The following is a 143,722-nucleotide window of genomic DNA, read 5'->3' as shown; positions in this document are numbered from 1 at the left end:
AGAAAAATGTCTCCCCTTTCCTATTTTCTTATCGCTCTTGTTGTTTTCATGGTCCTTCCAAAATGGCCTCATTGGTCAGATTGCCCAACAACTAAGTATTCCAATGATGAAGAGAAAGAAGAAGAATATGAAGAAGAAGAAGAAAAAAAAATGTAAATAAGAAAAAGAATATGAAGATGAGTGGCTTCGAGACCCATATTGTTATGAAAAAGGCAATGATGGATCCTCCACTGATGGTGATGATGAGCATGAAGATGAAGATGATAACTGACATCTTCTTTTTGTTATTCCTTTTCCAATGTTTTGTTTAACTTTTTGAAGATGAAGATGAAGAATAAACTGTTTCTTACCTTACTATATGTGATTAAAATTTCAAAATTTTCCCAGTGCAATAAGTAACATTTTTGATACCCTCCAACATAAAACAAAACATAATATCAGTGATACTTAGAATATATAACTTTGACAATGAAAAATTTCAGATACCCATAAAAGAAAATTATCACTGATACTTTAAAAAAAAATTGAAACACATACCTTAATCATTTGACAATTTCTGATACCAAAGCCTTTGATGATATATCTAATATCAAAACTTTTTGTGCCCAGGCTCTGTATCGGATTTTGATACCAAGGCTTTTGACGATATGCCTAATATCAACATCTCTGTTGATATCAGAGCTTTATGTGCCTAGTATCTGTCACTGTTTCTGATACCATGACTTTTGACGATATGCTTGATGCCAACATTTCTGTCGGTATCGGGACTTTATATGCTTAATATCAACACGTCTATTGATAACAGGACTTTATGTGCCTGATATCAACACGTCTGTCGATAACATGACTTTATGTGCCTGGTATCTGCCACTGTTTCTGATACTAGGACTTTTGACGATATGCTTGATACCAACATTTCTGTCGACATCATGGCTTTATGTGACTAGTATCTGCCATTGTTTCTGATACTAGGTCTTTTGACGATATGTCTGATACTAACATTTCTATCGATATCAGGGCTTTATGTGCCTAGTATCTGCCACTATTTCTGATACCAGGACTTTTGACGATATGCCTGACATCAACATTTCTGTTGATATTAGGACTTTATATGCCGGGTATTTGCCACTGTTTCTGATACCATAACTTTTGACGGTATGCATGATACCAATATTTTTGTCGATATCAGGGTCTTATGCGCATATTATAACATCATTACTTTATGAATTTGAAACTTTTTATTGAATTGAATATTCTTGCTACATAGCTCATTATATAATAAAATTGAAAAATACATTATTGATAGAATACTTTCAGATTATTTACATTCTAAGGTTTTAGTAGTAACTCTTTATTAGCACTCTTCAAATAATATGTCCCATTTATTCTAACCTTATGGATAATGTAAGGGCCTTCCCAGTTTGCCGATAGCTTTCCAGCTCTCTTTTCTTTTGTCGCTTGAGTTACTTCTTTCAGCACTAGGTCGCCTTCTTGGAAACTTCTTCCTCTGACCTTTTTGTTAAATGCCTTTCGGAGCTGTTTGTGATAAGAATCAAGCTTTATTCTTGCTTGTTCTCTTATTTCTTCCAAGTTTAGGACCTCTGCATGCATCCCTTTGTCATTAAGCCCCTTTTCTACAAGCATTGTTCTGGATGTCAATACCACCATCTTGACTAGAGTGACTGCTTTTATACCATAGGCTAGAGTGAATGGTGACTCCCCAGTAGCTACCCTTGGAGTTGTTCTATATTCCCATAACACACTGTTTAATTCATCGACCCATAAGCTTTTCTTGTCCTCTAGCTTCTTTTTTATATTATCCATAATAGTCTTATTTGTCACCTCAGCTTGCCCATTACCCTGAGCATAATAAGGTGCCGATGTGAAGTATTTAATCTTATATGATTTTATAAAATTTTCCACCTTGCCACCAATGAATTGGGGACCATTATCCGATATAATGACATACGGTAGACCATATCGACAAACCACTATTTCAAATAGAAAACTGATAATATTTTGTTATTTGATATGCTGCAAAGCTATAGCCTCTACCCATTTAGTGAAGTAGTCAGTTACAACAAACATGAATCTTTTCTTACCTCTCCCAGGTATTAGTAGGCCAACAATATCCATCCCCCATAAGGCAAACGACCATGGGTTCGATACACAGTGCAGCTTTTCTACTGGAACATGAATAGTATGTTCATGCTTCCGACACTGGATATACTTCTTTATATATCGAAGACAATCTCTTCACATCTGTGGCTATAAGTATCCTTGCCTTGCTATCTTGTTAGCTAATGATCTCCCAGCCGAATGATTTCCACATTCCCCTTCATGCATCTCCGCAATAATTTGGCTAGCCACAACAGTCAATATACATTTTAAATGTGGTCCACCAAGATTTTTCTTATACAACTCATTATCAATTAGCATATATCTTTCAACTCTTGCTTTTACCCTTCTAGCCTCATTTTTATCTTCTGGTAATTCACCTTTAGACAAAAATGAAACATAGTTGCTTAACCATGACTCCCCCAGTGTATCTCCTTCTATAACCTCTGAATGTTCCGTATCGATACTTGGGTTTTACTGAACACCAATGTGCAACAGACGCCCTTCCGTATTTTCAAGCATAGTAGCAACATATGCCAAAACATCTGCATGCCAATTTTTTCCTCGATTGAGGTGCTGAAATTTAATCTTGCTGAATTTTTTGAGCTTCAATTTAACAAAGTTCAAATAATCGATCATGTTATTGTATTTTGTTGAATATCCTTCATTGATTTGGCTTACCACTAATTGAGAATCCCTGTATACAGATAATTTTTTGACATTTAGCGATTTAGCCTTTTCCAATCTTGTTATCAATGCCTCATATTATGCTTCGTTGTTAGATGCGTGAAAGCCCCAGAATAACTGCTGATTCCAGTCTATGATTTTCTTGAGTTATCAGAACAACCCCGATACCACACCCTCTTTTGTCCTGATTATCGACAAAAAGTATCCACCAATTTGTGACAGCCCATGGATCATCTTCATCCATCACATCATCAGGTTCTTGCAAATTTAAGCAACTATCTTCTTCAATCTTCTAATTTTCATCTTCAGTAGGAAAATCCGCTAAGAAATCTGCCAAGACTTGGTTTTTTTTTTGAAACCCTATTCCTATATTCAATCACAAACTCATCAATAAGTACTGACCACTTCGTCATTCTTCCTGACTTAGCTGTCTTGGCTAAAGTTTGCTTTAGATGAAGATTCGTCATGAACTCATGACAATGACTGAGTGGGATTGGAAATAATGTTTCAACCTTTGAGTAGAATAGAAAAGAGTTAATGCATATTTTTCTAACATCGAATATCGAGTTTCAGCCTCGAGCATGGTCTTAGATTGAAAATAAACATGTCTCTCAACTCCATCTTCTACTTTTATTAGTATCAAACTAATAACAAAGTCAGATACTGCTAGATATAAAAATAAAGTATCACATTCCTCTGGCTTCATCAAAGTTGGCACTTCTTGAAGATACTTTTTTAATTCTGAGAATGCCAATTCACATTCTTCCTTTAATATGAATTTTGTATTCTTTTTCAGCAACTTGAATAAGGGTTTGCATCGGTCATACGTTCTTGATATAAATCTATTCAAAGCTGCAATTCTTCCTGTTAATTTTTGTATATACTTCCTAGTACTCGGAGAAGGCATTTGCTGAAGAGTTCGAATCTGATCTGGATTAACATCGATACCTCTCTTTGTGACTATATCCCCAGGAATTTTCCTGAACTTGCTCCAAAAGTACACTTCTCTGGGTTGAGCTTCATGTTGAATTGTCTGAATATTCGGAACACCGTATCGAGGTCTTTCACATGATCATCTGCCTTCTTAGATTTTATCACCATATCATCGATGTATACTTCCACAATATGCTTAATCAAATTTCTGAACATTTTCTCCACCAACCTCTGATACGTTGCTCATGCATTTTTTAGACTGAATGACATTCTGATGAAACAGTAAAGATCTCCTTCTACAACGAACGATGTTTTCAGTTGATCTAGTATTGCCATTATAACTTGAAAATATTTTGAATGACCATCGCAAAAACTCAACAACTCGAATCCAACTGTTCGATCGACCAATTCATCAATTTTTGGCATCGGATAGTAATCTTTAGGGCATTCCTTATTAACATCGGTGAAATCCACACAGATTCTAACCTTGCCATTCTTCTTTGGTACGACAACAATAATTGATATCCATTCTGAATTATCAATTTCCCTGATGATTCCATAATCCAACACCTTATGAATCTCATCTTGTATCGGACTTTTGTATATAGGCCTGACCCTCATATGTTTAAGAATTATATCAAATCTTGCCTGATTTTTGAAGTCATCTTTGTACTAATAAAAGTAAATCAACTTTCATTATCCTTACCGATATTTACTTCCTGTACTTCTTCCATCGTTTTGCTTGGAACCATTTCCAACTCTGTTTTCATCTCCGAGGTAAATCTAAAATCTTCTTGTTGTTTACTAGTATTGGATTTTAGAGATGAAGATCATGTTAATTGATATTTGGTGCTCTTCGAGATGCCCCTAGTGTCTACTTTTTTGTCTTTCATCATACCCTTGACAGTAACAAAATTACATTTTTCGAATTTTGACTGATCACCTCTTATCTCATGTGGCCCATAAGCAGTCAGAAATCTGATAACCTGGTAGAAAGTACTCGAAATTGCTCTCATAGCATGTATCCACTTTTTTCCCAATATAGCATTATGATTTGAATGATGTTTGATGACTATAAATTTAGTCATAATTGTCTGCGGACCTGCTCTTACTGGTAATTTAATTTCCCCAACTGCCTAGTAGAGCTTCCATTGAAACCAAATAGATTAAACTGTGGTTCGTTCAGATGTGACTCATCAAATCCGATACCCGTATATACTTTCCAAAAAAGAATATTCATTGAACTTCCACAATCAACAAGCACCCTTTGCACATCATATCCTGATATCCTTAATGTAATCAATAAAGCATTATCATGAGGTAACATTACCTTTAATAGATCATCAGATATAAACATAATAGCTCCAGGTATGCTTGCCGATACTAGCTAGTGAAGGGTTCACCGATATCGGCTCCACGTTCACTTATAGTACCTCTTTCACTGTTGATATCTTTCAGATTTTATCCCTTATAATCTTTTTTTGTGGGATAACCCCCTTATATATCATGTTGATTACCCCTAAGGGCTTATCATTTACTATAGATGTCATTTCCGATCTAGCTTCAGCTCTGAACTCCCTAAGCTTTCCATCTCTCATTAATCTGTCCACTTCTCTGGCAGTTGCAGACACTTATTTCTCGTGATTCTTGACCTTATGGAAGTTGCAGAATGGTTTATTTGTTATTTCCTGAAGCTTGTAAGTCGGATGCTGGAAATAAGGTTCTTTCCCCACTCCTTAAAATGTCTTCCACTGTAGTATTAATTGCGATGTAATTACTTGGATCTAATTCCTCTTTCAGTGACCTTTCAAACCTCTTTTTCTGTGAAGGTTGATTTTCTGATTTCGGATAAGATTCAATCGATTTCCTCTTATCGGATTTGCTATAGTTCTCATCCTTGGTAGACTTACTTGATTTCGACACCTGCAACACTGGTTGAACCGATGCTGCTAGAATACCATCTTCAACTTGCACATCTTTTTCAGTTTTATCATACAACTCTCTCGAAGTTTTAATATCCTTATGAAGCATATACTTGTGCATACCATAACCTGGAATAAGCCCTATTTGAAATGTCATCACCGTTGTCATTTCTGATTCATCTAAATGCTCTACGAGCTGCGCCTCTGCCTTGAAACGCGACAAGAAGGTTTTAAGAGATTCCTTCTTTCCTTACTTGAGTTGGAACAAGACCGGCACTTGCTTTGGCTTTACTCCCTGATGACCATAATTGGTCAAAAACTTTTCCTCGATCTCCTTGAAGCATGATATCAATCCCTCTTGCAGAGAGCAGAACCACTTCAAAGACTTCCCTTTCAGACTTAAAGAGAAGGATTTGCATAATAATGAATCTAGATAAGTTGTTCCTTGGTAGATAGAAAATTGGTGTCGATATCCAAATAGATGATCCATAGGATCCGACATCCCATCATATTGAGTATATTTAGGAATCTTGAACTTGGGTGGAATGGGCATCATATCGACACTTTTATGTATCGGGTTCATGCTGATATTATATGTCAATCTTCTTATCGATGCTGAAGTTTTCTCGAGAAGCTAGTTACCCAACTGCTTTTGCATCATCTCTTGTATCATCTCTTTGGTGATTGGCTGTGGTATCGGAATTATAGGTATCGGCGATGCTTATCCAATTATTTCATTTCTTGCCGATGCCTTTTCTGTATAGTGACTAACTGCCTTTGAACTACAAGCCTCCTCCTCTTCCACATGGAGATCTTTTAAAACCTGACTTGGACTTGCATTCTTCATCTCTTGATTCTCTTTAAGTAATATAACATTATGTTTTTCCACTTCCCTCAACTGCTTCAAGACTTCTTGAAGTGAAACTTCTACTTCAATGTTTTCCTCCTTATATTGCTTACTTACTGAAACTTTTGTATTCCTTGTTTGTGATTAATTATCAATATCCACTCGCTTGCTATTTGCTATTTTATTTAGAGCCATTATGATTCAATTCTCAATTCACTACTCACTCTTCTTTCACTCAAACTCAGAAAAACTACGGATTCAAAATCGAAGAAGAATAAAACTTCAAATTTTCTTGTTCTCGATGCACAGACGATGCCAATGTGATGTCTAAGAACAACTTTACTTGATTGTTCTAAGATCACTAAGATTCAGTAATGGTTTGAATGAATGAATTAAATGAACTGAAGTGAAACAAAACTTTTTATTGATCAACAATGGAAGTTTTACTATTGCTCTATTTCTCTATTTCACTCTCCTGTTTCTAATAATTTTTTTGAGAATGATCGAATGAATCTTTTTTTCTACTCCTTCAGTCTTTATATAGTCCTTTCAGTTAGTTTTGACCCAATCAACTTATGACACGTGTCTATTGTCTTTTTTCTTCTTTTACCGCTCAATACCTGTAAATGTTTGAAATAACTACCAAACATATCGAGATATTAATTTTTATGTCAATATCTCGAGTTTTGAAATATCAGATAAAATATCTAAATGTACGCCAACTACACTACCTCACTTTTTTTTTTTTTGCTCAAAGTTTACTACCTTACTTAAAAATGTTTAATTTATGTTCTTTAATTTATCGTGAGTGAATGATCCAAAATGAAGAATAAAGTGGTGCTGGGGTCGAAAAACATCACGATGTGTACGAGTAAAATTGAATTATACCCCGCTATCAAAGAAAGTAAAGAATTGATTCTTTTCATGTGGGAGCAGTTGTCAACAAATTACAAGTCTCCGTGAGTCTACTGAGTTTTCACATGCGCACACTTTTATTAGATCGTTCACATTGCACTCCCAATCTAGACTAGCGTTTCATCTCAATTCTAGGCCGAGTATTACCAACCAAGAAAGATGTTCGAAAAAACAATCAATTTTTTTTCATTTGGTGTAATTGTCATACGCCATTTTAGGTGCAACCGTAAATAAAAGTAGTATTTGGCAGTGAAAAAATAGATCGGATTAGTAATTAGCAGCGAAAAATACACTTACAGTTTCAGTAGCTTATTAGTCTCCAAAAATTTGAGCAATAATATATAATTATATATGTGAGGTTGTCCGATTTGTTGGAATTTCAAAACAAGCGTCTAAAATGTAACTTTTAACCCGGAGTCCATTCAAAGCAGAATGACCCCTACTTTATTTTCTTTGGGGCCTGTGTGTTCCGACTTCCGACACAGATGACCTACTGTAGTGTAAAATGCTGAGCAGAGGGTAATGTGTACCTTAAAAAGTCAAAGAAAACTACAAAATAAGTGCAAGTGTAACATGGCTATGTATAATACCTATCCCCATTAGAGATAGATGCTTCAAACAAAGTAGAAAAAGTGGAGCCTCGAATTATGTATTAGCATATGTGCAAATGCTGGTCAAGTTAAATATTTTGTCTAACGTTTTTGGTTTTTCAGTATCTGATGGATGCATCATAGTCTTGCGTTTCTATTTCGCTATACAGCTTTTGTTTACTTTGTAAAAGATTTTGTATTGGAACATGGTAGCGGTACTAGGTCGAAAAAATTACCGATATTTTTGAATATGTTACTTCTACTATTACAAAATGAATAATTAAGATGTATTTATATTAGCATCCAATGTAAATAGAAGTTCAGTTTTGCAAGAAGAAAACCCATCAAAGAAAACGTTAAGCTATATAGATCATCAATTAATTTTAAATTGATGTTTTTCTATACTGCTAGTATGGACCATTTAGATTTACAAATTATTTGCACCAAACCAGTTGTAACTTGATAAAATAAGTATTCATCAATTAATAGTCATGCCCAGAGAAGTTGAAATCACAACAAACTGGAAACCACTCCCACGAGTTCATGGCCCTTGTCCTTAAATTTCTAGTGCATTGAAGAGTGAATGACGTGAATAGTCGGTTGAGAAGGATAATATGAGGCAGAGAAGACGCTTGGCGTTAGATATGGAATATAATCCTGCATATAATGTATGGTCCCTTGCCATACTATTGGCATGCAAATGTAAATTGCAATGAGAGACTAAATAAGAAATTGGAGTTCAATTTGAGTTTTCTTGAAGTGTTGTTCCCAGAAAGCCAATATTCTGCGGCCAATTGGTGTCATGTCTCTATAGGTCTCTGAAACGCAATAATGCTTTAGATGCTTTTCCTAAGGGACTCACCAAATATTACCACGTGAAACACTCTTGAAGACACAAGTAAGAAATTGGTCTAAGAAGGAGGAGCTGTTGTGTTTCAAATTTTACAATTTCAAAGAGAATGTCAATGTGTAAAGGAAACATGAAGGAAAAAGTGAAAGATACATGTGTAATGGGAGGAAAGAAAAGAAACTTGGTATGAAGTGAACCATTACGCATACAAAGGATGCTAATTGAATGAGAACATGATTCAATTTTTTAATCTTGTTTTTTTTAATCGATAAAATAAAAACCAAAAAATGCAATCTAAATTAGATAATATTTTCAATACATTTTGACACCTTCCCATATCACGGTCATGGAAATCACAAAGTATTAAAGAATAGTAATTTTGTCGAAATTTTTGAAAGATTAGACGAAATTCCCATAGCCCACTAGAATAACCACTAGACTCCTCACCTTCAAATCGGAAGGAAACTAAAATATGTGGGGTAGATGAAAGAAATCCTTGGAAGAATATTTCCCTCTAACACGTAAGACCCTACATCACTTACCAAGATTTAAGCATTGGATGACAGATTAACCTCTTTGACATATAGGGTCATAGCATCTGCTGCCGTGCTGAAAGCAAAGTATGCAGTGTTATTACGGCCCAACTCATGCGCTATCAACACATTTACATAGTTTTGAACGGTCCTCATGATTCAATATATGCTAAACAAAGCCAATGTATCTAGCCATCTGGTACCACATACTGCCAAAATACATAGGAAATCTATATATTACCCTATATCACTGACACGGACAATAATAATAATCAAGACTAAGAGCATCAAGGGGAATTGAGAATTTTCACCTCCAAATGCTAAAAAATCCTTGCCCAATACAAACCCAATACAAGAGTGATTATGGGGGTGATTTATTCACTTAGTCAAAATAAGAGTGAAATTTGCGACCGAGATACTAGTTGAGTTGGAAACTTCGGACAGAATGTTTTATTCTATCTCGTGTGTTTTTTAAAAAAAATCGTCGGTTTTTTTTTCAAACAGTTTTATTCCGTCTCGTGTTTTTTTGACTTTTTTTCGTTTTTTTTTTTTAAATTTCAAACTGGATGTTTCATTCCGCCCGGCGTATTTTTTCAATTTTTAAGACAAAATCAAACATTCCGTCTGAGAATAATAATTACATTTACATTGGAAGATCTTACTTTACTTTTCACCAAAACGGTAGAAAATAAGAGAAATTGAACCTAGATAGAGGTGAATATGAGTGACTTGGATTGGAAATGCTTTAAATAGGAGGCGTAGGTGATATAGAAATCATCAAATCAAGAAAATGTGGTAATAAAAGGTTGGTTATTTACCCATCCAAATTAGAGAGATACCCAACCAGACAAATAAGAAGTTGGGCATACTAATTTGTTTTTTCTAAAATTCTTAAAGAAAGTTACTAATCCCTATCTTAATCACCTTCACCTCTTTCTTTCTCTCTTTCTCTCTCTGTGCATTGTCTGGAGCCACCCCATCTCTCTCTCTCTCTCTCATTCTCTCCCTTTTTTATTTCTCTCTCCAATTTTTTCTCTCCTCTCTAAATCTGCCGTCCTCTCTAGATTCATCGGTTTCCTAAACTATATTATTCATTGAGAATCGATCGGTTTCATCGATCCTTTTTTCCTCTCTGATTTCAAGGTACTTTTTTTTAACGAAATTTCCGTTCTTTTAGATTCTCAACTTTTTTGTTTTTATATTTTTGATTAGATGATTTTGTTTCAGTTACTGATTACATAATTTGTGTTGGATTCAGTTTTTTTTATGATAGATTTTAGAAGATACATATTGGAATAAGGTTGAAAGGATGATCTGATAAACCAAATAAACAAAAAAATTACCTTTTTTTTTTTTTTTTTTTTTTTTTTTTTTCCATATTTGTTGTTTTTCCATATTTGTTGTTGACCTGTTTTCGGAATTGTGTATGTTTATGATTAAGATTTTTGATTTATTAATCTTTACATAGATGTCTTCTTCATCTCTGATTGTTAAATAAAGTTTACATTTTTATTTTTATCATTTAATATTTACTAAGTGGGCTGTAGGTGTGGCATTGCTTTTAAGATGTTCTTCTGATTCATTTGAGTTTTATTTTGTTTTAGGTTGCAGCTCATATTTGTGCCAGTTAATGCGTTTTAACTCATTATCATCGAGGTAAGTCATTGTAGTTAATAACTACTTGTAAATGGCTAATTTGAATGTTGCAATATGAAGTAGGTGCATGACATTGTTTTTGTTTTTGTCTATATGACAAACTCATGTATTACACATTCTTTGGCACAAAGGCTATGTTGAATATTGTTGTGCACATTGTCTTGTAGAATGGCAGAAGTTTTTGTTGGAGTTTCATTTCTTAATTTGCTTTGCAAGTTTATATGTGTATTTTGTGATCCAAGGGAGCTAGGTATGCCCTTTATTAACTTAATAAACTATTACATATCCAGTCACTAGCTCAAAACGTATAAACATAATGACATTGATCAAAGATAAAATGGAATACATACACAGTATTATCAGTGAACTCTAGAACAAGAAACAAAGGGACAAACTGTGAAGAAAAGGTGTGATGTCAACCATTTGTTTATTAGGATTTTCTTTTTTCTCCTGAATTTTTTTGGCTACATGTACTTTTAATTACTCGTGTTGTTCAGCAGATTTTGTTGCAAGTAATAACTTTTTTCATTTCCTATGCAGGTTGTGTTTTTTCAGGTGCACAACCAAGATACTTTACGCTAAGTGATTGCGCTTTTCTCCTGTTACTAACTTATTCTTAAGAAAGAAAGTTGGTCTTAATGCAAGGGCAAAGGAGTACCATTGATTCCTTTCCTGAAACGTTCGAGTTAGAACATGGTTCTAGTTCAGGTGGCACTGTTGTTGATCAACAATTGTCTTGGAACAATATGCTAAATCCAGTAGAAAGCCGATTAACGGATTGTTTATTACCGCCACATGACTCAAATTTTGCATTTTCTAATGCTGTTGGTCATGAGGGGAGGAGCTTGGGGGGGTGGTGTTTAGGTGAAGCTAGCTCCAGTGAGAACGCTGGAAACCACCGTAGTGAAGCCAAAGTTGAGCATCAATGGCCATCCTTGAATACTTGTGCTGGATCTGGTCCCAGGTTGGATGGAAGGCAATATGAACAAACCAATATTTTATCTCTCGAGAGTGTTAATTTAAACCTAAGTAGCAATCAGGTCACAAATGGGCCGTTATTTATGCAGAATTTCAGTTCTCCTGTTCCTCAAAGCTTGAACTTAAATGAAGGATATTCTGGAAACAGTGGTGGCCGGGTTACTGAAGCAGTTGTGTGTCCTCCTCATCTATATAAACCAGGGGGGTCTGGAACTGACCAGATTTTTTATTCTGGTGGCTCCAGTAATCCTGCAAGTGCATCCTCTGGAAGTGTTGGGTATTTGGCAGATGAAAGTGATGGTAGGTCTGGATGTTCATTGGATGGAAGGCGCTTAGCCTGCAAAAGGAAGGCACTTGAAGGAGTTTCTGGACAGTTGTCTTTAGGTGGAAATCCAAGTTGCTTTCAGCAACCTGAAAACAGTGCATTACAAGCTCTGCCCGCATCATATAATGCTGCTACTAGCTCAAGTATAGTTACCACAGCAGATAATCTTCTAGAGCAGCAAAATTCACGACTTGGTGCTGATATAAGTTTAGGGTCTAGTGTCCATCCTTCTCTGAGTATGGCAGGAAGCGTGGAAAGCTCCCAGCGAAACTTTCGTATGAGAATCAATCCCTCCAATCATGATTCTCCTCAATCTAATTTGTTATCCATAGGGAGTGGCAGTCGGCATTCTCATTCATCGTCGCATCAGTCGTCGTCTAGGCTTTTATCATTCAGTCACTCTTTGGAGTCGAGGCCCACAGTAGTCAGTACTGGTACTCCGAATCCTTCCCATGCAATGCATGCTACTACAAGTTTGCAAAGAAATGTGCACCCTGCTCCACGATATGTTGCCTCTGGTGCAAGAGTTGGCAGCTCATCAAATTCTCTTGCGATTCCTGGAGAAAGAAGCACAACACGAGAAGAAGTAAACTCGAGGAGCATCTCAAGGAATATTTCAGAACACCCTTTGTTTGCACCATCTACTGAGACTAGAAATTTGTTACCAGACCCAACCAATTGGAATTTAGTCAATGGACATACAAGAGCTCCTAGGAATGTTGCTTCTACATCTCGAGTTGGCTCAAGTTCAGGGGTCCATCCATCTGCTGCTCCAACTTGGTTGCCTCTTCAAAATCCTCCGCCACAGCACTCGAGAAGATTATCAGAAGCTGTCCGCCGGTCCTTGTTTTCATCCTCTGGACCTGAGGCTGCAGGCCAGGGTCGTAATTTCCATTCACTTCATTCAGGTCTCCCTGCCTCCAGCCAAGAGATTGCTCTTCCATCTGGTCCTGGTCAGCAGGGGCATCATCAGCCGTACCACAGGTCAGCTTTGAGAATGGATAGACAAGGTGATGGAGTTCTTGGGGTTCCTTTGTCTCTCCGTGGTGTGGCTAGGGAAGGGCGAAGCAGGCTAATGTCTGAGGTTTGTTCTTCACACTTTTTTCTAACATTAGACCTCTATGTTTAATTTGTTCCTTGGAGATGTCACTTAAATGTTAATTTTTGAGTGGTGTGTCCCTATGATGAAGTGTATGATAAATTGGTTCTACTTAATCGTGCTTATCTTGATGTTTACTTGGCGTGTCCCCATCCAGAAGTGTCTGATAGTTTACTTCTTGTTTTTAGTTAAAAATTACATTGACATTCTTGTTTTGAATGTACTTTTAACATCAGGGCTGAATTTATACTAGGATACTGATAATTTATTATAGTGTTCTATGCCACTTCTGTTTGGTTGTAGTCTGAATTTCTACAAAATATACTTAGTATTTTAACTTTCTGCCGTCAAGTTTTCTCAGTAAATATACTTACTCGATAATTGATATTTAGTATATCCCCCCAAACCACCAACACACACTCTTCTCGGGGAATCACCAAATGTAAAAGTGTTACTCACAAGGGTAAGTACCATTACCTCTCTTTATTTTTTTCCTTTTTTTTTCTATGCCTTCATAAAAGAGGGATACATATGGAGCATTTCCATCTTAAGATTATTCTAACTCATACTAATCTGGATGATTGGAATTAACATGTCCTTTTATGATTTGTCTAAGAGACTAAGGGGGGAGTTTGCTAACACACTTGTTGGTATTATCTTACATATAGATGTCAAGGGAATAGGTTAAAGCTGGACAAAAGAATTTTGGCCCAGTAATTCCCTTCTTTCCTCTATTCGCCAATCAATGTGTTATGATAAAATTTTGTGGAAGATTTACCAATTAGAAGGGTTTATGGACAGGAGAAGATCGATTTCTAGATGTGAAAGAATGACTGACACTCTTGATAAGATCAAGATTAAAAATCTGAGACAAACTATTTGGTGCGTTGTCTTTGTGCTTATCCACAACACTTCTCAACCGTTCGAGTTTGGTACTTGGTTGCCTTCCACTTCTTTTACAGCATTTTCTCTGGGTTTCTCGGATAGAAGGGAGGAAGAAGATTGGGATTCTTTGGGAGAAATGAGGGAAAGGGCTTCTGATTTTATCTTCTTAGAGTACTGGATTAGTTGGAGATCATGGTTATTCAAGTGCATCGAAGATCAAAGGTGCTTGATGGTGTTCGTCTGCTCATTAGAAGATGAGTACTAGGCCCTTTAAATGATATGGTTATTTTTTTGTTGGAGACTATAATGACTTGTTACACTAGTAAGTTCAGTATTCTTTAGTCTCCCAAGCTTCCCAAAAGATGAATAGCTCACCCAGTTTCCAGTGACTCCAATTCACCCTTTTAAGTCTTATCTGAAAGCCATTGTTGAACAGATCAGACAAAATGTTGGTGCATGAGCATGAGAATTGCTCAACAATATGTTTCAACCAAGTTTATCTTTTTAGTATTTCCTTGCCACTTTTCTTTCTTAAAAAAACTAAATCTAGAATTATAGGTGTCTGAGTGTCTCTTCTATTAGTTAGAGAACGGCATTTTGAAAACATTGGCATACTGACCTTAAACTTTTTGATGAACGTTTTTGTTTCTTTTACCAGCTAGCTTTTGTTTATATACTCGTTACTATTACATAGCGATAAACAGAACATTTAATACAAAGTAATACTCTCTGGGTAAGTTGTTTTTGCTTAGTTCCAATATGCGTCCCAAGATGGTTTGGAAAGGCACTGTTTCTGAGTTTAGTTGTGATTCTTCTTATAATTTTAGTTTTAAATATCGGATCTAGGGCTTATGAAAGATTATTTCTACATGGTTAACAATGATACGGATACGTGTTGTGTTCAACACATTCAGTTGCTTCAGTCTGATAGGGCGAACTTCATTGAAGTGATTCTGCAGGTATAAGAGAGTACAACTTGCACCAATCTAAAAAAAAGAAAAAGAAAAACAGAGGACAACATGCTGTTTGACTCATTAAATTTCAAAAAAATGTAGTATTCTTGTCAGATGTTTTTGCACTAAAAGTTTTGTACTGTAAATTGATCCTGAAGTTGAACACAACTTTTGGCAAGGTTGGACATTCAAATGAGCTTTATTTCTTTTTTTGGAGATGATCTTCATGGTGGGGACCTCATATCCACACAAAATAACAGCCCTTAATTTATTGTGTCAAAATTAGGTGTCAACCTAGCTTACTGCATATTTATATAGGACTCAGGACATACTTGTTGTCTTCAGATACTATTTTTGAACTGGTATTTAATGACTTTCTTTTGGACCTTACATTGTTCTATTTGCTTTCTGTAACAGATTCGTAATGCATTGGATGCCATGCGCAGGGGCGGTGAAGGTGTTAGGTTTGAGGTAAGTTTTCTATACCTATCAAGCGCTAGTGGTGCCTCTCACACAGTATTATCAAGGGAAAGGCCTAACATTTTTTTACGTTTTTTTTGAAGAGTTACTGTTAAATCTTACTATATTAGAAAAATATGGGGTATGATGAATAGTGTTTTGGTGTACGTCCCAGGGTCAGTTTCGTCATTTCACACTTGTATTTGTTTATTATTTTTCGTCTTTTGTAAGGGTAGAATTATACTTTCACTGTTTGTTAAATTATTTTAAAAAATAGTAGGTCCTACATGTTTGGAAAAAGTGGATGGCATAATGGTAATTACACGATTTTTAAAGTCTTAAAAAAACCAAAGCTGATGGCATAACGGTAATTATTTGATTGTTAAAGTCTTAAACAGAAAAATGGTGGGGCCCTGTTGATGTTGACATTTGTAGAACGTGATTTTTGCTAGTAGGAATGAAAAGGTCTTGGGGAATGTTTTCTTGTTAAGTGTTAATTACAAGCTCTTTGAAATCTTCGTTAAACATGGAAACCTAAAATGTACAAGACTCGATTCATACTTTTTTCATCTAAATGCATGGTTTTGTTCCTGATAAATGCCCACTCCTTCTATTCCAAATAGATCAGGCCAGTGTATAATCTTATGGGCCAAATCTGCACCTAATGTGCCCAAGGATTTACATGCCCAACACTAACCCAATTAACCAAGGTTTTCATCTGAGAAGGATTTTCAATTGCAATTCCATTGAGCCTACCTTTCCCCCACCTAGCAGAAATTGGACATCTGAGTACTGATGAAGAAAGTCATCTGGTGGATTGAGATATCCTTTTCCAAATTATTCAGAGGCAGGATTTTTTCAAAAGAGGGACCAGGAGAAGAACTTAATAATCATGGCGAGAATAGGTGGTCTCCGAGGCAGCTTTAGGGGAAACAAGAAACATTTATTGTCCCCAAAAAGCAGCCAGAAGTAGAATTGAACATTGAAGAGAATAGGGGCTGCCAAGCCAGAGAGGGATCCAGGACACACCTGCCTCTTGGAGTTCCAAATAGTTATGAATGGCAGAATTTGTGCTGTTTGTTACCACAATACAAAGAATTTACCAATAGTGAAGAGTCCTCATCACTTTAAAAAAAAATCAGCCAATAGGAATGAGCCTTAATCAATCCCAACCAGTAAGAGAAAATCTTTAACTAAATTAAGATAGAATTACGGGGTTCTATTCCTAAATTAACTTGTTTATGTTATTTATTTGGGTTTGGGTTTTTTGTCCTAAAATAAACATTACCTCTTGTTCTTTTATTTGTTGTTGGTTTTTTGTCCTAACATTTGGGCTTACGACATGTTATTTGATTGGTGTTGGGTTTTTTGTCCAAAATTGAGATTACGCACCTAATATTTGTTGTTTAAGGGTAGGGGCGGCACAATTTCTGTCGATCATGCCTTTACTTGAAGAGTTTAAGTACAGACGACACAAATTGTGTCGGGCGTATAATACTTTTAGGAGCCATACAACTATACGAGACCTCAATTATAGCCGAGTTTTTTACAGATGCCAATTTGAGTCCCCGTATGGGAGCCCCACTGGAAACAACTTTTGGTGTTTTGGGGTGCTATATGGTTAAGAAACTCATTTAAAAAAAATCATGAAATTGCTTTGGGCGTGCAATTTTATTTTCCTGTTGTAGACAAACCGACCCATTAATTGATGAGCTTAGCTAAGAAAAATCATGAAATTGCTATTTTCTTAAATTCCATACTCATCTTCCTATCAGAGGGTGGGAAAGCGTGTTTTTTTTATTTGTTGCAATATATACTAGTAGTAATGTAGCGTGTATCAAACACTGATTTCCTCAGTAATCGTGGTTTACTTCATGTTGAGCTCGAGTAAACAACTCAATAGCTTTAAGAACATAAATGTTCACATCACATTGGATGTTCATGTAGCACCTGAATCTTTTACTTTTTCTATGCATATTCATATCATCTTGAACTGAAATTTCATCTGCACTTTTGTTTTTATGCCAGGATGTTTTCATTCTTGACCAATCAATGTTTTATGGAATGTCCGACTTACATGATAGGCACAGGGATATGCGACTTGACGTTGACAATATGTCTTATGAGGTAAGAACATTAACATACATAGAGAGATCTAATAGTTGCATTTGTTGTATACAATATTAAAAAGAGATTTGGATCCAGGAACTTCTAGCTTTGGAAGACCGCATAGGAAATGTAAGCACTGGGTTGAGTGAGGAAACCATCACGAAGTGCTTAAAGCAGAAGAAATATCTATCCTTCACAATAGGTGTTCCTTCAGAGGTTGAACCATGCTGCGTCTGTCAGGTAAGGATGTGTCATTTTCCAACAGTTTTGTGCAATAATTGCTGTTGAATCTGATTCACCGTTTTTGAATCTTAATTGTATTGCAGGAGGAATATGTTGACGGCGATGATCTTGGAAGGCTGGACTGTGGGCACGATTTTCATTCTGGATGCATAAAAGAATGGTTAACACACAAGAACTTGTGCCCTATTTGTAAAACAACGGCCTTGGTCACATAAAATTATTGATTTCAGGGCTCAATCCTAAAAATTGTATTTAAATTTGCTGACCCTGAATCATAGAATTCTTTTGCATGGTTTATCAATTCAATACCTTCAGAAGTGTCTTTCTTGTTTATTATGCTATTATTTTCATTATGAAGTTAATTCTCATGATAGCAGTTGTTTGGTTTTTTGTCATACAAGCAATGACTCAGTCGAGGTTACGTTAGTCCCGAAACGCACGTCCTTACTGAAATTTACATCTCTGTTTGGATTGCTTAAAAGTTTTGATTACAGTTAACGTTGCTTCTGTGTGCCTTGCTATTCAATTACTATGAAAAGATGATGTCACTAAGAATACTTGAAATACAGTGTCTAAGGGGCGTTAGGGATGTAGGGTTGTCAATCTTACAGCTGTGATTATTTCAAAATATGGACCTAGCATGTGTTGTAAATTGTAATGTCCCCAAGTGCCCCCCAACTCCCTATTGAATATAGTAGTTGTCTCTTTGAAGGATGAGTTCATTACTTCTTCAGAAATCAGTCCAACCTGGACACTTGAACTGGTCTGTGGATGTACTTTCCTACTCCCCAGATCATACTGGCATTTATCTGGCAGGTTTACCTTTGGTACTTTTTATCTAGCTTTGACTTTTACGTAGACTTACCCTGAATGTCTCTAGTACTTCAAGTACCAAAACAATCTACATTTCTAGTTTATGTATGCGTGAAGTTGGAATGCAAGTATGCAACCCAAGTGAGATGGCGAAGTTGGTACGTTTCGTAACTTCCATTGCGGCCTTTGCTATGAAACCGGTTGAGTTGCCATTAAGTTGGTGTTCTGCTATTTGAATTTTGAAGCACGTTCCTTGCTTCCTGCGTTACAAACAAGCTAACGATTGGTAGTCAGATCAGTCATTCATTGTTCTACTTGAAGGTAGTTGAAACGAAATTACCCGCTTAAACTTTGACCAAGTTGTGTGAGCGGTGAGCCTACTGCCTACAATGTCCTGCCATTGTCAAACAATTTTTTTTGTGCTGTGGAACTTCTGAATATATATTGTTACACATTTTTTTTTTTTTTTTTTTTGTTTGGTAAGCCTGTTTTAAATGAGATCAGTAACTCTTTGATGCTGGCGGGATTCGAGCTCCAGACCTCTGGTATCATCACCCAAAGGTTTTACCGACTTTGCTAGTCGGCACCTGCTTATTATTGTTACACATTGATCACCATCTCAGATGTTACCGTAAAATAAATATATTCTAATTTACCTTATTACTTTTATATCATATTATGTCTGTACTTTGCCGAGAAGCAGAAAAAGTTATGCTCACGGAAGTTTGATTCCCATGCCTAAAGTTTTGAAATTATTTTTTGCCGCACAATTTCTGTAGACATTGTAATTTGTAAGGCATGAACTTTACATGCTCCTATAGTCCTATCTATGCTGTGGAATATATATTCTACTTCTTTGATCAATAGTCAGCTACCTAAAATGAGTCATACGATAATTAAAATTCCTTTTTGTAGTCTTTATCAGTAGAATAAATTTTTTTATATATAACTTAATAAATGGTTGAAAATGGTAAGGTAAAGTTGTTCGTGATTGGTGGGCTGTGACAAAGTGGTCGCAGTCACCCAGTGAGCCAGTAGAAGATATTAACAATAGACTAAAACAAGTTTAGTGACATGTGAAGTTGTGGCCACCAATCACTGTCCATGAGAGCATAATTAAATCTCTAACAATGATAAAAGAACAGACGCAAACCATGTGATACTGTGGTTACAAAATTAATGTAATCAGTTTGACAACCAAAACACTAACACCTATCCTTTTCTTTCTTCATATTTCTGACCCTACAAAGTTGGTTAGCATGTTGTTATTCCATGTAGATTGAAGTATTGAACTGCACGCGCGCTCTTATAACTTTTGATATCTAAAGTCATTTGCAAGAAAATACATCCACCCATCCTCACTTGTGGTTCCTCCATTCAACCTCCTCCTATCTTCTTCACCACATCCCATTAGAGTGAAAGCTTGAAAAATCAAACACCATGTCTCCCATCACCAACCCCACATTAGAAATTTTGCCCCTCTTTTCCCTTTCTTTCTCTTTCACCATAATTTCTCCCTTGCACACAGTTTCACCTTATTTTGTTCACCAGTCTATGACCATAAGTAAGTTTTACCTCATGTAGGGCTGGGGCATGACATCTCAAGTTTCCACCACTAGATCACTTTAATGGTTTGTGATCAGCTTTAGGATCTCAGTCAGTATTCCAGGAACTAAATTCTTTGATCCGAAAGCAGCCTAAAGGTGAAAACACCATCGATCCCAAATTAGAAAATATGCCTCTCCCTTTCCTCTTTCCCATTGCACTAAAATTCAAGATCATACCTAATAATTATTCGTTACATATATTCTGATGTAGTCATGTCTCATCCAATGTGTTGCAAAGTGGATCCACTTTCCTCCCTTTATCACTAGTCAAAAAGATTCAAAGCCAACTCTAACAACCCCATGTCATAATAGTGGTAGAGATTCCCGATGAGACTTCTTGATGTTTATAACAGACTTTTACTTCTCTTGTACAAAAGCTTATTTCTTCATAAAATTGAAGCAAACTGTCGACATTGTAATGACATTTCTTTAATTAATTACAGTTTCTCAAAATCTATTTTCTTCGTCGCCATTTCACTTTTCGCAACTAAAAAGGGATCACATCATCATAATCGCTAATTACAACAACAATCCAATCTTATTACGAAACACCAACTAATCATAACCTTCAATCGTCATCCTTACCTCACTTGGTCAAATATAAGTGAATTCAAAAACAATCAAAAGAAAAAGAAACCCGACACTTTCTTCCAAATTTTTTTTTCCTTTTCACCAAACAAAAATTTGTAAATACAAAATTACTTACATACACAAGTTTTATATACGAACAATGCTGCAAATCTTCCATTGCATTAAAAAAAAAAAAAGACCTCAAATTCTTTTCTCCATAATCTTTGTAAATATTCCAACAAAAATTGGAAACTCAAGAATCAAAACGGTACCACATCACTTCCACGAAAATCATCCGAATTCCCAACAGAATCATCCGGCCAAGAATCTCTAAGCAACTTAAGCAACAACTGTGCTTTTCTTTTAGCTCTTTCTGTGCAATCACTTTGTACAAGCAATAACAACTGTGTCACCACCCCAGCTGCAACTGCATCTCTTTGCAACTCCTCCCACCCCGAACATAATGACAACAATGCCCCCGCAGCGTACTCGGTCGCTCTGTCCGAAATCTTCAATATAATCTTAACTAACAAAGGAACTGTCAATGCATGAGCTGCAAATGCAGAACACCCCATAGGCGTTCTACATAGTAATTCAATCGTTGCGAGAGCACGTTCAGCGTCGCATTTCTCAAAATCAGCTAAACGATCAATCAAAGCTCCTGCTGCTCCAGCTGATACTGCTTTGGACCTATTTTGTTTAACTAGACATAAAGCGAACAATGCTTTGATACCAACTTTTAATGCTCTTGGATAAGAGAAGGGGTAGTTTAGTATTTGAGTAATACCCTCAAACAACCCATCTAAGCTACCTATCGCTGCTCTTTCTTCTAATGACCTTGTCCCTGAAACCACCATTTCTATCAAAGAAGCTGAATTCACACGTACCTCGATGTTGGGCTGTGTTAAAAGTGAAGCAAGAAACGATATTCGTTCCGAGGATGAAGAAATAAACTCACAATGATGTTCAGTTAACGAAAACATCACCACTAATGCCAATGACTCGTGAGTCAACTCAGTCAACTCAGTGGTTGAAAATACAATAGGGAGAAGAAAATTGACTGGGTTATTTGAAGAGATAATAGAACGATTTTTCTCCGAGTCACGTGCGAGTGTTCTGAGTCGACGAAGAGCAGACAAACGAGTTTGAAACTGGGTTGACTCGGAAGATGACTGGGTTAATAAAGAACGAACTAAAGTTGGGTCAGCGGGTTGTTTGGGTGTAGGAATACGTTCAACACCGAGAGAACGGTTGTTTACACACCACTCTTGGATTAAACGACGAAGGGTGTGATTAGGAATAAGATTGAAATCGGAAAGTGGTACACGAGTAACTGGACATGTTGAGTTTCCAGTTGCTACCCATGATTCAATACTACATCGATCATATGTTTGGCCCGTGGAAACTGTAACTGGGTCACGCATTAGTTCTAATGAAATTGGACATCTGAAATGGAATGGGATTTGTACTCCTACATCTATTGATTCTAAACACCCTTTCATTTCTTGGCGATGTTTTGTGCTCTGTGTTTTTTTATCTGAGAAACATTCTATGCCTGGACAACTTTGAATAGGCACTGCAAAATACAATCTCTATTTCTCTCTGCTCACACTTTCTCTTATACCCACCAATCTAAAAACTGCTCTTATCTGACTCTACTTCTGTACACGTGTGTTTCTTCTTAGTTGTAATCTTTACCTTACTTTAACTAGAGTTGAAGAAGGGGGTGTGAATGTTCCTTTTGATTTTAGAAAAAGGAAAATTTGGTTTCTTCTTTGGGCCTACCTTGTCTTATAATCAGACTCCCGTTTACATCACCATTTAATGGACAGCTTGTACAGCTTCAGACTATACCAAAATTGGCTGTATTACTCACATTCTTTTCTTCACCCATATGACCTTGTTTCATACGTTATACCCTAGCAACACATTTAAAGAATATCTATACATAAAGAGTGGCACTAGTGATTATCGAAAAAAAAAAAAAGGAGTGCCACTAGTGCAATCTTGAGATAGAAGTTCCAGAAAAGTATGTGTACAATAATTCAAAACCATTAAACAAAACTCACTATGTGCACAATAATTCAAAACCATTAAATCGAAAAAAAAAAAAAAACACTCAAATTTTTCATTCATTTATTAGGTATATTTATTGGGAGAAAAAAATAGAGTGCAACAAAATATAGTACTAATTTCAAAGAAAAGTACTAATCCAAAGACCCATACATCTCGCGTACCATACATCTCACACACTGAAGACATGTTCATATTTATTATGTTTGCATTACACAATTGAACTACATTAACTGGATTGTAAAGGATTTAGTTTCTGACTTTCTGTGGGGTTTGTGACATTCTTTGTCATATACATTCAACGTAGATTAGGCCATTAGGGTGCACAAATGCAAGTTTTGCGATGATATATCCATTGCCACTTTTTTCACTGTATGTGGACATTTTTTAATCTTACGTTTCATTTGGGTGGATAATCTCATAATCCTCAATACCCGTTAGGCAAAAGAGAACCTTTTCTTGATTCAACCAGAATTCATGATCACAATTAAGTTTGGTCAATGGTCAAACCGTCAAATGTGATTAAAATCACACATCTGTGGACCTGATATGTCCAACACACAAACTTGATTATTCGTGCTTTCTTTGTAGTCTTGCACTATTGCGTAGTTCCGTATTACACAATAATAATGACCCAGAAACCCAAAAAAGAGATCAGATCCTCTCCGCCCAGATGTAAAACCCCCCTCGTACACCTGACACAAAATAATTGTAACTCTTTAAAAACAGTGAAAATGACACAAAATAATTGTAACTCTTTAAAAACAGTGAAAATTATAGAGTAACACAAGGTGTTACACTTGCAAAGTAACACAATCTACTAAAAAAAATGCCACCTGTAATTTAACCAATTGAACTTGCGGAATGGTAAATAATTAAAAAATACGCAACTTCTCTCTCCTCAATCACCACCAACGCCACAACAAACTATCAATTCCGACAACTTTCATCCTTTTAGTCTCTATTTTCTTTTTTTAAGAATCTCATCAATAGTAGTAGTAATTAAAAAATGTTAGTTATAACAACTTAACAATGCGTACTCATTAATTTTGTATATTTAACCAAAAATTTGATAGTGGATTTAAAGTTAACAAGTTTTAAAGTAAATAGTGGAGTTGATTTCTCTTGATTTTTGAGAAACTCGGAAGATTCTATTGGGTTTCTGATCAATGAATTGAAGTCATGGTACAAACACAATTACTGTTGGGGTTTCTTTGTTATTTGTTTCATGATAATAAATGTGGGGAGAAAGATAAATGGGAGAAGGAGAGAAAAAAAATTAGAGAAGAGTACGATGATTGCGTCACAGTTAGTAGTGGTTTGAGCTCTTGATGCAAGGTTTTGGAGAGAGAATTCGGATAGAATATAAATTCAAAGTGTTTAGTTTGTTTTTCCTTAAAAAAAAGGTCTTACTAAATCCGTTTCTATTCCCTAATAGTTTGGTGTTATGTGCGTGTGTTAATGTGTCACAATTATTTTGTGAGGTGTGAGAGGGAGGGTTTTACACCCGGGGAGGAGAGGATATGATCTCCCCAAAAATATCTATAAAATTTCTCGTTAAATTTATGGTGACAGCACGGTTGGCATTTTGGTGAGGTAGGACCTGAAAACCAGATCTACACGGCTGTGATGAGAATGTAAAGAATCTGTCTCACACGTGTGAGGAGTAGCAGTAGTGTGTCGTATAGCTGGAGTTACACACGTGTGTAACATGGCGCCCCACGAACCACACCCTTTCGTCCCTTTTGTCCCCGGTCAACCGGGCAGAATTGCCGGGCCAGTTAACTCTTTTGTTTCCTCAATGCACGTGCACAGCTTCATTCGCACGTGTTCAACAGCTAAGCTTCTTTGACCATTTTTTTGCTGAAAGTTGGACCACCTTGTGTTCTGTGTTTTGTGTGTTACTGTTGACCGACCAGTCTGACTCTTTAAAACATTCTTATTATTAGTTCTAAACCGTTGATTTTGTTTGATGATTTGAATTTTTGTGATTTTTTGTATGTACGAATAGTCGTGTTCTCTGAACTAAACAAAGATTACTTATTTTTTCAATTCTACCACATGAGGACATGAGGTAAAGAACAGTTGTGTACGTACTACGTAGCAAACATTCTACTAGAGTACGTAACAAATTCGGATCACATGAAAAAAGAGAATGAGTAGTCATTGTTGCACACATGTTGGCTAAACTGGCAAATAGAATACTACTTTAAATCTTCTAATTATCCAGAATTTCTGATAGAAAACATGTAATTTTCACAAACATTTCGGTATATAAAGTTTTGTACGATTAGAATATAGGAAGTTAACCTACCAAAAAAATATCTATATAATAAAATAATTTGGTTTTTTATGTTAAAGTGGTTTAGGAAAAATAGTTTTGGAATGATCTAACAGTGATTATAAGACTTTTTTATTTAAGAAGAAAAAACCCTTCGAACAAACCAAATCCAACGTCCAACTGAAGAAATAACATAGATAAAAAGCAGAAAAAGATTTTACCAAAATCCACGAAGGGCAACCAAAAAAAACCCCCCCTTCTTTTCAATCACTCATCTACATTCTCCATTGGCTCCAAAAATTTATCCAACTAACCTGCATATTTGGCATCTGTGCAAGTCAATCTTTTTCACTTATGGAGCGATTATGCCGAGTAAAGATGCTGATCATAGTGAAATCATAGAAAAACTGCCCATTTTGACAAAGAAAAATGAATATTACTAAAAATGCCTATTTTGTGGCCGGAGAACGAAAGTACTACTGCTCTATTCGTTTATCTACATTTGTAAATTCTTATTGATTTAAAGCCATTTAATTGTTTTTTATCCGCATGCACGTAGTCGAAATAAAAATATATAAGGGGAAACAAATTTTTTTATAAAAAGTTATGTTGTTGTTAGCTATCTAATCTTGACAAATAATCGTCTCGCATTAGGTGTACTAAAAGTATAGTCATCATAGAATATATTAGTAATACTTTTTTTACAAGCTTATTATTTGATTAGACTGGATCATTTTAGTTTGATTGCTTTTATTGTTAATGATTGAATATTTCATTTTGACTGTTTTTTTGTGGTTATGTATATGAAATAAAAGAATTTCTGTTTGGCTAAACATGAGAAACCTAGAGTTGCGAGTTACTAAGGAAGAAATATTAACCATGTCTTGTAGGCCTGCTATAGAATCTTCGTTATGATTAGAATGCAAGGTGTTTAACATGTTACTAAAGATTATAGTTATGATGCTAGAAGCATGGATTATGTATCTCAATCAGACACTTACCAATTCAATCCACTCAATAGAAATAGTCGATGTGATAATATCTTTAGTTAACACCATCTTTTTTAGGAACTTGAAGTGAATTTATGATCATTGAATTGTTTTATGAACATAAAGCAACCTGATGTTCATAAATGCCATACTTATCTAAACTTCAAGTATCACATTTATTTATGTGTTAAAAAATTATACCTCGGATTACACGAGTTTGTACATCTTGCTCGGAAATGGCTACACTAGACTAATCATCAATTGTCAATACTACAACAGTCTTCCACTCGAATCACTGTCATCCGAATAGAAGCATTTCCTAAACCATTTTATAAGCCACAATAGGACTCCTCACTGTATGCTTAGCTTTATCATCTTCCCAAACCAGAGAACCAAATGAGGTAGTCCCTTTCATATGTTGGTTGTCTATAGATAAACTGAAGATAAGGCTCTCATACTTATCGCTAAAAGTAAGTGTATCCGATGTGGGCAGTTTTTCTATGATTTTCACTGTGATCAGCATCTTTGCTTCTAAAGTTCTGCTTGTATCAAATCAGCTCATAATAGTTATAATAACACATTGCATCTTAGATTTATCCCTTTGCATTCATGCAAATAATTTACATATAACAAATATGTTCTAATGGCAATAGAAGGTGTTTTCATCCAATTTTATGCGAGTCTTTAATTCTTAGTTTGATTGTCACCTTATTGCCTTATTCTTAGCAATTCATTGATGCTACCTCGTCGACTTATAGCGACTAGCGACTACAGTCTACCATATTTCTTGAGAAAGCTAGCTAGAGTATTTTCATTATTTTTTTATTTTTTTTTTTGTATCAATCAACTTTACAATCTAGAATGGAGCCACTTCCAGTTCAGTTTTTCTTCAGTAACAGGTACGTTCCTCTTTCATCTGTTGGCTGGCTATAGATAAACTGTAGCTAAGACTCTCATACTTATTGCTAAAAGTAAGTGTATCCGGTGTGGGCAGTTTTCTATGATTTTCATTGTGATCAACATCTTTGCTTATAAAGTTCTGCATGTACCAAATCTGCTCATAATAGTTATAATAACACATTGCATCTTAGATCATCATCTTAGATCTATCCCAGTCAAAATTTTGTTTTGTATGTCGATATATCCAATATATCAGAAATATCGATCAAATATATAAGAAATATCGTCGATTATATAAGAAATATCACCAATATATCGATCAAAGTCAATAATTTATATTGGATATATAGTATATATCGGTCAATATATATCGTTATATCGGAAATTATGAAATTTATAAGAAAAAAAATATGTTCAATATTCGGTTGAGATATATCAGATATTTCCATCTCGGTATACCTAAAAAACGAGATACATAAGTGATATCTCAGATATCTCGGTGATATTTTGGGCCTTGGTTTTCATCCAATTCTTATGCGAGTCTTTAATTCTTAGTTTGATTATCACCTTATTGCCTTATTCTTAGCAATTCACTGATGCTACACCGTCGACTTATACTGACTGGCGACAGCATCCACCATATTCCTTAAGAAAGCTAGCTAGAGTATTTTTTATTTTTATTTTATTTTATTATTTTATTTTTTTTTTGTATCGATCAACTTTACAATCTAGAATGGAGCCACTTCCAATTCAGTTTTTCTTCAGTAACATGTACGCTCCTCTTTGTCTTTGTTATTGAAAGTTTTTATGGGATTGATATCTTTATTTCTTGGATAATTTGTATCACATGATTGCGCTCTCACTTTGTTATAAGATCGTAACCATATATTAAGTTCACTACTTCATAAAGTCCGTTGGTTTGGAACTTGACTCAAACTTTACTTACCTGCATATTAAAGAGAACCTACGCTTGCACTGTTGCACAAAACAACAACCGCGCATAATTTATAATTAATTGTGATGAGATTAAAATGGGGGATTTCAATTTAGCATTAGTAATAATAACAATAGTAGTATGCATATTAGGATACCTATTCAACATTTACTTATTAGTAAACCAATCTTATTTTCCTAAATTTGTTGTCGTTTTCGGTTTATCAGTTGTTGCAATCTCAATACTCATGTTATGGACTTTTTGCAATTCTCATTACTTTCTCAACTTCTGATTGTAGGATTCAGCAAGTAGATTGTGCAAAAGAGAGACACTCCTCCAAGTCTTCTTAGTAAACTTCTTCAGGTATTATCTATTCTCTAATTATTATAGCGGTTCTTTAATTCAGGATGGGGAAAAGAACTCAGCCACATTGTGATTGAGCAAAGCACGATATTCAAAAGTAATATATGTCGCAAAAATATCAAGTGAGAAGAAAAGAAAAAGATTGATTGGTGTAAAATAGAGTTACATAGAAATTGGATATTGGTAATTGGTTGTTAGAGGAAGTGACCCAACATAAATAAGAGCTTAGTTTTTTGTCGGAAAAAGGAAATAGATGAAGCGGAATATGGTCATTGCAATAACAAATGCTAACTTTCAAATTCGGCAAGTACAATATTGTCTTTTCTCTACTTAATATGCATCATTTACAGAATTTTTTGAGAGAATAATTGTTAGGCACTAATACATTCTTCTTTCTACTTTTTTTGGTACTTCACGTAAATTTTTCTTCTTCGTTCCTACAGAGTTTGGTACTTGTATAAATCGGCCTATTAAAATTTAAGAAATATGAACTATAAAATATGGCTTGAGTGGCATAGCCACGGGCTAAATTCGTGTGTATATATATATATATAGGAGGTTATTGTGACCGTAAAAGTCAATTTATTGATAATTTTAAAACAAATTATGATTTTAAGCTAATCGATGGCTAATTTGAGATTATAAATTGTCTTGATTTATTTTATCACGAGTCCTTTTGAATCAGTCAGGATAAACTCTCTCTGAAAACAATGTGTTCTGAGTTCGGACTATCTGAGCACATTTTGTACCATCGCTGGCCGACCTATTGATAAATGGTACAAAATTACGCATTTGTGCGGTTTTCACCTGAGATGTGTTTTGCATTCAGTCGCATTTGTAGCATTTTTTTTTTTGAGAAATGCTAGCGAGCTATCTTTTTTGGGAATTTGGGGTAACCCCGTATACATATCACTTGTTGACTATACCCAGACTATACCCAGTACAAAAACAAAATATATCACTTGTTGACCATTCCAAGTAGTTTATCTTATCCTATTAGTAAAAAGGCACGCACAAAGTTAAAGAAAAGAGAAAATAGGACAACACCCATAAGGAGGCATTCCTTTTCTTCTCCATTTTGTTATTCCGGCCATGGCCTAAAATTTCGAAGTCCAACAATATTTGGTGTACCCAAAAACCAATATATTTTGAAAATATTAGAAATATATATCTTTTTATTAACTGGTCAAAATTATTTTGTGTATATCGATATATCAAAAAATATTGTATATGTCGTCGATATATCAAAAATATTAATAAAAAGTATGTCAAATACGATCAAAGTCAATGATATATATTGGATATGTCGGTCGATATGTATTGATATCTTGAAAAATCTGATATATATTAGTTCAAAATTATATCAATATGTTCATCCTATATATTAGAATATTTTCATATCGTATACTCCAAATTCTGATATATATCGCCAATATTTATGTTATTTCACTAATATTTTCGAACTTCATTCCAGCAAGTGCAACAACAAGATGCTCACCACCAGCAGATGTTTTCTAATTTTTCTTCTAAATTCTACAATTCTAAATGAAACAAGTTGATTAAGGGTGATCTTGGACACACCCATAAAAACACTCCTGTACTTCAATTTTAAAATAAATAAATAAAATTATTTTAGACACATTTAGATTTATAAATTACTTTTGTTTTTTATTAGATGTACCTAAAACAAAACAAGTCATTTATTTAATATACATCATAAGATTCCATACTAAATCCTATATACTTTATGTTATTTATTTGTAACTGGAAAAAAAAAACGTGTTAATCTTTTTATTATTTTTAAAGAAAAAAATGTTATTAATTTCTTCTTTGAACGAATACCCAAAATACATGTTGTTATTATTATTTTTTTAATTATTTTTTGAGAGATATTATTAGATTGAGGCTGTTATTGGAATATAACAAAAACTTAAGTTAGTTATGGAGAACGAGAGTGTTTTTATAGGTGTGTTGAAGATCATCCTTGATTAAAACAATGTTTATCAATAATCTTTTATGAAGTTGCATTCATTAAGTTTACTCAAAACATAAAAAGTGGAGTTCTACTTTTGCACCTTTTTCAAAACAAAATCCATCTGAAATCTAAACGATTAAGCAAACACCACTGGATCTGGCACAATAAAATCCAGAGAATTGCTCCTCATTCTTCATCATTTTTTGCTTATAAAAACCATCAAGTGATGATGGAAAAGAGTCACTAATGGGATAAATTAAGAGGATAGAGAAAATTAAAAACTAACTTGTCAAACAATCACCAAGTCAAGTTTTTTCGTGTGCTTCATGGGTATCGTGCTAGCATTTCTCCCCCTTTTTTTTTGTCTAATAACAAATATGAAAAGTTGTTTTTGGTCACCAACAAAAGATTCCCCAAATTTACTTGGCCATCACTGTGTAGACTAAATTTACAAGTACATTGTCCTTAATTTTTTCATCATATAAAAATCGAATTCGAAAGTTATATAGGCTTATGAGCAACGGAACCAGTGGCAATGAAATAGGAATCAAGTCTAAAGAAAATTATATTCAGTTTGGAAGTATACATCAAATTAACAAATGATTATCTCTTTATTTAAGGAACTATTATTGGGACCATTTAAAATAGCATATGTTTGAATTGCATACATGCATCTAATGCTAAGAGACTATCTCCGTACATTTTTTGTTTTTCCACCATCAAGTTCTGCAAGTTGAAGTACATTCTGTAAGGGAAAAAAGACCTGTATCAGACGGGCAAAATTGGGTTTCAAAGTGTAGTTAGCATTCATTCCTGCACCAAAAAAACAAGTATATCATATTAGCATTCACAGCTACCATTAAATTATATATATTTATTTTTTTATAAAAAAATATATAATTTGAGTATTATAAAAAATTCATTACTGCAAAAATATCGTGTCTATCCAAGTCCATAAATTATTGAATTTCATGATATTATTTTGTCGAGAATTCCAATGAATTTTGATAAGTGTTTTGAAAGAAGAGGAAGAAGATGAAAACAAATTTGAAAAATATGCATACATTATTAAGAGTCTGGCTATGCAATAGATTGCAATCCCAGTAACCGTTGTACTAAGTTACCCACGTGTCCACCACTTAACTGGCATTAACTTTCCATCTCCAATTTCTATGTTTTTTATTTATTATTTCTTAAAGAAAAATTTAAAACGAGTAAGAAATGGGTCTGCGAGCATTTCCTTACTAGCTTCTGTATTTGGTTGCAGAAAGTGTAAGAATCTATCTCTACGTATAGGAAAGTCCTACTCAAAAAATGAGTAGTAATCACACTGGACTCCAAGAAAAACACCCAATAATATGCTTATAGTCCTCAATTATACAAATCAATGAACATATGGTCAGTGAGGAAAAAAGGGTTTGGGCTGGGAGAGAAGATGGAGAAAGGGGTTTGGGGATTGTAGGTTTTCGTTATGTTCGTCGCTTTGTGGGTTTGGGCTTCAAGTGTTCGCAAGATTTTTATTTTCTTTTTATTTTTGAAAGAAAAAAAGAAAATAAAAGACAAAAATAAAAAAAAATAGAAAAGTTAACGGCAGTTAAGTGGTGGACACGTGGGTTGCTAATTGCATCCGAGTATTACTCGGATTGCAATCCAATAATCCGGTTATTGCATAGCCGGACTCCATTATTAATATAGTATCGAATTTTCAATATGTCTCATACAAACTTGTTATTTTTTCCCCTCCTTTTTCAAAATAGATTTGACACACAATAATATCAGTCTAAATTCGATACCAAAAACTTTTGAGTAGTACCCTACTCTTAATTAACAGATTTGAATCACATTCGAACTTTCACCCATTTGATACAGTTCTTATTAAAGAATACCTATAAAAGTTTGGGTCTCGAGATTGGATTATCCATCCTCTCTGTTATTATAAAATTAGGAGACGATTAAGAATGCTATTAAACTGATGCTTTATGTGCGAAAAGTGGTGTTTTTTTTTGTCAAGAAAAGTACCTTTTCCCCTACTATCTACTGAAAAAAGCATCAAGTTATAATACACTTCTGAGAATCGAGGATACAAGCGGAATCATGTCATGTGTTCTTTCTCAATTTTCCAACCTTTTATTTAAGTGGAATTTGAGGTAAGTTTTGCTGGCTTTGTGATTCAATCTACGATACTGTGTTGTGATCTTATTTAATAGTGAAATTATCTTAGTGCTACGACTATGATCAACATGGCACGATCATGGCATACACGTGTCAATCTAGATTTTTCCTACTTATAGGTAATTCAAATGGTTTGCGTGAGCTAGGTTTTTTTTTTTTTTTTGGCAAGTCTGTTTTAAATAAAATCAGCCACTTGGGCAAAATCAGCCACACAATTAAGCTAAGATGCTGATGGGATTTAAGATTTTACCAACTAAGCTAGGTGACCTTAGTGGGTATAAACATTTTTAAGGACTTAAAGAATAAAAGACAGACAAAGTTTAGGTTACTTTCAATTTTAACTTTGATGCATGGTGTGGTGTTTGTTGGAATATGAATGAGCCAAAGCCTGAGTTGGATTCCACCTATGGTGTTTGTGGTCCATGCGACAAGATACAACTGTATCATCCTATACCTTTGTTTCGATTTTTATGCTTTTTCTTCCTTTTAACCTTTAAATACAAAACAAAACAGGTAAATACAATCATCCGATCCAATTTAACAGGTTTTCGGCAGTATGAATGACCTTAGTAACTTTTGATCCAAACATCCGAAAATAGAGGGCCACCATTTACAGTATTAACAGTTTTTCGGCAGTATGAATGACTGATCTTAGTATCTCTCCCAAATTCGTTTTGATCCTTTTTTTTTTATTTAAAAACTTGTAATACTAAAAAGTTGGTGGCGTGGGGTTTGAACATGGACTGAACAAACAGTAATTTGCGAAACGGACCCCTTTAAAATATAGAAATAAAGATATCTTTTCAGGATGATAACTATAAAGCCTATATAGGGGCTGCATTGGAAGCCCAGTTTGGGGTCCCTCAAATTTAAAGATAGAACTAAGGCCCATAGCCAAGTGGGCTCTGAACTATAGGGTCTCCGGGAAATATTTGGACCTCAGTGTACGTTGGCTTGTATTTCGGTTTTCTATTGTTCTCTGTCTTTTTTTTATTTTGGGCTTGGGTTACGAAGGTTTTGGTTTGGGTTCGTGATTGGGTTTGAGTTGAGAATTTCCAGTCCCAAAGAATTTCCCTTAGGTATTTGATCAGGACCTGAGCTAAATTCGATTTAAGTTGCACATTTGCACCAGGAACATCCATTTTGGAATTTTGGACTAAACCAAATTTTAGGTTGAAGTCTATGGTTTTCTCCTAACACCTAATTTTTACAAAGTTATGTATTTGGTATTCGGTTCTGAATTTAGTCAGAACTTATGTGAGAATTCTAAAAAAGAACTGTTTTGACGAAGCATCATCTAATTATTCACAGTTCCCTCCACATTTTAGATGATTTAGATTTATATACAGCCTGAATCGAGCCTGGGTACAAGTAATTGGTGGGTGCGTTGTCTACTTGTCTCATGCCCACTTAGTTTTAGGAGCGCCGGACTTGATTAGTGATACAGCCATTCTCAGACTATACTAGCATCATGTGTATTTTATTCCAAGATGCCTCCATTCTCCCTAATGTATATTGAGCTGGTCTTATAGAATTGATGGTGAACTGATATGATTAGGATTATCCCATCAAATTTATACATGGAAGGTGTTCCATATTCAATTTTAGGGAAGGATGGCCATAAGTTGGTAAGAAACATTCGAAAATGTGCAAACTTGACATGATTTCAATATAATAGGCCATTGGTTCATGCATTTATTCTTAAATGATCACGCAAATTAAAATTTAGGAGTTTAGATTGTGAAGGTTCTTTACTGAGTTATCTAGAGTGAAAACTCAGAACAAAATTCATATGATGTCAAGCGAACAGTGGCACTTCCTCGTCGGGGTGCGGTGGCTGGAGTAGTGCTGGACTCTGTTGAGTGAAAATTGAATGCTACCACGAGTCTACGAATGTGGAGCTGGGGAGTGGGGACAACAGTAACAAAAACTAATGGGGTCCCTTCTAATTCCATTGGATTGTATACAGTCGATTTGAAGCAAAACTTATGAAGCAGCTGGATGTGGTGTGGTGTCTCTACCTAAAAAAGCTGGATTTGGTGCCAAAATTGATGCTGGATTTGATATGCATGGTTCCAATCCAGATTGATGTAAACAGTAATTTAAGATCCTCAAACTTTTTTGTCTATGCCGATAAGTTGATATGCATGGTTCTACATTATCATAGTATTGCTTCGGTGGAAACAGTAATTTAAGATATCCTGGCATTGAATTTTCCACCTTGAATAAACAAATAAATCCCGTTTATGTGCCTGCTAAGAGCCTTTGATAGAGCAGCAACGAACAAGAGAAAATAAACAAAACGAAACCACAAAATCAAAACATATCACAAACAAAAGCAGAACAAAGCTAAATAGTTAAGACGAAAAACACAAGAGGGAGAAGGAAATAATTGACGATTGAAATTGTCGTTAGTTAGGTCTGCTTGAGCACCAGGGCTTTGCAAATCAGCAAATGAAGCACCTTGAATGAACCCCAGGTGACTCAGGACTATTTAAGTTACATTGTTAAATTTGTTCAATACAATATGTCCAATTCTTCTAGGGGGCCATGGAATGAATATTTGTAAAGATGAAATAACTTTATACAAATTGCATTTTTTTTTTCCTCTTAAAGAATGTAGTCTATATTTTGGATACATCTGTTTCTGCTATGAATAAAAATTATTTGCCACAAAAATAAAGTAGTAGTGTTTGCACTTTGCAGTTTGACCTATCTTGGAATAAAAGAGTCAAAAAGAGTTGCCGTGGCCCGTGGGTACGATATCGTGTACGACCAATCAGACCTGATCTGAAAAACAAGTAAAACAAAAAAATCTAATGAGATTCTTCTGATTCGAGTCAATCGAGGCCAAAGCTTATGCGGCAAGTACATAACGAACGAAGTCTCCAACTGTAAACACCCAAAAAAGAGTACCACCCATTTTATTTCCTTTCCTTAAAATTTTCACATCAATCTTCTTTCTTTATTTAAACACCAACAAATAAAATAAATTGGCAGAGCGATGGCGAAAGAGAAAGAGAAAGAGAATGGAGGATTAGTTGTGGTGGAAGATGGACTTAATAATAATATAAAAGGACCAACCAATCCTATGGTGACACCTCTTCTCACCGATCTTTATCAGTTTACTATGGCTTATGCTTATTGGAGAAACGGCAAACACCTCGAACGTGCCGTGTGAGTCTTTGTTCTATTTTCTTGCTTGAATTGTTTTTCTGATTGCAGAGTAGAATACATTTTGCTAGTAACTTTCATTTCAGATATAACCTAGGGTTTGCCTGACAACCAATAATTTAATTACTAAAAAATAATAATATAAAGACTGGGGCTTGAACATGATTTACATCAGTCTCTGTCTCTGTTTCTAGTTTAGATTATGGGTTCTTTTTTCAGTTGGGTTTGAGTGAGGTCTGCATATATTGTTCTGTATTACTATTGGTGCTCTGACGAGAGAAATGTTCAGGTTTGATTTATTCTTTCGGAAGAACCCCTTTGGCGGTGAATACACTATCTTTGCTGGTCTTGAAGAATGCATTCGGTTCATTGCTAATTTCAAATTCACAGACGAGGAGATCACATATCTTCGTTCAACATTGCCTGCATGCGAGGTAAAATAAACGCACGTATGGAGCTTGTTGCATTGTAGTCTTGAGATATTTCATTAGGATAGAAATGACTTCTGGGATGAAGATGGAAGTGATAATAATTTAATAGAACGTTCTCCCAAGTGCAAAATTTGTGCCCCAGGAAATAAGATGTAATAACTTTGTGGAAAAAGTCAGTAGCATGTAAAATCTTTCATTTTTATTTGTCACTGATCCACACATGTACGTGCATGTATGTGAGGATGTGTAACAAGCTCGACAGTATTGTCTATATAATAACAATATAATATTCTCATGCTCATGCTGACCTCAATATGTAACGTATTTATTTGATCAAACTTTTCAAAGTTCAAACTATGTGGCTAACCATCTACATTTATTGTTTTACTCTAGGATGGCTTTTTTGATTATCTTAGGAGTATTGACTGTTCTGATGTTGAAGTATATGCTGTTACTGAGGGCTCAGTTGTATTCCCAAAGATGCCATTATTAAGAGTTGAAGGGCCCGTTGCAGTGAGTACAATTTAGGTCGCTCTTTTTTCTGCAATTTTTTTTTCTTGAGAAGTTAATCGACATGTTCATGATCAAACATCTGAGTGCTTTTTTATGTTGCTTCAGTTGGTTCAACTGCTGGAAACTCCATTTGTGAATCTCATCAACTATCCTTCTCTGGTTGCAACAAATGCTGCTAGGCATCGATTTGTTGCTGGGAAGTCCAAATCATTACTTGAGTTTGGATTACGACGGGCCCAAGTTACTATATTTTCCCTTTCATTCTGATTGGTTACTATGCTTGCCTTTTATAAAGAAACTGTACCTTTATTTTATATGTAGGGACCTGATGGTGGAATCAGTGCATCAAGATACTGCTATATTGGTGGTTTTGACGCAACAAGGTTTGGATGTGTCTTTGACAATTTTTCCAGTTTTACTTGTTTGCACTCTTTGGTTATGATTCCTGTAAGTAAATTGTGTCATGTTCTGACTGGATTAATTGGCAAATATTGTCATGTTGCAATATAAACACGGCCTTTGGTACCCCCCTAGTGTGATTATCATGTCAACAAGCCTGCTAAGATGTTTCTTTTTCTTTGGGATGTCTATGGAAAAGTGGCCACTGGCCATAATCGGTCTAGTGACAATTTTTTCTGTTTCTTGTTAAATTTTTATTTTTAAATTACTTGGAGCACCAGGGTAGTGTCATAATGGTTATTTATGATGAGTGAAGTCTTTTCATATCAGTGTAGGAACTAGGAACTACTAACCCCGTACGATTAAAGAGAATTCTGAATTCAAGGTCTATGGAACCCTGTATAGGCTGTACCTATTCCCTTTTTTGTTCCCCTAAAATGCATGACAATTGACCTTCTCTGAAAGTTGAGATGAGTAAGAGTGATTCTACTTTAGATACACTGTCGTTGCTTAAGGTCCATATAATTTTTATGCAGCAGCAAGCATACAATACACAAAATAATCAAACGTAGGATATGCTCCTTTTTATCTTCTCTCAACCTGCACACGTAGTGCGGTTGAATATTGGGATTAGCAGATGTTTATTTCATACCCCTAGCTACAGTCCTACCAAGTAAATGGAAATTTTGTTGTCTGAACCTGAAACCATGGTATGGAATCTTGAATATCCTGAATGTTTTCCCCTCAGAACACGAAAATCTTTGGTTGGATCTCAGTTAGTGTTAAAGTTTCTTGTTTTACACTGTATTTTTAAACCAGCTTTCTCACTGCATTTCACAGGGTTGAAATCTAATCAAGTAGTTAGAATGAAAATCTGAATAAAAATGCGTAAATGGATTTCTTTATTTTATTTATGTATTTATTTTTTGATAAGTCAATCCTAACTGGCTGACTGTCAGTCACAAATGACATATGGACATTTTATCCCCTACTTCCGCCTTACACTAGTAGAGTTTTATTTATTATTCCATCCTTTCCGCTTTGGTGTTTGTCATTTTTCTGCCTTCTCTTTGTGAGGGAATTTACTGTCATTTATGAACCCTTTGGATGTGTTATAAAAGCCCTAATGATAGTTCTCTGCTGGCAGCAATGTGGAAGCTGGTATGTTGTTTGGGATACCTCTTCGTGGAACACATTCTCATGCTTATGTCAGCTCATTCATGGTACGTAATTATGATGTTCAACAACACATTAACACTATGGGAAGTATGTCTTAGATATCGCTTGAATTTGCTGATACAGTTTGATATAATATGATTTCTATAACAGTTGTTTACCGAAGGTTATGCCTTCTAAAGTGGTTAATCAATATTCAGATGGCAAATTTTCACTTCTTCTAAGATTGCAGTACCTAAAATGTATTCAGTAGCATTCTGTGTGTTGTAGATAATATGTTCTTGTGTTTTAGTGTGATGTTTATTATAATGCGCAACCTATGAGTTTGTGGTGCAGCAGTGGAATCATACTTAACGTGTTTTCCTTTTACTTGTGTTTTTGTTTTTGACTTACAAGTGAGACTGCCAAAATGCTTGTGTTGTGTTACATGTTGGTTATTTTGCTACAAATGACATTTCTCTAATGTGTCAACTGATTGACAGAGCCTAGATGAGATTGGAGACAAATCGCTTCGAACTTGCAATGGTTCAGGTACTTGTGAAGATTTTGTTAAACTGGTGCAGACGTGGCTGAACAAACTTCAGGTTGATAGTAAAATCACCTTTATGTTTCTCTGCAGTATTAAATTTTCTTTTATCTTACACCGACTGCTGCCCTCTGTAAACCCACCAACAATTTGGTTTTGTTTTTTCTAGAAGAAAACAATATTGGAGGTATTAATTCCTTAGTATTTGTAGTTCACAAGTTGAAAAGAGACAAAGAGCTTCTTAACTGATGCTACCGATATATGGACTCTCTTGAAAGGTTCTTTACGGCTTTGACAAATAAAGATATTCACCTTTATTTGCGAATTTTTAATCATGTTTAACATAGCTTTATTTTTTCATTTCTCTGAGTCTTCCCATTTATCGTGTATTTGATCAGCTTGTGCTTGCTTTTCAGTGTCTAGATTCGTTGAGGGGCGTTTTTGGTGAAACTAATCAAAGTGAATTGGCGGCTTTTACATCATATGCCTTGGCATTCCCGAATAACTTTCTTGCCCTTGTAGATACATATGATGTAAGTCAATTGTTTCCATATACATTTTATTCTCTGGAACTCAGATATCATACATGTCTCATCTTGTGGTCATTAAGTTTTTGACTTTTTTCATTTTTTTTCTTAATTAGTCTCATATTTCGCTTTGTAATCATATGGCTTTTAAAGCATACACTCTTGTCAGTTGTTAGTCTGTTACTTAAGATGTAGAATGGGTCCCAGATTTTCAAGCTCACTACAGTCCCCATGCACACCGTATAACCGCAATAGTATATTTTTCGGTTATCATTTTTGTTATGTTGAACTGAAAATGCATGGGCTTCCAGTGGTCATGAGATAGTTGTCAGATTGTTTTTATATGAAAAGTCACCTAAAAGTTTTGTTGATATGTTTCTTTCTTTTGAATAAGCCTGTAACTACACATTTAAACTGATCCAATATGTCTATTGTTTATGGTTGACACAAATCACCCCCTATGTAGTATATCTTTAGAAAGAAAATTACATAACATGACAAAATATGTTTAATAGAGTAGTTTAAATCTTTTCTCGCAGAATAACTAATTCATTTGACCATTATTATTCCCCTTTCATCCTTTTGACAGACATTTTCCCATTAGGTCTAAACCATCATACAAAATATTTCAATGCTAGTGGTAGACCGTTGCACATACTACTGTATGTGGCCTGTGGGGCCTCATATTATATCTAATTCTCATTTTAACATGTACCTTAGGCTATCGAGAACACAATATTTGTCAGTACTCAGTACAAATCATGCCTGAAGAATCTAGAATTGCAAGCCTTACCTTCTGTTGAGCCATTATATGGAGCTCCAATGCCTCCATCTCTGGAATAGATAACTTATTCCCAAACCCGTTAGATGTAACGTGGCTAGTGTTAATTGGGATTGGATGGTCTGGGAGACCTGAACACATAATTATAGTGTGGCTGTGTGGTGGCTTTCAAGCTAAGTTACATGTTACGGATAGCCTGTGTCCGTATCCGATACGGTGAAATATAAAAAATTGAGGTAAATCACGTACAATATGCATCTGACATGGACACATGGATACGTATCCGACACGGATTTTTTTTCAAAATATAGCATGTCCATGTAACATAACTTTCAAGTTATTGTGCCGGACACTTCATAGCCGTATTAACCATCACTTTGATTAGGATTATCCTTGTTGTTCTGCTGGAACCTCTTTCCATTATGTAAGGCAATAGCTCTCTAACAATCTAGTGTTATAATATTTTTTCATCAGGTTATGAGGAGCGGCATTCCTAATTTTTGTGCTGTTGCTTTAGCTCTAAATGATTTGGGGTATGTCCAAAATGTTTGTTGGTTTTTATTTGATGGACAACTGTTTTCTTGATATACACTTTGAAATTCATAGTACTTGGATTGCATATTTTCATGCATATACTATTTTCTTAAATTTATTTAGTTTGGTCTATTTGTTGTTGTATTTTACTGGATTGTTTGTATCAAGGGGAAAATACTCACCAGAATACTCCTCCTGAGCTCTAGTGCTTGTGGCCTTGTAGGATACCATGTTGAGGATCCCTCTACTTGAAAAGCCTGGGATAAGGTCAGGCCGTAAGATGCTTATCACAGAATATTACTGGGAAGGGGGAGGAGGCAGAACCCCCCTGGGGCGAACACACACTCACCACAACTGTTAGCATGTCAACCTTAGAGCTTTACTGTTTTTCCAGTTGCTTATGTAGTTATGCATCATCTGGAAGGCTTTGCTGAAAATGATGATGTGTTTGCCTGGTTATTTACTTCTATGTTTTTGCCTGAATATTTTACTTTTTTTTTATCAATCTTTTTACTTTTAAAATTCCCAAGTGGTCCTTGCATGTTTATACAAATATGCTTTTAAGTTTTCCCAGTGGTGAATTATGATATTGTTTGTATATTCCAGGTACAAGGCGGCTGGCATTAGGTTGGACTCAGGCGACCTTGCTTATTTATCTTGCGAGACACGAAAGTTCTTTTCTTTAATTGAAAAAGAGTTTGAAGTTCCTGGTTTTGGCAAAACGACCATTACTGCTAGTAATGATCTAAATGAGGAAACTCTAGATGCTTTGAACAAACAGGTAGCTTCAGTTACATAAAAACATTTGATTGTGTGAATTGAAACGTTCACAGTTTTTCAGAACACTAAAAGAAGTTTATATAGTAATCCTTTGGGGAATATCAAACTAAAGGTTCCACAAAGCTGAAAATCTTGATAATGAAGAACCTTGGTCCTTTACCCTACCACTGCACTTGTGATTACTTTAACTTAGTTTTTCAAGAATTTTGCGTTCTGGCACAACCTTTAATGTCGACAAGGACACAGTAAAATGGTGCTTCATTTCTCTTACCATCCTCTATCTTTTAGTGGTTAACTCAGTAATGAAATTTTGCTTTGCTGGTCTGAATAAAAATGTTCTTAAAATGTCCTGAAGTTGAACGTTTGCAGACATGGCAATCAGAATTAGCTGGCACGATTGTTGTTGAGATTATAAATTCATATCGGGTGTGTAGAGTCTCGCAACCAAATATATATAGACCTAGCAAGTTCTAAGACCAGTGTGTTGTATCATAAAAAGAACATTTAGTTGCAGGATAGTGAAGAAATTTTCTGAGTCTTATTATTCCAGGTTGCATAGGGCATGTTTTTTTTTTACCAAGGCCATCATCCACTGGGCTTGCGTGGCTACAAGTCTCATCTCTGCTACAAAACGAGAATTGGAAATACATCTTTCTATTTTTTGTGCATTTGAGTATCTGATCTGGGTGAATATTTCCTAAATAGGGACATGAGGTTGATGCATTTGGAATTGGCACATATTTGGTAACATGTTATGCTCAAGCTGCGCTAGGCTGTGTTTTCAAGTTGGTTGAGATAAATAAACAGCCTCGTATCAAACTCTCTGAAGACGTTGCGAAGGTTTGATCATGTTGTCAATCTTTTTAGTTGGTATATGCTATTTTCTTCTAGATATTTATCATCTCATTGTTGTAGGTATCTATACCATGTAAAAAACGGTGTTACAGATTGTATGGAAGAGAAGGTTATCCGTTGGTAGACATAATGACTGGGGGCAATGAATCACCACCAAAGGTATAAATGACACTATTCTGTTTTGGTAGATCTCTTGCTTAGTGATCATCCAAGATTTTGAGGCATGTGACCATCCACGATTCAAAATTTCTATAATGATGGGTAGTGGGATTGTCTCTTTGACAATGGAAATATTGAGTTTCTGCTGAAATAGTGGAAATGATGTTCAGCGTGTGATAGAATTTTTAGGATGGAACACAAATATGTACACTCTTCTGAAGTATAAACATGCTAAATTTATGTGCTTTTTACAATCTGACATGTATGATGAACACGTGCATCGTAATACAACATTTAAGCTCCGATTAAATTTTGTTTTTGTTCATGACATCACAACCAAAAAATAGCAGAAAAGAGAAAATATTCTATATTTCTGAAGTTCAAACAAAAAATAAATAAAGATGAAAGGTATAAATTCATTGATGAATATGCTATTCTTTAATCAAAAGCATCATCCTTGACTCTCCATACCTGTATAAAGTGTATGAAGGAGTGCATTAAAATATCCATGAGTCCATGACATGCTGCGGTCGAGGAAAAATTGTTTGAACTATACATCTTAGTATTGTTCTCTATAAATGGCGGTGCTAGACCCAACTCTTGCAGATTGTGCCTATGCCTACCTGCTTGACTTTGCTTTTTCCCCTTGCATTTTTCTTTTCCATTTTATTTTGTGTTTGTTTTGTTTGGTATTTCAAGTTATGAGCATGTAGTCAGGATCAGTCAAGTACTAGAGGAGCTATGTTTTGTGAATTTGCATTATTCCACTAATCAACAAAGAATCACCAGTTTTATGCATAGTTGGTTCTTAAATTTCTCAAGTCTTGATTAGGAAGTGTTAAGGCAATACATTGGTGAAATTGGTTTTAGACTGCTATAAGGAATTTGGAGTGACAAGGAATGATGGGACATCTTTTTGGGAAGGAAGTGTTATCATGTGTGCTAGGATATACCCAATGCCTAGCTCCAGGCAGACGCCTAGGCTTGGGTGTGTGACTAAGGGAGCTAGGGCTTAAACTCACACCTTTCCCTTAATTGGCCGAGGTGCGGTTTTCACTATATAGGTTCTCTTACAATTGAATGTGGTGCATCCATTTCCACTGGATAAATCATATGACTAACTGGCCTTGATGTGTGGTGGTTTGAGTTCCACTTGGATACTTTCGTCAGAAAAATAAATAAATAAACAAATAAATAAAATCCACTTTATACCTTGTTCTTGATTGCCTGTTCATTCCCTACTTATATTGCACAAATGATTTCCAAATTTTGAATGAATGGATAGAAAGGGGAGAAATAAAAATCGAACAAATAGATTTGTATCTGCATACATTCTTTTTCTAATCAAGCTCTAAATGTTTGCAGCATCAGTTATTTGAGTTAAGAGAAACTGAAGAAGGGGAAAAAGTAATTTTCATTGCAAAACTCAAAACCATATCTGACTGGATTTTGTTGTAATTACTAATAAGTGCAAAAGGTGTTAATCTTTTAGTTATATACAAATTTCATCCTGCTGGACTGACATCATTAACAGTTAAAATTACCAAATATAGATAGCATCTGATAAATGATATTCAGCATATTTATTAATAAGAGAAAATTGAAATTGAGCAAATTTCTTATGGTGTTATTACGATTTTGGGGGCATCAAGCAGAGAAGCAAGTAATAAATTATAATGTAAGTGCAGGTAGCAGAGAGGATTCTGTGTCGGCATCCGTTCACTGAATCTAAGAGGGCATATGTGGTACCACAGCATGTTGAGGAGCTCCTGAAGTGTTACTGGCCTGGAAATTCAGGTAGCCTTTCTATATTTGGTTTGTAGGTTTAGTAGAAGAATAAACTTAATAGTCCTTTTGGACAGAAACTACGCTTTAATTGAGTAGACATCAACTGCAGTTATATTTTTGGACAATGAATGCAACCGTCTTAAAATTTATAAGCTGACTAATTGGGGTGTTAGCTATCAATCTAGCGTATTAATGCACAGTCCTCTTTTCTAGGTCAATGGTCTTGGTATTAGTTCTTCTCTTGTATCTAAATGTATTTAGAAAATTTTCAGATTACCTTGTGCAAATGCAGCACCTGCAAAGTCAATGGATGTATAATGTAAGATTTATTTGAGTTTTCACTTTTCAGCCTTGCTGCTAAAAATACACTACGAAAATGTAGATTTATTTGAGTTTTGCTCTTGATGTTCCAGCCTAATCAGTTTACATATATGGTCCCGTGTCCATCCAACTGTAGAGCATGTCTACTTAATCCAGCTTCTGGTTAGGAGACTTGTAGTAATACAGTATTATCTAGCAAGTGGCTGTGTGCAAGGCTCAAAACATCATTTACCTACCTATTTCCAATGTGTATTGCTGCAAAATCAGAAAATTAAGGACCAATTTATTCAGTTGAAGGGTAATTTGGAGAAAGGAGGTAAACATTGGTGGCTAATTGGACACATTGATATCTGTCACCTGATTTTCCAATATTTATCACCGATAAATTTTAGGTATGTCAGGATATTCCCCACCACGGTTGTTTGAAACTGATTGCTCTCGCTTTGGCACATGAAATGTAGCAAATATACGAAGTTTACATACTGATCCTTGTTAGTACCTAATAAATACTGTCACGGATGTTGTTTTGCTGAAATTTGGACTTGCTGCTTGAAGGCAAAGCAAGAGAAAAGTTGCCACCTCTCAAGGAGATAAGGGATCGTTGCATGCAACAACTGGATCTAATGCGGCCTGATCATATGAGGCGGCTGAACCCAACACCATACAAGGTTTGCAAAGGGCAACTTCTTTGGTAATATAAACAACTTTTTTGCTAATATGTGAGCATACTAAAATTTCGTTTCTGAACAGGTTAGTGTTAGTGCGAAACTGTACGACTTCATTCATTTTCTTTGGCTCAATGAAGCACCTGTTGGGGAGTTGGAATAAAGTTGTACAGACAGGATCAAACATCATCAAGAAACATAATCAAGCAATGAATATCATGAAGGTTTTGAAAGCCTATTGAAAAAGTTGAGGGATGTCATTGTTCCCCTCATGGACAAGGTTATAATAAATCTTTTTGTTAATGAAAGGTCTATTTAGGCAACAATTTGTTTACTGATTTGCTGGCTGCTTTAGTTAACAGTTGGGGGATGGGGCAAGCCTGAGGTACAATACCAACCCTCTAGTGGTTGAGAACTGTGAAATTGTGAATGATTAATATAGGGTCCTATTATTGGCAGACCCCAAATTGTGTTGGGCAGACCCTGGCCCCATTTGGAGTTTGTACTTACGTTGGGCACAACATAGAGTCTATACTCTATACACCCCCGCACTAAAAATAGCCCGACCAGAAAAGAAACCGAGAAACCCGTTACATAATCTTTTCCACCCTTCGTCTCCTCCAGGCTCCATCCACCCCTTGTCTTGACTCTTGATCCTTTGCTATTTACTGAAAACCCTTACCTCGTGAACAAGATGGGTCTTCATCCCTTGCTATTTTCTGAAAACCCAATGCCTTTAAAGTATAGTTTGGAGAAGAGGATTATTCTGAGGTTATCAGTCATCCAATTGTTAGTCTCCAATGGTCTTGTTCGGGAAGATTACAAAGTGTCTACATCGTTATTGATGTGACCAAGTTTGAAGATAAACTTCTTGAGGAGCTATGTGACCAAGTTTGAAGATAAAGTTCCTGAAATTTGGAGTGTGTACCAACAGAAGACAAATGGTTTATGACTATGTTGCAGCGTGAGATGACCTTGCTAAAATGTTAATCTGGCAATATTTATGACCTGTTTGTGTCGGTGTCCTCTCGTTCTAAGTGACGGATAAGCTCTCACAGATCACGTTATTGTACTTGAGAATAAATATAACAGTTTTCTAGCTTTACCTCCTTCCTCCAGAACTGAGGCCAATTAGTTTTACCTCTCTCCCCAGTTCTTTCATCTAGAGGTTTATCCTCCAAGTCAATTGTTATTTTTTTTGTCAATGTATGTAAAAAGACTTTATTGCCTTTTGTCATTTTAATAGTTTTCTAGTTTTACTCTTCCCAGTCCGAGTCCAATGGCTTGTCATTTAAAAGTAGTGTTAAAATTCGATAAAGTTTTTAATAGATAAAGTCTTTAATCAGCGTATTTTTCATCTCTATTTTATCTATATATGCAGATAAAATGTAAAATGATAGAAAAATACGCCGATTTTAATTCTACTTTATCGACTTTATCTATTTAAATTTTACTTTTCAACTTTATTGACTTTTAAGTTTTATTGACTTTAACACTACTTTTAAAGGGATGAGGCCATTGGACCAATTGAAAGAAAGAGTGTGGATGTCATTTGATAATGATTGGTAGTAGCCGAACTCACAAGGTATTTATGTAATTATACCTAGAAAAGAGCATTAGAATTGACTTGGATGTGTTGTGGTCTTGGGGGGTAAACCTCTAGATGAAAAAACTGGAAAAGGAGGGAGGGGTAAAGCTAATTGGCCTAAGTTCTAGGGGGAGAGGGGGTAAAATTAGAAAACTATTAAAAGGGCAAAAGGTAATGAAGTTTTTTTATATGCATTGACAAAAAATATAACAGTTGACTTAGATAAAGGGGGGGTTAAAGCTAGAAAACTGTAAAGATAATTTGGATAACAGATGAAACAACTAAATCACTATCTTGGAGAATTCTTTAGTGGTGAGTTTGTTGCTGCTTGTATACATCGTCGATGTCAGAATTGGTAGTTGGGGTTTAGGCCCTCCAATGAAAGAAGAAGACATAGAATCACATTCTGTTGTAGACTTTGAGTTATTGGAAGAAAGGTTTACGTCTTTGGGACCATTTCACGATGACCTGTGTATGACCGCATATTTGTGAATTTTTTTATCTTCATATGCATTGTCATCAAGTTCAGCGTTTTTTTTTAAAAAAACGCGTTTAAAACCCGAGATATTGACAAGGCGTCTGGTTCCAGTTTAAAACCCGGTTTTTTCAAACAAACCCGTTTTAAACGTGTTTTCAACTTAAAAAACGTTTAAAACCCGAGATTTTGAAAATCTCCCGTTTAATTTTTTTTTTAATTTTATTTTATTTTTAATCTAAAAGAAAACACGAAGAAGAAAAAGGGGTTTTGGAGTTTACCTTTTTGAAGAGTGGGCGTTAGATTAACTTATTGAGACAGTTTTATTTTGTTTTGGACTATTAATAATTAATTATAAATTTTAAAGTTATTAACTTATTTGTAGAACTTGATTATGCCATTATAGTTGGTAATTAGTAGTATCTTATTTAGAGTCGTGTTTTGGTACTGAATCTAAAACTTCTAGTATTTGGATGAGTAATGATAATTTGATACTTTCATGTATTTGAATTTTCTTTCATTTGTATTATTTTTATTTTATGTGTCAATTATTTTTTCCACTCTTATAAAAACATTTCTTTTATCTATTATATTCTTTTCATCGGTTTTACCGTTTTTTTATAAAATTATATGTTTTAAACCCGTTTTTTATGCCCCGCTTCTTTTCTATTTTTTTTTTTTTTTTTTTTTTGTTTTTTTTTTTTTTTTTTTTTTTTTTTTTTTTTTTTTTCCTGAGACGTTCCGTTTAAAACATGAACTAAGTTTTTTTCAAATACGTAATGTTCATATGTAGTATCACCAATATTGAGTGGATCACCACTTAAGAGACTGTACAAATTAGCCAATTTTAAAGTAACAATTTTGAACGCAGAGGATGTGGCTGAAGTAGCATTTTAATTGGGTAGCGATGTGTCTTGGTACGTAAGTGAGCTAAATCTTATTTATTATTGTGGTAACAGCCCCATGCACTCCTGCATTTAGCCAAGGGTCCTCTATTGGGCACTCGTCAAATTGGAATGGGCAACCCAAAAAAAATAAAATAATAATAATAATAATATATATATATATATATATATAGGGGAGGGATAGAGGCACATTCTTATGTGCACATTATAGCCACATTGTAAATTAATTCAAGCAAAATCATGGACTTAAAAGTTGAATTAAGGGCTGATTTTTTGTAGATATCATCTCCCCACCATAGCGAACATGCTCACAAAAATTTAGCTCATTCAAAGAAGTCTAACATTAGAACATGCTTACAAAACTTTTAGACCGTTAGATGAAAAGTTAAAAAATAAACACAAATGAACACTAATTTTTACATGGTTAGACATATCCAAATATTATGATTTTTTGTGAGAATGATCTTCATGGTGGGGAGATCATCTCCACAAAAAACTAGGCCTTAATTCATTTGTATGTCAAAAATGTGTCTATAATGTGGCTATATATACTAGAAATTAACCCGTGGCTACGCCACTCGAGTCATAATGTTATTCATTTTTTTATTAATTAAATTAAAAGCTGCAAAAGAAACACAAAAATCTAATAACTATTATTTACAAAATTAATATTGAGTGCTTATGGAGGATGTATGCTACTTAGATTGTTTTGGATTAGGATGACCTTTGTTATATAAACATATGCATCAAATTCATTCATTTATCAGAAAATTTAAGAAGTCATTATCCTATCAAATATTGTATTTTTTTTATCAAAAAATATCCAAAAAACAAATTCCTCCATCTAGCAAGAAATAAACATCAAAGCTCAAAAGTTACGAAATACACATTCTCTCAAACTAAAGCAGGACTTCAGGATACACGATATTAGTTGTGTGGTTTGAAGAATCAGAAGGGAGGATGACACTGATTCATTTTGAAGAAGTGCATCTTGATAACGCCACATATAGTTGACCATGGCTAAACACCTGGTTCCGAATAATTTCACAGTATCCGAACCCGAACTCGAACCTGAACCGATCCCTGCCCTGCCCTAATCGGGATATACATTATTTAACAAGTCATGAAGATTGCTACAATTTTGAATCTCTGGCGGCAATTGAACACTTTCTTCTGGTTTCATTCCAACCTGAAAATTTCAAATGAGAGCATATGAGATGAGTGATTGTGTATAATTTAAAATGGTCAGCAAAAAGCATATTTTTTTCAAGAAATTAAGTAATACCTCCATCAAGAATTTGGAGAACAACACGTTCTCTAGCAAGTCATTGTCTAATATCATATTTTGCACCAAAGATAAAACATTGACGTGTTTCCAGAGCAAAAACCTTCTCAGTGATGCACCTACAATATCCTCACGTTCACCTTATGGTACATAATCCGTAGAATTTGTCTGAAGTCACCGCCTAGAACAACAGTGATTCCACCAAATGGTCTTTCATTGTTACAAACATCTCAGAGTAACGGTCGACTGCTTCAATACAAAACCTATGCTGCATCGAGACTTCATCCCAAATTATCGGTTTGTTTCTTTAAACAACCGCTTGGAGCGAATTCTTTTTGAAGCCGCACATAGAGTTCTCCAACACATCAAAAGAAATAGAAAAAGTTGAATGAGTTGTTCTACCACTATCTAATAAAAGCGACGCAATACCAGATGAGGCAACTGCAATCACAATATGTCCTAGATGACGACATTTAGCTGCAATCGTATTATACACGTACAAATGTCTTTCCTCTACCTGCAGCTCCATTTAAGAAGAAAATTCCCCCTGCATTTTGCATGACTGAATCAACCATGGTATCAAACGCATGACGTTGCTCATTGTTAAGACGATCAATGTTACGGTTGATTTGTCTATCTTGTAAATCAAACTGGAGTTGGCGTTGCTCCCAAATTAGTCTATTTCCAATCCCTTTGTTCCATTTTTTGAGTGGTCGTGGCATCGGGGGAAAGTCTTCTAGAGTTTTGTTTTTAGATTCTATGAGGAACTGCTCTAATAGATGCAACCCGTAATCTGTCACCTGCAGAAAAATTGTGTATTAATAATATAATATAGGATACATGAACGAGGCATTAATATAATATCTGTCACTTGTTCTTTTGATGGATTAAAAATGTTGAAGATAGTTCGTAATTTGTGCACCAGGTTGTAGTTTGTAATTGAGTTACTTGAGTTACAATTGTAGCAAAATAAAATCGTGAAGGGCTCCCCTTGCCTCACCGTTAGAGGGTATCCCGAGCGTTAACTCATTCTATCCTCTATTCTAGGTCTCTCTTTCTCCTGTAGTGTTATAGACAGCTAGGATATATTAGAATAGATTCTATCTCTCAAGCTTAGGGGTAGATCAAGACAAATAGGAATGAATTAGATGGAGCCATCTTTTTCCTCCTCCTGTATGGTTAGAGCACTACTCTTGGATCCATCCTGAGAGATCAATCCAAAGGTGGGATAACTATATACTTTACCGAGGTTAAGTCCCCTTTTATATGTCCTTTTTCATAGTCCTTTTGGTTGTATCAAAATCTTAATATAAGAACTTGTTACCAGGCACTATTGATAAATAAAGATACGGAACCTGTCCTTTTTTATTTTTTATCTATCTCTTCCTTCCCTTGAGAACTCAACTGCCTACTCCAGCGTCCTACCTTCCTCAACCCAAAGACCACCTCCCATGTATGTACTATGTCTTTTCCACTTTTTTTACAAGGGCGTTCACATTTAAGAATAGGATCTAATCAATCCCAAATTGTATAGATTCCTTCTCACTAAACTTCCCAAAGATAACAACATGGCTCCACCAACCCCTGCTGATTGTGTATCATTCTCTTTACTGCAAACTGTCAATGGCTCCTTGACAATTAGATTGTTTAGTCCGATTCTGTCTCACTCCCTCAATTGTCTTGGCATCCAAAGCATTACCAGCTGCATCTGTTACATAAAACACATTTAGAGCCATATCGCTGCTTGTCGTTGATATTTATGCTCTTGTAACATTCAATCCATTCTCATCATGAAATGTTCAAGTTACATCTGCTAACAATCCTTGTTGATTGATCCCTGTGATGACAAAATAAATCGTATAAGAATAACAACAACGCACACTTAATGCTTTAAAAATACAGAAGAAGTAAGTCCACACCTTTGCTTCAACTATATTACATTGCAAGTAAGCTAGAACCGCGAATACCTCAGAAAGTAGTCCAGGTCTATCATTGCCAGTTAATTCTAACGCGGTTAGACCCGTGAATCCATAAGTTCTAATTGAATTATAAGTGCCCAAAGACTGCAATAAAGAAAACAAAACCCATGTTTATTTTACAGAAAGGAAAAAATAAATAAGGAAAACTACATACAATAAATGTGATAGGGCTTTGATATTTCTTAGCGAATATTTTTTATAGTAAGTATATAGGACTCAATTTGGTGGTATTTAATAGGACTCAGGACTCTATTTGGTTTTTTTGTGTTTTTATTGTAAAGTAGGATTTTTTTTTCCGGAGTCTTAGAAGAAAAAGAATTGTCTACCGTAGGATCTTCCAAAACTGTTTTCTCCACAGCCGCTTGATATACCAACATAAAAAAGACCAAGCTGTTTTATTATATATATATATTACAAATTTACCATATTACAAGTTTGCCATCAAAGTCCAGACCCAACAACCAATCCAACCGGCCGGTCTCGCCATAATGAAACTCTCGAGTCATTTGAGTGTACACTCAAACAGTCTCGCCATGTCATTTGAGTATATACTCAAACAGTTTATCCATGTCGTTTGAGTGTACACTCAAACGATCTCGCCATGTAGTTTGAATGTACACTCAAACGACCTCATTATGTAGTTTGAGTGTACACTCAAGTGGTTTGCACGTGTCTTTTGAGACAAAACTCTTGGTTTTTAGCTAGACGATATGGCGGGATCGTTTGGGTAGTCTCCAGGACAACATGGCGGGGTCGTTTGGGGACTCTCTTGGGTGACATGGCTGAGTTGTTTTGACTTAAAAAATTCGGTTTGTTTGTCACGATGTTCATTTTAAAAATCAACTTCCACTTAATCAACCCAAACTCGAACTCAAACTCGAAACGACTTCATCAAACTTGGGAAAACTCAAACTCAAGTTTAATCAACCCAATATTCCACCCAAACTCCAAAAAAATATTAAGTTTGAAATCATCAAGTTTAATCAACCTAATATTCCACCCCAATCAAGTTTAATTAACCTAATCTTCTACCCAATCAAATTTAATCAACTTAATCAAGTTTAATCAACCCAACCAAATTTGAGTATATATTCAAATGGGACAAGACTCGAATTGGGTGAAGTCGCCAACTTCAATTCTCATTGTTGATTCACAACTCAACACTCGAAGTATGAACACAACAGAAAACTCAAAGTTTTTTTTTAGGTTCAATCTCAAGAAGAGATGATACCAGCTAAAAATGTTTGAAAAAAAATGGTAGCCGGTATGCGTTGAGGTGGGGAAAGGTGGTATTGGGCTATTGTTGTTGGACTTAGTTGTCGGGCTTGAGTCAGAAGCTACCTAATGCAATTTGATGAGTGACAGATTAAATCACCTTAGCGAAGTAGGTGTATGATGATGATGGGAAAATGGATAAGGGCAATAGAAGGTTGCACTAGGTCACCTTGATTTAATTAGAAGAGTGCAGGTCACCTTGATTTAATTAGAAGAGTGCTCGACACAAAACATGATTTTTCAGTCAATGACAAATTTATAATAATAATTTTTTTTTTGGGTCCATTCAACATAAAATGGTAAGTGCCCATAGCGGGTACTTTAATTATATTGCACTTTGCACACGTCCAATCCACAGCAAATCTGGTCACTACACAAGGAACTATCATGCTCTAAGCCTCTGATAGTCTGGCCAAATATAAGATTGGCCAAATGAGGAGTTGAGGTCTAGCGGTGGTGGAAAGTAATGCAAAAGTAAGATTCAAAATCTGAAAATCCTATAAATTAAACAATAGTTGGATTATAGATGTGAAGTGTGAACATTGTTGTGATTAAGTTTTATATTTTGGTTGGTTTCCTTCATAAAGAATTTCCCATCCAAACAAGTTCAAGCACTACCAGACCATACTAAAAAGTCTAAAACAAAGTAACAGATATCACTCATAAATCAAGACAATATGATGGCCACAAAAGTCTGGGAGCTCCTTCGCGGTCCTTCGTATCACTTGTCATGTATGGCTCTAGATCCTCCAGCAAGCTCTCTGGTCCAATCCCCGAAGTCCATGCAAATGCTTGAAGCCTTGAAGGGGTCAATGAGATAAAAGTAAGGAACACATTGTTGGGTGTGGTCTCTCACCATGTGATTGAATATCTTTACTGTCTGGTTGAGTTTATACTTTATACAAAGAGCGCACGCCCTTGGAATTGCTTTGGTTAGGCCCTGTTTGGTAGCCTGTATTGCCCAACCCATTCATGGGTTAGGGTGCACTATCCCGATTTTTATGTTTGGTTCCTATTTTTTGAGCCCAAACCTGTAGACCTTAAGCTACTAGTTGGTTGGCCCAACCACAAAAGTATGAATAACGGTATCCATTGGAAAAGGTTGGATTTCAATCTACATCATAATAAATAAGAAAAGGACCGACAAATAAAAAAAAAAATGAGAAAACACAGCCGCACACCACTTCAACAATTTATTCCCCCCCCACCACCATCTTCTCTCCACACCTTGTTTCTCTTACTTAAACAAAAAATAAAAGTGCAATATCTCAAAGCAAAACCCACCGCTTTTCATCACACAAAATCTCTATTTTCTCAAATTTGAACATCTCTACTCATATCATCTCTTGATTTCTCCAATTTTGAAGATACAAAATGAAACCCACTTGATTTTTGCGATTTCCAAATTGTTGCTACTAAAGAAGTTTATGTAATATTTCTTTGTAAATTTCTTTCAAGAAAATAGAAATATATATGTGGTTGTTTTGGTATATTAATTTGGGAGTTTGATTAACAATATGTTTTAAGATTACATTGTATTGGGTTTTCTATTTGAAGTTTTTCATGATTATTTTGTGTGTTTACGTGCAATAAGTTTTGAGGAAGAGTAGGCAAGAACCAAACAACTTGTGTTATTGATCATCTCCGACATGAACCACGAGAATTGGATACTCAAATTTGGCTAAGTACCACCTAGTACAAAGATAAGTTGTTCTTGCCAAACGAGCCTTAAGAGTGACCTACGACATCAGCGGTAGACATTAGTCTTAGGTGGATTTGTTCACAAAAGGGGGCCCTTTACCCATAATTCTGGTTTTTCGCAGATAAATCGAGATGATTAAGAATTTTGTTTTACACCGAAATTTCAGAATTCTATATATATGAAGTTAAGGTTTTTTACCCAATAAATATACAAGAGAGAAAACCAATTTTGAAAGCAACCAAAATTGAGAGAAAATCCTTGCCCAAAGAGATAAAATTTGTAAGGAGAGATTAGTGAAGAGAGATCTAGTAGGTTTGGAGAACTTTAGAAGAGTGATTGTAATCTTTCTTCGCACACTTATAAAAAGATTTGTTCTTGTAGAAGTAAGTATCATTGGCCGAACCACGTTACATCTTGTGTCTCATTGTGGCATGTTTTACTTTACATTGTTATTACTTGTTTGTGATAATTAATTCCATAGCTTAGGTTTGTAGTTGTTGGTTGTAGTAAAAATTTATATTTTTCGATTGGAGTTGAGAGTATTCATATTCAAGCTATCTTAGTGGAGATCGATTGGTATCGTTTTACTTCAACAAGTGGTATCAGAGCCGTGGTTAGATCAATCACAAATATTGTTATTCCAAATCATACTTGAAAGGTGTTTGACTAAATTTATTAGAGGAGGTTTGAGTTGAAATAGTTTGTTGAGATGGATCATTCTATAAACACTCACATGACTAGTATAAATAGAAGTAACTACACTATTTGAAAAGCTAAGATGTAAGACTTGTTTTATTGCAATGACTTGGCACAACCTATTGAGAATAGAAGAGTAAAACTGGATGCATTATCCGTAGCCGAGTAGAGCAAGTTTGATAGAAAAAACTATTTGGTACATTCAACAGTGGATTGACGATAGTGTATTCCACCATGTATCCTAAGAGACTACTGCTTTTAGCTTGTGGAAGACACTCGACGACTTCTATGAGAGAAAGTCTGCCGAAATAAAGTATTACTCATTAAGAAGTTTGCTAACTTGAAATACAAATAAAGTTCTTCAATGTCTGAGCATCTTAATGAAGTACAAAATATCATTAATAAGTTGCATTTAATGAAGATTCATATGGGTGACGAAGTTGAGGCTTTGTTACTATTGAACTCTCTACCCAATAGTTGAGAGACTTTGGCAGTTTCTCTTGGCGAAGCCGCTAAGGATGAAATCGTTTAAATGGAAATGATTACCGGTGCATTGTTTAATGAGGAGACAAGAAGGGGTTCATGAAGTAGCTCCTCTCACTTAGAGATTCTTGTTACAAAAAAGTGGGGGAGAGGCAGGAGTAGAAAATCACCTCATTCTAGAGATGATGACAGAAGAAAGTCTATGGGTGAATCTAGAACTCCTAAGAAAGAGAGATAATGTTAATATTATGCCACCAAGGGTCACTTCAGATATGAATATAGAACACTGAAGAGGGATGCGAAAAATAACTATGTACATAAAGACATGAGATAAATAAGAATGGAAGCACAAGCTGAGATACACTACTACAGAAAAGCTCATATACCACTGTTATTTACAGTGGTAAAAAGCCTTTAGCCATTGTTTTCATACCGTGGTAACAACCACCGTGACAAATACTTCTAACAAAACCGTGGGGAAAAGTATCTCTTATATACCACGGTTTTGAGTAAAACAGTGGTATTAGGATTTACAAACCGTGGTTAATAGTCCAAAAAGTTTGCTCTTATATTTACAAACCGTGGGAAATAGTGATGATATATACGACGGTTGGATACAAACCGTGGGTTATATAAACTGATTATACCTCGGTTCTTATCAAACCGTGGTGTATAGTCATTACAAACCGTGGGTTATATAAACTGCTTATACCTCGGTTCTTATCAAATCGTGGTTTATAGTCTTTATTTTTTTTAAATAAAAACCCCTAATTATTTGATTCTAATCATATTCATTCAACCTGCAACCTGCCCATTTTCACCATATATATCCACACTGGATTTAAAAACACATTGCTCAAATAAACAATTCATAGTGCAACACAAACAAAAGAAATAAATTTACACATCCAACACAAAGACATTGAATTGCTAAAAGAATTTTGAACTTTTTTGAGTCATCAATAATGAAAAAAACATCCAAATTTACTTGTTATATCAAAATAATAATGACCTAACTTGTTGCATCAATAAAAAAAGCAATCTATTTGTTCTATCTAAAATATCAAAAAAAATGGTGAGACCCAAGCACCACACCTTAACCTGGAAAGGGTCAAAACCTAGCTAAGACTTCGACGCTTGGCTCGAATGCTCCATTATCTTTGGATGAATCTAAGAATTTCAAGTCGAACAACATCAAGTTCCTCTTGTGTGTATGTCTCTTTGAGGGATAGATTTGTCATCCGCGATCAAAGATAAAAAAGTATATAATAACTAAATAATGAAGAGTAACACAAAATAGAGATAATAAACCAACTATGCGTAGGACCAAAGTCTAAAATACCCTAAAAAAATTATCTAAACAAGCTTCCATTATTTCCATCGTCATAAACTTCGTTACATAATACCCACTCTGTATCACCAGTTGGTAATGCGTGCCCTATATGTACCCGACAAGTAATATAATGAAAAATAATGCAACTACCCCCCCAATATGCAACCTTGCACTAGTACTTCGCAATAGTCTACTCCATCTCAAGGTTGAAATGTATAAAGAAATATATTGTCCTATTTGGACTAAAATACAATGTTTGTAGTGCTTGGCATGGGTCACTAATACCTTTATAAGGGGAACATGTATATGGGGAGAGAGAGAGAGAGCACTTCGTTTGCGCAACCATCTATCCCATTTAATAAGTCCAATTAAGATATACATACAAGTGAATTAGTGAACCTTAGTTTAAACGCAAATGCAGTACAACTGATTGTCCACATATACAAAACATGATCCCATCAAAGGTCATAACTGAAAAGTAAGAACGAAACAACTAAGGTGTAGTCGCTTATCAATCTTAAGGAGCTCTAAGTAACCATGCCCAATTACAAACCTCACCTTCAAGATTACATAATGGCCATATAGAATGTTTTTTTATGAAATTTCTCAAATATATATGCAAGAGAAAGGAAGACAAGTAATAAAAAAAAACAACACTTGTCAAATATGATGGGGAACTTATTTGTAAAGGCACTTGTAAATTGTGGAAGTGCTGAAAAATGAAAACACAAAGAAAATGAATATCTCCTTGGTACAAAAAAACTGAACTAGAAATACCACCATAAATCAGGGAACTAACACACTACCAATGACCAATCAGCTATGAGTTAAATACTTAAGCGACTGAAGTAGTTATAAGCTTCTAGCAAAGTCATGGTCTTTGATTGGGTAAGAATTATGAGCAACACTAGGACATGTATATATAAACTAACCTTTATGATGTAGGTTATCCAACACCTGACAACTAAAAGAGTATGCTCCAGTGAGTTGAACTTGAGCCACCTGAAAAACATACCAACCCAATGCAACATTAGTTTAAACAAAATAAAGTAAATAGGTCACCAAAATAGAAGTAAACAATAATTTACCATAACCATTTTGTCCACATCCAAATGTTCACGAACAACCAACAAAGCTGCCGACAAAAGAAATTAAAATATAAACGTATTCCTAAACAATATAAATCAACCAAAGTTATTAGTCCTAAGTGAGCAAGGTTTGTTACAAACTGTAATGTCCCGGTTTTTCAGACAATTGAATATTCAGGTAAAAGAGCTTAATCTGAATATTCAACAATCTAATAAACCAAGACGTGAGCGGGTTTGATTCACACAAGTCCAAACTATAACTAAAATATAAAACCCCCTCTGAACATCGCGTTCTAAAAAAAAATAAAAAAAAATAAAAATTCGGTGAGTCTCCTCTCAGATTTCTAACCTTTCATAAATCTACAACCTGTCCTAACCTGAAAATTAAATAATACACTTCCATTTATTATATTAAAACCTCAACCATAAACCCAACTACTAAAGATATTGATTCGTGGCACCGGCTACTTAACCATCTCGACAAATGCCAGTTAAATCAAGTAGTCAGGCGCTGCCAAACAAATCTCATACCCCAGATCGGTCTTTCCCAATTGACGCTAATCCATGTCATACTTTATAACTAATTGATGCATCCTAATATGGATTCATTATTAAAGACAATAAAGAAATACTAAATTATTACAAAACAACTTAAATGAATAAATTTATAAACAAGAAAGAGCTGAAAGAACCGCCTTTAGCCAATCCGAAAGTCGCTTCACGTTAAATTGTTCTTAATTTACCCGTCGCCTTTTCTTGTCTTATGGGAGCACTGTGAAGATACTCCAACGCCAGCGTTGGATAATGAATCAATATATAATAATCCACTTAAAATGAAATTGAAACAAAAGATGAGGTTAACACATACCTTTAGCTGCTTAATACCACTTACCGTTTCCTTATTAAATCCTCGTAAGTGCATTGATTAACATACTCTCAAGAAAAACATTAGCCTTCAATATAATTCATACTCACAAGATTTTTATCATGCTTAACACGTAGGCAAATGAATTGTACTAGAATTAACTAGAAATAAAATAACTTGAACAACCGATTTTCTTACTACAAGGGGTGAGGGTTTTCCTTTGGAAGCGGCTGAGCCGGGTGGCTGCCTACGTACCCATTTAGGGATCAAGCCAATCGTAGTTCTCCTATTCGGGTAAGGATCTATGGGGATGGATTAAGCCGTTTCCAATGAGGAAGGCAGTATAGGTTCCTCACTCTCGTTCTAACCATGTAACATCCCCTCACCGATTCTCAACTTTGAATCGGTATTCTACCTAGTATGTCACTTCACTTCTACTTATTCGAGATTTTAACTCGTGTAGTCGTGTACAACCAATCATCTATAAATAACTAACTCTCTGCCTGTCCGTCTAGCCATTTAAACCTATGGTCTCTTCTTTTTTCGCTAAAATCTTAAGCCTATGGTCTCAATAGGCTAGGATTATGAGAATCAGGTGAATCATATACTATCAATAAAACTGAATAAATATCCTTGCTTTCAAAGTTTAGAAACCATTAAGACACAAGCTTTTGAGACTCTTTTACCAACTCCTTATCCTACCCACCCCCTTTTCTTTCTTTTCCCCAGAGAACCAAACCCAAGATACAAATTAAAGTCATACAAGCCTACTAAAATAGAATAGGAACCAAACCAACATATGCACCTTCAGTAAGGAGAGATGAAATAAAATATGGAGGCAAACCTAGATTGGAAAAGTAAGTGGCGCCCCTTCTTTAGGCTTGCATCTATCTATATCACTACACATGCATGTGATTAGATTTGCAAATAAAGGGATTGAAATCCAAAACCTAATACTCACTAAAGATACAAAAAATTAAGTCGAAGTTATAGGATTGCAATTAAAAGCTTCTCAACCATAAAGTTCTCTTGGACCGCCTACCATATATGGAATATAAAGTATCATGGCAAGATGATATCATCACATATATGGCACACTAGTTCGAGAAAAAAATTAACCATGTCTAAGTTCATACTTACAACTAACTATTTGAAATATAGTAGGAACATCAAAACTAAACAAGTAGAGTAATGGGGCTGTCAAAGACTGCCACAAATAGTCCATTTAATTTACGATAAATCTTCAATTTTGAGCATTCGGTTCACCCTTCTGAATATGTATTGGTGTACATGATGTAGCAGTCCACAAAACCCCAATTGACCCACAAAACCACATAATAGCTCATTAATTGTACATGTCAAGGACCTCCCTTTGCCATCTTATGTAACCGAAAACATTTCAGACTTTATAATGTATATAAATCCACTCTTTCACAATGAAATATGAAACCCATAACATATATGACACATATACAGTTCCTAAGTATAAGTGACAATATATAATACCTCCAAAGAGTTGAAACAACCGGAGGAAATCCTCAAAACCCCAATACCAAAGAAACGAAAATTGACAACTAAGACGATAACAAAATCATCATACACATACATATGAATTGTGCATACTACACCCTACACAACGAGAAATCCAACACCTTTATAATAGGTAATTTTTGTCAAGATTGTTTCTTCAACACTTTAAAAAGAGAAGAACTAGCCAATCACAAGACATTTATATTAAACCCTTATTAATGCGTGCCTTCAAAGAACAAAAAAAGTAGGTCAAGGCAATTGAGGTGCATCTTCTTAGAAAACACAGATTGACAAGAACCTGTTATACAGTACAAAAAACAAAGCTTAAGACTAAGGTATTTGTACATGGAGTTAATAATGGATACTACTCTATATAAGCAGCATTACGAATGGTGTCGAAAAAATAAAATAAAAAGGGCTTGCGGTTGAACAATCACACCCCTCGCTTAAACCATCCCTAAGGCAACTAATAAATCATTCCATCATTTAAAGATAAAAAATCCGTGCAACAGAGCATGAAATTAAATAAACCCACAAGCCAAAACACACACACACTTTCGTAAGCAAGCAAGACTATTCTTCAAAGTCTCGCATTTCTTCATTCAATAATTCTGATTCAAACGATGTTCATCTCTTCAAAATGGTGAAGGACTTGATGAGCTAGTTTAGCAAAGACTAATGTTAATGGAAAAAAGAGACAATGGCTTCATTTCTTCTCGGTTAATTATCTTTTTCCACCCACTAACAACCATTTACACAAATTATCACAATAAGATCATCGCCAGATCATATTTAGAGTTGTGATCAATAAAAACAAACTTGAATCATGCAAAATGTAGAAACATACCTCAATGTTTAACCAATCTGAACCAACCATCATATCACTAAGCTAGTTACCCTCTCGACACAAGCTGCAGCAGTATTAGCCATACTTATCCCCCTCTCTTTCCTTCACCAATATTACTTCCCATAAACCAATGATCATAATTATGAATTAGTCAAAAGGGTAGATCTTTATACTAAAACATAAGCTAGTACGCACTACTAATCAATTAATCTGTCAAATTTGTCTCAAAATCCAATAATTCAATAATTTGAAAGACACCCAAGTCACTGTTCAAATAAAAGCATAAAAAACTCAACCAAATCTATTGAATTGAAAGTCCCAACATGTAAACATGATGATAGAATAAAAACAATTGCAAGTTTGGGTTTCGGTGGTTTTTATTAGTTGTTGTATTATATTTTGATCTGAAGAAACGAAAGAGAAAGATTTTGGACATTTTGAGGATGAGCAACTTCTATTGTTCTTTTTTTTTTCAACAAAAAAGTCTAAAGTTTTTACCCTAACATTGAAAATCTAAAAACTAACCATTTTTGGAGAAGAGAGGTTGACAGAGGGTTGGCCGAAAGGATAAACTGAGAGTGGCGGAGGGAAAACTAGCATAGAAAGAGAAAGAGAGGTGAGGAACCATTTTTCCGTTACTCCAAAAAGTAAATTTTGGTGGGGGACTTGGAAAGATGTAGAGTCTATTCCAATGGAAGTTGCAGGGAAAAAGAGCGAGGGCAACGCTTTAGTCAAAACATAAGATTTTATCGCCACGGTCCATAACTTTAGTCAAAACATAAGCCATTGTTTTATATAAATAGTGGGATATCGCTTGTAGTGCCGTGGTATATGGGAATATGGCAGATTAGATGCCACGGTTTTCACAAACCAGTGGCATAAACTACTATAAAAAATGTTAAACTAATTTCTACCGTGGTAAATAGATATTGGCCACTGTTTTTACAAAAATAGTGGTATACACATTCTAACCTACCGTGGTATATGTGCATTTTTGTAGTAGTGATACTATTGCAGTAGTAGACGATGATCTAGTAGGAATTGTGTCAGATTGTGTTGAGTGTTGTGTTAGTACCTCATGTCAGGATACAGAGTGTATGATAGATATCGGAGCATCCTACCACGTCACACCGCACATGAGTTTCTTCACTACCTACAAATGTGGTGAGGTGAAGATGGGTAACAGTGGAGTCTCAAAGATTACATGTACTGGTGATGTTCATATAGAAACTAATGCTGGCTACACATTGACACTCAAAGATGTAAGACATGTCTCTGACATTTGACTAAGCCTAATTTATGTTGGAAAGTTAGATGATGATGGTTTACGAGCTTGTTTGGTAATAAGGTATGGAAATTAAACAAATGTTCCTTTGTGGTAGCCAAATGAAAGAAGAGTTATTTGCTTTACAAGACACAAGCTAGTTTGTGTAAAACAGAATTAAATGCGGCACAAAAAGAAGCTTGCACCGAACTATGTCATAAGAGATTGTGTCATATGGGAGAGAAAAATATGGAAGTTCTTGCCAAGCAAAAAGCTTTGCCAAACATCAAAGGTACGCATTTAAATAGATGTACTCATTGTTTAGTTAGAAAACAACATAGAGTGTCTTTCCAATGATTCCCTTCAATTCTCACCGAAATGGAGAATGTCATTGAGCTAGTACACTCAGATTTATGTGGTCCCATGAAAGTGAGGTCCCACGGGAGCTTTATACTTCTTGACTTTCATTAATGATGCGTCAAGAAAGATATGGTCTTATAGTTTGAAGACCAATGATAAAGTTCTTGGTGTGTTCAAAACTTTCCATAACATGGTGGAAAGAGAGACATGGAAGCCTTTGAAGTGTATTCGTTTAGATAATGGGTACATTGGGTTGTTTGAAGAGTATTGCAAGTCATGGGATTCGTTATGAGTAAGCAATGCTCAAGACACCGCAATATAATGGTATAGCCGAGAGGATGAACAACACAATTGTAGAGATGATGAGATACATGTTGTCTCACTCTAAGTTACCAAAGAGTTACTGGGTAGAAGCAATATGCACAGCCATACATGTGATCAACCTATGCTTTCGAAGCCTCTGAATGGTGATTATCCAGAGAGAGTATGGTCAAGCAGAAATATTGATTATGGATACTTGAGGGTATTTGGGTGCAGAGAATTTGTTCATATTCCCAAGGATGAGAGATCAAAGCTTGATGACAAAGCCAAACAATGCATTTTTCTGGGTTATGGAGATGAAAAGTTTGGTTACAAACTTTATGATTTGATCAACAAGAAGATAATCCGAAGTTGAGATGTTGTGTTCTTGGAATACCAAACAATAGAAGACTTTGAGAATGGTGAGAAGCTAGAAGCTTTCATTGATAATTTTGTTGATTTAAAATCAGAAGTTCCTACTGTGGAACTAGTTGGAGAAGGCGTTGAGAATGCAGAGAACCATGAGTTTGAGCTAGGCTCATTATGATGATCATATTGTTCATGATGGGATTTAACCTATTGAGATAGAAGATGTAGATGAAGTGCATAAACCACCACCTGAGCAAAAAGAAGTACATCTTCCTGAGCCATAAGAAGATGAGGTGAGGAGATCCGAGAGAGAAAGAGAAGCTTCAACCAGGTACCCATCATATACGTATGTTTTACTATCCGATGGTGGAGAACCTATGTACTATCAAGAGACTCTTGAAGGTACATACAAAGATAAGTGGTTGAAAGTCATTCAAGATGAGATGAGTTCTTTGCATAAGAATCACACCTATGACTCGAAACTGAAAGGAAGGAAAGTTCTTAAGAACAAGTGGATTTTCAAAGTCTAGCATGAAGAGAGTAATTCACATCCAAGGCACAAAGCTTGTCTTGTTGTGAATGAATTCGATCAGAGGAAAGGTATTGACTTTGATGAAATTTTCTCTTCGATAGTTAAGATGACTTCTATCAGGGTGGTATTGGGTTTGGCCGCAAGTATAAACCTAAAGGTTGATAAACTAGATGTCAAGACAACTTTTCTTCATAGTGATCTTGAGGAAGATGTGTACATGGATCTGCCAGAGGGTTTTGAGGTCAAATGTAAGGAGCATTTGGTATGCAAACTAAAAAAGCTAGAGTTTGTTTGGTTTAAAGCTTGCACCGAGACAATGGTACATAAAGTTTGAGTCCTTTATGGTGAAGCATGCATGGCTACAAGAAGTCTACTTTCGATCACTGATGTGTGTTTGTTTAAAAGTTTTCATATAGATATTTCATAGTGCTCTTGTTGTATATGGGATGATATGTTGATAGTTTGCCAAAACATTAACAAGATATCCAACTTGAAGAAAGACTTGAGTACGTAAGTCCTTTGAGATGAAGGATTTGAGTAAAGCAAATCAGATATTTGGTATACGGATCACTCGTGACAAAAAGAGTAGGAAGTTGTGGTTTTCTCAAAAAAGCTATATTAAGAAAGTGCTGAAGAGATTCAATATGAATCAAGCGAAGCTGATGAGTTGTCTGCTTGGTGGCCTGGTCAATTCCGCATGGCCAAGGATAAGTGTCCGAAGGGTGAGCATGAGAAGAAAGAAATGCAAAAGATTCTTTATGCATCCGTAGTGGACAGTTTGATGTATGCAATGATGTGTACAAGACCGGATATTGCTTTTGCCATTAGTGTTGTAAGCCGATTTCTGTTAAATTCGGGTAAAAAACAGTGGGAAGGTGTTAAATGAATATTGAAATATCTCAAGGGAACTTCCAAGATGTGTTTCAGTTTTGGTGGGAGTAAGACCTTACTTGAAAGCTACACAGATGCAGACATGGAAGGTGATATTGACTCGATGAAGTCCACTTCCGGTTATCTATTTACATTTGCAGGGGGAGCAGTTTCTTGGCAATCGAAGTTGCAAAAGTGTGCTGCCCTCTCCATTACAGAAGCCGAGTATATTGCAGCCACTGAGTGTTGCAAATAGATGATATGGATGAAAATGTTCTTCAATGAACTAGGACTAAAATAGAAACAGTTTGTAGTTCTTTGTGACAGTCAGAGCGTCATCCATTTGAGCAAAATCCAAGTTTTCATTCTAGATACAAATACATACATGTGCGTTATCATTGGATTAAAAAGTCCTTGAAGAGAAGCAATTGTGCATTGAGATGATCCATACCGACAAGAATGGGTCAGATATGATGACCAAAGTTTTGCCGAAGGGCAAGTTTGATGTTTGTTGTGCTACCGGAGCACACTCCTCCTATTGATTTGGGAATGTGTGGAGGTATCCCCTATTCCCCCCTCATGGTTTGGGAGGGGGAGATTGTTGGGTGTGGTCCCTCACCATGTGATTGAATTTTGTTCTTGTCCGAGTTTATACAAAGTTGAGTTTATACAAAGGGCACCAAGACATGAGTAATCTTATAAGGTGGGTAAGCCTCAAATATCAATATGCCCGGAGAGACACCAAGACATGAGATGATTCGGAATTTTATTTTACACCGAAATTTCATTTTACACCGAAATTTCAGAATCTTAGAAGTACATACTTATAGGGCCGATCTTAGAAATGCATACTTATTTTAAGTTAAAAGTAAGTACGTAAGTAAAACTTCACCTAGATAATGAATTCAAACGTAATTTTTTGTAGATATGATATATTCACCATAACGATCATCTCCACAAAATTTTAACTCATTTGGAAACCTCTAACCTAGATAAAAATTGATGTCATCTTTAAGAAGAAATCTAACGGTCTAACGGTTCAAAAATGAACCGTTATATATATATGAAGTTAGGTTTTTTACCAAGTAGATATATAATAGAGAAAACCAATTTTTAGAGCAACCAAAATTGAGAGAAAACCCTTGCAAAGAGATAAAATTTGTAAAGAGAGATTAGTGAAGGAAAATCTAATATATTTTGAGAGACTTGAGCGGAGTGATTGTAATATTCATTCTCACACTTATAAAAGGATTTGCTCTTGTGGAAGTAGGCATCATTGACTGAACAACGTTACATCTTGTGTCTCATTGTGATATGTTTTATTTTACATTGCTATTGCTTGTTTGTGATAGTTAATTCCATAGCTTAGGTTTGTGGTTGTTGGTTGTAGTGAAAATTTAGATTTTTCGATTGGAGTTTAGAGTGTTCATATTCAAGCTATTTTAGTTGGGATCAATTGATATCGTTTTCCCCAACACACTTCCCTTCATGGCTATCAACATCAACCTGCCAAAAGCTAAACCTAGTACGGATCAAGGCTGAAAATATCGTCCGATATATCGATATATTGGCAATATATATCGGAATATAGGGTATACGATATGGAAATAATGTGATATTTCAGTGAGATATATTGATTCATTTTTTGACCTATATATATTGCATTTTCCTATATATCGATATATATCGGCGATATATTTGATATATATCGATTGACTTGTTGACTGTTTGACCAATTTTATTGACTGTTGACCGATAATTCCGACATATGTCGTTATATATCGGCGATATTTCTAATATATATTGAAATTTTAACTGTTTCACAAAAAAAAGTTAGAATCTCCAAAATATCCCAATATATCGATATAAACAGATATATTTCTGTTTTGGGGGTCCGATATGGAAAAATTGGGCCCTCCTTGAATTCCTTGGACTGCAAGCTTACAAGAAGAAGCCACTTGTTCTGTGCCGAAGCATTTTTCTTTGCCTCTCTAAAGGTTTATAGTTGCATTTGTTAGCTATTTTATAAAACGCTTGTTAATTTCATTTTTACTGTAGCAAAAATCACTTTTTTACTGTAGCAACCATGGATAATCCAAAAAAACCCTATGATTCAGAGCTAGAATTACCCAACATAAATGATGATGAGGACGGAGAGTTGATAACAAAAGCATTTGAGCAAAAGTATGGTCATGGTTCGCTGGAAATATTTATGAGGAAGCGAATGCATAAAATTCACAAAGATCTATTAGTGCAAACTGAAGAAGAGGAGCATGTTAGCTTAGATGTGACCAACACAGATAAGTTGGCGACTAAACAACAACCCAAATCTTCCTATGCAGATATAGTGAAGACCAAATCTTCCTCTGAAAGCATTCAAACACCTCTTGACCTACAAGGTAGCATCTTTTGCCCTTGGGGTTTCTTGGATGGAAAATCAAATACGATCCCAGAGAAAGGCCCAGTGAATGCTTCACTAAATGCTATAAGGAGCACCACTAATACAGACGAAGTACAAGGCACTCAGAGCAATGGTGTACATGCCAAGAAATCATATGCAAATGTTACCAGGGCGACTTATGGTCGAGATGTTGATACAACAACACTCCCAACTCCCGGACGTCAAGGTGAGTACCCTACCATCTCGATCCAAGCTGATGATGTGGATAAGGGTTTGGAATATTGTAAACTGGGGCTGGTAGGTAGGCTTGATGTGTCTAAACTTAATATGAAAGATGTGAACGAGAAGGTAAAAGAAATCTGGAAACCAAAAAGTGAGTGGCAGGCTACACCACTTGGAAGGGGGTATATAATGTTTCGTTTCACTAATGAAACAGACTACCTAAAGGTTTGGACACAAGGAACTTGGGTGTTCGATTCTCAAATCCTTAGATTGAGTAAATGGACCCCAAATTTCTCCACAAACAAGGAGAATCATTCGAATGCCCTTGTTTGGGTAAGATTTCCAGGACTCAGTCTTGAATATTGGGAGCTTAAGACATTGTTTTCACTGGAGAGAGCTGTTGGGAGACCTATCCAAACAGATGAGAACACAACAAAAAGAAAATTAGGATACTATGCCAGTGTTCAAGTTGATGTGGATTTAACTCAGAAAATCCCAGAAAAGATTTGGGTTGAAGTTGCAGGCATGCATAGACATTAAATTCTGACAGAAAGTGGAAACAGGCAAACTCCCTAAGTTCTGCAATCATTGCAAACGAGTAGGTCACTTGGTGACGGAATGCAGAATCCTGAAGGAAGAATTGAACAAGAACAAGGAGAAAGAACTGGTTGTGAGCATTGAGAATGCCAACACTGGCATGTCTAAGAGACAACGAAAGAAGAAAATGAGGAAAAATAAGGATATAATTATTGCAAATGTTGGGGGGAGCACAACCAAGGAGCAAGGGCAAACCAGTGATGGTGAGCTTTTGAAAGAGAAAGATATGGTTAATAAAGTTGATCTGAATGAAGGCATAGTTGAAGTTCACACTTCAGCACCCATACAAAATCAGGAGGAAGCACCAAGTGTACTAAATGAGGAACATGTTGAGACTCAACGAGTTTCAACAAGTATTGAAGCACAATGTATAAATACAGCCCAGAAGCAAAATTAGGAGGGTATAGAAGTACAAGAAGAAATTCTACCTTCTGAGATCCATGTACCTGAGGAACAGATGGTATGTTGTATTAATGACAATTTCCCCCCACAAGTTGTTGTTGAACCTCTGCAAGTAAGCAACAACTTTTCTGTGTTAGAATTGGAAGAGGTTTTGGAAGCTGAGAAGCAGAATCCTCCGATAAGGACGTCTGAGAGAACAATAAAACCCACAATAAAAGCTAAAGATATGCAGCAACAAACACACAAGAAGAAGAGTAAGGGACCAAACTCTGCTCAATCCTCGGGTGTGAAAATATCAGACAAGGTGCAAGGTAGTTCTTCCCGCCAAATTTCCAAATGAGGATTATTTTTTGGAATATTAGGGGGGGTAGTGAAAGTAAATGCTAGAGAGAGACTGAGGGAAATGATTTCTTCTCATAACCCAGACATAGTTTGCTTGGTTGAACCTTTAGTGAAGCCAGAAACTAGTTACCTGAATGATTTTAGAATGAACTATTTTGAAAGTAATATTGTTCATAATGACTCCTCAAGTAGGATAGATTAGGGAACATTTGGATTTTTACTAAAATTGGTATAAGCATGAGGGTGGTGTTCACATCTGAACAACATATTTCAGTCCTTGTTAATGACTGCATTTTGTCGGTGGTACACGCAAGCTACTCCCTTACTTTAAGAAGAGAACTCTGGAGGGAACTTAAGGTTATTAATACTATCCTACCATGGGCTGTCATTGGTGACTTTAATGTAGTGCTGCGAAATAAAGAGAAAAAAGGAGTAAGACTGCCTAACAAAGTAGCTATGCAGGAGTTTAATAACTTTATGAATGAAACTGAGTTGATGGAAAGCAATTGGGGAGGCATTAAGTACACTTGGTGTAACAATCAGTGGGGCACTAGAAGGGTTTTAAGCAAATTGGATAGAGTCCTGTATAATGAAGCATGGAATCTTAAGTTTGCCGGATGGAAGTACAGTGTTGGAGCCAGATATGCATCCGACCACTCTCTACTTCTTGGATCACATCCATATGTCCTAAAACCAATAAATATACCATTCAGGTTTAATAAAATGTGGTGTACACACCCTACATTCCTTAATATGGTTAAGCACAACTGGAACCAGAATTTTGAAGGCTTTCTTCCACCTATTATCAAGGTCATAAGAAAACTACAGCGGCTGAAAGGGGAAATCAAGAAGTGGAATATTGAGGTTTTTGGATTGGTGGATGCAAATATTAGGAAAGTTCAAGCTGAATTGCTTCGATTGCAAATGCTAGCAGATCAAAGTGACAATGAAGATGGAATACAAGCTGAAATGATTCGGAAAGAAGTAGAGTTGGATGCATCTAAGGATAATAGAGCATCTCTACTGAGACAAAAAAGTAGAACCAAATTTGAGGAAGAAGGGGACAGGAATTCTACATACTTTCACAATATGTGTAAAATCAGATTGGGTGCCTCGATAATAACATAAATTATGCAAGAAGATGACACTCTTTTGATTGAACAAGAGCAAATAAAGCAACATGTGATCAGTTTCTATGAAGCTAAATACTAGGAAAGGGAAGTCAGCCAAGACCTTGGGCTACTGAACATCATTCCCAAAGTTCTCGATGAGGATGACAATTACTTTCTCACAAAGATTCCCAACTATGATGAAATTCAGAAAACTGTTTTTTCTATGAAAGCAGATAGTTCTCCAGGGCCGGATGGATTTCAGGGGCATTTCTACTTCAAATGTTGGGCAATCATCAAGCAAGATGTGTGTGCAGCTATTCAATCATTCTTCATTCAAGGATGTTTACCTAATGGGTTAAATGCTAACTTCATTGCATTGATACCTAAGGACAAAGATGCAAAGAAACTCAGCCAGTTAGGCCCATCTGCATGGGGAATTTTCTCTTCAAGATAATCACAAAGTTGCTACAAATAAGGCTAAACACTATGGCAGACAGAATCATCACTAAGGAGCAAACATGTTTTGTTCCCGGTAGAACCTCTCAAGCTAGCATTGGGTTAGCCTCTGAACTGATGAATGAAATGAAGAATAAGAAGTATGGTGGCTCTGTGGTTCTCAAGCTAGATATATCTCAAGCCTATGATACTATGAATTGGGATTTTCTATTCCAAGTCATGCAAAGGTTGGGATTTTCGAAAACTTGGATCAAGTGGATTACAAAAATTGTGAACTCAACTCACATCTCTATCTTAATAAATGGTGGACCAGTCGGGTATTTTGCTATGAGGAGGGGTTTAAAGTAGGGAGACCCTTTATCTCCTCTTCTCTTTGCTCTTGCTGAAGGCACCTTGAGTAGAGCATTGCATTATTTGAGGAGCATGAATCATTTGATTCCTTTGACCACTATCAAGCAGGTGGATGCACCTAGTTATTTGCTTTTTGCAGATGACATCATCATCTTTGCAAATGGAGGTATTAGGGGCATTAGAAAACTAAAATACGTTTTGGAGAGGTATCAGGTCAGCAAATCAACAAAGCAAAGAGCAAAGTTTTCTTTGGTAGTTTCACAGATGAAAGGAAACAGGCAGTACTTGAGGAATTGAGTATGGTGGAAGGGGGCTTACCTGAAAAATATCTTGGCATTCCATTACATAAAGGGAGAATCACTAGGGCATGTGTTGCCCCTGTTCTTGATAAGGTAAAGAAAAAGCTTACTAGTTGGATTGGCAAGAGACTATAATTTCAAGGGAGAGTTACTTTGATTAAGTTTGTGTTGTGTAGTATCCCAATTTATAACATGACAATTTTCAAATGGCCAATGTCTATAATTAGGGAAGCAGAAACTTTGATGAAGAATTTCCTTTGGTCTGGTGGTCCTACCATTAAGAAAGGAGTAACCATTAGCTGGGATAGAGTGTGCAAGCTAATTGCTGAGGAGGTTTGGGTATACGAAGACTCAAAAGCATGAATACAGCAATGCAAATGAAATTGGCATGGGGTGTCCTTGCTGGTGATAGTGATCTGGATGTATTCTTGAGAGCTAAGTATTTCAGTAAAGATGGGAAAATAATCACCTTTCACAGGCCTACTTCTATATGGACTGGTATTAAGGAGGCATTAGTTGAAGTAATCCCAAGAAGTCAATGGGTGGTAGCAGATGGTGAGAATGTTGATTTGTGGAGAAGTAATTGGTTAGGGACAAAATCTTTACAAAAGTTGCTTAACATTAGCACAGAAGAATTGAAAGGGTGTAGGCCGAGGGTTTGTGACTTATTAAAGGATGATCAATGGTGCATTCCAGACATCTTACAAGAGGTAATGGCTAGTGTGAATGTGGGAGTCAGTTCATTGCAAAAGTGTGATTCAAGCTTCAGTGATTATGTGGTGTGGTGTCCTGACATGAAAGGAAATTTCTCTACAAGGTCAGCATATGAAGAAATCAGAACTAAGAAACAAGTTGTTACATGGAATAAATGTATTTGGAATAGTTACATACACCCAAGGCCCCAAGAAAGAATAGCATGGAAGATTTTACAAAAAGTGTTGCTCTCTTGATGAGAGGGTACAAAAACGGGAGTACACATGGCTTCTTGTTGCGGACTTTGTTGGCAATGCCCGAAACACATGGTCACCTCTTACCGTTGTGTTTGCTTCTCTCAAAAAAGTTGTGACAAAATGATAGCGAAAAGCTTTTAATACCGATCATATAGTGTGTTTGGATGATGCTTTGAAGGTGAATAACCAATGGAGCCCTAGACTAAAACAGGTTATGGCATGCTTGTATAGTGGCTCTGGCGGTGAGTATATGGAAGCGAGAGAAATTTGATACATTTTGAAGGAAGAACAGGAAACATTCGCGACTGTAAGTATTACATTCGAACTCAGGTGAAACTCTTGGGACACTTGGCCAAACACCACAACTTCAGATCACAGTTCGAAACAGGTGTGATCAAATTCGGGATGTGGCATTGAAGATTAGGAATGCACCAATTGTTAAGTAGTGTATTTGGATTCCACCGGCTCCAAATATATTGAAGTTGAACACTGATGGGGCCTCTCTAGGTAACCCGGGACCTGCTGGTATTGGGATTTCGTATAGGGAGAATATGGGTGGCTTCAAGCTTACGGTGTGGAAGAGTATTGGTGTAGGTACCAATTTTTGGGCAGAGTGTATGGCCATTCTTGAGGGGGTGGAGATTGCAATGTCTAAGGGATGGTACAAGCTATGGATCGAAACCGATTCCGAAGCAGCTGCACAAGCTTTTAGGAGTGGAAATGTACCATAGACATTGCAAACAAGATGGAACAATTGTATGCTTGCAGTTCCAGATATTAAAATCACCAGCATCTTTAGAGAAACTAATTATACTGCAGATAGGTTAGCCAAGATTGGAGCTTTGTTGGCCGCTAATGAATGAGTTGTATGTGAAGGAAAACCAGACTAGCTACGCAAATGGGAAGGTCCATACCAGACCTTCTATAGATTCCAGTGGATGTAAACTATTACTATTATTTTAGATGGTAATAGTCGACTGCTTGAGTTGGCATGAACATGTTGCATCTCTAAATACCTTTTATATTTTGTTACTTTTCTTTTAATACATTTTAATTTACCCAGCCAAAAAAAAAAAAAAAAGTGAGGAGACAAGTTTAATATGGGTTTCTGGGAAAAGGTCTAGATTCCAATATTCCATGGCGCAAGATTGACACGTTTAAGAGCATGATGGACAGTTAGCCAGTCCCGTATGGCCTGAGGCCGTGCACTAGTATGGGATTTTATTTGAACAACATCGACAGTGTAACCCGTAACTTCGAGATCGCAGCAATTTTTTTGGTAGATCACGACTGAGTCATTTTTTTAGTATGTCAGGATGATCAAGTGACACTGGCTCAAATATTTCGCCACAGACTGTCTTACCCCTTGACATCCTTGCTGCTGATAGGGTTTTTGTAGTGGGTGAGCCATGAGTGAGACTGACAGTACTATTTCAACCTACCTAAATTGGATCGTCGGAAAAAAAAAGAAATGAGTCCAAAATTACAAATTGGATTTCCCATGACTTACTTTTCAATAGATATTGGGAGGTCGGTATTCTTATTTAATTGTTATTCGTTTGGTTCCTTTGTCCATGTTGATTTGGAGCAGCGGTGCTTGACAACAAATTTAGTAGAATATATCTACGAAGATAAACAATATAATAATAATCTAGAAAACGCGAAGGAGCCAAGAATGGGGTGAGTGCTATTCACTCCCTTTCGCGTTGGATTGTGACAATTGAAGACATTGTGAACTCCGTGCAGTCTATTTTATTCCACATGTGCCTATCTAAGCGTGCTGTTTGTACATTGAACCAAGCAGAAGCTGGTAAACAGATGGCCCTGCATTTTCGACATAGTCACTCTGTCACTATCAGAAACTTGGTTTATTATCATGTTTATTGCTATATATCGCTAATTCTAATGTTTCTTCTTTTGGGTTGTTTTGAGGGGTTGTTCACATTAAGAACTACACACAATTGATTTGCAAGGTGAAGAGATATATTGAGAATGTCAAAGTGCTGCTCCATTTTGTTCTTGTCATTTTTATTTCTACTTATGTCTGCATGGGCTTTAGATGATGCAAGTAGTATTATCACCACCACTCCTCCACTTAGCCGACTTGATTTTCCACCGGGCTTTGTGTTTGGTGCTGGTACCTCAGCTTATCAGGTAATCTCGTCCTCCTTTTGCATATGTTTCTCTTAAGCTCCATCTAAGAGTTAAATGAGAGTAGATTGGAGTTTTCTTTCAGGTAGAAGGAGCATCTGCAGAGGATGGAAGAAAGCCCAGCATTTGGGATACTTTCACTCATGATGGTAAAATCTTATCCATTTTTTTGCACACAAGTAAGGTATATTTTATAGCAGTAAGAGAAGAATGTTACAGTAGGGAGGATCCCTTTACAGCATTAGAACCTTCAGGTGAACCTAAAGTAAGTTCTATGAGGACATTCTATAACTCTTACAAACTCAGGCCTACTACTACTCCATAGTGACACATATTTGGGCAAGTGTGATCCTTCTTTTGCTGCTGCATCTGCAGCAAAATTCGCTTCTCGGAATACATGTGTAATCCTAACCTCCTGAAGCTTGTTGGTTGCCCTGACCCATCTCTGCCTCAGTTGCCAAGGTACCTTATCCTCTTTAAAGGAACAAATAGCTGCGGAAGAGTCAGCTTCTATCCATATTTTCATCCATCCGTGTCGTGCTGCAATCTCAACTGCAAGTAAAATGTAAATACAGTTGTTAAATTAAATTAATCTTGATGCCCTGAAGCATGAGGCATATAAAGTACATGAGTGTTTGTTATTATTATGGTTAGTGATTCACTCTCTTTTTGTTACACTGCAGGAAGAACTCCGGACAAGGGTACAGGTGATATCGCATCAGATCAATATCACCAGTACAAGGTTGTAAACTTATCTAAACACATACATACTGTCTTTTTCTTTTTTCAAAGTGAAAAATGTATATGATTTTTATAGCACAAAGAAGAGAAAATTGGTTCAAAACATGGTCTGCCTGCCATGCTAGGATATGGCCGACACACAGAGAGGGATACGTGGCCACACAACTGTATATAGAATTCTAGTATTTGACACATGTAGAAGATCATAAGAAGAAAATTGTGATGAGACCTGCTGAAAAGTTTAATTGAATTTAAAAAACTTCTGAATACTGAGTATATCATAAATTTCGTCAGATTATATTGTGAATATTGTGAATAATATGTTTAAATTTAAAATCTGCCATGCTAGGATGATGTGAAGCTGATGCACAAGATGGGACTAGATGCCTATAGGTTCTCTATATCCTGGTCTAGGCTCATTCCTGGTTCGCTATTAAGTTTCATATCCTTAACTCGGTCGACTAATTGAATTTGAATGTATCTCGAACTTCACTGGTTTTTCATACTCTTACTTACAGATGGGCATGGAGCTGTCAACCCAAAAGGCGTTAGTTACTACAATAGTCTAATCGATGAACTTATCAGCTACGGTACCTGACTGAATATCATTGTTTCCTTCATTTTCCAGTTCATAGAGATTGGCACACACGCACGAAAGTGTGGTTAATTACATGTCCAAAAGTATGAAACCAATGAGTAAATAAAAAATGCAAGAATTTTCAGCCATCCCATCTATTTATCAAAACATCACACGTTTCTTACCTTGGTCCTTATAGGAATTGAAGCACATGTTACTCTCAGTCATTTTGATATACCCCAGGCTCTGCAAAATGAATATGAAGGATTCTTGAGCCCAAAGTTCATGTGAGTGTTCCTTTACTATTTTCTGTTTCCCCGATAAATAGTATTCCTTTACTTGCACATAACAGATGATTGCTTGTTCAACAGGATATCTATATATCTTCTCCTAATATCGTTTTTCTCTGTTACAGTGAGGATTTCACTGCATATGCTGATGTGTGTTTCAAAGAATATGGAGACCGAGTAAAATCTTGGATGACTTTCAATGAACCCAACATACAAACGGTCACTGGAAATGATATTGGTTTGTCACCACCAGGCCGCTGCTCTTACCCGTTTGGCGTTAACTGTACCATAGGAGACTCAACAACAGAACCATATCTTGGTGCCCACAATATCTTGTTGTCACATGCAGCAGCAGTGCATCTATACAGGACAAAGTACCAGGTTTTGCTTCTTTGCTCTTCATCCACTCATACATCCTTAGACCTTGTAGGCAAGTAGCTATAGTGCTCGTGACGAAGCCTGCGCTGTTGCAGTTGAAACTATTGTGTTGACTGTTGACAAATTATGTTTGATTCTGAAACATTTAACAAACAAGTGCTTGATCAACTGCAGGAAAAACAAAGAGGTCAGATAGGAATAACACTTCTAGGATTTTGGTTTGAGCCTATGACCAATTCACCGGCGGACGTGACTGCTACAAAAAGAGCAATTGATTTTCACCTTGGATGGTAAGTACTACATGTTTGAAATGAAGCAGCTAACGATCCCAATGATCTATTTTCTCTTGCCTGTTACCTATGCACGTTAAGAGGTTGCAGATCGTGGCGTATATTGACTTCTTTTTTATCATTGAACCAGGTTCTTGGACCCTCTTGTATATGGGAGATACCCTGCTATTATGAGGAAGATTGTCGGATCTCGATTACCATATTTTACAGAGAATGACTCCAAGCTGTTAAAGGGATCATTTGATTTTATTGGTTTTAACCATTATTGTGGACTTTACATTCAGGACCATCCTAGAACCTCAGATGAGTATGGCAGCGATTACGCTATAGACATCTCTGTTAAACTAGCATGTAAGTGAATCTATCCGTCAAACTCTTAAAAAATGCACACACATGCCAAGTACACTTTTTCATCTTTGTATTATAGGAAGAGCTCTTCTGATTTCCACTGACTTTTGTGTTACCCATGTATTCATTCGATGGATGCTGGCATTCATGGTTATGCTGCAGTTACAAATGGGCTTTTATTTAGAGTAAGATAATGAATGAACTGCTTACTTGCCATCTGTTGGATTTTGGTTCTCTAACCATATGTTCATCCTAACTCAAAAGTTGGTATATGATCTCATGACCAGGATCCTGCTAGGCTGAAAACTCATGGAATAATTGTAGGATGGGGACTACAAAGATTGCTGGACTATGTAAAACTAAATTACAAAAATCCTGCAGCTATAATCCATGAGAATGGTAATACCATTAAACTTCCCCCACAACTTCTGAACCCTGAATTTTTTTGCTTCAGCTTAATAACACTAATATGCTATGTGGATCGAGATTGAGTTTTCAGATGTTGCACCATTTAATATTGCAGGACTTCCAATGATTAGCGATGACTCATCTAATCCAGCAGCCCGCAATGACACTGCAAGAATTAAATTTTTACAGATATATATAAAAAATTTGCTTCCATCCATAAGGTATAAATTGTGTTTTGCTACTCACCTACTCACTTCCTTAAAACGATTTTTGCTTTAGTTTCTGTTTTATCAATGTTAGAGAGCTTGGAAGCATGGACAATACTGAAGCATTATCCAATACTACCCTTTTCCTAAGCATAAAAATTTGGTACCTTGGTAGACTGCTGAAAGTCTAAAACATGAAGTTACAAACTCGTCTTAATTGTTCACTAATCAAACCAAACCAAATTTTGGTGCATATGTGCTTAGACAGTGCTATAGTAAATTCCCAGAAATCCTTATAGGCTTATAGCTTAGCATATTTATTCAATAAACTGTTGAGTTATTACCATTTTATACAAAGAGTGTAAGTAAAATAAAATTTCTCTCAGAAATCTATTCAGTTAATAAAAAACATGTACCAAAGACATAATCCAGGACCTTCACGCTCTAATTTCTCAATTTTTATTGCAGGAATGGATCGAATCTCAGGGGATACTTTGTGTGGTCCTTTCTTGATGTTTTTGAAATAACGGGTGGTTACACTTCTCATTTCGGTCTTTACGGAGTAGACTTCCGTGACAAGGAAAGAAGGAGGTACCCGAGGCAGTCAGTTGAATGGTATTCTACTTTTCTAGCAAAAACTGGAAGGAAGACTGAAAGCTCTGCTTATTTGTACAATGAGTAAAAGGAAAGTCAGTAGCTTATCCCCAGCTTCTAGGTGTGCCCTGCCCATGTTCTACCCTCGGGCCTTCTTTTGATATTCATATAGTTTCGCGTTCTCTACAAACTCAAGCTTTTATAGTAATCGGTGGTTTTGACACAGTTCGACAATGTTCCATGTTTGTAAGCTTAAATCCGCGTTTAGGATTCTGTTTTCTCGTCAACATATATAAGAGAATGTTGTAAGTAATTCCTCTTTACTACTAAATTTACGTTTGAGTATTATTATTATTATGTTAATAATAGAGGCATTGGCAAATTGAGGTTCCATAGAAGGCTATGTAATTGGCTGTGGATCGAATTGAGTTCTCATATACTGATATACTGCACCATTTAATAATGCAGGATTTTCAATGACTAGCGATGACTATTCTAATCCAGCAACTCTCAATGACACTGCAAGAATTAAATTTTTACAGATATATATCGAAAATTTGCTTCCATCCATAAGGTATTTTATTTTTATTTTTTGTTACTGACCTCGATAAAAAGAATTTTGTGCTTTAGTTTCTGGTTTGCGAATGTTAGAGCGCTCTGAAGCTTGGACGAGTGATGCAGTATATGGATGGGTTCCATTGCATGTGTCTTCAATGGGACTTCAAAGAAGGGACACAGAATTTCAGTACAATCCTTATTTGGTCCGTTGTACATTTTGAAACAAATACTACTAATCAAACCCTTATCGAATGCAAAGATATGCATGATTTAGTTAAAAAGAATACTGATCGATGATCGATGCAGTAGCAAGATATTAGCATAACCTAGTAGGTTTTATATATGTGTTAGTTGTTGTACCCCAAAAACTATGAAGCACACCAATCCAATGCAACGGAAACAAACAACCAATATCAAATGTGGTAGAAACAACAACCCACAACTACGGTGTATGCAATCAACTAAATAACTCCTAAACAAATAGTAAACTACTCACCAATTTAAATAAACAGCAAAGAGAGGAGAGACAAAGATTTACGTGGTTTAGCTTGCGTCTAATCTATAACTAAATAGAGAAATTTCCAAAAGAGATAATATTCAAAAAAGTACAATAAGCTCTCATCTTGATTCTAAAGAATCCCTAAAGTTTTCCAATTGAAGAAGAAATTCACAAATCTCTCTTTTTCTCTCCTCACAACAATGTTATCTCAACTCTACAACTTTTAATGGTGTAGACAACTACTAAAGCGTTTGGACATAAACAAATGCAGAGAAGAGTCAAGTCATTCTTATTCCAAAGCTCTCTCAAGAGAGGCACTAAATCTCAAACCCTAGCAACCAATTTTGTCTCACCTATATTTTTAAACCCTAACTTTGTTTTTATAGTGTACCTGAAATTTCGGTGGAATACGAAATTTCAATCCATTTTGGCATATCCAACAATTATCCACCTCGGTGAAGAATTTCCCAAATTTGAGTCGACCAACCAATGTGTTACACCCAACCAACCAAACAATATCAAAGAGAGAACCAACCAATCCAACCATCAATGTCTCTAAAGACCCAACAATGACTTCACCACGAAGTGGTTGCCTACATACTTGGTCAAGGGATCAAGCCTTCATAGTTCTTCCATACCCCCAAACAAAGGGGTCAATCAACAACCATGCCCATAACAATGCCCGGAAGGGCATGAGTCCCTCAAGGGATCACCAACAAACTTCAACACTAAAGGGTCAAAAGTACCAAATATCATCTCCACTTCCATGTCAACTAGAAAAGTTCTAATACCATCTCTCGGATCATGGGATGTTCCAATTCCATCTCTAGGATTTGGAGATGTTCTAATACCCCGAAACATCGTATGGTTTCCAACAACAATAAGTGGTTTAACAACTACAATATACTCATGGGCTTGAGTATTTTCAACGACAACAGGGCTTCTTTTCTTTCACTAGCTGCGTACCCATCCAATTTCTCTTAAGAAGGAGCGACATCAATCTCCGCCTCTTTAGATATATTTTCTACATCGAAACGAATAAAAATTTCCAAATGAAACAATCCTCTGTTTCTTTCCAAAGCCACAACTTTTTCTCCTAGTAGCAGTTCCAACAACCGAACAACAAGGAGAATGATCTCCACCTACCCCAACCACACTTCCATTTAGGAAGTACTCGTCTTGTACCTCTCATTACCACACGTGCATGGGTAACAACCTTTAGAGTTTTGTAAGACAAAACAATTTTCAAACCACTAGACTCTAAAACACCCAATGAGATGAGATTCTTTTTCAAATCAAGAACATGCCTGACATCAACCAAAATTTTAATTGTTCCATCTTCTAACTTCAACCGAATTGTTCCAACTCCACCAATTTTGCAGACATGGCCATTGCATAACAAAACATCACCATCTAACTCTTGGAAGTTAGCAAACCAGTCCTTATTGGGTCACATGGTAGGAGCAACCCGAATCCAAAATCCACTTTGACGTGGAGCAACCAATAGAAGATGTAACCGACAACAACAAATTTTCAACCACAATCTCATTTTTACAACAACGTGCACGATTCAACTTTTTCTTCAATTTGGGGCACTTATTTTTCTAATGTCCCCAATGACGACAATAGGCACATTCATTCTTCGTAAGAGCTCTTCTACTTCTCGACTTCCGTCTAGAACCAACTGTTTGGGTAATAACTCACCCAAACACACCAATGGTTTCGTTAGGGAGGTAGTTGTGATGTATTGTTGAGACTGCACACGGGCTACCTACGTATCCAAATTCTTCTCTAAAATCAAGTCTCTCTCATGAACGTAGTTCTTTGTTGTAATGAAACGGAGTATTTATAGCAAAGAAATAAGCTAAGTTTCCTTTTTTGCTTAAGAAAGATCATTTTCTTAATTGGTTGAATATTTCCGGATAAAGATCTTTCGAAATGCTTTATATGGAAATCATCCTTTGATATATTTTAAAATGTCTATATATAACTTGGTATACCATTTTAGTGGGCAACACATGTGGGCACCTTAATAGACACGCAAATAGGCCACGCAAGAGGATCACCGGTGAAGAGGAACTGGAATGGGGCTGGTCTTCTGGCAACACCACCAAGTAAAACACACGTGGCAACAAGCTCTGCTGACAGGCATATGACTTCTAAGGAAAGAGAATCAGGTAGTACTGTGGACAAACGGCTAATTCTGAAAGGCTAGAATCGGTCAGTGACCGTTACTGTAGCTGGGCTGGGGGGCCCAAATTCCTCTGATAAAGGTAAAGGGACAGAGTTGAATATCCAAGCCCACGAGGAATAACATAGAAAAACAGACGGGCTGAAAGTATATGGACCAACTCATGGGGCCTTGGTGGTTTGGACGAATGAGGATTGGATGGGTATGGATACGGATAAGGAATATGGACCAAACGGAACAGGCCTGACCCAAGATAGGCCCACAGTTTCTGGAAAGCCTGAGACTTGGGAAGAAATGGGTCGTGACACTGTAGAAAGGGGAGACCTAGAATTGGAGATTGCTAACTTGGGAACTGGAAAAGGTGTAGGGAATAATGATGCCTCGCCGCAAAACAGTTGTTCTCACCTTTCCGAGGCAATTATTCCTCTATTGGAACACAGTAAAACAGATGAGACTAAGTGTGCTTCGATCAAGATTGGGGCAGATACCAAGATTTCGTTTCATTGGGTTACTTACACGTAGAAGAGGATACAAATCTTTGGCTAATCAAGGAGGAAAAAGGTGTGGTTTATCTAGATATATTAGGAAGGTTTCAACAGAGGTTGGTGTGGGTAAGAAAAGAAAACCGATTAGCAGCTTTGGTAAGGAAAGGGAGACAGTTTCTATGGCAGACAATGGGTGGGGAAGGATTAGCTTAAGGTTGGCCGTACAGAGATCAAAGAGGGCAAAGCTTGAAGCTGATGATCTGAGGGCAAGGGGGATGGGGAACTTACTGATACCGGAAAATGCTCCCACTATCTCTATTTCTAGTGATACGATGGAGTCAAATGAACCATCCCACTCTGATCACTCAATGGAATCAAGTGTCCCATCTCAGTTCTCTGGAGCCAGCTTTCCTGAAGATGAGATACCCTCACATGCCTTCACAGACGAGGATGAAGAGGACCCATCAGAAGAGGAAGAAGAAGATACATAAGAGGAGGAAGAAGAGGATATATCAGTGGGAGGTGGCCAAGACATGGTGGTGTATAATGAAGATTACCATGATGAGGTCTTGTTGGGAAACACACCTAAGGATCTGATACAAGCTAGGTAGTCAAGAGGGGGTGGGATATGAGTCTGAAGAAAGTATTTCTCAACCCCAACCTCTTGCTATTGATGATTCAACGGTGGTACGATGTCCTAACTTCAATCTTAGTAAACAGAAGAAATTAAAGAAAAAGGTATTATGGAAAAAAAAAAAAGGGAGTCTAGTGGTTATAGTGGAAATGAAAGGTCTGAAGGTAAGAGTGGTGAGTCCAGCAGCAGTGGAGGTCTATGTGGTCCTCCTCCAGGGTTCACGATGGATGTCCCCAAACAGCTGCCTCATCAAAAATGATACACGCCTGGAACTGCCGGGGAATGAGTTCCTCCACGGTAGCTCAAAATCTAAAGGATCTGGTGAGACAACATCAACCAGACATTTTATGTTTAGCAGAAACTAAAGTAAGTTATAGTAGGGTTAGTATGTTAGAAAAAGTTGTCAAGTATGATTATGTCTTTTGTGTACCGGCTGCTGGAACTAAAGGTGGTCTTGCTCTTTTGTGGAAGGAGGGAGTGGACCTGGAAGTGGGAGCTACCGCCAACCAAATTTCAGGTAAATTAAATAATTATCATAGTAATGAGCATTGGTTTTTTACTTTTGTGTATGGGGAACCTAATGCAAGCCTGAGACACTGGTTCTGGACAGAATTAAGGGAAGTGGCTCCCTACATTCCTGGTCCATGGCTGGTGTTTGGAGACTTCAATGCTATTATATCTCTTGATGAAAAAATAGGAGGTAGATCAGTTTTCACAAAAAACATGCTTGATTTCAATTCTGTTATGAATGATCTAGGTCTGATGGATTTAGGATATAAAGGTCCTAAGTGTACTTGGAATAATAATATAAGGATTACAGATAATATCATTGAACGGTTAGATAGAGCTCTTGCTTCTTCTGATTAGTTAGATAAGTTTCCCCATATGCTGGTTACAAATTAATGTGGTTAATGCTACTTCTGATCACTTATCTTTGAAGATTTCTCTGAAGGCTAATGAGGAACATGCTGAGAGATCTTTTAGGTTCTATAGTATGTGGCTGCAAGATGAATCTTGCAAACCTATTATAGACAAAGCTTGGAATTCTGTTTCTTATGGCTTACCTGACTGGAATGTTATTAATAAGTTGAAAAGTAATGCTGAGAGTCTAAAAAGCTGGAATAAAAAGGTTTTTGGAAATATCTTTTATAACATTAAAAAGACTCAGAAAGAGTTGGATAGAGTTTTACAAGGCCTTATAACTCTACAAATTTGGAAAAAGCAAAAGTTTTAAAAAAATCAGCTGTTTGATTGGTATGAAAAAGAAGAAGCTTTCTGGAAACAAAAGTCTAGTCAACATTGGATTAAAGAGGGTGGCAGGAACACTAAGTTTTTTCATCTATCTACTATTTATAGGAGAAGAAAAAATAATATAGATAAGGTTAAAGATGATGAGGGGGTTTGGCAAGAAGGTAGGACAGGGGTAGGTAACACTATTAATGAGTATTTTGAAAATGTTTTTGAATCTGGTAATCCTCAGGATAATGAGGAGATCAGTAACCTGTTTACTCCTTGTATTACTGAAAGAGAAAATCAGATTCTTATTGCTTGCCCTTCCAGAGATGATATTTGGCATGTGGTTAAGAAGTTGGGGGCTCTAAAATCCCCTAGACCAGATGAGTTTCAAGGTATTTTTTATCAACAATGCTGGGATGTGGTTGGGGATAGTGTTATTGATTGTGTTCAAGATTTTTTTATGCATGGTAAGATGAATGCTAGTTTTAATGAGACTTTTATTGCATTGATTCCTAAAATTTCTAATCCTAATCATACCTCTAAGTTTAGACCTATATATTAGCCTTTGTAATTTTTGTTATAAAATTATATCTAAGCTGTTGGCTAATAGATTAAAGGCTCACATAAATAAGATTGCCTCTCCTTTTCAAGGAGCTTTCATAAAAGGCAGAAACATAGGAGATAATATAGGATTGGCTAGTGAGATTTTTCATAATATGAAACATACGAAATCTAAAAAAGGCTTTGTAGCTCTGAAAATGGATATGTCTAAAGCTTATGATAGAGTAGAGTGGTCTTTTATTGATAAGATTTTCCAGAATTTGGGGTTTAATGAAAAGTGGAGACTTCTCATCTCCCAATGTCTTACTACTGTCTCTTTTAAAGTGCTTTTGAATGGGGCTCCTTTGGATACTGTCATTCCTAGCAGAGGGCTGAGACAGGGAGATCCTCTCTCCCCTTACTTGTTCATCTTGGTCTCAGAAGCTCTGTCTAGGATGATAGCTGCAGCTAAACACAAAGGGGAGTTACATGTGATTAAGATAAAAAAGGAGCCCCACCTATCACTCATCTTTTGTATGCAGATGATCTCATTTTGTTCACAAAGGCTAATCTTACTGAAAATGGGAATTTGAAAAAGATTTTGGAAGATTATTGTAAGGTGTCTAGACAAAAAATAAACTATGATAAATCTAGTTTCTATAGTAGTAGGAATGTAAATAATAAACATAAGAAGATTTTGAAAAAGTTTTGGAAAATGAGATTTTTTTTAAAAAAAAAAAGGATAAGTATCTAGGAGTTCCTATTGTCCTATCAAGAAAGAAAATAGAGGATTTTGATTACTTAGTTGATAAAGTTCATGGGAAGATCAAGGGATGGAGGGCTAAAGTTTTTTCTTTGGCTGGGAGAACTACTCTCATTCAGGCTGTTGCACAAGCCACACCTATTTTTGCTATGGAAACCTATCTTCTTCCAGTTTCCACTTGTGAAAAGATAGATAAGGCCTGCAGGAATTTTTGGTGGCATGGAATATAGGAAAGTAAAAGCATCCACACCATGGGGTGGGATAATATTTGTATACCTAAGGCCCAAGGTGGCTTAGGGTTCAGAAAAACTCAAGATATGAATAAAACAATGCTAGCCAAGTTGGGTTGGAAGGCTTTCACAGATAAGACTTCCTTGTGGGTAAAAAAAAATTTAGCAGTGTATGGAAGGCAATGGTTTGATGTCAAAGAAAACCCACCCCCTCATACATCCTAGTTCTGGAAAGGGATACATAAGGTGGTAGTAACACTCACAGATGGGTGTGTGTGGAGTATAGGGAAAGGGAATGAGGTTTCCCTGATGAATCAACCTTGGATGAGTATTAACCAAAGACCTATTAACATAAGTGAGTTGATGCCTATGAGGCAAGAGCTCCAAAATCTCAAAGTGAAGGATATTATGATAGAAGATGGGAATGGCTGGTATATAAGTAGGATTGATCACCTATTTCCTCTAGCTATTACCAATCTCATAAAGCAAGTGATCATCAGACCTAACTATGGTGATCAAGATAAACTTAGATGGATGAGTACTAGAAATGGTACACTCACAGTTAAGTCAGCTTATCAGAAGCTGATGGGAAATCAAGAGATAGCATAGTCCTCCTCTATTAACATGAGGACTGTTAAAGCTATCTGGAAAACACCTATCACTGCCAGCATACAAATCTTTCTTTGGAAGTTGTATATGGGCAGTCTCCCTATTGGGGATTTGCTCAGTAGAAGAGATCTGAAGGGAGACTTCTCTTGCCCCTACTGTGGAGAGGTCCAAGAGGACCCAGAACATCTTTTCTTTCAATGTGAATGGGTTCAATCCATATGGTTTGGCTTTAACATTGGGGGCAGAATGGAAGAGGTAGCAGGAAATACTATAAGGGAGTGGCTGGACATGTTTGTTGAATGGACCAAGGATCATGATGATGGAATAACATAAAAAGAGATTCTAGCTATGATAATCATGCATGAGATTGGGGAAACAAGAAACAAAGTGAAGTTTGAAGGTAGAAGCAAGAATAAAGAAAGTCTAATAAGAAGGACTTTTGCAATGTGTACCAGGGTGCTCAAGGCTTTCGAAGGAAATTAGGGAGTTGGGAATCAGCAGTCCCAGAATAGAGTTTCCATAAAATTCAATAATTGCATTAGTGAAAATTTATTTCCTGTAATTGAAGTATATACAGTAATAATAAGATTTGATGCTGCTTTCTTCAGGGATACTGGAGATGCAGCAGCTGGAGCTATGACATGGGACAATGAAGGGAGTCTAATAGGAGCAGCTTCAAAGAGGTTTACAACAAGGGATGCAGAAATGGTGGCAATAGAGGTAGCAGTAAAGCTAGTTAGGAGTACAGGAGCAAACTCCTTCTTGTTCAAGGGAGATAGCAAGCTAGCTATTCAAAATGTTGTAAATTCGGTAGAATCAAATCTGTGTAATTGGAAACTAAACCGATAAAACTTGTGGTAGATGAGATCTGTAGGTCTTTTGGTTTCTGTAAGTTCCACTGGATTAGTAGGGAGGTTAACAGGGAAGCCCATGAGTTGGCTAAATGGGCAGTACAGGGGCAGGATGCACTCCTTCTGCCAAAGCTCATGATAGATTATAGTGTGGTTCCTTTAATGTTTTAATATATGGTCATGTTGTTAGTGAAAAAAAAAAAGGCAGTGCTATTGGTGTGCCCAATAATGGTCGTATGTAGGGGTACACATATAGTGGTACATATACCAACCAAACTACCATTGTTCAAATAGAGTCGGTCCTCTACGATCCTTTCAATGTACTTGTCTTCCAATGTCTTGAACATATCCTTCGTAAAGGTTTCCGAAATGACATAGTACTTCCATTCATTTGAGAGATAATACTAGACAACATCATATCATAAGTTTTCATATTCAACATCTCCCAAACGTCTACCTTCATATCTCTTGGCTTATCGCCAAGAGCATCATCCAAACCATTTACGATCCAACAAATCAACAACCTCCATTTTCCACATATCAAAGTCGATGTTTCCATCTAAACTCTTGGTATCAACCACCACAATAGGAGTCACAACCATAGAATTTGACATGCTTGTCACATTTTCAATATCGATAACACCCAAACACCAACAACCAAAGAAACAACATCTTAGGAATTTCTTCAAACACTACCATGCGGAAACAATCAATGAAACCAAAATATTTGATTTCAACCAAACTTCCACCACAAACAACCACCAACTATGCCAAGGTAGAACATTTGGCTCTAGTACCAATTTGTTGTGCCACAAAAACTATAAAGCACATCAATCCAATACAACAGAAGTGAACAACCAATATCAAATGTGGTAGAAGCAACAACCCACAACTACAATGTATAAAATCAACTAAATAACTCCTAAACAAGTAGTGAACAATATAAACTACTCACCAATTCAAACAAACAACCAAGAGAAAAAAGACAAAGATTTACGTGGTTTAGCTTGCACCTAATCCATAACCAAATAGAGAAATTTCTAATAGAGAGAATATTCAAAAGAGTACAATAAGCTCTTATCTTGATTCTAAATAATCCCCAAAGTTTCCCAAGAAGAAACTAACAAATCTCTTTTTTTCTCTTCTCACAACAATTTTCTCTCAACTCAACAACTTTTAATGGCGTAGACAACTACCAAAGAGTTTGGGCATAAACAAATGAAGAGAAGACTCAAGTCTTTCTTGTTCCAAAACTCTCTCAAAAGAGGCACCATATCCCAAACCCTAACAACCAATTTTGTGTCACTACATTTCTAAATTAAACCCTAACTTTGTTTTTATAGTGTAGCTGAAATTTCGGTGGAATACGAAATTTCGATCCATTTCGACATATCCAACATTAGTATGTCCAAGCATATTTACTCTATCAGAATAAATTTGTGGACAGGGAACCGTTTGCTGTCCACAAGACATCAATTGCTGATTGGTGGAGTAGCTGCCCGAAAATACTATTTAACTGCCCTGAAAAACTATTTAGCTCCCCAAAAGTTGAACTGACCAATAAATTCATTTTCTTACTCGATAGACTAATTAGTTTTTAGCAAAGGTAATGAGTGTAAGTTAGAAGAAAATATGTGGTGAATGAAAATCAAGAGCAAAAGACACAAAACTTGAGCTCAAACTTTGCTCTATGAATGTTATTGCAGGAATGGATTGAATGTCAGGGGATACTTTGTGTGGTCCTTTCTTGATGTTTTTGAACCAGGTGGTGGTTACACTTCTCATTACGGTCTTTATGGAGTAGACTTCCATGACAAGGATTGAAGGAGGTACCCGAGGCAATCAGTTGAATGGTATTCTACTTTTCTTGCGAAAACTGGAAGGAAGACAGTGTACTCTAATTATTTGTACAGTGAGTAAAAAGTTTAGTAGCTCTTTTATTGAGGATATTCACATACCCGGTTCCAGTTGTGTAACATTCCAACTATGTTCTATCCTCGGACCTGCTATGTAAACGAATGCGGAAGCGTGACAATTGGACAAAGAAGATTGAATGTGGTGATAGAAATTGACAAAAACCAAATCAATTAAAATACTTACCAATGCAAAGCGAATAACCAATAGAAGTGGAGACGAGATTTACGTGGTTTGGCGGTAGCCTAATCCACCAAGCAAAAGAGGAGAACTTTACTGATCAAGAGAGAAACAAATAGAGTACAATCACTCACAAACGAATCCCAAAGAATTCACAAACTCTCTCTCACAAATTGAACTTAACTAATTTGAGCATCCAAACTTGAGCATGACAAATCCTACAAACCGGTCTCGTATTTATAAAGGTCGTGGGTATCAAATTGGAATCCTATTTAGAATAGGAAACCAAAACCTTAACCGTGTGGTTTATCCAAATCTGAGCCAAGCGGTTTGATCGGTTTATGCTAGGGCTCAAGTACACAAGAAGTCACTACGATCATTGTGTCTATTTTCGCAAACTACATGATGGTTCTTTCATCTACTTGCTCTTGTATGTTGATGATATGCTTATAGCCTCAAGAAGCAAGACTGAGATTGATAAGCTTAAACAACTTTTGTCCTCAAAATTTGAGATGAAGGACTTGGGTGAAGCTAAAAAGATTCTTGGCATGGAGATTCAGAGAGATAGAGCAAAAGGCAGGGTTTGTTTGGTCCTTCGGACATTTGTGCATTAAATAGGGGATTTGCTATTCGGTTGATCGGCTCAGATTTGGATAAATCTTCACCGAGGTGGAGAATTGTTGGTATACGGCTTAGAATAAGAAACCAAAACCTTAACCGTGTGGTTTATCCAAATTTGAGCCGTATACCAACAATTCTCCACCTCAGTGAAGATTTATCCAAATCTGAGCCGATCAACCGAATAGCAAATCCCCTTTTCAATGCACAAATGTCCAAAGGACCAAACAAATAACAAATGTCCCGAAAGACCAAACACAACTGTACCACATAGTGGCTGCCTACGTACCCTTGTTAAAGGATCAAGCCGATCGTAGTTCACCAATGCCCTTAAGAGCCATATCATCTCAAATGAAGGATATTAATCAAATTCAAACAATGTTGAAACTTGATTCCATAAACCACTTTGCTTAACATATTAGTTGGGTTCTCCTTGGTGTCTATCTTAGTGAGTAAGATATCACCCTACTCTAAAATTTCTCTGACAAAGTGAAAGCGCACATCAATATGCTTCGTACGGGCATGATGAACTTGGTTCTTGGCCAAATATATAGCACTCATGCTATCATAATGAACCTCGAGATGACCTTGCACAATACCCAAGTCATCTAACAAACCCTGCAACCAAATAGCCTCTTTCATAGCCTCGGTCCGCCCATATATGTTACGCCTCATGCGTAGACAATGCAACAATCAGATGAAACGCAAAATAGACCTCCAACTTACCGGAACACCAGCTAAAGGAAATACATACCCAGTAGTGGACCGGCGCTTATCCAAATCACCTGCATAGTCAGAGTCCACATAACCCACACAAAGCTTACTAGTATCTCTCTCAAACATCAAACCAACATCTATAGTACATTAGTACCAAGAATGTACCATAGAATCCATTTCACAGCTTGCCAGTGTTTCTTCCCAGGGTTATGCATATATCTACTAATAACACTAACAACTTGTGAAATGTCTGGCCTAGTACACACCATCGCATACATTAAACTACCAACAACACTTGCATATGGAACATGAGTCATATACTCACACTCCTCATTGGAACTCGGATACATAGTAGCACTAAGTTTAAAATGAGGGGCAAGAGGTGTACTTACAGACTTAGTGTTCCCATCAATACCAAACTTCTGTAATACCTTCTTCAAATATGTCTTTTGAGACAAACAAACCCTGCTTTTTGCTCTATCTCTTTGAATCTCCATGCCAAGAATCTTCTTAGCTTCACCCAAGTCCTTCATCTCAAATTCTGAGGACAAAAACTATTTAAGCTTATCAATCTCAGTCTTGCTTCTTAAGGCTATAAGCATATCATTAACATACAAGAGCAAGTAGATGAAAGAACCATCATGTAGTTTGCGAAAATAGACACAATGATCGTGTGACTTCTTGTGTATTTAAGCCCTAGCATAAACCGATCAAACTGCTTATATCACTGCCTGGGAGACTGTTTCAAACCATATAATGATTTTTTCAGTTTACACACCAAATCCTCTTTTCCTGCAACTTTAAACCCACTTGGCTGAGTCATATAGATCTCCTTTTCTAAATCACCATGTAAAAAAGTAGTTATTACATCGAGCTGGGCTAGCTCCAAATCATACTGAGCTACCAAGGCCAAAAAGATACGTATGGAGGAGTGTTTCACAACCGGAAAAAATACCTCATTATAGTCAATCCCCTCCCTCTGAGCATAGCCTTTAGCTACCCATCTTGCCTTGTAACATAACTCATTACTTAGAGATCCTTCTTTTAATACAAATGCCCATTTCCCGCCAATCGCCTTCTTACCCTTAGGTAACTTTACAAGCACCCAGGTATCATTCTTATGAAGAGATTGCATCTCTTCATCTATAGCTGTCTTCCACCTTTCTGACTTGGAGCACTAGATTGCTCCATAATATGAGGAAGGAACATCTTTATCAAGACTTTCAATAACAGGAAGTGCATAGGTAACGTAATCGTTTAGCCAATACAATAAGGGAACATTCCTCTTAGATTTACCAGTTGCAATAGGCTCATGAACCGGAGCCAAAGGACCAACATTCATCTGCTCCTCTAATGGAGCCACATTCTCTGCATCATCATTTGTTCCATCACCTGTATTCACTATTTCTCTTTCTTCAACTAGAACATCAACTGACTAACTACCCATGGTTGCCAATCTACTAGATACAGAACCATCTGGACTAGTGATAACTGTAAAATGAATAGTCTTTCCTACGAAATGAACGATGAACTCAAAACGTAAGTAAAACTAAACTAATTATGTGCTAGAGTGCTTATCAAAGTTTCCTACTCTCAATTCTATCGAAATAGAGTGAAGTATGAAGTTCGTTCCACTCCTAGTGCTCTAGCATGGAATGTTTTCTAATCTAATTAGTCGGTCTTAAGTCAATGAGAGCTTTACGAAGGGGAATTATACTACGATGCAATATGAAAAGCAATGTGTTGAATGTCACTACGAAATATATGGAAATACTAATGTTCTTGAATCTAGATAAAGAATTAGAGGGGAATTGAATCCACCTCGAATCCAACTTAATCACCTAGAATGGGACATTTGTTGTAATCCAATCCTTACGTTCTTACGGTAAGAATTGCTCGTTCTAATCCCTAATTAACATGGCATTTCTACCAAATATAACTAGCATGTGAGATCGTCCACCCATTCTCATGGCGAAACACGACCTTCTAGAATGGAATAGACTCTACAACTAATTCTACACTAACAACTAAGTTTTCATCAAGGCTTCATCAACCCCTCTAATGGAGGTTTTAGCCTTGATTCATCAAACCATCATTTCCCATTGAAATTGAATACAACATATTACAAAGATTCTAACTTTATGAAATTTAACTAAACAATAATCGAAATCTAATTAATAACTAAGAATTGAATGATAACAAGAATTGAAATTAGATATAATAAATTGTAAATGACAAAAATTGAAATTGACAAGAATAACTATTTTATTTATCTAATCAATAAAGAACAATGATTTAAAGTTTTAATCTAAAACAGGGAATGAAATTCTAAAACTAAGATCTAAAACTAATTAATGGAGGCTACTAATCTAATTTCTAATCTAGGTCTAACTATCTACCATTAAAAAAGAGTGAAGCTTTGGTTTTTATACATTCAGATCCAAAAATCGTGCATGGGCTTGGAGCCATGTTTTGGGCCAGAGAATCAGGCCTAAAACCCAATTCTTTCAGTCCAAAAAGGCCTCTTCAGCTGCAGTTCGCTTCAATAGACTTTTCGTCCACTTCTGCTCCTCTGATTGGGTCAAGTCTTGAACCATTGGAAAGCTCTTTCCGAGACGGTCATTTTGACATAAGGTAGGCTCAATTCCGAGGTCTGAGTCCAAAGATATGGTCTTCGGAAGTTCTGTTGACTTTGTGCATCAAGTTTTTACTTTGCGTGGACTTTGACTTTTCAGCTTTGACCGGGCTTTAGAAAGGCTTTGTCTTCTTGAATCTTGGCCTTTAATCACGGAACTCCTTAGTAACTGACCTTTGCTCCTTTATCTCGCTAAAGTGGCACATTTCTGTACATAATGGACTTTGAAGCCTGAAATGCATAAAAATACATAATCAGTGTTAACTCTTAATTATTACTCACATAATTGGTCTAAAAGTATGACTGTTATAGGGTTAAAACTACAGTTTTGGGCTCTTATCAACTAGGTGAAGACGCATCAATCTCCACCTGCTGCAATACCTCTTTGGCCATACTCTCCACCTGCTGAGAGTCAGTAGACTTCAACATAGAAGCCTTATTAAATGTCACATCTCTGCTCAAAACAAATTTCTTATCTTTCGGATCCCATAGCTTATAATCTTTAACTCCACTTTTCAGACCCACAAAGATAGATTTCTTTGCTCTAGGATCCAACTTACCATCTTTGACATGAAAGTAAGTAGGACACCCAAACACACGAAGGGAATCATAATCCTAAGCAATAGGCACTGGTAAATCCAGGTTCCATAAAAGGCCATCTAATTGGCCAAGGCGAACCCCAAGAGTTTTCTTTTGTAGAAAATCTAGTTCGAAGTGTACTTACAGTGCAACTAGTTTCCAGTTTGTACCACTCCACTCTAGTCCAAGGACATGACTAAGTTTAAAGAAATAGAATGGGGTCCTTAAGTGAGAGAAAAGGGGTAACTTAAGTATTCTAACTGTTTCGACCCCCACCTACGGGGCAAACATTCATTAGTAGGGGTCTCTACTTTATTCGTTTAATCGACAGGGCTAAAGCCCAATTTGCAATACCATGAATCGATGTACAGGCCCATTAACTCATGTGTCTAAGGCTGAACCTTAGCCACATGGCTTGCCACTAATATCGCGTTAATTTATGTCCGGATTCGTTTCTTATCAAAAGAGATAATTATCAGTTGAGAGTTATATTCTATCACAATAACTCAAGCTACAAGAATACTTGAGCTACAAGGACTCTCTACTCTACCTATATAAATACCAAACTATTTTTCATTTAGAACTATGTTCTTGAGACTTGATCCCATTTATAATTTGGGTACGTAGGCAACTGCAAGGTACAGTCTTATCATTCCCCCGATCACCATCATTTTTCTAATTACTTTATTACGTTCTTCGTCTCTTTTATCAACACTTGATATTTTGATCATATCTGGTCGAAACATAATTAGTGCCGTCTGCGGTTCTTATACAAAATCGACGATCACGTTCTACAAAAGTTATGACAAATACTCGACGAGCCTAAGTTCTCGATGCACTTACTAACGATTATCGCGAATGTGCGGTTCCAGGTCAACCTGGCAGTATCGAATTACTCCTTCCTATTCCTTTTCAACATCCGATTGAATACGACCCGGCTACCGTTCCACCGATGCGCCAAATTATTCAAAGACGGTTATTACCTCGGCGATTCTTCATCATCCGTTACGCGAATAATGTCCGTCATATGTCTCGAGGCATTCTTGTATTGAAAATATTACACCGGCCTTGTTTCATCTTTGTCGACGCGTCTTAAGCTTATTTCAAAGAAGGAATAGTCGAAGTTTATACTTGTCGAATATCCATTTAGCGAAGTTTTTTCGCAACGCCTACGGATCGAAATCGCGAGAATGGAAAAGTTACCTTAAGCGTTTACAACATTGTCTCCGACACTCATACAATTAAACGGCTGACAAACTTTGGTTTCGCTTAATAACCGCTTTTTCTTATTGATGATATTCCTATGTCGAAAAGCATTACTTTCGATGAGGAAAACGTCAATCTCTAATTGTCATTACCTCCCGGGGGCGATGACTTTAAATATTTATCGGATATATCAGCTACTTGCTAGATTTACACCGATAGTTCGCATAATAAGTCTGCCTCCGGTCTTGTTTGTGTCATCTTGAAGCTGAATGAAGACATAATTGAGAGGTCTCTATATTGGGGATTTAACGCGTCAAATAATATGGCCGAGTCTGAAACTGTCATTTGTGGTATACGCACAACTCTTCAGCTGGGGGCGACTAAGTTACGATTAATTATTCTAAGCTAGTCGTTAGCCAATTTGAATGATAATATGCGGCTCGCAATGATAGAATGGACGTTTATTTAGACTTCATTCAACGAATTGCATGAAATTTTACATCTATCATTACTGTACAGTATCCGCATTATGATATAAGGCGTCCTGATTCTATCACATACTTATCTGTGGAAAATCAAGTCGTCACTGTTATGACAACACTGGATTAACCACTTATGCTGTAAGATGATTCCAACGAGCTTGGCACTGATAATGTCTCCGGTATCTACCGCGGCGATCATCACGATTGACGATGCTCAAGAATTCCTGATGACTAAAAAACTCTATCACAGGAGCACAAGTCTCAATCCTATCCTTCGTTGTTTGGGCAGAACGAACAATTTACTAGGCCTCGAAGGAATTCATTCAGGACTATGTGAACACCACTCCCGGGGGCGAAGTCTCGCTCACATAGCAATGACCCAATGGTATTGGTGAACATACATGCCAAAGGATGTTAAGCGTTTGTCCGAGAAGTGTGTGCCTTGTCAAACACATGATATATGATAAGGGTCAACTTCCCGCGATGAAGCATCATCCAATCCATAAACCTTGGTCATTTGCGAAATGGGGCCTTGACATTGTTGGTTTATTTCCGACAGCCCCTGACAGTGTTCGTTTCTGTCTCGTCGCAACAAATTATTTTACTAAATGAGCGGACAAAATTAACAAGTTGAACGAAAAACCTGAGTTCTAATGTTATAATTTTGTTTCCATCGCAAACGTTACTATCGCCCGACAAAATCGTGAAAAAATCTAAGTTGAATTACCACGTTTAATTTCGTTACTATCGCTAAGTTGAAATCTTTTAATTACCATGTTTAATTTCACGCTTGAACACTTATCGCTACAATCGCTATTAAAAAATCGGCCGAAATTACCACGTTTAATTTCGCCGGTCTAAGTTGAACGCTTTTACGCCGCTTAGTCTTTACTATCGCTACAACAAAATCTGGTGAAATTACCACGCGTTTAATTTAGATGGGTCTAAGTTGAACGCTTTTACATCGCTTAGTAACGCTTTACTATCGCTTCTACCACGTTTAATTTCGCGGTCTAAATTGAAATTTTACCCACGCGTTTAATTTTACTATCGCTATAACAAAATCCGCGAAATTACCCACGCTTAATTTACGCCGATCTTGAAAGATGAACGCTTTTAGTCGCTACTATTACTATCAACTACAAACAAAATCGGCGAAATTACCACGCTTAATTTTGTCGGTCTAAGTTGAACGCTTTTATGCTTTCGCTTTTAGTCGTTACTATCGCTCGACAAAATCCGATCGAAAATTACCACGTTTAATTTCGCAGTCTAAGTTGAACGCTTTATTCGCCGGCTTAATCGTTATTATCGTTCCGACAAAAATCGACGAAATTACCACGCGTTTAATTTCGGGTCCTAAGTTGAAGTCAATTTATTACGCTTTCGCTTAGTCGTATTATCGTTACGATAAAATCTGACGAACTTACCAAATTTAATTTCATTAGTCTAAATTGAACGATTTTACGCTCGCTTAGTCGGTTACTCGCGCTATGTCAACATCTGATGAAGTTACCCCGTTTCGTTTCGTCAGTTCTGCGTCGGAGCATTTTTTCGCTCAATCTAATTTTGCAAGCTTAAAGTTAGCATTGGGGGCGTCTCGTTCTATTTCATTTCAACTACATAAATCTACAACATTGTCAGTTTTCCGCAGGTATGTTATCTGACACAACAACAATATTCAATAGCAAACCCATTTTTATTTTTATTTTTCATCAAAAGAAGTTTTAGCTCTATGATATTACATTCACACAATTACCTATGTCAATTGTCTTACGGTTGTTTGATTAAATCTTCATTTTCTTCTTCGAAATCTGCATTTGCTTCGCTTAGCGCTTTCGGTTAACTATTTTCCACAATCATTCTTTTTTCTAAGGCATTGTGCCGCTCTTTCTCAACGAAACTTTTGTCAGCTTCTTTAATTCTTCTACGACATTTATTGACGTTTTTTCTGTGCTAAACTTTTCTCCATCGACTCTTTATATTCTAACATCATTTTTCTTCTCTTCTTTGCCATATGAACTTTGTTCGCATGCCAAAAAGGGGGCGGTGTTTCGACCCCCACCTACGGGGCAAACGTTCATTAGTAGGGGTCTCTACTTTATTCGTTTAATCGACAGGGCTAAAGCCCAATTCGCAATACCATGAATCGATGTACATGCCCATTAACTCATGTGTCTAAGGCTGAACCTTAGCCACATGGCTTGCCACTAATGTACGTTAATTTATGTCCAGATTCGTTTCTTATCAAAAGAGATAATTATCAGTTGAGAGTTATATTCTATCACAATGACTCAAGCTACATGAATACTTGAGCTACAAGGACTCTCTACTCTACCTATATAAATACCAAACTATTTTTCATTTAGAACTATGTTCTTGAGACTTGATCCCATTGATAATTTGGGTACGTAGGCAACTACAAGGTACAATCTTATCATTCCCCCGATCACCATCATTTTTCTAATTACTTTATTACGTTCTTCGTCTCTTTTATCAACACTTGATATTTTGATCATATCTGGTCGAAACACTAACCCAGCGATCTGGTGCGCCTATATTGTCTAAAATAGAATTTTTAGATTAGGTTTCGCGATCCTATCTTCTACTCATTTCATTTTTTTCCCTATTCTGGGTAGCTTCCGACCAACTGAGAAGAAAATTTTTGATAGCTTTCTGTCTATCTTTTTGATATGGCATCAACCTCCGCTTCCACCCCCCTCCACCTTTCCTTTGGAGTTCACTGTTCCAGAACTTAAACCCAACTTCTACAGCTACCACATCTCTAAATAGCTATTCACCCATCATAGAAGATGGCGCTGCAGTTGTCCTGCAAGATCTAATTGATGAAGGTATCAGTGAATGGAAAGATACATTGGTAGGGTATTTCTTAGATAAGAGAATGGGATTTCCTTTTGTTAAGAATACTCTGGAAAGAACCTGGAAGATCAAAGGTTCTATGGAAATAACAACGGATAGAGATTTGTTTTTCATCAGATTTTCTATGATTGACGACAAGCAGATGGTGCTGGAAGGTGGTCCTATCTTCATTGCAGGGAAGATATTTGTAGTTTGGTCTTGGTCACCCGAGATAGAAGGGCAAAGAAACAATATAAACACCGTACCAATATGGGCAAAAATATTCAAAGTCCCAAAAGAACTCTGGACAAAGAATGGTCTCTCATACTTGCCCGACTTGATTGGTGAGCCACTCTGTATGGACGGAGCAACTTCGGAGAAAAAAAGACTCGACTTTGCGAAGGTCTGCATAACTATTCCCCTGTCTTTTGAATTTCCCAAATCGGTAAAACTCAAGATCGGGGGTAAATATGTGTATTTGGATGTGGAGTACCCATGGAAGCCACCCTCATGTACCATATGTTGTCGGTTTGGGCATGTAACAACCAAATGCCCTGCTGCCCCACCTCAGGTCTGGGTTCCTAGGCTAAGAAATGGAAGAGTTCAAGAAAGGACATCACCAGCTACAGTTATGAACTCTGACAATTCCCCGAAGGCTGCTTCTGACTCGAACTCTCTCCCGAGGTCGCCGCTACTATAGTTGCTAGTCCTCCTGATGCAGATGGTGCTATAGTTGCGAGCTCTGCCATTCCTCCTGTTGCTATAGTTGCTAGTCCTCCTGATGCAGCTGCTGCTATAGTTGCGAGCTCTGTTAGAGGCAAGGAACTGAGGACAAGCCCAACAACTACTGTTGGAGCAGGAGATTTGGTAGCGAGAGAACATAGTATACCTACTGTATTGGATCTACCAATACAAAGTCACGAGCATAGAGTTACTCTTCTTAACCAACTCCCAAATAGTAGAGAAATAAACATGTATAAAGGGTTAGTTGTTGGAAATGAGGATGTAGATGACGATCTCTCAGAGAGTGAATCTGAGTTGTTTGGGGATACGTATATAGGGGCTACAACGCTTGCATTGCCTAAGAGCACATCAAAGTATTCAGCGCCTTCTGAGAATCAATGGACTACTATGAAGTCAAAAAGAAGCAAAAAGATCCAAGAGCGTTCTTCAGGAGAAATAAAGTCTACACTTGTAATGATGAAGAAGGTTAAGTTGTTAACCAAAAACTAGGGGTGTAATACGGGCGGGGTCAACCGCGGGTCAGAGCGGGTCTAGGGGATACAAATCTAGTGGTCCCCGATGGGTTGGGGCGGGGCGGGGCGGGTTGAAGTGTCATGTCTTAGTACCATCACCCGGCCTGTTGAGTTAGCTTACGGAGCGGGTTTTGGGCGGGTCATTCGGGTCGGGTGGAAATTATCATTTTAACCCAATTTCACCCAAAAAAAACTTTCTAATTCTGCAAGTAATATATTTCCAATTCACAACATAGAGAAAAAAAATGGAATCAATCAATAAAAAAAAAAATAATAAAAAAAAACTTTAACTTGAACCCAAAACCATATCTGTAAATTTGAAAATTTTTTCTCGTGATTTACCATTTGTAAATTGATTATTTTCCATAGCATGATAAAATAAAGATGAGAGCGAGGATCTATGATACAAAACAATAAAATATAAACTAAAAGAATTTGAAATTAATACAAGGATAAATGATTCGTCTTCTCCAAAATTCGAAAGTTGAATTTGAACTTTTAATATTTGCCCAATGTTCAAACTTGAATATGTGAAATTGATGTTGAACTCATAAGTTTGTATTCATATCTCTCAAATTCCTATAAAAGTCAAAAGAAAATATAAACAAAATACAAAAATATTAGAGATAGAGTCTTGAAATTGTGCGGGTCAACGGGGTTGGGTCAACGACTTTTGACACGGTGCAGGTCGGGCGGCTTGACGGGTCGGATTTGAGCATAGAACATATACCTATAGCCCGACCACGTAAAAACGGTGGCGGGCCGGGGTGGGTATGTTTTCGGGTCGGTGCGGGTTTGGATTGCAGGTGAAGACCGGGTACATACCCTACCGGATGATGGGTCAAGGGTTTTTTTTTACACTCCTACCAAAAACAAAAATATGGGATATCTTGAGGACTACACAAAAGAGTTTTGGGATGACACATTGGGACTCACTTATGTGTGTTGTGCTTGCGAAGGTTTCTTTTGTAACTATGAGAAAGGGCAGACTCATCTTAGGAAAGATCATCCTAAGATTGTTAAGGATATCATAACTAGGAAGTAGGATTCCTAACTCTACTTTCTTAGGGTACGATTGTAGTATGTATAGTGATCTTAGGTATGTTAGGCTTATAGCCTGTCAATTTTGCGTCTTTGTGTGCCTCCTTTTAAGGATCTAACTCTTAGGGAGGTTTGTAAGGTTTACCCCTTTGCAATAAAAACCGGTGGTGGCCGGTCTGCCTTAACCCCATAACTTTTTCAAAAAAAAAAAAAAAAAGTTTCCAGTTTGTCTTTGTTTATACAAATAGGAAAAAATACCAGTGGTTTGCAAAAATCCAACATAAATAAGTATGTGAAACCAAAAATCAAAATGAATTGGGATGTGCTTCACAAATGACAAATGACAATCTCTATAGAAACTGCACCCAATGTACAGTCGACCGAAACTAGGGCAGGGATCCGGTCGGGTTTGGATCGGATATGGCTATATTCGAATCCAAATCCAAATAATTTAACAGTATCCGAATCCGAACCCGAACCCAATTATATTCGAAATTTAATATTCGAATCCGATCCGAACCCGACTAACCCAATCAGATAACACTAAAAATTCAAAAAAAGCCCAAAAATTATATCAGAATCCGAATCCGACCCGAATACATAAACGGATATGAAAATCGACGGTAATCGGGTCGGGTCGGATTTGGGTCTACCCGACCCGATTCCCTGCCCTAACCGAAACAAGCATTTGAGTAAAGCAGGTACATACTGTTAGACTAATTAAAATTGACCAACTTGAGTACTATTATAATTTGATCGACTTTGACTAACCAACTAATTCGAATTGGGCAGATATGTAATCTGTCAATGTAGAGCTGAGCAACGTAATTTTTTCGATTAATCTGAATATTTTTCCTAATTGAATGAAAGAATTATAATTCAATTAGGGGTTTAGAGGGAACAAATCCATTAATGCACGACCAAAATGGTTAAACCTTATCTAATCTGTCCAAATGTACTGATTACTACATGCTTAGATTTGACTTGTCCATATCAACCACTGCAGACTGCAGTCCAGTCCAACCCCTGCCATTTAAAAAATGATATATATTTTAAGCGATCGTTTTCCATTGTTGCTTTGATTTGGACCAACCCTTCACCACAAGATCCTAACTTGAGGAAAGGATAAAAGAAAGCATACAGGTTTCGGGCCCCTTGACATTTCATTATTTGAATCAATGAAGACCTCGTGTAACCTGTGGCCTATATTTCAATCTAAATGACTAAATATATAATGAGTTTGCACTTTGCAGTGTGTGGCTTGGTTGTGTTGTGATCACTTAGCCGAACTAGTTACAGGGCACTGCATTCAATCTATAATTAATATCATAAAATTTTGGTTACATTTTTTTTATCATCTACCTGGGTGTGTGGGGTTCTTGGGTGAGTGGTGTGAATGCTGTGTTGCTTTAAAAAACGGTCACAAATCACAATGAGAGGAAGGTGAAATTTGATAATGGGGGCACTTGGAATAAGAGGATTCTTTCTCTTCTTATTCTTATGCTTCTTCCTATATGCGTCTGCAGGTGCAGTAGATGATAGCACTAATGTCCTTAGCAGACTTGACTTTCCGCCTGACTTTGTGTTCGGTGCTGGTACCTCTGCTTATCAAGTAATATCTCATTGTCTGCACTTTTTCTGTCTTTGAACCTATATTTTCTTTAGCTATATAATTCCTAGAGTTAAAACTATAGGTGGAAGGAGCAACTGCAGAGGACGGAAGAAAACCTAGCATTTGGGATACTTTCGTCAGTGATGGTAACTACCATTCTTTTTCATTTATTTATTTGTTTTTTTTTTTAATTTCTGCTTACTACTCAAAACCTGAATTATAAAAGGGGTTGTGAGTGGTTGTTATTGCAGTTTGTTATTCACTCTGTTTTGTTACTCTGCAGGACGAACACCTGGCAAGAGTACAGGTGATATTGCATCGGATCAATATCACAAGTACAAGGTTCTAAATCCAACTAATTGCTTAGAATGATTCAGACATACATTTAATTTCCTTAAAGTAAAATTATCAAAAGCGATGTGCTTGATCATTTCTACTTCGTTTAGGCTTTTGATTTCCTTTCCAAGTAAAATCGATTCGTCTTCTAATGATAAAAGGAAAACCGAAAATTTATATTTATCTGCAATGGTAGGATGATGTGAAGCTGATGCACAAGATGGGTCTAGATGCCTATAGGTTCTCTATATCCTGGTCTAGGCTCATTCCTGGTATGCTACTGCATTCCACACTAACTCATTGGATTCTATCTTAACTGAATGTCGTGTATCTTGAAACTTGCTTGTTTCGTTTATCTTTCCCCGCAGATGGGCATGGAGCTGTCAACCCCAAAGGACTGGAGTACTACAATAATCTTATCGATGAACTTGTCGGCTATGGTACCCGACTGGTTATTTTTGTTTACCTTTTAGCAAGAGATTCACATCAATAATTTCTAGATAAAAAGTCCACAACTATGAATTGGTAGAATAGCATTAATAAACATTGAGCTATACTATAATAACCTAAAATTTTTATGTCCTCTTCATAGGAATCGAGGCTCATGTTACTCTTAGCCATTTCGATACTCCCCAGGTCCTGCAAGATGAATATGAAGGATTCTTGAGTCCAAAGTTTATGTAATTAGTCCATCACTTGCCCAGCGACAAGAATCGCTCATTTAATTGGTAGTCTAAATTTCTTTTTCATGAACTTTTTTTCTCTCTTTGCAGTGAGGATTTCACTGCATATGCTGATGTCTGTTTCAAAGAATATGGAGACAGAGTAAAAACCTGGATAACTTTCAATGAACCAAACATACTGACACTCGCTGGAAATGATGTTGGACTGATGGCGCCAGGCCGCTGCTCTTACCCGTTTGGTATTAATTGTTCCAAGGGAGACTCGACAACAGAACCATACCTTGGTGCCCACAATATCTTATTGTCTCATGCAGCAGCTGTGCATTTGTACAGAACGAAGTACCAGGTTCTGCATCTTTGCTCCTCCACCTTAAACTTTTTGGGCTAGCTAGTAGCTCTAGTGCACTTGGCGAAGTCTGTGCTTCTGCAGATATGCAGTTTGAATTTGGCATTAACACATCGGTGTCTGGTTCTCAGGCAGTTAATTAAGAAAGTATATGCTTCTCTTGTAGGAAAAACAAAGAGGCCAGATTGGAATAACACTTGAAGGATTTTGGTTTGAGCCTCAGACTAATTCACCCCAGGACGTCACTGCAACAAAAAGAGCACTTGATTTTCACCTTGGCTGGTTAGTAAGATACTAAGATATGCCCCAGCTCGAGAATAATCCTCAGTTTTCTATCTGTTTTCCTTGCCTCAGTATTAGCCTAAGCACCTGGTGATTATTTGCAAACAGTTACATAACATGCTTTCTTTTTTATCATTGGGCCAGGTTTTTGGATCCTCTTGTATATGGGAGATACCCTGCTATTATGAGGGAAATTGTTGGATCTCGCTTACCAAATTTTACAGAGAACGACTCAAAGCTGTTAAAGGGCTCGTTTGATATCATCGGTTTAAATCATTATTGTGGTTTCTATCTTCAGGACTTTCCTAGACCCTCAGATAAGTATGGCAGCGATTACTTTAGAGACATCTCTGTTAAACCATCATGTAAGTAATGCTTATAGGTTAATTTTTTGAATTGCATACACCGCACATGGTGAGTCTCTTCCTTTCGCAGATACCTTTATATATGTGAATTTTGTTCAGCCACCTCAGACCTTAAAATGCGGATCGAGTTGGATAACTCAAAGGCTCTTTGGAAACTATGCTACAAAACAAACAACTTCATCATTATACTTTTGTGGACTAATACTAACCTAGTGAACACTGTGATTTATGGCAGTGCCTATAGTAAGGATAATTGGGAATTTAACACTTAATAATGCCCAGTTATTGAAAACCAAGTGCATGTTAACTGCATTGTTTCTCTAGTCATGTAGGAGAGCTGGTGAGGACCACTGATTTTTGTGTAACTCGTGTATCTCAAATTGACACTTGACAGTTGCTGGTGGTGCTTATACTGCACTTAGAAATGGTCTTCTAGTAAGAGTAAGATGCTCATGAACGAACTTCTCATGTGTTGGATTTGAGACTAGAACATATTCGTTCTAACCAAAAAGTTGGAACCATGACCAGGATTTCACTAGGCTAAAAGCTGATGGACTGATTGTAGGATGGGGACTACAAAGATTGCTGGACTATGTTAAAGTGAAGTACAAAAATCCTGCAGCTGTAATCCATGAGAATGGTACTGTACTAATCTTCGTTCCTGGAATTTTAAGCTTCAGCAGTCATAATACTAGTCTATATTTTTAGTTCTCATGTGTTGCACCATATGAGAAAGCAGGATATCCAATGATTGGTGACGGCTCATCTGATCCGGCAAATCGTAATGATACTGCGAGAATTGAGTTTTTGCAGACGTACATTGGAAATTTGCTTCCATCCATAAGGTATCCTTCGCTACTGGCCCCTTTAGAGTGTGGGGAAAGCATCGCTTGTTGTCTGACTGCAAAGATAGCTGAGTTAAAAATAATAGGGACCCAAATAATATAGATGCAATTAAAAAAAATATTAGCATAGCTTTGTGATGTGCATTTGTAATGTCTGTAATCTGCTCAGTGAATTGTTTAATGTTCCCAAAATCCCAAGAATAGAAAACTAAAATTGCTCCAAGACACAATCCATGACCTTAAGCCTTACCTTTTGCAGGAATGGATCCAATGTCAAGGGATACTTTGTGTGGTCCTTTGTCGATTGTTTTGAGGCGTTGGGTGGTTACAATTCTCATTTCGGGCTTTATGGAGTTGACTTCAATGACAAGGATCGGCAGAGGTACCCAAGGCACTCAGCTCAGTGGTATTCCACTTTCCTAGAGAAAACTGGAAGCAAAACGAAAAAATCTAGTTATTTGTATAGCGAGTAAAATTGAAGTAAGTAGCTCAGTTGAACAGTGTTCTATGTGTGATGTGTCTTCAACTTCTAAGCTGAAGTCCACTTACTGTTCGCTGCAACATATTTCTTGTAACATAAACATTGATGTTTATACTAAATGTCTCTTCATCTGCATTCCGACCAACTGAACAACTGTGTACTAGTTATAGCACATCATACACTAATCTAGTCCCCAACAGAATTACCTTATCTGCTGTATGCATCTCCTTTCCATCTCTGATGACTAGAATTGTTTGGTTGGCTATATACTGAACTTTGTCGACACTGACTTTCCCTTATTCAGCTTCTCTAAGATCAGAGCACATCTAATTAACTCTGTTTTTTATGCTTTGAGATATGGCTTTCTTCCGTAATCCTCACATGGCACATCCATTAGAGGAGGTTTATGAAGCCATAAGAAGATAATTGGTAATTAGTATGGTTGTTGATTTGTATTAGCATTTTAAGTTTGATTCTTATGATTGTTTAGAGATAAAGATCACTAGAGTTTAGAGCCACCATCAAAGAGATTTGTGGTGGAGCTAAACTCTCAAGCTAGTGAAACTTTGATTCGAGTGGACTTGGTGTTCACTAGGGATCAAAAGGCAATTCGATAATCAACCTAATGATCAATCAAATTGCGCGGTGGATTAACTTTCTTTAATATCTTTCTCTCATTTAATTCTACTATTTCGTAGCTATTATTTACTATTTTCATATCATTAGTTAATAGTTTGATTAGTCTACATTCGTTACAAGTACATGCAAGCAAGAGTGGAGAACACGATAAATCCTCTTTATCACATGATATTTGAGAATATATATTATTATAACTTGATTAAAATGATTTTAGCATGTTAGAACTACTGTTTTTACATCTATTAAATTTTAGTAGATTTTGGGTTTAATCTCCCTCGCCAAAAAATCGTTATATAAAATCTCCTTGTATGCGAACAAACTAACAAAACACCCCTCTTTTCTAAAACAAAATAAATTGACAAAAATACCCCTAAAAACTATCTCAACACCACCGTAAACAACCCTAGCCTCTCTTTCATCTTTTTCACATTTGAAATTTTTTCCTCACACTATAAACCCTCACCTCTCTTTATCTCTCTCTCTCTATTTTCCGACACCACCATAAACTCTCTTTACTCTCTCTTTATTTCCCGACAAAAGATTACTCAAATCTTTTGAAATGAAAAAACTTGCAATTTACTTATTTTTCTTACTGTTTATGGTAGATTATTGATTGGTACGTGTTCTTCCACCTCCCCAAGGAAATGATGAAGCTAATTAGATGTTCTTCACCAAAGTGTCTATATTTGTCATAATTTGCATGGGTAAGCATCTTCCATGTAATTTAATTACTGAAGTTGAATGTGTAGTCTGTGGTTAGTCTACATTCTTATGTTTGCAGACTAAATTCACAAAATCTCTGAAGATGTAGTCTGTGGTTACTCTGCATTCTTATATTTGCGTAGTAGTTTTAGTCTACATTCTTAAAATCAAACCTTCAAGTTCTAGAAGAGATGGAGATAAAATTGAGAAAATGGTTGCTCTAAAAACTACGAACAAACCAAATCTTGTTAAAATCAGTTAAAGTTTTCATAGTTTTGCAATTTCAACTTTAGATTTTTATGTTTGTGTATGTAATAGTTTTACTATGCATTTTTATATTTTCGTAGTTGTTTTTACTCTGCATTCTTAAATTTGCATAGTATTTTTTATTTGCTTTTTCATGTTTGTGTAATGTGTGGTGGTAATTTTACTCTACATTCTTAACTTTGCATAGTACTTTTACTCTGCATTCTTAGATTTGCATAGTATTTGTACTTTGCATTCTTAAATTTACACAGTATTTTTTATTTGTTTTTTCATGTTTGTATTATGTGTGGTGGTAATTTTACTCTGCATTCTCAACTTTGCATAGTACTTTTACTTTGCATTCTTAGATTTGCATAGTATTTATACTCTGCATTCTTAAATTTGTATAGTAATATAATTCTGTATTTTAAATTTTGCATAGATGATCTTTGTTATTAATTGGTTTTCTGTCATTATAACATAATGTAAACGAGAATAAGCTATACAAGACATTTAGATCTTCAATATGAGAAAGACATTTAGATCTTCGATTGAGACATCAACAGGAGCAAAGAAGGATTGTTTGTGCTTCATTGAGATTATCTACCACAAAGCTGCTTAAATGGGGTTCCATGGTCTCCGCTGCTAACTGCCGCCCACCTAATCCTAAGTGAATTCCATGCCTTGGGAAATAATCATCATCTCTGAGCTTGGTTTAGTTATGATTAGATTAGGAACTTTGTTTGCGTAGACATATATGATGCATGGTACATTTGCTTGTTTATTATTGATCTACAAGTAGAACCAAGTTGTATCTATACAAGTGGTTAATATGAAGTTTTAGTTTCCTTGAGTGTGTTTTTTTGCAATGAGTAATTTAAAATTGGAGCTCAACATAGCTGACGCATTTAATTAATCAAATCCCGGTGACCTTTGCAGAAAGGTTAAAGGTTGTTGTGCTAAATCTGGTGAAAGAATTAGGAAGCCAGATAACCTTGCCGTTTATGCCCAATTGTATAAACTTCTACAATTTGTGTTCCTGGGTTATTTGCGCCACAATTCCTAAATATAATAGTGAACTTGTGTTACTCTGCTTCACTCTAGATGCCACTGATACAAGTTAAACTTCAGTGATTGTGTCTATATCTTGCATCTTCATAGAGAACAACTTTTATACTTTACATTTACATATATTCTGTCAGGTGTCGGGCAATTTTTATTACCAAAAAATTACTATGTAAATTTAAATTTTCATAGGTCAAATTACTATGTAAATATAGATTTACATATATAATAACTATGTAAAAATACATTTACATATATTATGTCAGATATCAGGCTAATTTCATCCGACACGTAAAAAACCCACTTTCATGCCAAGCATCTCAACCACTTGAAAGCCTTTTATCCCAAGTTGCAAAGTCGTCTGAAGAGGTATTAAGAGTTATTAAGATTGCTGGCCTTTATAACATCAACATCGTCCAAAGTCTCAGTAATTCCATCTTCTCACCGACCACTTATAGAAGATTATCGTGAAGGATGCCATGCATTTTGACATTAGCAGAGTTCATAGTTCTTTTCATGAATTAAGAAGCCGCAACGTAAAATTCTTATGCAAAAAAATCTTTTCATATAAAACTACTATGCAAAAATAGATTTGCATAGAAAAATTAGTTTGAAAAATTAAATTTGCATACTATGCAAAAATAAATTTACATAGAAAAATTTGTATGCAAAAATAAATTTAACGAGTATGCAAAAATAAATTTACATAGGAAAACTCATATGTAAAAATATATCTACATAATAGAATTTATAGTGAGAATACATTTGCACACTGAAAAATTGAAAGAAGAAAGGAAAAAAGATAAAAGAAGAGAAAAAATGGAACTATTTGTTCAAACCCACAAAGTTGAGATGACATCATCAAGTCTATTAAATTAATTTGAAGAAGATTGAGACCCAATAATAAGATGAAATTGAAGAAGATCTAAAACAGTTGAAGAAAATTAGTTAATAGATTCAAAATCAAATCTTTCAAACAAACCAAACTCCTGTCTAGAAAAAAATTGAAGGTGATTGAGAGAGAGATCGAACCAAACCTATTGAAATTGATTACTGATAAAAATCGAAGATAATTGAGAGAGAGATTGAAAGTGGAAACTTGTTTCTTCAATAGTGAAACAAGAACATCACTGTTTCGATGTTATTCAATCGGTGCTCTTTATTTTTATTTTTTTCTCGTAATCTTCGGTGTTCTTCAATCTTAAATCTCTATTTTCATATTCTCCCATATATGAAAGGGTAGAAAAAGAAACAATTTTGGTGAAGAGATTAAAATTAGACCGGGTTTAATTATTTTTACAAAAACAGAGAAGTTATATATAAACGGTTTGAAAAGAGGGGGGTTTAGTGGGTCGGAGCGATTTGAGGGTGGTTTAGTGTAACTGGTTCTGAATGAGGGAGGTGAGCCTCATTTCTTGTAAATTTTAGTTATCCCACAGTCCTGTGGTTCCAAATATTTGGCAAGATTGGAAAGGTTATGGAATAAATTCATACCGACATTGCGCTAACCAGACTTATTTAAAATGAGTTATAGTTGCGGCATGAGATAAGTAATTGTTTTACAAATTACAATCGTCATGAACTAAGCAGGATACAACCAAACGGTACAGACAACAATGGCGTTAGAAAGTTTCTTTAATGTATTAATCATATCACATTGTAATTTGACTTGTAAATAAACTCATGAATGCTGACATATATATACTTCAAAATTTTAGATTCAAGTATTTCGCTGTGGATATTACAAGTCTTTGTATAAATTATTTCCCCATAAAATTAGCCTATGTTGGATTACCAAATGTACTAGTCTCCATATACAAGAAAATGACTAGTCCACAATTCTCCATGGATGTTCGTATAGTGACCGAGGAGATTTTTCCCACAGAAAAACATGTCGAACCAAAACTTTGTAGGCCTATGATTACAATTTACAAGTTTATTTACGACTATATATGTATAACATTTCCATGAGTCGTGGCCTTATTTGATTATGGCCGTTCTTTGCTAATTTGGAGTTTTGGACTAATGTGGAAAGCAAATTTCTAACGAAGAGGACATGACCCAATAATAACAGAATGCTTAAATTAGGTTATCATTTTCAACCCTACATCATCATCAAAGCACTCAAAATTAATGTGAAAGGCAAATAGGCAATGGAGACAAGAAAGAGATTTGACTCCTTTTTAACGTTGCTTTCTGCAGTGATCAGTGAACCACTTAAGCAGAAGGCCGGCCTGATTCTCCAATATGGTCAAATATATAATTAGGGTCATTTGTTTTTGTCTCTTATAAGACTACGAGGTCTTATAATCTCTTATAAGATGTCGATATTTTTTTGGTTTGTTTGTTTTTGTTTCTTATAAACTCTAATTTTATAAGTATCAAAATTGGATCTATTTCAATCTATAAGTCTTATAAATTGAAAAATGACTCAAACACCCCGTCCATATACTCCTAAATTTCATTTATATCTCTTTCTTTCCTTTTTTTATTTTATTTTCCAAATAACTCTCCATTGCTTTGCACCATCACCACCACCACCACCACCATCACTATCAAACTATTAAAACCACCACCACCACCACTGCCGCCACTACCACCACCACCACTACCATCGTACTATTAAGACTATCACCATCACCACCACTATGATATTAAAACCACCACCACTTTCACTACCACCACCACCACCACCACCATCACTACCACCATAATATTAAGACCAATATCATCACTTCCATCCACTACCACCACCACCACCACCGTACTATTAAAACTATCATAACCACCACCACCGTGTTATTAAGACATTCACCACTTTTACTACCACCACCACCGTGCTATTAAAACTAATATCATCACCTCCACTACTACCACCACCGCACTATTAAGACCACTATCACCACCAACGCCAATTAAGGTAGTTTCTTGAAATCGATATTCTAATTATCAAAATTAATTTGAAACCAAAAATCAAACTATAGGTTTTTTCAAATTAATCTATTCAAGTTAAATTTGATGTAAAGTAGGGTTATATTTGTCAAATAATCATCTATAAGATGTCATGTATTTGTTTTTTATTTTTTTATAAGAAGAACTTAAAATGAAAAAACAAACCACTTTAACTTTAAAATGAAAAACAAACCATTTTATAAGACCCTTTTATAACACATGCTCTTATAAGACCCTCTTATAACTTAATCCAAAAAAACAAATTGCCCCTTATTTTTGTTTTCGTTAAATCCTTTGTTTCTTCTTTGGACTATAGTTTGTAAGGTTATGCTTTTAATCAAGAAAGTTTCAACGTATAGTACAAAATATATTATGTTATCAAGTGTTTTAGGAATCAGTAAATAGATTATGTTATCAAATACTTTAGGAATCAGTTGTACTTCCCTGTAATCGTTCATTTTATATAATCAGAATCTTACGTTAGTGTATATATAAATAATCAATGAGTACAGACTAGAGAGTACCAAGGCTCCATAGAGCACAGTAAGAGCTTCAAGCTCTGGTTGCGTGAAGAAGGCAGAAGAGATGGTGGGGGTATTTAAAACATCAAGCTGCTCTCTCTTCTTCTTTTTCTTCCTACATATATCTGCATGGGCTTTCGATATTGGAAGTATTATTGCCACCACCACCACTTCTGTACTCAGCCGACATGATTTCCCACCTGGTTTTGTGTTTGGTGCTGGTACATCGGCTTATCAAGTAATCTATATCCCCCGCCTTCTCTCCCTCACCCTTCTTCCTATTGTCATATGTTTTTGTTCGATCGTACGTAAAAGTGATTCTTTTTGAATTTTGTTTAGGTGGAAGGGGCAACTGCAGAGGATGGAAGAAAACCCAGCATCTGGGATACTTTCACCCAAGGCGGTAAAATCCGGCTTCTTGTTCTGTTTTAATTTTTTCTAACTTGAAATTTATGAGGGGATATGATAGAGTGTTTGTTACGTTGTTTTGCCATTTTGTAATTCATTCTCTTTTGCTACTCTGCAGGAAGAACCCCTGACAAGGGTACAGGTGATATTGCGTCGGATCAATATCACAAGTACAAGGTTTTAATGCCAGCCCAATACCTAGAAAGCATACTTATATTTTCCTTCATATTGAAATATAATAACTGTGTTGAGCAAGGTTCTCCTATGTTGATACATGTAATGATGTAAACGTATTTTGTTTTCATACGTAGACACAGATGCATATATACCTACTGACATACATACATTTTATCATTGAAAACATGCATATGAAGTCAGATGCTAACTATTATTTTCAAAAAGAAAATTATCCCCTCCTATGATAGTTTGGTTAGTGCTCTTCGTTTATCTCATAGGAAAACGAAGAAAATATTTTTTTCCATGCAGTTAAGAAGAGTATCGTATAAGATAGTCCAATACGAATATATATGAGATTAGTCTTTTTTGGCAAAATCTGAATATGGCGACTTACGAATTACAATTCCAAATTTCTAAAACTTATCCCTAATAGGATGATGTGAAGCTGATGCACAAGATGGGCCTAGATGCCTATAGGTTCTCTATTTCTTGGTCTAGGCTCATTCCTGGTATGCCTACTATATTCCAATTCCTCAAGTCAGTACGTACTACTTCATTTCTTTGTTAATTGAATGTATTTTGAACTTTGCTTGTTTGCCATATCCTTTCTTGTAGATGGGCATGGAGCTGTCAACCCCAAAGGCCTGAATTATTACAACAATCTCATCGATCAACTTGTCAGCTACGGTACCTGCCTGAATATCATTGTTTCCCTTTGTATCAGATAAAGAGTCCACAACTATGAAAGTATTAGTGAAATAACAATGATAGGCTTTCATTCATGCCATTTGTGTATGAAAACTTCTCTTCTTTCCCGATTGATCCTACAGGAATTGAACCTCATGTTACTCTCAACCATTTCGATATTCCACAGGCCCTGCAAGATGAATATGAAGGTTACTTGAGCCCAAAGTTCATGTAATTATTCCATCACTTGCACAGTAATGACGATTGTCGGTTCAAGGGGTAGTCTAAATGTCTTCTCCTTTATTGTTGGCTCTATTGCAGTGAGGATTTCACTGCATATGCTGATGTATGTTTCAAAGAATTTGGAGACAGAGTAAACACTTGGATGACTTTCAATGAACCGAACATATGGACAATCGGTGGAAATAGTGTCGGCATGATGCCACCAGGCCGCTGCTCTTACCCATTTGGTGTTAATTGTACAAAAGGAGACTCAACGACAGAACCGTACATTGGTGCTCACATTATCTTACTGTCGCATGCAGCAGCAGTGCATTTATACAGAACAACGTACCAGGTTTTACTTCTCTCCCCTTCATCCTCTTGTACATCCTTAGACCATGAGAATTACCAAGAATAGTGATTTTGGTGAATCTGCTATTGCAGTAAGAAAGTTGGCATTAACAAATTGTGCTTCATTTGTAGGAAAAGCAAAGAGGCCAGATAGGAATAACACTTCTAGGATTTTGGTTTGAGCCTATGACTAATTCACCACAGGACATCGCTGCCGCAAAAAGAACACTTGATTTTCTCGTTGGTTGGTAAGGGAGATATGCATGAACATAAGCAGTTGAGATTAGTCCTTATTATTATTTTCATCTCTCCCTCAATATTAAACCAATCTCCTTACAGTTTGTAAGCAATGATAACCTTATATCTTCTTAATCATTTTACCAGGTTTCTGGAACCGCTTGTATATGGGAGATACCCTGCTGTTATGAGGAAGATTATTGGATCTCGGTTGCCATATTTTAAAGAAAATGAACAGGAGCAGATAAAGGGATCCTTTGATTTCATCGGTTTAAATCATTATTGTGGATTTTACGTTCAGGACGTTCCTAAATCCTTGGATAAGTATGGCAGGGATTACTTTAGAGACATGTCTGCTAAATCAGCATGTAAGTGAATCTATCAGTTACCATTTATTAAAAAGAAAAAGAATATCAATGCTGATGCTTTTGGAGCCAAAAAAAATCAAGTGCATTGAAGTACATTGTCTCATCATAGTCATATAGGAACTTGATTTGGTGATTGTCACGAACTTCTGTGTTAAATCATGTCCACTTTATCAATGCTGGCATTCATGCTTATGATGCAGTTACAGATGGGCTTCAACTAAGGCTAACAGAAGGTTGGGCTCCTGACATGAAACCTGATGGAATGATTGTAGGATGGGGACTACGAAGATTGCTGGACTACGTCAAAGTAAACTACAACAATCCTGCCACTTTTATCCATGAGAATGGTACATTAGTACACTTTTCCCTTCACAATTTTTAAACCTGGAAATTTTGAGCTTCATCAATCATTACTTCAGTCTTAATCTTAGTTCCCATGTGTTTCACCTTACAACAAAGCAGGATATCCAATGAATGTGGATGACTCGTCTAATACTGCTTCACGCAATGACACTGAAAGAATTGAGTACTTAAAGATATACATTGAAAATTTGCTTCTATCAGTAAGGTTCGCTACTGAACTCCTTACAAAGGATCTATTTCTGGTTTATGGATGTTAAAGTGTTTTTTGAAGGTCGCGTTGTGGTGAAGCATTGTGCGGATAATATAGAATCATGTGCTCTTTATGACTTTGATCATTCAAACAATGTCTATAACACTGAACGCTTGTAGACTTTTGACACATGAACAAGTGCACACAAACAAACAGAGAAAAACGCCTCACAGAAGGCGATTTGCATAGATGCTTATAGGAATTTTCCTCGAAAGTATTTCAGAATCGTTACAAAGTGCAAATATATGTCTTCCATAGTTAAAAGATGCAAAAATACTACCAACATAGTAACGTGTACGACGACTTAAATGTGTGTATATATGTTGTTCAGTTATCGAAATAGTTCTCTAAGTACTTAAAACACGTATAGAGTTGCAATACATTACCTCAAAACCTTAATTTGCTGAATATTTTTGCAGGAATGGATCAAATGCCAGGGGCTACTTTGTGTGGTCATTTCTCGATGTTTTTGAGGCATTGGGCGGTTACACTTCTCATTTCGGTCTCTATGGAGTTGACTTCAGTAACAAGGACCGACGAAGGTACACAAGGCAGTCAGTTCACTGGTATACCACTTTTCTAGCAAAAACTGGAAGCAGAACAGAAACGTCCAAGTCATTTTTTGTTCAGTGAGCAAAAACTGGAAGTCAGCAGACAATTTTCTGTGTGTGTCGTCGAAGTTAAGTCAGGCGTTCAAAAATGCTGTTTTCCACGCAACACTTGTTTTAATGAATTACATACTGATTTTCATATTATTCTTGTTGGGAACCAAATACTCTGAAAGCTGTACAAACTTGTAGAGAGGGACACCAACAATGTATATACGAACCTGCTAATACACTCGGTAGGCACTAACTAACCACATTCTCTAGTGCGCGCACACAAGTACCGACTTGAACAGGTATCAGGAAATAAAATGGTTTTATCAAGGGTGTGTCCTTGTCCTTGGGCCACCGAGACATGGGAAGATTTGTCGGCAGAAATACCCTGATTTGATTCGGTTAATCAATTTCTTTGACGAAACATTTTGGTCTTTTTGATATAGGAAGTGACCTGTTAACTTTTAGCCCAAGGGGGTGTTTGGATCCTATTTATTTATTGCTAAAAAGTGTTTATTAGTGAAAAACCTTTAAAAAAAATAGTTTTTCATCCAAAAAATATTTTTGGTCCCAAAACTAATAATTAGGTAAAACTTGTTTTTTAAGTTAAAAACTATTTTTATTTGAAGCCCAATGTTTTAGACTTTTAGTGATTTATCTTGCTGATATGCCAAAATATATCGGTAAAACATAGTGTGAAATCTTTTGATAAAATAGGCATTGAAAAACTTTTTTAGAATAAATCTTTTTCATAAAAGTGTTTTTTAAGAAAAAATACTTTTTTGAAAAAATGAGAACCAAACACCCACCAAGCCTTCACGCTTTAGAAAATAGTTGAGTATCATTGCGGAAATGGCTGATCATGAAGAGGCTTACAATATAGTCGTGGGATAGTCGTGGGTGGGGATCGAGATTGGAATCTAGTGATGATTCTGTTCTTCTTTTTCCCGATTTTTATAATTAATAATGTGATGGTGGATTGTTAAGTCAAAAAGAAGGAATCGCATTCTTCCGAAAGAGAGACAGCACTTTGGCTTTGCTAATTGCGAAGGCAGGATTAGATTACAATTAAGAACATGGATTAGAGACTTATATAGTGGAAGTGCGAAATTAAGAACATGGATAGAAATGCAATTTATTTTGATCGAGGCAATCGCAATCTTGATGTATTTTTTTTTGCACTCAGGTAAGGATTTGATTAAAATGAAAGAATTTGTTACGATTTGCATGTGACTCAACCGAATCTAAAATAGACTAAACAGAATCTAAAGTAGAGTCTCAAAGGACATTCAAGCCAAATGGTGGTCTACTGTCACTCTATATAGCCTGTCCACTTGCCATTGTGGAAGCCTTCCTTACAACGGCATCGGCTTCAAAATTGGTTTCATAATAGGTGTGTGTCAATCTCCAGCTTGTAAGCAAGGAAGTTGCTCGTGTCCATCGTGCTCTTATCGCAAGGAGGTTGCTCGTGTCCGTCACAATCTTGATGTAAACCATTCCTTCCAGTGTTGTGTTAAACTGTTAATGGACCGGGCTTTGGACCTGTTTTATAGACCACCGGGGTTGGACTTCCGTTTTTCTTAAGCTATTGTGACGGTGACTCGTGTCTAACCAAGTAATTTTTACGGGACACTTAAATTTCCAAATGGAATTAAACCAGCCGAGCAAGATTAATGAAACAAACGAATTCCCTTGAAAAAAGATTTATGAAATACTAGCATCTTTGTACGTGTCTCCGCCAAGTTAACAATCTTTTATTTTATTTTATTTTTCATTAATTTATGGACGTGAGATTACTATTTTATCTTTGCAAAAAGACAAAATAAAAAAAATAAAACAAAAAATAACATTAGCTGTAAGGCAAAATTGGAAAAAAATTAATAGCGTGATGAATTTACTGTTGAAGCTCTCGTTTTCTTTAAAGAAATTAGATTGGAGAGAGAGATTACAAATATTGGAGAGAAGTAGAGAGTTGAGAAAATCAGAATTTTTGTTTTTTTAAAGACAGATAGGACATTTTAGGGAGACAAAACAAGTGATATTTTCCCACGCTGATGCAAGGACACTTGCTTCGCTCATTCGATCACGTCCGAGCATATTATCAAACAGTTTGAAGAAAAAATCGGATTGAAAAGAATTATATCTAAGAAAGTTCTAAACTACCAAAAAAAATGTTTTCAAGTAGTACCAACTGCCAAATAATAAAAGTTGGTAATAACTTTGGGTGATGATATGTGCGAGTTACGGGTCTCTTTTAAAACTTTGCAGGATAGTATAATTCATTATCAATAAATTTTCTATTTAAAAAAATAAAATAATAATAATATTTCTATTACGAGTGTATGACGGACTGATATTTGTTAGGTTGAATAATCGATGACGACATAGATGGAATGTCTTGTTAAAAATTTTCCACGAAAACAATATCCGACTTTGATGTTTATGTACAGCAAAAACATACGGTCAGTCGGTCACTACAACTACAAGAAGGACAAACCAACAAAGTACCGTAGACAGTTCAAATCATATTCCCTTTTCAGGATACTGCATTTTTTGGTAAGTCGGTAGCCTTTCATTTTTTCCTTTTATGTTTAACAACTGTACAAAGCCCGACTTCAACACGTAAGGCTAGAAGACCATGTCATCCACGCAATTAGATGGTAGAGTATGCACTATGCTGTCAGCTATCTCTTTTTTTTACTCGTATCATCTTTTGTAGGGGTGGGGCTAAATGGCCACTTCTTCTTTAGAATGTTTTTATAGTTATAAATATCACAAACATTTCACTGGAATGTGCATTCTTTGGCACTGCATTGGATAATAATAAATTATATGGAGATGGTATTAAGTATATCAAACTGCTCTTTCATCTTTATCAGCATCATATTCTTACATATATCTGCAGGAAGCAGTATTACCAGTCCCACCTCTTCTGTCCTCGGTCGACTTGATTTCCCACCTGGCTTTGTGTTTGGTGCTAGTACCTCAGCATATCAAGTAATGTAGTGCACATTTGTTTCATCTTCTTTGTTTATGTAAACTTTTCTTGATTCTAGTATTGGAAATGATTGGTTATGAGTTTTTTAGGTAGAAGGAGCAGCTGCAGAGGATGGAAGAAAACCCAGTATTTGGGACACTTACACTCATGATGGTCAGTTCCTACTTGTAATTACTGTATTTTAATTTTTTTTCTCTTTACATTTTTCAATATATAGTTAAAAGTCAAACAAAGTCTTTGTAGTTAAAAGTTGAATTTCACCTTTCGCGTACTCTTCAGGAAAAACCCCTGACAAGGGTACAGGTGACGTCGCAGCCGATCAATATCACAAGTACAAGGTAATTACTCTCTGTTCAATGCTAACACACACACGCACTTACATGCAGACGTTTAGAATTTTATTAGGTTTCCCATGCATGGAAGAACATAGTCTATACAGTAGTCCAACACCTTAATCTCCTGAAAAGCTTGATTGAATTTGAGTATTGTGTTCAATGGAAATACTCATTCGGGAAGGTGTAGGTGGCCTGCTACTCAAGCCTTGCGATAATGTTTTTGATATCAATTCCCACCTTCACCTATTTGGGGTGAGAAGTTGATTGGGGATTTTTAAGTTAAAATTTTGCAATTAAGGGTGGGGGAGTATTGAATCTCTAAACTATAAAGTTTATGTGGTACTAGGATGATGTGAAGCTGATGCACAAAATGGGTTTAGATGCCTATAGGTTCTCCATTTCTTGGTCTAGGCTCATTCCTGGTACTACACTTCATCCTTTACTCCTTTGATTTCTGATTTTCTGTAAATTTCACTTTTGGAGATTATTTGTATTTTTGAATATATGTGAAACTTCTCTGCCTTAAGATATCTTTACTTACAGATGGTCGTGGAGCTGTCAACCTCAAAGGCCTAAATTACTACAGTAATCTCATTGACGAGCTTCTCAGCTACGGTATCTTTTTGCAAATCCCTTTATTTTTCATGTCTTAGAATTCCATGGAAGAATTTAGAGATAACCCAAAAGTCGCCTCAGGAGAAGCTTAACAGGTCATATCATGTGAAGCGGATAATGCTATTAGTACTATTATTCTATAAAATTGCTTGGAGGGATTAAACTCCTTTTATACGGTTTTTGTTGACCTCCAGAGGTATTTTGCTACTCATCCGTAATTTCCTGCAGGACACGAAAATTTAGTCTTTACTCGCTGTCCTGTGCAAACCTGTAACCATTTCAAAAGTAACAATGACAACCTTGTCCACTCATACTATATTCAAGTTCACTTTTCGTCCTTGATCCTAACAGGAATTGAGGCTCATGTTACTCTCAGCCATTTTGATCTTCCCCAGGCTCTGCAAGATGAATATGAAGGATTCCTCAGTTCAAAGTTCATGTAACTATTCTTTCATGTACCTAAATAATGGAAGGTTGCTAGTCCGAGGGGTTGTCTAAATTTCTTCTAATTAAGTTATTATTGTTACTATAATATACTATTTTTATTATTATCATTAGTACTATTTGTTGTTGATATTATTATTGTTATTATTTTTGCTGTTGTTGTTGCAGCGAGGATTTCACTGCATATGCTGATGTGTGTTTCAAAGAGTACGGTGACAGAGTAAAATCTTGGATTACTTTTAATGAACCCAACATGCAAACAGTTTTTGGATATGATATTGGCGGGCTGCCACCAGGCCGCTGCACTCATCCATTTGGCTTATATGGCTTTAATTGTTCAAAGGGAGACTCAACAACAGAACCATACCTTGCTACTCACAATATCCTATTGTCCCATGCATCAGCGGTGCAATTATATAGAACCAAGTACCAGGTTCTGCATCTTTGCTCTTTATCCTCGAGTAAATTTTTAGACCTCGTAATAGTAGCAATAGTGCTTTTGTGAAATCTGTCTCGAAGTTTTAACGCTTGTAACATTGTCTTATTTTGAGGGATTTGATTAGAAAATGCTCCATTTTTAGGACAAACAAGAAGGCCAGATAGGAATAACACTTGTAGCATTTTGGCTTGAGCCTGCCACAAGTTCACCACAGGACATTGCTGCGACACAAAGAGCACGTGATTTTCACCTGGGCTGGTAAGCCAGATAATCCAGTCCTGAAGTAGTTTATTTTTCTAACCGCAAGAAAATTAACCTAAGCAGTTGGCAGTTCGCAAAGTGAATTGGAGTTTTTGTTTTGTTTTGTTTTGTTTTTGTTTTTTTTTCGAACCAGGTATTTGGACCCTCTTGTATATGGAATATACCCTGCTATTATGAGGAAAATTGTTGGTTCTCGTTTACCAAATTTTACTGAGATTGACTCGAAGCAGTTAAAAGGCTCTTTTGATTTTATTGGTTTGAATTATTATATTGGAGTTTATATTCTGGACTTTCCTAGAACCTCAGATAATTATGGAAGCGACTACCTTCGAGACATCTCTGCTAAAATATCATGTAAGTAGATCTACTCCGATTAAATAAGTTTTACGTGTATGGGACAGGGGACTAGAATTATTAATAGGAGTTTCACTTTTACAGTTTTACCAACTTTTGATGTCAGGATCTTCGCATTTTAGCCTTTTCATTGCCATTGGTTGCCGAAAGATTGACTGCTGTAATAAGTGAATTCTATCAGTAGATTAAGAGCTATAGATTTCAGAGATACTGTTGAAAAGCAAAACGGCTCTTTAGAACTTCTCTTATAACAGATAAAAGTTTTCTTGTTGCAAGTTGTATGGAACCTGGATGCTGAAATTCCTTTAAAACCTTCCTCGGTCTTGAATTTTCAAGGGCTTCATTTGTTTGTACAAATTTGTTTATTTTCCTGCTTCTTGGACATTGCTATCATGTTCTATCAGATTTTTTTTTATTTTTATTGCATTATTATGTTTCCAATATTCAAGGTTCTCGGGTGTTCATCATTTTGAAATTAGAAACTATAATACCTTCTCATATTTGTTTCAGTTAATTTCCAAAACAAGTTTTAGTGTAAAGCAACAAGGGGAGCGTAGCTAGAACTAGGTCAAATGTACATGCATATTGCATGGTAACATGGAAGAGTAAGCATTGGATATTTGGATCCTTTTAAAGTTGTGATGCTAGAGATACATATATTTCTTCAAGATGGTTTTTGTAGCATATTCATATATTTATTTTGATTTGTTTGGTGGAATCAAACCCTAAGGCCACCACTATATGGCATGTGGTGCATAAAATCTAATTGAACTGAAAATGCGCTGCTCTGTCTTGCATGTCAAATGAACTAGTTATTCCCTCATTATGACATTATCATTATCTGCATGTCCAATAGATCAAGTGCACATTGAGTAAATTATTTCGTCGGAACCATATATAATTTGTTCTGTCACTCTTATTTCGAAACAAACTTCTATTGACACTGGGTTGCTTCTTTTGTTGCAGTTCCAAGTGGAGCGCTACTAAAAGTAAGATATTGCATGAACTTATTACCCTGAGTTTTGAAAAGCTAGAGCAAATTCTTCTTAACCAAAATGTGGACTCTTGACCAGGATTTTGCTAGGCTGAAAGGTGATGGAGGGATTATAACAGCGTGGGGACTACAACGATTGTTGGAGTATGTTAAATTGAAATACAAAAATCCTGCAGCTGTAATTTATGAGAATGGTACCACTACTCACCCCCACCTCACAATCCAACAATTTTTGGGCCTGGTAAAGTCTATATATAGGTGAATTGCAATTTCATTCTCATTGATTGCACCCACCTATATGATAACAGGATTTCCAATGACTGCTGATGACTCAGCCAATCCTGCAAGTCGCAATGACACTGGAAGAATCAAGTATTTGCAGAGAGCTCTCAAAAGTTTATATTCATCTGTAAGGTACGTTTTGTCCTCTACTCATCACCAGTTGGTCTTTCAGTTGGATTCTCCGTATTTAAGATGATATGAGGGCAGGCTAAGTGATGGGCGTCTGCCTGTGTTGGTACGATCCATGTGACACACATCTTATTGTATAGAAAAAACTGAATGTATGTGTTTTTTTTTAAGAATTGAAATCCTACTTGAAGGAAGGTTCTCCAACAAGAACCATCATTCCATCAATCTGTTACATACTTCTTGGTGTCCAATTAAAGCCTTACTTTTTCTTAATGCCTTTGCAGGAATGGTTCAAACACCAGGGGATACTTTGTGTGGTCTTTTCTGGATTGTTTTGAGGCAATTGGCGGTTACACTACTCATTTCGGTCTATATGGAGTCGACTTTAGTGACAAGCATATGAGGAGGTACCCAAGGCAATCAGTTCACTGGTATAGCACTTTCCTAGCAAAAACAGGAAGGAAGATAGAAACATCGAGTTATTTGTACAGTGAGTAAAAGGGAAGTACATAGCTCTGTTGGACAGTTTAATAGGTCCAAGTGGAATTCCACCTTTTAATAATGTTATTGTTTCTGTAACAACTAGTAATGTACTTCATTTGTGTGCTAAATTTTGATTCAAACCTCGTCGTTTTATACAGCTTGTGAAATCATTCCCTAATTTTATGTTTGGTGAATTACCTGTTAAATTTCAGCATTTCACCGCGATATGAATTGACAATTGGTAACTTTTCATAAGCAGTACATAAACACTGTATTTTTACCCTTACTGGGCTTGGAAAAAACGAAAAAAACAAAAAGGGTTCCCAGACTCCTAGTGCAAGCTGATTTTTTTGGTATTAGTGAAATGTGTTGCATTTTAGTATTTTATTTAGATGAGTTTAGCAAGTTATTTTGGTCTTGAGGTAAAATTTAGAGTCTATTTGTGCTCAATTATCTCTAGTTTGTGGTTGAAGTCGAGCCTATACATAATACAAGTCAAATCAAACTCTAGAGTCTATGATCGAATTCAAATTTGTAATATAGAAGAATAAGAATCTAGACTCATTGAGCTACTCGAATGCTCGATGTCGAGCTTGAGTACGAAATAAACCTCAACTTGCGCTCAACGCGAGAGATACACAAGTCGAGCTTGAGCACCCTAGTACTCGACACGAGTAGCTCGACCAGTCCTACTCGACTCTAAATTTTACCTCAAAACCAAAATAACTTGCTAAACTCATCTAAATAAAATACTAAAATGCAACTATATTTCACTAATACCACAATAACCACTATCAAACAACTATTTCAAGGTGTGCACATTATAAATACAATCAATATATGAATATGTGTTGAGTAATTATAATCCAACACACTAGCATAAATAGTTATCCCAAATAAGCGTTAACATAATTATGTAAAGTGCGAACTGCGAGTAGCTCGCGAGCGTCTCGAGTTTTAAAATGTGCTCAAACTCGACTCATATTATTGAATGAGCAAGTTTGAGTCGAGCCTTCAACGAGCTGAACTCGAGTTACTCACGAACAGCTCAACTCGATGACCAGCCCTACTATTGGGAACCAACATTCTTCCATTACTCACGAACAGCTCGACTCGATGACCAACCCTACCATTGGGAACCAACATTCTTCCATGCAACTTGAGGACCGCCCCTGAGATTGTGGGGGTCCTAGGCTAGCTCTTGAATGGTTCCCTTAAGGAAGTGCATGCCGAGAATTTTGTTTTGTGCACCCAAGTTATTTGGCCATTTTTTTATGTTTATATACTATTATACCAAAGGCAACGTAAACAAAAGGAAGACGTGTATTTGTGTTCCCAAAAGACACTCTGAGCTAGGGGTGACTTCGGATCGGATCGGATCAGATAAAAGACTTTCAAAAAAATTCAATTTTTTTCGGATGACAATATCCTTTCCAAATCCGATCCAATTATTTTTCCAAATTCGGAAAGTTCAGAAAATCGGAAAATTTTTAGAAATTTCAGAATCCGCAAAATAAAGAAGTAAATAATAAATTTGAATTATATAATCGGATTCTCTTTTAGAATAACCATTTTTTATTAAGTAAACAAATTAGACCTTTTAACATGTTCATTTAGCAAGTTTTTTTTTTTTTTTTTTTCATTCCTAATCCGGTAGGGCTGGACGGCTTTGTTTGCCCCAGCTTGGCGAATAGCATCCCCGCCACGACATTGTTTGTGCCCCTTACCGTTCTCGCCGGTGTTTGCAACGGGGAAGCGGTCCGTTAAAAGCAAAACCTATCGCCATTGACCATAAAATCTTGAGATTGAGCCCCTTTTTCTCAAAGATTTGATGGAATGGCCCAATAAAGGAAGGTTATAGTGCAGCGATGCGTTCCATTTGTATGAATCGCGAACAACATACCACGCATTTAATCGGACGAGAGCCACTAAGAGTGGGGGCCGGGCGGGCGCGAAAGCCGATCCGAAAAAGTCGAAGTCTCGACGATCGACCTAACGGCGGGCACTCAAAGACGGCAAATGATGGCCCACCCACCCAAAAAGCGCTTATGTCATATGGGAACTCATGGCTGGAAACAATCCTTATGGTTTTGATATCCGGTAGGAATAATAAGAAAAAAGTCCAGGTTGGTTAGTGAGCCTAGTGATAGGAGACTATCTAGCTTGGTTCGAGAGCACTTGTTGGGTTTTTGTTGCGAATGTTACGGCCTAAATCTTTGAACTATTGACCCTACTTGTTCGGATGGGTGTTCACCCCAAAGTGTTCCCCGACTGCATGCATACATCCGTAAGTAACTTAGTGCAACATGGCAAATTTCATTGAGAGGAATCAGCAAAGAAAAGAAAAAGGGGTTGAGAGACCAACCATGAGTTCTTGAGGTGTCCACAGGCCTGCGGTCCTCTTTTTATATTCTTGAGAGTTCGGATTGCTCCACCTAAGAACGAAAAGGAGGAATTGGACAAAGGGGAGCGGAAGCTTAAGCTTCCGGTAGCTTGCTAACTCTCCTAGTTAGAAGAAGGCTCTTTGTTTGTCGGATTATTTAGATCTGGATAGAGTCTCGCTCAGTAAAGAGAGTTGTAGATTCGGTTGATCATGATAGAGTCTCCAAGCGCCTTCTTAGCAGAGCAGCCTGCGGAAAAAGGCTAGCTAGCTAGCGCGCGTACTCTTCTTCTCTTCTTTCTGTTCAGCCATATTGTTCGTGCATTGAAAATGGATCTTATACGCACGGAGAACTAGGACCCTTTCTGGCGATACAAGAGCAATACCAGCACCACTCCCTTGATCGTTAAAAGCACCATCAAAGTACATGCTCCATTCCTCATGCTGATCTTCCGTAGCGAAAAGGACATCTTCATCTGGGAAGTCAAACGGGTGGGTGCATACGAGGGCAGCGGATGCGAGGCGAGATGATCTGCAATAACCTGCCCTTTAATGGCCTTTTGAGTCACATATGTAATGTCGTATTCTGACAAAACAAAATGAGGTGCCATCGGGCTGTTCATCCAGAGACCGCAGGCTTTTCAAACAAGTACTTCAAAGGATCCATTTTAGCCAAGAGCTTGACCGGGTGAGCCAGCATATAGTGGCGAAGCCTTTGTGCGGCCCAAGCTACTGCCAGGCAAGTCTTTTCCAACGGTGTTTACTTCTTTTCATAGTCAATCAGAGTTTTTCTAATTCATGCCGGGCTCTTTCTCTTTTTCCTGAATCATCATGTTGGGCTAACACGCATCCTATAGAGGTCTCCGTGGTCGAGACATAAAGCAGCTGCGGTCGACCTGGAACTGGCTGAATTAGCACAGGGAGATTTGCCAAAGAAATAGAAATAAAGATGCTTGGCATTCTTGATTCCATTCACACTTCGCATCCTTTCTGAGAAGCGGGTTCACATCTCTCGGCCAATTGGGAGATGAAGCGCCGGATGGCCTGAATTCCCCCTTGAAGCCCCTTAGCTCCTTAATCTTTCTGGGAGGAGGCTTTTCTGTAATAGCTTTACTTACTTATGGGGATTATATGTATGGGGAATTCCCATACAATTAACATTTCATTTAGCTTTAGAAAATTAAAAACTTAAAAATAGAAAATATTTCGTATATATGTTTTAGCTAGGAAACCACTTCAAAACTGTACAATTTACAAAAGCAAAGAATTTTTAGGTCTGTCATAAGAAAAATAGCCGGGGCAATGGAAAAAAATAAATTGTCACCACTCAATACGGCAAAAATATTGTAAAATGGTAGATTCAATCAATGTCAAAAATAGATTCAAAACGTTTGCTTTAATTGTCTTCACTTACGCGTTTGCTTTAATTGTTTTCGTTCCATTCCAAAATTTCAATCAATGTCTTAAAGTAGATTCAAAACTAATTTCATTACACTAAACAATCAAAATTAGTGTAGAAATACATTCAACACAATAAATTATCATGGATTCGATTAACCCGATATAATTCATTACAACCAATATAAATATGTAAAAATATCAAAGGAATAAAATGTTTAGATAACGTTGAAAATATATTATGAAATATTGGGACGTGAGTGTTGTTTTTTTTTTTTTTTTTTTTCCTACCAAAGAATTACAATAAATGTTTATAAAACTCATACCAAAAGTATTGTTCTATGAATGAAAAATAGATATAAAGAACAATCCATTGAGAAGATGTGAGATTGAGGTTTTTCTTTTTTAGCTTTTGGTATGTTACGCATTTGGTGTATGTGTATGTGTATGTGCAGGTTAGGTAACAAATCAATATTCATATAAATTGTTTTATAATTATTCTTATATATATATTAGCTTTTTTTTTTTTCAAAATTTGAGGGTGAGCGGGACCACAGGACCCCCTAACTCATATATGCATATAACATGTCGTGCTTAAAAACTATAATGTCAATATGAGGCAAGGAAAATCGTCTTTTCGGACATAAAAGCTTTCAAATTTGAAATTATGCATACCCTAAAAGCGCACCCATCCTTCTTGCGGACGGGCACTATTTTAGCAATCAATCGATTAATTCAAAAATCCTGCCTTGATCAATTTATCAACTTTCTCTTTTACTTTCCATTCGGGGGATGCAATCTTTTTACTTTTGCTTGACAAAGCTTAGCTCCTTCCGGATAGTACTAAACGATGCTCGACAAGGGGGGCGAAGTGTTGTAAGACCATGCACATCAAACTATTCTTTTTTTTTTTTTTTTTTTTTTTTTTCATGTTAATACATTAATTTAGTAAATAGGAAGATGGGAGAAATTGAGACATGTACTAGAATGACAATATTGATTTTTTGAAATTGTGTGAGAGACAATGTTCTACTTCTCTAGGGTTTTTATTTGGTTTGTAAACTATCTGCAGTTTTAATTTAATAACTATATGAAATAGACCGCTATATGTTAAAAATTCGGAAATTAATTAGAAATCGGATCGGATTGGATTGTGAAAATATATCCAATTCCGATCTAATTATTTTTCGAAAAAATAGAATATCATAACACAAATATCATGACCAAATTCAAAAAAATGGATCGAATTTTGGGCTTTTCGGTTTTTGAGTTTGCCTTTCAAAAAAAGTAGACTTTGGACTTTAAGAATTCCAGACAGACCAGGCCTAAACCCAAATAAACTCGGTTGGGTCCTTTTGTTGGGCTAAAACTTGGGGCCTTTTTACCTACATGTAAGTATGTAACTACTCCCACTATGTTATTTGATTTGATTTATTATAAAATACGTCCAACGGAAGTCTTGGCCCACAGTTTATATTGGGCTCTCCCATGAGGCCCATACCAACCCAACTCGACTGAATAAATCCCAAAAAAAAACCCTAAAGTTCAGTGTTAGGGTTACCGCAGCCGATAAATATCATTCTTCACTCTCTCTCTCAGCTCCTCCTCCAACCATGGTAATCTTTTTCTTCCTCTCATCTTTTCTTTCACTTCAATTCCAACCGTCACACTAACATCTCTCTTTTTCTTAACAGATCATCCCGAAGAAAAACCGTCACGAGATCTCCAAGTACCTCTTCCAAGGTAACAACTTTTACTTTTCCATTTTATTATTTCTCTCTCTATATATTCATTTTGCTTTGTTCAGAGGGGGTTTTGTATGCCAAGAAAGACTACAACTTGGAGAAGCACCCAGACATTGATGTACCAAACTTGCAAGTGATTAAGCTGATGCAGAGTTTCAAGTCAAAGGAGTATGTCAGAGAAACATTTGCTTGGATGCATTATTACTGGTATTTGACTAATGATGGCATTGAGTTTTTGAGGACTTTCTTGAATTTGCCTTCTGAGATTGTTCCTGCTACTCTTAAGAAGTCTCTCAAGCCTCCTGGTAGGCCCATGGGTGGCGGTGACCGCCCTAGGTAATTTTCTCTTTATTTTTATTTTCTACTTTTTAGTTTTACATATAGTCCATATGCCCATTGTCTACTTGAATTTGCAGAGGACCATCTCGCTTTGATGGAGACAGGCCAAGATTTGGTGGTGATAGAGACGGATACCGTGGAGGTCCTCGTGGAGGCCAAGGAGATTTCGGTGGGGATAAGGGTGGTGCTCCACCTGAATTTCAACCATCATTCAGCGTAAGTGTTTGTTTTTCTTTTTTCTTTTACTAATTACTAAGTTATGTTTGATGATTGACATTGTATATTAACCCTCTCTTATGTTGGAAATAGCTAAAGATGGTAGATAATACAGTGTTAAGAAAACCTTTTATGTTTTGTACTTAGTATCAAATACCTTGTTAATAAGTTAATAGTTTATTTAGAGAAGCAATGTAATTGTTTCAGTTTTATATCTTTTCCAGTGTAATAAACATGAAGCTTTGGTTATAGGCTACATAGTTGCTCTGAACATATTTCATTGTTCTATTGAAAAATATTTTCTCTGATCCTCTATGAGTTTTGGTTCTCAAGGGTTCCCATTTCTTCCTCATTATGGGTCATTTAGGACATGAGAGGTTTGGTGCACACTGCTTACAAAGACGCTTTTGTTAAACAGTGTATCTACTTGAGAAGTATAAATGACGGTCAGTTTTGTATGTGCATTGTTTGTTAGAACGTTAGAAATTAAAAATTAACTTATTACCTGAGATGCATAATTAGAAAATATTAATGATGTTCAGAATTTTGTGTGGCGCCTTAGGCCGAGCGCTTATCCCGTAAGAGATGGGATTGCGTGGTATTCCACGGGAGAGGTTAATTCGTGGCACACGATATCATGTCGTGTGATAGGCGCATATTAGCATTTGGGCTTCCTTTCGCAGCTTGCTGCTCTTATCGCAGCTAGAGCGTGGGTATTTCCCTACATATATCTATACTTTGAAGAAATAATTATAAAAAATAAGACTTTTGTGCATTGTACATTGTACATTGTACATTGGAGACCAAGATGAAGCTTTGAAAATTCAATCACATTGGATGTACTGGACTTGTTTAACTAGAAACGGAACTCTGCAGTTGATGGTTAAACATGTTTGGATAAACTGCATGTGTTAGAATTGTTGCATGTGTTTATTATGTAAAAGAAAGTGGAAGAAAAAATGTTATGGGATACACCATTTGTTTAATTTTGTTTTGTGTCTTTTTTCAATCTCATGTTTCACTTTTGAGCTTTTATTGATTTCATGTAGTCCTCATCCTAAATTTCTGGTTCATTGATTGCCTTTGTAACTATGCAGGGCGCTGGTGGTGATAGGCCTCCCGCATTTGGCCGTGGTCGTGGTCGTTTTGGTGGAGGTGCTGGTGCTGGTGCTCCACCTTCACTTCCATAGTAACCCCCATTCTGAAGACATTTTTGAATCAAACTTAAAAGTATGTAGTGGCTCCTCATCTTGTGTTGAGGTTGACAGTATAAGATGAATGCTCTGTTTATTTGGAGTTGATTCCGCTTAGTTTATTGTCATGCATATTTGGTTTATTAATCCTGTTAACTTACTATTTTTGCCCGTGATATAAATTGGTGTTGGTTTCTTACTTAATATTTTGGATGCTAAAATGTTGCATCAGTGCATGCCATTTCACAAAGTCATGCCTTTGATGTACTGCTGTCTGACATGAAACTGTTGGGAGTTGGAACTGAGCAGCTTATTTATGTTTGTCAAATAAGTTACCCTTAGACATGCACGTAACGCAGGTGCAAGTAAAGCATGACATTTTTTTATTTTTGTCCTTCACAGCCGCGGCCTACAAAAACCTTAATTTGTTACTGGTTCACAAAAAAAAAGGTTAATTAATTGCTTTTGCTCTTGAAGCTCTAGGATGCTTAGTTAGCCTCTGAGGCTCGTATACGTTTTTTTTTTTTCTTTTTGTCTTTAGAGCATCTTTAGGAGTGATATCAACTTAGCATCAAATATCAAATTTTCAACAATTTGGTGTTTTTAAACTTTAGGAGTCACATGTTGATGAAAACACCAAAAAAATACTAAACTAAACACCAAATTGACTAATATTTGGTTCTAGGTTTGGTTTACTCACTCAATTTTGTCAAAACTGTGTGGTTTTGCCAAAACCTTGTGGGTTGGTTTTATAAAAATCGTACGGTTTTGCCAATACTGCGTGGGTTTGGGCTTATATATTGCGGTTTTGTGAAAACCGCGCCATAGATTGGGAAAGAAAAAAAAGAAAAAAGTTTATATGCGATACATGGCGCGTGGACTTGGGCCTGTCAGTTGGGTTTTAATGGTGCGGTTTTGGGTAGGCTATATGACGCGATTTAAAGTTTATATGTGATACATGATGTCGAAAATTTGATGTTGCTTTTAAAGTTGCTTGGTGTTTTTTTGGTTTGGTATTTTTTTGGTTCAAAATTTTGGTGTTTTTTGAGTTTAGTGTTTTTTTGGTAGCTTTTTTTTTTTTTTTTTTTCGATATTAACTTACCCATCTCATAGCTGTTAACTTAAAACACCATAGGTTGTATGTTCTGCTCAATCATACACTTTGGAAGATGGCTCAAGCCTAACTCTCGGATAGCCCATCCAGCTAAGTCATGAGCCTCCCCATTATAAATCCTACTTATCCAACTAAACCTATGAAACTGTAAGGAAGTTACAAGATTGTTTATCGAGTCTCTCAAGCTCTCCAAAGCCCAGTAACAACTTGGACTTGTGATAACTTTAATCACCTCAACACAATCTCCTTGGAAAATGACTTTCTTCCAGCCAGCTGTTATGGTCATTCGAGCTGCCACTTCTGCTGCCAACATCTCTGCTTCTTCTGCCGACCTTGCCTTACACCTCCTTGTTGCAGCTCCCACAATTCTGCCTTCATCATTTGTTGCAATGCATCCAGCTGCTGCCCATCCTGTCTCTTTGGTAAAAGCAGCGTCAAACCTAATAATTACACAGTCATTAGGGATATCAGCAAAGTCAGTTGGATAAGCATTCAAAAGCATATCTAGATTAGAGTCAGAAGAAACTCCCTCCTCCTTGAAAGCTTGAATGCATTTCATAGCCTCCACAGAGCTCCTTCTGAGCACCCTATCCCTATTAGCTTGCTTCTGTTCAAATCTGATCTCATTTCTAATTCTCCAGATGTTGTTAAACATGCAAAGAAGCCAACACCCCAAAGATAAGCTATGTCCTCCTTGGTGCTCTGGCTCCAGGTCAGGAAAGTTTCCACCTATTTTTTTATAGTACCCTTTTCAGGTCCAACCACCCTTAATCCCAAGCCCGATGCAAACCAAAGGGCTCTAACCCAATCACACTCAAAGAACAAGTGTATGTCAGTTTCAATGGTCTTGTAGCAGAAGGGGCATGATAGGTCCCCTTGAACCTTCTTTTGGGTCAGTTTGTCCCCCATAGGTAGACCAAGCATATACAGCTTCCATAGGAATAAGAGAGTATTTGCTGGGAGTTTAGCCTTTCAGATGTGAGCAATAGTCTTCGAGCTATAGTTGGAAGTCTGTCCCTCCCACTTGCTGTGATTCAGCATGGAGTAAACAGATTTCACAGTTAAGTTAAGTTCCCAGACCTATCCTCACACCAAATCAGCCTATCCTTGCTGGCCCCCAAAGGCCTTACTACCACTTCCTGAATCTTTTGTCTTATAAAAGGTTCAAAGTGCAGAGCTAGCACCTCATGGTCCCAGCCAGTCCCATCATTTTTGAAAAAGTCAGCCACTTTCATATCCTCAAGCTCAGGGTTATTCACCCCTAACTCTCTGAGGGTCCTTGGTTTCCCATTGCACATCAACCAAGGGTCCTTCATAACTGAAGTGAATTTCCCATCATGAATGTTCCAAAGGACCCCTTCACTGATAGTATTAAACACCCTGTGTATACCTTTCCAGAAAAAAGAGGCATAATCAGGTGGCTTTTCAATATCACCTATCCAATTTTTGCTGTATATACTATATAGAGTTTTGGTCCACATGGACTCCACATCAGTGGCAGCTTTCCATGGCAACTTGGCCAATATGGCCACATTCATCTCCCTTGTTTTTCTGAAACCCAGCCCTCCATATTTTTTAGGCTTACACATGTGTTCCCACCCAATGGTGTGGACACTTTTTGCTGTTTCTGTCCCATTCCAAAAAAAATCCCTACAAGCCTTGTCTATTTTATCACAAGTTAAAGCTGGCAGCATGTAGGTTGACATGGCATATAGAGGTGTTGCTTGGGCCACGGAGCTTATAAGAGTAGCTCTACCAGCCTGAGACAACACTTTGGCTTTCCAGCTCTTGATATTTTTGTGGACATTATCTACCAAGAAATCAAAATCTTCTGATTTTCCTTGGGATAGCATAACTGGAATCCCAAGGTATTTCTCTCTGGGTGCAAACTATCTCATTTTCCAAAACCTTTTTAGCCGAAACTTATTTCTGATTCTCACATTCCTGCTGAAAAACATACTAGACTTGTCAAAATTAATTTTCTGTCCAGAAGCCTCACAGTAATCTTCAAGAATCTGCCTGAGGTGCCCCCCATCTGTGGAGTTGGCTTTAGTAAAAATAATCAAGTCATCTGCATATAACAGATGAGTGATGGGGGGGGACCTCTTTTTTATTTTGATACCATGTACCACCTGCTCTTTTTTAGCTATGAGCCTAGATAGAGCCTCAGAAACTAAAATAAAGAGATACGGGGATAACGGATCCCCTTGTCTTAACCCTCTTTCAGATTTAAACTTCTTCAGAGGAGACCCATTGAGTAAGACTTGAAAAGTGACAGAGGTCAAACATTGCTGGATCATTCCTTTCCACTTATCATTGAAGCCTAGCTTCTCAAAGATGCTGTCCAAGAAGGACCATTCCACTCTATCATAGGCCTTAGCCATGTCCATCTTGAGGGCCACCCAACCCTCCCCCTTAGATTTCATATGTTTCATGTTGTGAAAAAGCTCACAAGCCAACCCAGTATTATCCCCAATACCTTAGGTGGTCTCCTAAAGATGCTCTTAGGTGGTCTTTTTATATAATGCCTCTAGGTCATTGATTAAATTTTTATTCTAGTAAAAAATAAAAAACAAATTGCATTGTCGTTCACTTGTTCTTGTAATGCCAACCTTTTTACCGGTTGAACAAATGAGCCACTCACTGTCCGTGGAAGCATGTTGGGTTTCGCGAGAAACATAGTACAGGTTCCGGTATATTAATTTATAATAGATTGTTGAATGGTTAAATGTGAACCGGATGTGGATTTGGTAGGAAGGTTCAAGTTTTATTTGAGGGGAAAATATTTGGTTTGCCTATGTATGTAGTCTTCCCATTTGGTCTATTAGAACCTGCCAGTTATATAGTTATATGAACTCCACTTATACGAATTCCAATAAAACCCTATCATGAAAAACATAAATTAGAAGTTGATTTTTGGTTGAGATGTTCTTTTCATAATATAAATCATCTTTTGAAAAAATCAGCACATTTAAATATGTGACATATCAAAATTTACTTACAATATTATAAAATTATCCAACGGTCTATATTTTTCAAATTTCAACACAACTTTTGATATTGTTAAACATTTTCGTTTTGGCTGATTTTTTTTAGAAAGCTTATCTATTATGAGAAGACTATCTTCACAAAAAATCAGCCCTCAATTCATTTTATAAATCTACTTTTGGTGGTGGAGTTCATTTGGAGCGATATTAGAATACTAGATATCATTTGAATTGATAGATTGTAAACTCTTAAACAAGAGTTGAATGTTTGATTCTATTCTATTACAGCCGTACTAATATCAGAATGGTCGTTGACATCGTCCCCAACAAGCACCAAAGTTGAATAAGTCTGTTAACAATGGAAGCAGCATCGGAAGTTCTCTGATCTGTTGAAATGGGTGGGTCACTTGCCTGTGGCCTACTTGCCTTTGGGACATCACATGTTCCAAAAGTCGAATTTGCCTGTACATAAGCAATCAATTGTCAGTTCCGAGTGTTCGAGCTCATACATGCTTTGGAAAGCATTATGCAAAGGGCTTTAGCAGACAAATTAATATAAAGTAAAATAAATTAGGATTGCAACCTATGGTTAGGATGATGATAACTGAAAAGCAAGCATCTTAAGGGCATCTCCAATGGGGGGTGTAAACCGTATAGGGTGGAAATTTTACACTCCAAATATAAAAAACTCTCTCTAATGGGAGTGCTATACCGTAGGTAATAGTGTATTAGCTAATAGAGAGGGTGGGGAATTTCCCCTCTCGCTATTAGTTAATAAAAACCAGGCGACACTTTCGGACGGCGTCGCCCGAAAATAATTTTCGGGCGTCACTTGGAGTAACGTCCCTTTCTAATTCTAAAGTAATTTTTTAACTCGGACGTCACTCCAAGTGAAGTCCCAGTTTAAATTAAAGAGGGACGTCATTTGGAGTGACGTCCGAGTTTAAAATCTATTTTTTTTTACACTCTTCCATTGGAGAGTATAGAGTGTGGATATTTATAAGCTATACAATACTATACAATTAGAGGTGTAAAATCCTAATGGCACCTACGTGGAGCCTAGGTGGAGGTGTAATTTTACACCCCCCATTGGAGATGCCCTAACCAAAGCAAATGCAAGCGCAAAATAGTGAAATAGGACGAAAAGAAAATAGAGAGTTCAAGACCTTGCAATAGGCAATGTTGTCACACCCACAAGTCAGATGTCCATTTGCTACATCTACAGCTTCGGGGGCACCACCTCCGTCGCTTCTCTGCAATTTGAAGGAGTGAGAAAATGAATAACATCTGGAACATAGCCAAAATAAATTCAAGCACAGAACTTAAATTCTATATAAGTAACAGTACCTTGTAAAAATCGACCGCAATGAAGTTAGGCCATCTTTTACCCGCTGCTTGGTAACAAGTGTTCACCATGCTAACCAGTGGAGCTGAGTTATACCTGCAAGCTTTCATTTGATCAGGAGCGCCAGGAAAGTAGTTTTGTAGAACAAGTGATCTTGACTTCGTGTTCATTGGAGAAGATTCTGAACGGCTAGGACAGGAACCCGCTTTCAGTCCACCATCGCCATCTGCAATTTCAACCCACCTTCACAACTGTAACATTTGATTCAAAGTTAATTAAAATCTCGTATATTTTGTTAAAAGCGGTAGAGAAAGCATTACATTGATTTTCTACAACGTATGTCCATTCATATGCAATTCCTTCTGAATCCTCCTTAGCTGACTTTGAAGTAAAGACCACAAGTCGTTGATTCTTCTGGGCCATATCATCAACTGTAGGCCAATCTTCACCATTTTTAGGCATTCGAGTTACCGGAAACCAGTATTTCCTTAGGCCAGCAGCATCAAAAACCTTTGTTAATCCCTGAGGGGATGTGACATAGTCTTCAATGATGATAGTCACAATCTCTGAAGGGTTTGCTTCAAGAAACACTTGAATCTCTTTCAGCACATTGACAGCAGGTTGCTGGTTAATCAAGTGCACTAATTAGATTAAAAATCATTAAGGTACAGAAGTAGAGTACTTAATAAAAATAGAAATGACATGAAACTTACAAATGCAGTAAAGTTGTAGCATTTGCCTCCAAACGAGTGACACAGCCAGATGTCATTGTTGAAGTCATACATATCAAGCATCAAACCTCTCACACCATTCTGCATAACAGTTCGATATTTGATCAGTTTTAGCTAGCTCAGTAGCTGACAATGAAATCTCAGCTCTTTCAATACACCACGTCCCTCTTCAACTTTTTTTTTTATCGGTATCATGTCTCTCTTCAACTGGATGTATTACAAGTAAACCAGGCAATCCTTATTTTGTTATCAACACTTTATTTTGTTATCTACACCTCATCACAAGTTCCCAACTACGAGCACTCACATTTGAATGGCCATGAGCTGCAAACTATAAACTGTGGCATAACTAAAGATTCTCTGTTTTGATAATTTTGTCATGGCCTTAAAAAATGAGGCTCAATAAAAACTCACCGCAATCAGCTTTAGTGTGTATCTACCTTTCCTTGGCACAAATTCCAATTGTATTAAGGAGGATGCTATAAACAACTGAGTAACTGGTAAAAATGTCTGGTATGTCTAAGCTGAAAGGAATTCAAGTGTAAAAATGTCTGCTACGTCAAAAACGTCCTCTAATTAGCATCTTTAAATACTAAAATATTTTGTTAAATTTTGTCAAATCTTACAAAATTTTCTATGTCCACCATGACACTATTGAAATAAGGGTATTGCTAAAACCACGCTACAACAGGGGCAGTAGTCTTAAGTCTTAACTCTTAATATAAATTAGGTAAGATATGAGATGCTTAGATTATAGACTACGCATATATAAGAAGTGCTTTGTCAACTAGATTCACCTACTTCCATAAAAAATCATGATAAACATAAATGGACAAAAGGCACTTCTGAGTGAAAAGTTGATCAAAGTCTCGAAAATGGCCACATAACTTTCCCAAAGCGAGAAAAAAGGGTATAATGAGATGAAGGGCTTTTTAGTCCCTTGATATTATACCATTCTTTCCAAGTTCCAACAATTTACGTTTAGAAATTAATGAGAAAAGAAAATTGAAAGGCGTACATTGAGCTGACTAGTAATGGAATCTTCTTGATTTATCTCAGTGAGAAGATCAGATCCGGTAGCTGATTTCGAACCCACAGAAAATGAGTTGTGTGTCGTCAACCATGAATACTTATTGAATGGTAATCCTTTCACCTTGGAAAAACAAAAAAAAAAAAAAAACAGCAAATTTAATCATAACCTTTAATCACATAGAGAACTATCAAATGTTTTTATGATGATACCTTTGATGTTGAAGGTGCAGGTTGCATTCTAGTACATCTCCGCTGTCCATTTCCGTTAGCGACACAAGCGTCGCAATGTAATCCTCTGTCGCAGTTTGCATCAATGGAACATGTTTCTCCTACCTAATAACATATCACCAAAACAACATATGAATACATATAGATCCACAATGTGTTAAATGTAGAAAAGAGATGGAGAGAAGAGATGAACCTTGAGAGCGAAAGAAGAGGTGAAGAATGTAAGTGCTGTTAGTAATAACAAAAATGCAATGCAACTAAAGGAGAGAGCCATTAGAAATGAAAATGAAAGTGAGAGAGAGAGAGAGAGAGAGAGTAAATATTATATGTGACTTTTAATAAGGGAAGGGATGGATGTTTGCGACTTTTCGGGAATTGGTATTTATTATGTCGTACTCTGTTTTCATCTTTGGGATTTGTTGGTCTTTTGTTCTAGACTTCTAGATGCCATGTTACTTTCTCGGTTTCCCCCGCTTTTAAGTTTAGCGACTGCACGTAAGGTTAGAATTCGAGCTAATCAAGCCGCCCAGCTTCACTATTTTCAACCTTGGCTCATTTATTAAGCGAGTTTTGAAAAACATTCAAGTTTGGCTCATATAATATATGAATGAGCCCGAGCAATTTGCTTATTGAGCCAAGTTTTATCAAGTTCATTTGTTATAGGAGCTATAATATAAGTTCAAACTTGGCTCATTTAGAACATTTTTAGAGAGATACTTTTTTAGCATCTAACACTAAATTTTCAATAATTTGGTGTTTATCATTTTCAGGAGAAACCAAATACCAAATCGACCAAAATTTGGTTTCAGTTTTGGTACTGTATCAAATCTCTCTCGCAGTTTTGGAAAAACCACGCGATTTTTCAAACACTGCATAGGCTCGGACTAAATAGTGGGCTTCAATTACGCGATTGTGCAAAAACCGTGCGAGAGATTGAGAAAGAAAATAAATAAGAAAATTGATGTGCGATACATTCTACGGTTTTAGAAAAACCGCGTGGGTTTGGGCTTCTAAAATGGACTTTAGTGACGCGATTTATCCAAAACCGCGTCATTTGATATCAAATATTTGATGTTTCTCTTGAAAGTTGGTTGGTGTTTTTTTTTAATTGGTGTTTGGTTTGGTTTAAAAATTTAGTGTTTTTTTTGTTTCTCTCTTAAAATGCTCTTATTTAATGAATGAGTTTAAGCCGAGCCCGAACCGCTCGGCTCAAATTCCACCCTTTAACTGCACACGTGCATTCACAAGAATCTCGAGATTTTGTTACCAGTAAATCGGAAAATACGGTGTGTTCTAATTTGAATTTCCAACCATAGGTACATTTGGGGAATCGTTTTTGTTAGTCTTAGGTGGGAATAAAATGTACCACATAGAAAATTCAACCAATTGGAACTTTCCTTGGAAGACTGCCTTGATTATTATATAATTTATATTTCCATTATTCTGAATTTTGAATACAATATCAACCATGTGGTCGTTGGAGTACATGATCAAACGATAACGCAAGTCTAATACTTCAAACTTAACATCAATATTTAGTTAGTAAAATGACAAATGTGTTTAGATACGAATAGGTTGCAATTTTTTTTTCGGCTGTCAAAGTTATTCCTGTCGCTGTTTTATTCAAGTCCTTCGTCACCTGATTAAAGTCAGATGATTTATCGAAAATAAAAATAAAAATAAAAATAAGATTAAAGTCAGTTGAATGAGACTGGTTAAATAGTGTCCTTCTATTTATTTAGTTGAATGGAATGGAACGTTCTTCCGAGATATATTTTCCGATTTTTAGCCTTTTGGGGGTGGATATCCGAATATCATTGAGAATTGATATTAACCGCAAATTTTGGGCCTGACGATGATTTAAAAATAAAAATTTTAAAGTCAGTTGAATGAGACTGGTTAAATAGTGTCCTTCTATTTATTTAGTTGAATGGAATGGAACGTTCTTGAGCTACATTTTCATTGCCTTTTGGGGGTGGCAATCATTGAGAATTGAGCACGGGATGACATTGAAAATATTTGCACATGGACTCGAGATCTCTACAACCGGAACAGAGATCATCTCTTATCTCGCCGTTGATCCGAACCCGAAATCAGGGCCGTCCCTGAGTTTTCAATGGCCCTGTGCAAACGACAAAATGTGGCCCTCTTCCAGTCTTCCATCAATACAAATTGGATCATCGAAATATTTCCCTTCTCGCATTTTTGGCTGCAAAATCATTAATGAAGCTTTCAAAGTTAATTTTATTTAAAAATTCATTTTCAATAGATATTAATGCTAGCCCATTTAGACTTTCTTGTGATATAGTCGATCTAAGGTATGATTTCAATAATTTTAATTTTAAAAAACTTTTTTCTGCATACGCGACAGTAATGGAAACAATCAACAAAATTCTATAAGTTATGAATGCATTAGGAAACAATCATGTCGTTTCAAGAAATCAAGTTAGGTGAATAATATTAGACTAGATTACTTTGGAATTAAATTGAGTTATTGAAAAAATATTTAAGAAAATGAAAAATTAATTTTAATCTCTAATTTACTTGAAAAATAATTAAAATTTAGGTGAATAAGTAATTGAGATTGATCGAAATGAAAATTAATACAAATCCACAATTGTAAAGAAAGAAATTATTGAGAATGAGAGAATACTAGATGGTCATAAGGTGAATGAGGAGGTTTTTTTTTATATTTCTTTTTGTATTTGAGTAATTGAGGACAACTCAAGCAATTAATTGGAGTGATTTTCCAAAAAAAAAAAACGTTATTAATTAGGAAGAGAGAGATCTAGTCAATGAGAAGATCTCTTCATCTATTATATCTATTGTTATTTTCTTTTTTTATGAACATAATTAATGAGGAAAGAGAATATGAGATATTCGACTGTTTACTAATGTGAAATTTTCGGTTTTTTGGGTTTTTCATCGGTTTGGACTTTTGATTTGCGAAATAAGTCTTTTCCACTAAAACTAATTTTTTGGGGCCTTATATATTGGGGGCCCTGTGCGGTCGCCCACATGGCACCTGCTCAGGGCTGTCCCTGTCCGAAATGTATGTGTGTGCCACGATATCTAGGTGTGTGCTCCGAGATGTGTGTGTGTACACCGAGATACGAGATGTATGTGTGTGGTACAGAGATTGACCCGGTTATAGAGGAACCGGTCTCTTTGCACATATAACACCTTGTTCTGGCGTGCAATTACCTTGTGGTGTTAAAGTGTTACACACTTGGTCGCTTGTCGAAAAGTGAAATTATGAGTGGCTGAAAACCCAAAGTATTTTTGGTACTTTCTAAATTTTTGGGCATGATTGATTACCCATTAGCCTGCTGGCAAATCAAATTGATATTTTCCCACTTAAACACATATTTGCCACTGCTTGTTGCGATAGATGGGTCTGGCAAAAATAAAACCAATTTGCCGCAAAACACTCACTTGACCATTTTTTCACACTCAAAGCAGAAAAAATTTAGGGTTCTATTATTGACAGACCCCATTTTGTGTTGGGCAGACTCCGATTCAATTTGGGGTCAGTATTTATGTTGGGCGCAACAGAGAGTTTTGGATAGACCTCGTGACCAAACCCGAACAAAAAGAAACCCGAGATAACCAATTACCCTTCGTCTCCGCAAATTCATGTCAATCGCTTTTATGTCAATATTGTAAAAGTTTGCTTGGTTCTCCAGCTTCCATTAATTGTTTTCATGCTTTAATTGCTTTCAAAACTTGATGATCTAATATTTGAACTCCAGAAAGAGATAAGGCTGAAAGAGTTGTTGAAAAAGAAAAAGGGGTGGAAGAAGATATCTTGGCCCGTGACCATGGAGGAAGTGGAACTACTGTTTGGACTCATAGACATTAAAGTCATATCAAGAACTCTAAGGATGGCAAGGATCAGTTACTTTGGTGTGAAGAGAAGCTAAGCAAACTAGAATTGTCAGAAAACAAGTTTAAGAGAGACGAGACCCCAATTTTGTTCCCTTCTCAATCATTAGAATCGTTTCCTTCTGGGGTGTAGAAAATTTGCATCATAAGATAGACAGACCAATGTCTTTTACTCAAGTATTTGCTTATGGGTAAACCAAATTATCAACATATACTGGTACTATCACACCCCAAATTTCCAGAAAATTAAAATAGGGATTTTTTTCAAGATATAAATATCTCAATCGCCACTCTATTCAATCATCTGAAAACCCAGGGCGAATCAACTACGATATTAAAAATCCGAGATCAAATTTAAAACCAAAAGGAACAATCTTTCAATCACATTATTAAACTACAAAGAAACTACCCAACTCTATTACATCTGTCTCAAAACAAAACCGTACACTTCAGAAAAACTTAAGCTAGAAGACTCCAAGAGCAAATCTAGATCACATGTCCTCGTCCACTGCACTCCATCATCTATGTTTCCAAGAACACACCCACGTCGCAAAACAAAGCAAACATGGGTCAGCAAATTGAATTTGTTGGTATGAGTAAGACTAAATATAAAAACAATATTTTCAAGATTTCTAATAAAAGAATATACAATTACAATCATTTCAACTTGGAAGATAAGTTATGGTTATGTTTTCTCAAAGCGGCATGTAGTTTCTTCTCAAGTAAGATTTCAACCCCAATATACAATTCCAAGAATCTCATATAATAGTACTCATCATTTCCACTTTCTAAAATAACTCACAACATAAATACCACTTAAGTAAATGCACATATGATAACCTAATTAAATATGAGTTTGATACACCTTACCTTTAAGCCAGCACGTCGTCTTAGGGTAGGACAATGTCTCTGCATAAAAAGTTAATAAGTTTTACCCTCCTGCAAAACAAAGTTAGATTTCCCAAACGTAATCATTTATAGTATACATCTATTTCACTCTCATTGCAACCATCATGGGTATATATAATCTGGCATAATATATCGTCAATATTAACATTCATGTCACACCACTATATCCATTATATCATAATATATTATCAATATTCATTAACATTTATATCACACCACCATATCCATCATATCATAATATAACACCAATATTAACTAACATTCATATCACACCACCATATCCATCATATCACGTTAACCATATTCGCATTCCTTCGTAAAAAATTATATACATCATATCATAATATATCACCAATCATATCCAACAACTCGCTCATACTTAAAGCCAATATTTTTCTTAAAAACCACTCGTCTACTTATGAGAACGAGGAAATATATTACAACTATGGAGTACATTCATCCCTTGTGAGTATTAACTCACACAAACTACGTATATATTTCTCATAAGAAATCATGTACATCATAATACATCAATATTCATATGCAATAACTCAGTCATACGTAAAATCAATATTTTACTTTAATATCACTCGTCTACTTATGAGAACGAGGAAAAAGTCACAACCAGGGAGTACATTCATCCCTCGTGAGTATCAACTCATATAAACCACATAAACATTTTTCATAAGAAATCATATACATCATATGCAATAACTCCATCACACGTAAAATCAATATTATACTTTGCTTATTAATTATCTCGTTGACTCATTTATTAAAAGACGCGCCCAACCTTTAGTTCCTACTCTACGATTTGCACTTCACACATTTGCCAAATCACACATATCCGTGTGCCTAACTTACACCGAGTACCACTACAAGAAATATGTCCCAAGCGGGGATATCACCTCCAGGAAACATATTTTCATCTTGTAAACTCGTAACTTGTGAGTCAAAACCATCTCTGGGTTTTCCATACACATAATCACAAAGCCACTTTTGGGCATAACAAAATATCAGGTCATTCATGGCACATTCAATGAATACCTTGGGTCATTCCCTCCACATTAAAGGAATACCCATCATAATACTAACAGGTCATTCATGGCATATTCAATGAATACCTTGGGTCATTCCCGCCACATTCAATAAATACCCGCCACATTCAAGAAATACCCACCTACATTCCCGTATATTCAAGGAATACAACCAACCCGCAAGGCAAATGCCTTAGTTCCTCTCTAAGGCGGCTTTTCACATGACATCATTAGTCATAAACATTTATTTTATTTCTTTTCTGTCACGCCCCGAGACCCAACACACATCCCAAGGACGAGGAGTGAATCTCGAGGCCGACACCATCCCAATTCTAACGAATTTTGACAAAGTTTTCTTTGTTTAATCGATATTTCATATACAAAAACCTATCATAAAACCTGTCATAACCCCTGGACATCCCATAATTCATCCTTCCAACCATATATATATCCAACAACCATATATACTACTCTTAACTTTAGATACTACAGGGATATGACGGTATATCTACAAAACAAGGAGAACTGTTGCCAAATACATCGATTATTACATCAAAATGACCTAGCTCTCTATATATACAACAAAAGATTAAATTAGACTATCTCTATACAACCCAAAATATGAACTTGACTCTGTCCTCGTCAAGCATACGGGAATCCTCCCAAATCCCCATAACCATCATCGCTAGGGTTAGGAAAAGCCTCCTCCAAATGAATCGCTCGTCGAAATGTTAAGTAGGATGAGCAACAACTATGCCCA

The 143,722-nt window shown here is 36.3% G+C and overlaps 10 protein-coding genes and 1 long non-coding RNA gene across 21 annotated transcripts; 8 read left to right on the top strand and 3 right to left on the bottom strand.

The window, feature by feature from the left end:
- The first annotated feature begins 10,264 nt into the window (after nt 1-10,264).
- On the top strand, nt 10,265-18,424 carry LOC147519631 (putative E3 ubiquitin-protein ligase HIP1). 2 transcript variants are annotated; one of them, XM_086591202.1, is made up of 7 exons: nt 10,286-10,538; nt 11,000-11,051; nt 11,592-13,438; nt 15,709-15,762; nt 17,779-17,877; nt 17,956-18,099; nt 18,186-18,424. In XM_086591202.1, exons 3-7 carry the CDS (start codon nt 11,690-11,692, stop codon nt 18,315-18,317), a joined length of 2,178 nt encoding a protein of 725 aa, XP_086447328.1. In that variant the 5' UTR covers nt 10,286-10,538; nt 11,000-11,051; nt 11,592-11,689; the 3' UTR covers nt 18,318-18,424. The 2 variants fall into 2 exon arrangements, with proteins under 2 accessions (XP_086447329.1, XP_086447328.1); XM_086591203.1 differs by lacking the exons at nt 15,709-15,762; nt 17,779-17,877; nt 17,956-18,099; nt 18,186-18,424 and adding an exon at nt 14,255-14,560 and having other exon boundaries at nt 10,265-10,538.
- Nucleotides 18,425-21,041: 2,617 nt separating this feature from the next.
- Nucleotides 21,042-22,807, bottom strand: PUB26 (plant U-box 26). The gene has a single exon (XM_086591201.1). It carries the CDS (start codon nt 22,592-22,594, stop codon nt 21,353-21,355), a length of 1,242 nt encoding a protein of 413 aa, XP_086447327.1. The 5' UTR covers nt 22,595-22,807; the 3' UTR covers nt 21,042-21,352.
- Nucleotides 22,808-35,422: 12,615 nt separating this feature from the next.
- On the top strand, nt 35,423-45,742 carry LOC147519629 (nicotinate phosphoribosyltransferase 2-like). 2 transcript variants are annotated; one of them, XR_015212305.1, is made up of 16 exons: nt 35,423-35,956; nt 36,243-36,387; nt 36,778-36,897; nt 37,003-37,137; nt 37,219-37,280; nt 38,444-38,519; nt 38,955-39,056; nt 39,415-39,531; nt 40,781-40,839; nt 41,447-41,621; nt 42,326-42,460; nt 42,536-42,634; nt 44,323-44,431; nt 44,695-44,741; nt 45,299-45,411; nt 45,494-45,742. XR_015212305.1 is itself a non-coding variant. In XM_086591199.1 (15 exons), the coding sequence occupies exons 1-15, from the start codon at nt 35,784-35,786 to the stop codon at nt 45,569-45,571; spliced, it is 1,698 nt and encodes a 565-aa protein (XP_086447325.1). In that variant the 5' UTR covers nt 35,423-35,783; the 3' UTR covers nt 45,572-45,742. The 2 variants fall into 2 exon arrangements, 1 of the variants encoding a protein (XP_086447325.1); XM_086591199.1 differs by lacking the exon at nt 44,695-44,741.
- A 12,067-nt stretch (nt 45,743-57,809) lies between these two features.
- Nucleotides 57,810-58,536, bottom strand: LOC147519628 (uncharacterized). The gene is made up of 3 exons (XR_015214265.1): nt 58,218-58,536; nt 58,062-58,131; nt 57,810-57,841 (listed from the first exon to the last, which is right to left on the bottom strand). It is a non-coding gene; the product is annotated as an uncharacterized LOC147519628 (long non-coding RNA).
- Nucleotides 58,537-69,355: 10,819 nt separating this feature from the next.
- LOC147519627 (uncharacterized) lies at nt 69,356-70,246 on the top strand. The gene has a single exon (XM_086594156.1). It carries the CDS (start codon nt 69,356-69,358, stop codon nt 70,244-70,246), a length of 891 nt encoding a protein of 296 aa, XP_086450282.1.
- Nucleotides 70,247-73,340: 3,094 nt separating this feature from the next.
- Nucleotides 73,341-79,111, top strand: LOC147519626 (beta-glucosidase 32-like). 6 transcript variants are annotated; one of them, XM_086591196.1, is made up of 14 exons: nt 73,341-74,259; nt 74,346-74,440; nt 74,523-74,586; nt 75,121-75,179; nt 75,528-75,603; nt 75,697-75,768; nt 75,955-76,042; nt 76,171-76,426; nt 76,598-76,713; nt 76,844-77,064; nt 77,224-77,246; nt 77,349-77,460; nt 77,585-77,690; nt 78,144-78,582. In XM_086591196.1, exons 5-14 carry the CDS (start codon nt 75,543-75,545, stop codon nt 78,355-78,357), a joined length of 1,269 nt encoding a protein of 422 aa, XP_086447322.1. In that variant the 5' UTR covers nt 73,341-74,259; nt 74,346-74,440; nt 74,523-74,586; nt 75,121-75,179; nt 75,528-75,542; the 3' UTR covers nt 78,358-78,582. The 6 variants fall into 6 exon arrangements, 5 of the variants coding, with proteins under 5 accessions (XP_086447322.1, XP_086447321.1, XP_086447320.1 ...); XR_015212304.1 differs by adding an exon at nt 78,738-79,111 and having other exon boundaries at nt 74,054-74,440; nt 78,144-78,574; XM_086591194.1 differs by having other exon boundaries at nt 74,054-74,440.
- A 22,477-nt stretch (nt 79,112-101,588) lies between these two features.
- LOC147519625 (beta-glucosidase 31-like) lies at nt 101,589-105,437 on the top strand. Of its 3 annotated transcripts, none has more exons than XM_086591189.1 (14): nt 101,589-101,795; nt 101,879-101,964; nt 102,047-102,110; nt 102,248-102,306; nt 102,497-102,572; nt 102,669-102,740; nt 102,893-102,980; nt 103,074-103,329; nt 103,496-103,611; nt 103,756-103,976; nt 104,371-104,417; nt 104,505-104,616; nt 104,716-104,821; nt 105,081-105,437. In XM_086591189.1, the coding sequence occupies exons 5-14, from the start codon at nt 102,512-102,514 to the stop codon at nt 105,292-105,294; spliced, it is 1,293 nt and encodes a 430-aa protein (XP_086447315.1). In that variant the 5' UTR covers nt 101,589-101,795; nt 101,879-101,964; nt 102,047-102,110; nt 102,248-102,306; nt 102,497-102,511; the 3' UTR covers nt 105,295-105,437. The 3 variants fall into 3 exon arrangements, with proteins under 3 accessions (XP_086447315.1, XP_086447316.1, XP_086447314.1); XM_086591190.1 differs by having other exon boundaries at nt 101,659-101,795; nt 102,033-102,110; XM_086591188.1 differs by having other exon boundaries at nt 101,669-101,964.
- A 5,859-nt stretch (nt 105,438-111,296) lies between these two features.
- On the top strand, nt 111,297-115,245 carry LOC147519624 (beta-glucosidase 31-like). Of its 2 annotated transcripts, none has more exons than XM_086591192.1 (12): nt 111,297-111,665; nt 111,767-111,830; nt 111,954-112,012; nt 112,446-112,521; nt 112,628-112,699; nt 112,843-112,930; nt 113,021-113,276; nt 113,405-113,520; nt 113,657-113,877; nt 114,078-114,224; nt 114,340-114,445; nt 114,910-115,245. In XM_086591192.1, exons 1-12 carry the CDS (start codon nt 111,492-111,494, stop codon nt 115,121-115,123), a joined length of 1,593 nt encoding a protein of 530 aa, XP_086447318.1. In that variant the 5' UTR covers nt 111,297-111,491; the 3' UTR covers nt 115,124-115,245. The 2 variants fall into 2 exon arrangements, with proteins under 2 accessions (XP_086447318.1, XP_086447319.1); XM_086591193.1 differs by having other exon boundaries at nt 111,367-111,665; nt 114,084-114,224.
- A 2,622-nt stretch (nt 115,246-117,867) lies between these two features.
- On the top strand, nt 117,868-122,601 carry LOC147519623 (beta-glucosidase 31-like). The gene is made up of 13 exons (XM_086591191.1): nt 117,868-118,086; nt 118,177-118,240; nt 118,367-118,425; nt 118,769-118,844; nt 118,966-119,037; nt 119,389-119,476; nt 119,650-119,914; nt 120,063-120,178; nt 120,315-120,535; nt 121,502-121,524; nt 121,609-121,723; nt 121,838-121,943; nt 122,225-122,601. The coding sequence occupies exons 1-13, from the start codon at nt 117,922-117,924 to the stop codon at nt 122,436-122,438; spliced, it is 1,584 nt and encodes a 527-aa protein (XP_086447317.1). The 5' UTR covers nt 117,868-117,921; the 3' UTR covers nt 122,439-122,601.
- Nucleotides 122,602-127,710: 5,109 nt separating this feature from the next.
- Nucleotides 127,711-129,898, top strand: LOC147519622 (small ribosomal subunit protein eS10z-like). Its single transcript, XM_086591186.1, has 5 exons — nt 127,711-127,817; nt 127,896-127,944; nt 128,009-128,282; nt 128,363-128,501; nt 129,599-129,898. The coding sequence occupies exons 1-5, from the start codon at nt 127,815-127,817 to the stop codon at nt 129,689-129,691; spliced, it is 558 nt and encodes a 185-aa protein (XP_086447312.1). The 5' UTR covers nt 127,711-127,814; the 3' UTR covers nt 129,692-129,898.
- A 4,104-nt stretch (nt 129,899-134,002) lies between these two features.
- On the bottom strand, nt 134,003-137,603 carry LOC147519621 (PI-PLC X domain-containing protein At5g67130-like). The gene is made up of 8 exons (XM_086591184.1): nt 137,325-137,603; nt 137,114-137,236; nt 136,890-137,024; nt 135,854-135,952; nt 135,461-135,764; nt 135,143-135,366; nt 134,962-135,048; nt 134,003-134,257 (listed from the first exon to the last, which is right to left on the bottom strand). Exons 1-8 carry the CDS (start codon nt 137,403-137,405, stop codon nt 134,078-134,080), a joined length of 1,233 nt encoding a protein of 410 aa, XP_086447310.1. The 5' UTR covers nt 137,406-137,603; the 3' UTR covers nt 134,003-134,077.
- Between the last annotated feature and the right edge of the window lie 6,119 nt (nt 137,604-143,722).

Source organism: Coptis chinensis, chromosome 2, assembly GCF_015680905.1.
Source record: "Coptis chinensis isolate HL-2020 chromosome 2, ASM1568090v1, whole genome shotgun sequence".
In the NCBI taxonomy this organism is placed as follows: domain Eukaryota; kingdom Viridiplantae; phylum Streptophyta; class Magnoliopsida; order Ranunculales; family Ranunculaceae; genus Coptis; species Coptis chinensis.
Note: the sequence above shows the minus strand (reverse complement) of the source record. Positions and strands in the feature narration are given on the sequence as shown.

Excerpts from the sequence above, each read along its gene's own strand:
- LOC147519625 (XM_086591188.1), top strand. The coding sequence starts at position 101,809 with ATGGGGGCACTTGGAATAAGAGGATTCTTTCTCTTCTTATTCTTATGC. Across the intron at positions 102,573-102,668 it reads CTGGTCTAGGCTCATTCCTG|ATGGGCATGGAGCTGTCAAC; the intron begins GTATGCTACTGC and ends CTTTCCCCGCAG. Across the intron at positions 103,977-104,370 it reads CATCTCTGTTAAACCATCAT|TTGCTGGTGGTGCTTATACT; the intron begins GTAAGTAATGCT and ends GACACTTGACAG.
- LOC147519627 (XM_086594156.1), top strand. The coding sequence starts at position 69,356 with ATGAGGGTGGTGTTCACATCTGAACAACATATTTCAGTCCTTGTTAAT.
- LOC147519626 (XM_086591194.1), top strand. The coding sequence starts at position 74,279 with ATGTCAAAGTGCTGCTCCATTTTGTTCTTGTCATTTTTATTTCTACTT. Across the intron at positions 76,427-76,597 it reads TATACAGGACAAAGTACCAG|GAAAAACAAAGAGGTCAGAT; the intron begins GTTTTGCTTCTT and ends GATCAACTGCAG. Across the intron at positions 77,065-77,223 it reads CATCTCTGTTAAACTAGCAT|TTACAAATGGGCTTTTATTT; the intron begins GTAAGTGAATCT and ends GTTATGCTGCAG.
- LOC147519621 (XM_086591184.1), bottom strand. The coding sequence starts at position 137,405 with ATGGCTCTCTCCTTTAGTTGCATTGCATTTTTGTTATTACTAACAGCA. Across the intron at positions 135,953-136,889 it reads CCATTACTAGTCAGCTCAAT|AATGGTGTGAGAGGTTTGAT; the intron begins GTACGCCTTTCA and ends ACTGTTATGCAG. Across the intron at positions 134,258-134,961 it reads ACAACATTGCCTATTGCAAG|GCAAATTCGACTTTTGGAAC; the intron begins GTCTTGAACTCT and ends GCTTATGTACAG.
- LOC147519629 (XM_086591199.1), top strand. The coding sequence starts at position 35,784 with ATGGCGAAAGAGAAAGAGAAAGAGAATGGAGGATTAGTTGTGGTGGAA. Across the intron at positions 35,957-36,242 it reads AAACACCTCGAACGTGCCGT|GTTTGATTTATTCTTTCGGA; the intron begins GTGAGTCTTTGT and ends AGAAATGTTCAG. Across the intron at positions 39,532-40,780 it reads CCCTTGTAGATACATATGAT|GTTATGAGGAGCGGCATTCC; the intron begins GTAAGTCAATTG and ends TTTTTTCATCAG.
- LOC147519631 (XM_086591202.1), top strand. The coding sequence starts at position 11,690 with ATGCAAGGGCAAAGGAGTACCATTGATTCCTTTCCTGAAACGTTCGAG. Across the intron at positions 13,439-15,708 it reads GAAGCAGGCTAATGTCTGAG|ATTCGTAATGCATTGGATGC; the intron begins GTTTGTTCTTCA and ends TTTCTGTAACAG. Across the intron at positions 18,100-18,185 it reads AACCATGCTGCGTCTGTCAG|GAGGAATATGTTGACGGCGA; the intron begins GTAAGGATGTGT and ends ATTGTATTGCAG.
- LOC147519623 (XM_086591191.1), top strand. The coding sequence starts at position 117,922 with ATGGAGATGGTATTAAGTATATCAAACTGCTCTTTCATCTTTATCAGC. Across the intron at positions 118,241-118,366 it reads GGACACTTACACTCATGATG|GAAAAACCCCTGACAAGGGT; the intron begins GTCAGTTCCTAC and ends CGTACTCTTCAG. Across the intron at positions 120,536-121,501 it reads CATCTCTGCTAAAATATCAT|TTCCAAGTGGAGCGCTACTA; the intron begins GTAAGTAGATCT and ends CTTTTGTTGCAG.
- LOC147519622 (XM_086591186.1), top strand. Across the intron at positions 128,283-128,362 it reads GGTGGCGGTGACCGCCCTAG|AGGACCATCTCGCTTTGATG; the intron begins GTAATTTTCTCT and ends TTGAATTTGCAG. Across the intron at positions 128,502-129,598 it reads AATTTCAACCATCATTCAGC|GGCGCTGGTGGTGATAGGCC; the intron begins GTAAGTGTTTGT and ends GTAACTATGCAG.
- LOC147519624 (XM_086591192.1), top strand. The coding sequence starts at position 111,492 with ATGGTGGGGGTATTTAAAACATCAAGCTGCTCTCTCTTCTTCTTTTTC. Across the intron at positions 111,831-111,953 it reads GGATACTTTCACCCAAGGCG|GAAGAACCCCTGACAAGGGT; the intron begins GTAAAATCCGGC and ends GCTACTCTGCAG. Across the intron at positions 112,931-113,020 it reads TACTTGAGCCCAAAGTTCAT|TGAGGATTTCACTGCATATG; the intron begins GTAATTATTCCA and ends GCTCTATTGCAG.
- PUB26 (XM_086591201.1), bottom strand. The coding sequence starts at position 22,594 with ATGAAAGGGTGTTTAGAATCAATAGATGTAGGAGTACAAATCCCATTC.